General features: G+C 40.9%; 5 protein-coding genes across 5 annotated transcripts; 2 read left to right on the forward strand and 3 right to left on the reverse strand.

Annotated features, from left to right (window-relative positions):
• Positions 1–24,444: 24,444 nt before the first annotated feature.
• Positions 24,445–83,824, reverse strand: LOC308132914 (GDNF family receptor alpha-2-like). The gene is made up of 8 exons (XM_080500123.1): positions 83,169–83,824; positions 81,554–81,910; positions 70,686–70,772; positions 50,086–50,464; positions 35,509–35,621; positions 34,431–34,571; positions 30,740–30,882; positions 24,445–26,037 (listed from the first exon to the last, which is right to left on the reverse strand). The coding sequence occupies exons 1-8, from the start codon at positions 83,209–83,211 to the stop codon at positions 25,915–25,917; spliced, it is 1,386 nt and encodes a 461-aa protein (XP_080356249.1). The 5' UTR covers positions 83,212–83,824; the 3' UTR covers positions 24,445–25,914.
• Positions 83,825–88,018: 4,194 nt separating this feature from the next.
• On the reverse strand, positions 88,019–100,110 carry bco2l (beta-carotene 15, 15-dioxygenase 2, like; the record flags this gene model as incomplete). Its single annotated transcript, XM_080500041.1, has 12 exons — positions 88,019–88,135; positions 88,434–88,544; positions 88,725–88,907; positions 90,205–90,342; positions 91,944–92,114; positions 92,619–92,779; positions 94,417–94,557; positions 95,779–95,881; positions 96,029–96,144; positions 96,613–96,824; positions 97,046–97,223; positions 100,077–100,110. The coding sequence occupies 12 exons, from the start codon at positions 100,108–100,110 to the stop codon at positions 88,019–88,021; spliced, it is 1,665 nt and encodes a 554-aa protein (XP_080356167.1).
• A 4,305-nt stretch (positions 100,111–104,415) lies between these two features.
• On the forward strand, positions 104,416–116,382 carry ela3l (elastase 3 like; the record flags this gene model as incomplete). The annotated part of the gene is made up of 8 exons (XM_080500042.1): positions 104,416–104,455; positions 104,682–104,770; positions 104,980–105,077; positions 105,394–105,522; positions 106,083–106,219; positions 106,576–106,721; positions 107,093–107,245; positions 116,170–116,382. 8 exons carry the CDS (start codon positions 104,416–104,418, stop codon positions 116,380–116,382), a joined length of 1,005 nt encoding a protein of 334 aa, XP_080356168.1.
• An 8,055-nt stretch (positions 116,383–124,437) lies between these two features.
• Positions 124,438–133,512, forward strand: fam219ab (family with sequence similarity 219 member Ab). Its single transcript, XM_080500190.1, has 6 exons — positions 124,438–124,630; positions 125,602–125,701; positions 127,097–127,202; positions 129,606–129,686; positions 129,781–129,835; positions 131,970–133,512. The coding sequence occupies exons 1-6, from the start codon at positions 124,553–124,555 to the stop codon at positions 132,126–132,128; spliced, it is 579 nt and encodes a 192-aa protein (XP_080356316.1). The 5' UTR covers positions 124,438–124,552; the 3' UTR covers positions 132,129–133,512.
• Positions 133,513–133,997: 485 nt separating this feature from the next.
• klf9 (Kruppel like factor 9) lies at positions 133,998–138,719 on the reverse strand. Its single transcript, XM_080499695.1, has 2 exons — positions 137,949–138,719; positions 133,998–136,191 (listed from the first exon to the last, which is right to left on the reverse strand). Exons 1-2 carry the CDS (start codon positions 138,349–138,351, stop codon positions 135,911–135,913), a joined length of 684 nt encoding a protein of 227 aa, XP_080355821.1. The 5' UTR covers positions 138,352–138,719; the 3' UTR covers positions 133,998–135,910.
• Between the last annotated feature and the right edge of the window lie 5,460 nt (positions 138,720–144,179).

Below are 144,179 nucleotides of genomic sequence, written 5' to 3' on the forward strand. Positions count from 1 at the left end.
TAGGTTCCCTGTGTCCTGTCTAAAAATGGTTTTAAAGACTCGTATGTGTCTTCTGTGAGATACGAGAGATCCTCGTCCAGCTCCGCAGTCATAAAATATTCAACTCAGGCTTTTATTCCACTCTAAAAACAGCAAGTGAAAATGCATTGTAGCAAATGGAAGTATTTTTAGACGCTCTGAATTATTGCTTATCCATTACCCAGAAATATATACTTTTACCATTCTGCATTACTTGTTTTGAAAAGACTGTCATTTATGCACAATATGACGCCTTGTTATTATGAAACCTAAACTTGATGGACTGCCATGGAAGCATCGTCGTGATGCTTGATTATTTATACAATAACCGAGCTTTCAGATAGGAGGGCATGCTTGTTGTGAGAATGTAGGAATTAAATTGATCGCGCATTGTAATGGTGTCAGATCAGCATCGGCTTTTAAATCAGGTTTCTCTCCCCTTTTTGCTCATTGTTTTGACAATTGCCCATCACAGTGCCGAGACATTCCATAAAATTGTGTCTCAAATGATAAATGAGAGGTATTTCTTTGTTTTTCCAGCAAGTGATTACTTTTGCTCGAACTTCTTACATCGCCACGTGTAGTCATTGCATGCCTCAGTCTGCTTTTGATATAGTATCATTGGGGGATGACATGCATAGGTAGGAGGAAAAGAATGAGGCCTATCCTGGCACCGGGGCCCATTGACCCTGCAAGCTGAAGCCTCAATGATAAGGTTGTCATTCTTGAGTATAACCATCCTCCCATCCTCCTAATCTGCTCTGTGTGTGTGTGTGTGTGTGTGTGTGTGTGTGTGTGTGTGTGTGTGTGTGTGTGTGTGTGTGTGTGTGTGTGTGTGTGTGTGTGTGTGTGTGTGTGTGTGTGTGTGTGTGTGTGTGTGTGTGTGCGTGTGCGTGTGCGGATGGTGTAATGTGGGAGTAAGAGAAGACACAATGAGCTCACTTGGAGGAGTCTGTATCACCCCAAAAGCAGCTGGAAATATGCGCTGCAGGCGATACCTGTGCTCAGCTCCAAAATAAAAGCCCTCTGACCTTGTAATGCTGAATCGCACATTGTTGGGAAAGTCTGCGGGGTTCTTTCAGCAGTTTGAGGTGTCTTATTTAACAAAAGTCACAGCTGCTATTCTGCCTTTAAAAGAGAGAGGGGGAAATCATTACTGAAAAGATAAATGCCTTGCAACATCCACGTGAGCTGAGATTCAAAGATCTGTGGATGCTGCATCTCTCTGACAGAGCAGTCATTCATGAGAGGATGCTGTATTTGGGTATCTGGGACAGTTATTTTGAGAAGCGTCGTCTTTAGCAGGTCATGACAGCTCTGACTGATTGTCACGCGCTACAGATATGAAACTATGTATTAACCAACACAGCGAAATGCAAAATCAAAACGTAAAGAATTGCTTACAAAATGCATATATTTATATACAAATATTACTCAAATGAACAGTTGAGATGGATGTATGCACGTCAGATTAGACAAACATGCAACCCAGACATGAAATGACAAGCGAACTCGCTTTGCCACTTTCATCTTCCACGCTCTGTGATCCTGTCTTTCCCCCGTGGTTTTCTCTGTGCTCTAAGTCAAAGCACAGAGCGAAGCTGAACAGGCCCAAACAGGTGCCCTGCACCTACCCATTCGCTTGTCACCGGCGCATAGTGCAGCAATTCATGATCCCTGCAAGTCCCAACGCATACATTGCTGTACAGGTGTGACAGTGTGGAAAGGGTTAGGGTTAGTGGTGGTACAAAAGGCATTTCCCCCCACACACACAGGCATGCCCCTTTGTGCTGCAAATAATTACATAGCAACATAAAAGACAATATTGAAGAATCCCGTGGCTGGTTACTTCAGGGAATCACAGGGTGGGGCTCATATAGATGGGCCCACCTCAAGTGCCTGGTTAACAACAAGCTCAGTGTTCAATAGCAATAATTTCTCTAAATTACGGCATGTAGTTTAAAATTTAATTTGAGCCCCATGCCAGCCCCTATTATTTCATACTTCTCAAAGCAGTGGTTTGTTCACTGATGGCTGTGTTGAAAGTAAACACCATGATTGGCAGCTTTTTGCAAAAAGAAACAAACTTTAAAGCAGACAACTCACTCAGAGCTGGCATGTCCTCAGACATAGATGCTTTTACTTTGAAATTCAGTTTGCATATTAAAAAGTGGGGAAAATAGACTTGGACTCCCTCCATGCTGAGAAACTTTGCTTCAGTCAGAATACTTAATTAGGTGAACAACAGCCATAATTCAGGATGAAACTACTTTACATTTTGCCCCTTATTTAAAACTTAATCCACTTTACAAATCACACATTGATCTCACACTGACATCCCGTCACGTCAAACAGGCTCACTTCTGTTTAAAGTTTCAAGGCTGGGAGCCCGAAGTGAGTCCCCAACATCACTCAAACAGCCCCGATGAGTGACTTCCTGAAAGTCTATTTCGAGGTGACTTACCTCCACTATATTGTCCTGCTGCCAAAGTCACACACACACACACACACACACACACACACACACACACACACACACACACACACACACACACACACACACACACACACACACACACACACACACACACACACACACACACACACACACACACACACACACACACACACACACACACACACACACACACACACGCACACACACGCACACACACACACACACACACACACACACACACACACACACTTCTGTCTCTCCCAAAGCTGTGTGGACAGTCCAGCTGGTTACAGGATGGTAAAGCTGACACATGGGAACCAAAAAGAAGCCGTCTTTACTTTGTTGCTGATGCTCCCTCTGGGTCCTCGCTCAAAACTCCTCAACACCTGGTATGGTACAATCAGTCCCGTCCCATCTCCCATACTCTGAACAGTAACACTGTCACATTCCTCCATTAGCAGGCTCCCTCCCTCTCTCGCTCTCTCCTCCCCCTCTTCACTCTGCATCCTCGGTGCCTCCCTCCTAAACTCCCTCCCACTCTCTCCTTCACGCTGAACATTCACCACTCTGTCCCATCCTCCCTCCATTTACTTGCATGCCTCATCCACTTCTTATGTACATTTTTCATTCGTTGTGCACTATTAGTTCAGTATTTTCACCTCTCAATCCCTGCATCCATCTCTCCAAACTTCACCTTGATTTCCCCCCGGTCCGCATCCTTTCCAGGCAATAAGTCTCTTAACTGTCTTCTGTATGCATGCATGCTGCACATCATCTCCAGCCACGGTTCCTGCGAGTGGTGAAACACTTTGTTGTGTTTGAAGATGTGTAGCTTTGAAAGTGTGAAATATAAACCAGTTATAGTTTGTAGCATCAGTTCACCCTTGCGACTCCGTAATCGTGTGAACCTGTGCAGCCTTTATTTGTTTTCCATACACCAGCAAGTCACTGCCAGGTTGATGACTCATTCATGCTGCCCCCCACCATGCTCTGGTGCTGTAGATTTAACCTGCTTCACTGCTCCAACTGACTCCATTTGGCTCACACACACACAAAGGAAGCTGTGTTGTGTTTTTCCCTTATTTATGTAACAAATGAGTTGAATAAATCATCGGCATGGTGGTGTGCAGGGTCTAACCTCACAGTGAAGTTTTGCCCAAATTAACATTTCTCTCCTCAGTTTGTGTTTCGTCGCCCAAGTTTTTATTATGTACTTCTGCGCTTGTGTTTTTTCAGTTACTTTTTCCTATTTTGCAGTCTGACTACATATCTCTTTTTTAATACTTTGTCCCAAAGTACTCAACAACTGCTACATCACAATTTCGAAGTATCAAACCTCCACATATCTCCCGAATTAAGACAAAAGAGAAGTTTGACGTCACTGTGCCGACTGTGAACAACAACAAAAAAAAAATTCCTCTTTGCCATGTGGGCATGTTTAGTTTTATTATATATAATATATATTATATATATTAAAGCTTCCCTCGGTTTTCTTACAATTTGTTGTGAAATGATAGTACCCCTTTAATTTGGATAATGATACATAATCAGCCACCAGGGACACAGTTGGAGATATCACCTTTCAGACTCAGTAAAGTCTAGAAATATGTACGTCTGTATTTAACAGCATGTCTCTATGCCTGCCACAAACCTGCAATTTCATTTCAGACCAGGCTGCATTTGAATGATCTCGTTTTATAACTTCACAGTCACGTTTCCCACTTTTTTTACATTCTCGAGTGCATCGTCTGGTGCTGCTTCTGTATACGCGATAATGACAAAACAATTATCTGTTTTCTTCACATATGAGGACTTTCTATAGTTCTGTCCATTTATGAGAAAGAACTATTGATCCTTCACCTAACCTGGCACGTGTGAAGTGTTTTTGTTTACACTTGCTGTCATATAAATTGCCACTAACTTTCTGAATATTGTTTACAGGAATACAATTAAGAGATGTTTGTGTTCCCTGCCAAAGTGCATGAACTGGTGTGATTACTCATGTGAGTTTGGTGTTTTCAGTACTTGGAGGCGCATCTCAGGCTGTCAGAGTGAAAATGGGCTGCAGCAAATGATTGGATTTTTATGTCAAATTTGCTCTTCCAGAACGTGCCTCCTTTCCTTTTGGCCTGGTCCCATCCTCCTGCTTATATCTATCGCTCCCACAGGTATACACACACGCTGGGTTTAGACACAATCACACGCAGACGCACACGTACACACCATATGTGCCGACACATGAATACACATGGAAGAAGATCAATACGTTGTTGAATAAAAAGGACCCTGAATAATGTTGCTGACCCAGCTGGCAGAAGAAACTGACCCCAGTCATTGTTCTGTGGCCACAGGCAGGACATGACTGAGCTGCAACCATATGCATATGCACATGCCCAGGCGCACACGCATACGTCACTATGAGAGTGACAAAATAAACATCTACTATTTTTAACCTTGTGTATCATTTTTGTCTATCAATGAAAAAATCGTAAATACATACACACATGCCTACATTGATCATGAGTCACACCCATGTCCTGTAGAGTTAATCTGAAATTACCCAGAACTACCAATGATTCAAATGTAACCATAACTTTTCTCTTGAAATATGTTTTCACCTCACACCAAATTGGTTTCCTCCAATTTAGGTTTCCATTTGTGTCTGCCACATGACTTCTTGTGGGTTAGTGTGCATTCAGGCTTTGGTTCCCCGCCAGTATAAACTGACAAACACACACAAACTGTATGCGCACAACAGATCGTGAAATCCAATTGCTTATAAAAGCCCGCTCAAGTGTTTGCACACAGACCTTTTTGGCAGAATTGGTACATGTGGTGAATCCATATTGCACTTACAAATGATAATAAGAGAATTGTTTGTAAACTTTTAAACTGGAATGTGATTAAAATCACATTACAATTAGAAAGATATGACTGAATACTGCACTAATTCTTACATAGATTTTGTTTTACACTAAAACATTGTGTTGTGTTCACATACACATAATTTTGCCCTGTATAATTTGAAGGACCTGTAAAACAAATGAACCAAATTGCGGAATACATTTTAAGGATTTTAGATCCCACTCCTTCATTTATGTTTTACCACTTCACTGTAACTGTTATAAATAAATTAAAAAAGAATGCTTTAATGGGAAAGTATTTCAAGGAGAGATTAAAACACCATTTTCTAAAATAAAATCCCTGCCCTTTGTGGGAGGATGTCATAATGCTAATCAACAGTAATAAATGAAAGCCAAACCTCTTTGCCACAGGAAACTGCTTCTCTTTTGGGTTGTAAACAGGTAGCAGTAACATTGACGCTCCAGTTTAATTACAGTGAACTACTCCCCAGCGCTCCCTCTATCTCTCTAATAGCATTTCCACCGCTGTCTGAAATGGTTTGTGGGTACTACATAAGGCCCTCCATCATTTAAACTGTCTGTTTGGGGAACATTCGCCCCTCTGGAAGTTCAATCTTTCAACCTCCTCTGAAAAAATTAAGTATGCATTTGTCTGACATAGGTGCCTCTACACTAACAAGCTGAATGGCCTTCAGTAATCCTCGAGCCATGGTCCTCTGTTTCATTCTGGAGTGCCTTTCTCTTTTTTCATCTTCTGTCAAGGCTGACAGCTCCACTGTGTATCAGCATGTTCACCTGGGGCCAAGCAGAAGGGCAGGTAGAGATAATATTGACAGAAGTTATAGTCCAACACAGATAAACGATGTCACCTGCAAAAGACAGAACTGGGTAGAAAATTGGACTAGAGATTTCAGAAAAGGAGAGAGAACGAGATGAAATGTGAGATGGAAAAGAAGGTAAAGAGGCCAAGGTGATGTCTGAGTGCCCAGAAGTAGAGCTTGAGCTCGGGCTTTATTGATTCTGTTGGCTTTGTCTTTCACTGCCTCGGAGGACACAGTTGGCCTATGATGTATGGCTGCTTCCTTCACTGCTGCTGCAGCAGGGGACACGAATCAGAGAGTCGGGCACTACAGGGACCTTGTGTTACGCTGCTGCTACAGCAGGGGCAGGGCAGCCCTCCGAGCCCTGCACATCACAACTCCGCTGAGAGCCGGTCAGAACCAGTGAGAGGTGTTCACCTGCTTGTTGACCTGTGAGAGCACGGCTTCCCAGTGAACTCGAATAATCTCTGCCTCTCGCAGTGTCGGAACGAACAGCATAAATTTGCCATCAATCTCCAAAGTTTAGAAATGCATATTTTTCACGGGCATTAGAATGAAACCCGATGCAGGAGATTAGGTGAGACTGCACACACCTGCTTACACAGATGCTTACACTTCAAAGCAGTTATGGCGGTGTCTCTCTTCCTCTCTGTGTGTGCACAGGCAATTTGCTCTCCCGCAAGATCTCGCTCACTGGTGGCATATAAATAAGCCTGGCACCAAACGGTCAGAGAGCACAGTAACAGCCTGTCAGGCTAGGTAAGGACAGTGACGATGTCTGTTTGCCTTGTGCACCACATAAGTGGCGCAGGCTGAGTGTGTAGTCCACCCCCTCGACACTGATGCTGCTTCTAAGACACTCGCACAAATGCATAGGGGGTTATTAGTATTGATTCCGTGCACCTCGCTCACCTCTGTTAAGCCAAAGTTTGATGAGGCTTTAATTCATCAACATGGTGTCTCAGTTGGAGGTGTTTGGCACAAAGCCGGGGCATTGTCTTCGTGGTCTAAATAAATAAATAAATAAATAAATAAATAAAAGGACCCGACTGACTAGATAAGAGTGCAGGTCCAAAAAAATTGTGTTTCACCTTCACCAATTGTTGAAAATGTCCCGAGATGAAAGTTATTTTTTAAATTATTTTTCTCAAAGCACTCTGCCAGTCATCTTTGTTTGCAGCTTGCAGCTGCTTTTTAAAAAAAAAAATTTTTAACTCTCATTTTCACTTCCAAAGTAGATTCCACATAATCCTATTAAGTCATGGGGTTAATAAAAACAAGAAAGAAAAACAAACAAACTGTTGTTGATTTAAATATTTGATGCAGGGGCAAAGAGTTGCAGGTTGATTGTGTACATATGCAGTGCAGATGGATCACTTCCAAAGTCCCCTGCTCGCTCTGCCCTGCAGGTGTTGTGCACATGGTATAAATTTCACAAATAAAGTCATCTATCTTTCCCCGTGGTTAACACTTCAGAGGCTAACAACAGTTAACTGCTTTGAGAAGTCTTAAGCATCTGCTAATAGGGATTATATGGAGTGTAACTGGGCAATAAATTGCAGCGAGGTGCACAGTCAGGTAGCGTGAACAGAATAGCAGAACAAACCAAACACCTCTTTCTCTCCCAAATGTGTTTGCCTCGTAGAGCACAGCCAAGTGATGTTAGGCTGAGAGGACAGTTTTATTAGTTTATTTAGTATCTTCCAAAGATTGATGGCGTAATGTATGTAAATTGCAATAATAGCTATAACCTATAACTGACTTGTTGGCCTCGCGCCAGCTCTCAACAAGTGTCTCAATTGAATCATGAGGAAAGCGGCCTGTAAGCCAGTGGTTATTACTGTGCAAAGAGCCCAAGCTGATGAAAAATTGTCCTCACTATCCTATAATCAAGCCTCTGCGAACACTAGCACAGCGCTAAACAAATGTGTTAATACTTGCCCTGCTAATTAAAACTGAGACCCTGGTCCACTAATGCACTTATAAAAATCCTTCTCCAGACAAAATACCAGCCTGTGGTTGCACTTTATTCTCACTGTTATTTCATCCACCTTTTATTCCATGCCGCAAATGGCTCATAAGGTGGTACCTTTTAAATGAACCCGCCCTACATCATCCTCTGCTATTTTGTCCCCCCCCCCCCCCCCACTTTATCTCTTTCAGCATAACTAAAGACACTCGGGCCTGTTGACAGTATGTGGCTGAGCTGCACAATTCATCTCTTGACGTGCGAAAGAAAATAAACATTTATAGGCATTTCCAAGTCTTAAGCCGTTCGATGTCACTTGAATGCTGAGGACTTGCTTGTCACTTTCACAAGGGGGCACTGTTGCCATTCACTTCAGATACCCCCCTGTTTTCTCCTGCATTCTTTTCCTTTTTCTCTTCTTTCGAGATGATATCATATACAAAATGAAATTATGTTATTTCTTATAAGCAGGAAGGAAAGTATTCACAGCAGCTACTCCCCCATGAGTGTCTCTTCTTGGTTAAAATTAGCAGAGTGCTGATACAGGGGGCAGTCCCTCCATTGTGCTTGCAGCACACTGGGTCCCTGTTAATTTCCTAGCTCAGTGGCGAGGCAGTCATTATCTGGGTATGGGCATCTACAATGGATAATTATCCTGGGAAAAGGATTTCAAACTGTGGAGAAAATACTGCTTTCAGCAAGGGGGGCTTGAATGCACAAAAATACTGGCTAGCAGTTAGTCACTGCCATTACATCTCTTTATCTGCGTTTTTTTTCTTTTTTTCTTTTTTTTTCCAAATACCCAGTTGTGATTTGGACCCAACCCCTGACAAAATCATTAAAAAATCCCCCCCCCCCCCACCCTCCCTGTAATTCTATATTTATTGCTGTTTTAAATCTCATTTCCAAATGAGCTTGCTGGCTGTAGAGACCAGATAATAGAGTGTGTAATTTTAGCGGACCACGAGGCAGAAAAGAAGAGAGGACACAAACACAAATACAAGCAAACAGGAGCTCACACATAAACATGCACACACATAAACACACCGTGACAGCTGTGGCGTGTCTCACTCACTGTTCATCTCATATTGGTAATTACTTTCTTTTGTTTCAAAGGCAGCTTTTTTGAATTGTTCTCTCCCCTTACTCCGACAGAGTACAGTTAAGCCCAACATCAAACATTGTCTGAGAGAGTCCATTTATCTGCACAGACACTCACACTTTCATGTGATGACTTATAATTTTGATGAACAGGAGGGCTACGCCACCGCGATAAGACTCCCCTTCTACTGTCAGTCATTTTAATGAGTTGAAAGATAAATTACTTGACATTATGTTATGTCAGTGTTATCTCTGCCTTTTATGTGTAGATCAATACGGTGGTCACTTTCTTTGTGTTTGATGGGACTCTATTGTAGCGGTTACAGCTCAGGCAAGAAGTCAAAAGTTTAAAAAGATACCGGATCAGAAGCAGTTTGACCCCACACTTCTGAGGGGAGCTCAACTTTCTCATAAGCCTCGCGAACCAGAATATAAGGAAAAAAAACATTCTATTTTATTCCACTCTTGCCTTCATATCGAGTCGGGAAATTCCTCCAGATATTGAATTAAAGCTCATCTGTTTTGTAAACTCAAATAAACTCTATCGCATCGCACTGAAAGAACATTATTAATGACTTGGAGCCACATCAGACATAGAAACAGACTTGCACACTGTACGCCATTCCTTTTTCTCCTCCTTAGTGATGATTGACCCTCGCGGGCAAGCGAGGAGGAGTGAGGAGAAACCAGATCTTGAAAAATACATTACATCCTAATACGGTTAGCCTCTATAAGCAGATAAAGGTTAAATAAAATAACAGGAATTCCCTCTGGATCGGGAATAAACAGATGACAATGCTTGGCTCTGATCTGTTTCTGTAGCACTGGTTTAGCTCAATATAATTGGCCGTACGGTCTGCAGAACACAGGTGATTTACAGATAAGTGGGTCTGCATGTGGCCTGGTTCAAGCAAATGGTCAACCACCATCGTCAGCAGTTGGTCTCTTCTTCCTTTCAACTCATTAGACCTGAGTGCTGCAGGGGGGGTGGAGCTGGAAACCATAACGATACGACTCTTGCATGGCAGTTTGCATCTATAATTTCTAAAATAAAAGAAAGTAGTGAAACTCCCAAGTGGACTCATCGATGACTTACTTACGCGTTATGGTACCTTGCAGATGTGGGCGTACCGGGAGAGTGAAAAATGGGAAGAGACATTGAGTGAGAATAAATATCATCATAAATTTTGGGCTCTGTCACGCTAAACCTGCCGCTGTCACTTGAATACTGTATTTAAAGATGTTTGGATTTTTTCCACATCTTACCTCCGCGCAGTTTCTATCCCTTCCCCCAGAGATGCATCGCTATTCCTGTGTCAGTGGATTACATGTCCCAGTTGGCTGAAGATTAGAGCAAAGATATGCACGGGAGGGAATATTTCAGCCAACATATTTGCAGTCTGATTATGTCTCATATAATATATATAATAACATTTATTGTCTTAGCATTTATGTCCAATGCAATAACCTACTTCTGCCTTTATTTTCCTCTGTGATATATTAAAATCAACCCATCTTTCAACCCATCCATCGTTTTTATTCATTGTGAGGATGAGAAAGCCAACAAGGGGTATGGCAGGTTTCTGAAAGCCCCGAATGAAACTACTTGAGATGAAAGAACCATTTATGCTGTTGTCTTGCAAAAAACCTGACTTCAAGATTGGAGCAAAGCTCAAGCACTTCTGTTGACAGGAAGCATTTGGAGGCCCAATTTGTATGAAACAAATCATCAGCCCTGCCTCCGTCCATTATTGTCTTATTGTCTTTCCCATTAACTGTGAGCATCAACAAGCAGCCGTCTTGTCTTTCAGTGTACTTGACCTCCTCAATTAATCACCCCTCCTCTTTCTTTTTCCATGGAATGTTTTCTCTCTCCGTCTCTGTCCTGCCGTTCTTACTCTATCATTCCTTTCCATCTCTGAGTCTCCACTGATGCTTTTGTTAAAGACGGAGCCGTCATCATGTCGGTGATTAAGAGCTGGCCATTTATGGTAAAGGCATGTAAGTATAAATCTGTTTTATTTTTAATGTAGCTTTCCGGTTATGGGAGAATGATGCATTTTTAATGCATCATTTTTTGCTGTTTGGCAAAGAGCTAGATTATAAAGTTTATATCACTTTTAAACACATCAGTGGATTTTGTTTTCAGCTTTGCACAACGGCTCAAACAGAGCAAACAAATCAGCCTGGACTTTGTCCAGTGGTTATATAATATACCTACAGGCTCTTTAAAGCTTACTAATTAACATGTCTTAGTATATCACATTGCTTCATGCTATATTTCATATGAAAACTAACTGAAAGGTAAAAAAAGAATGTGCCACTTGTCTACCAGATTATCTTTAAGATAATTTAACCTTTAGTTTTTTTGTGGTATCATCATTCACAAACTGGTTCATCAGGTATGTCACTGTGTTTGTTAACTCCTGCATTATTTCAGTTTCTTCCAAACTGATAATTGTAAATACATAGCATTCATAGAAAACATGATTAAATCGCTAAGTTGAGATAGGCCCGATCATAATTTTGCATTTGGTAAAACACACGTTCCTACCAGTGGATTTAATAGGTGCATTGAACCTATTAGATATGAATAATATAGTCAAATGTGCTTGGATTCATATAACTTTAAGTAATGCTTGTAGAGAGCCATAGTTCAGGTTATTTCTTTGCAAATAATTAATTGGATTGTCAAACTTCATTTAGTTTATGCACCATATACGGTCACCTTCGGTCTGAATCGGGGCTGATCAGTGAGATGTTTACATCATATCCTTTAATTAATGATAACTCTTAATAATTTCAAAATAATTTCTTTGGCCAAGAAATTCCTGCAGCCTTCGGTACGCATGTTGTCACAAACTTATCCCCAATGTATGAATTTGATGCAAATGTAACTTTGCTATCAAGAATTCAGTTTAGTAGTGTAGCATCCTACTGTCGCATGTCGCATGTCACAAGCTGTTTTGTCTGCTATTCTCACTAACACAATGCAGAAACAAGTTATTTTTCTTGAAAATTTCTAAGTTAACCATCTTTTTTCATTTTTACACTGAGCAATGTCATTCTGCATGACTGCATTGGACCCTCTATTTGGGTGATTTTGGCCTGAATACCATATACAGGAAATAAATCCACTTGGAACAACAGTATACCCAGTTTAAAAACTTAAAAATCTGTAAATGGCAAAATATGGGGGACTTCAATCAGTATACCTTTTTTCCAACTTTTGCCACATGCAAATGGAAAATAAGGGTGTTTTGTATTGAAATTAAAGCTTCTGTCCTTTAGGGATAACACTGTGTGGCATGGTATTTCAATGAACTCCCTATCAAGAGTTAAGCAGAAGGACTAAATGAATGCTGATAAATAAAGGTTTTTTTTTTTTTTTGATAGACATATAACTAATGGTAATCTGTGAGCATTAAATCTACTGGTTTATTTTTTTATTTTTTTACCACCAGGCAGATTCAAGCGCTCCCCGTTTTCAGCCTCTAAGTTAATTGGCTTCTCCTAGTTGTGTTTTCAAACAGATATGAGAGTGGTATTGATTTTTCATCAAACCGTTTGCCCGGAAACAAATAAGTGTTTCCCAAAGTGTTAAACCACTCGATTAACAGAACCGAGGTGGATGACTTTATTACTCTGGTGTTCATGCAGTTTGACATATTACATGTAACATTTTTGATGTGTTATTTATCTCCATCTTCAAAACTTCAGATGTATCGGCAAAGTGCAGTTCTCATTATTTTATCAGTGCTGTATCAGTATTCACCAAGAAGCTGCTGTTGTGGGAGAGAGGGAGTCCAGAAAACTGACTTGGTGGGGAAGAAAAAAAAAAAAAAAAATCCACAGCCAGGTTTAGATTCCACACTCCTTTGCGTCTTTTTTTCTCGTTTAGTCTCTGCAGGCCTCTCCGTCTTTCTTTTTCCTTCGAGCTGCCTTTCTTCAAAACCCCACTTCACACATACATATAGGCCACACCGCACTGTCTGCATTACATCCACATAGTGTATATTACCCTCCCCCTTCTCATCACTATCGGACATTGCTCCCCCCTTTCCCCCTCTGTGCCTTGTATTTTCCCTCTATTTCTCCAGCTCTCTCATTATTTCGCAACGTGTGCATCTCCTCCTCCTCCTCCTCCTCTCTCTCTCTTGTATCCTCTTGTTCCCACTATCGCAGGCCAGCCTGATGTGTGGTTGTAAGAGGAGGTGTTTCAACCTGACATTGGGTTTGTTCAGCACGTCTGTCCACAGCTGCTGGAGGCCCTGTGGGGTCCTCTGGGGTCAGGGTTTGTTGGTTGTGGAGTGCGGTTCTCCAGCCAATGCACTCACTCAGAATACAAACCTGGAGCTCACCTCAGGAGGAGCGAGACTGGGACAGGGGTAAGAGTGGGGTTTCTACTCCTCTTCTTCCATCCATTCATGTCTCTCACCTTCAGGTCTACTGTTTCTCGTTCTTTCTCTCTCTCTCTCTCTCATCTCTCTCTTTCTCTCTCTCCCTCTCTCTTTTTCCACACATCCTTTCTCTGTTCTCTCTCTTTCTATGCCTCAGTGCATGCATAAAGTACACAGACTCAGGGTACTACAACGGCCCTGGGCAAAGACCTAAAATACAAGCTTCAACACACACAAACTCTCCACACATTCACACGCACGGGCACATTCACACGCACGCGCACATACATACATACATGCACTTGCGATTTCACACTGAGATTTCCAGAGCTGCGCTCAACCATTGCTACTGAGCTCTGTGTAACGTTCACCTTTACCCAGACTGTGCCTCCGCTAAATAAATCTCTGTCCGCATTTCCACTGCAGTTTTTGATCAGAACTGAACTCTCTTGTGTTTTTATCCCAGCTGCAAATCAAACGTGAGCATGTTGTCAGAATTTTTCTTTTATCTACTCTCTTCCCCTATTAATTCATGCGGTGGGAGAAATAGAAAAATCGCTGAGCGATTCACAGCTTCTAATTTGTGAGCCTGTGATACTGACAAACCTTCATTATTATAATGCATTTTTATCAATACTCTGATTTGCTGACTTGTCGTCTCGGTTGCGGTGACTGATCTATAACGGTCACTTCATTCCAACAAGTCCACACTGATAAGTTCTGCTCCCGTTTGTGGTTTCGCTACACAATTAAATATTTATAATTCCTTAATGATATTTGCAGTTGGGTATGATATGACCGTTAACACCATGGAATAAATAAGACCACTGCCACAGTCGCGGCAGAACTGCTGGGGTAGCAAAACACTGAGTTTTACTGTAATTGATGCAGCACTTGTGTACAGTATTTCATATGCTGAGTAATTTTCTAATTGGTTGAGGGGTTGCAAATTGTGCAGCCCTGCAGCGGCCTCGCTGAGGGTGAACACTTGCGCATCACAGAGAAAGAAAAGCGAGAAGGCACTGTGTTGAATTGTGAACAACCTTAAAAAGCTGCAGAATGAGGCAAGTCTGTAATTTTTTTTCCCAAAAACTAATTTTGGTGGGAGAGCTTGTCGACAGAAACACACTGCTGGAGAGCTTGCTGCACCTTGATTTTTTTTTTCTCAGTTGGCCTTGAAAATCTTACCTCATTGATTGGCATCTTGTGCAGCACTGCTGCTCAAATGTATATCGCTCATGTAAATATGGCTACAAGTGGAGAAGAGACTTGTCAGATTGGCTGTGTGCAAGTCCACAGAGAGAATGCAGAAAATCTCCTATGGTCCCTTTCAACACAGAGGTATGAAGTGAATATATTTGCATAATGCCTTTTCTCACATTACCGTGTTTTTAGTCTGATGTTTTAGTCAAAGTAGTGGGATTAGGTAGAAAAATGTAAAAATGCTGCATAATGGAAAACATTGGCACATAAGGTGAGTTTCTGTCACCAAACCAGAAAAGACGAGGTTTCTTTTTTTAATGACAGTTGCTCTCTAACAATACCGTCTTCAGATCTAATTAAGAAAATACTGTGATCACTTAATTAAAATCTGAACAAAAAGCCTGCAGAAGATAAGTGAAATGAACAGAAAGAGCTTGTGTATCTCTTGTGTTTTGTTTCAGTAGACAGTATCTTTATGGGTCATCTCTTTTAAATTCAAATACAGCAGGAAAAAAAAGGAAAAAAAACTTGGGCTTATTCTTTCCACAGCTTCTGTAATCCAAAAATCCACCCATACCATTTTAAATCACCACAGGCAGCAGGAATAATGAATCTTTCGCTGTGTGTACGTCATAAACATGTAAACGCGCTGGGCCGGAGGTGCAAGAGTAATGAGGAGCAGTCTAAACAGTCTGTCATCATCTATGCCTTTAGAGTGGGTCCTTTACCCGGGCTCCAGCAAAGTATATTGCTAGCATTATAGCATAGCGGCCCTCAATTTATCAATAAAAGAACCAATGTGTCATTCCAGCAAACACACAGCCAGCATTTGCATTCAAGATAACCAGACCTGTCATGTGAATTTTATACTCTGTCTCCTCGCTCTGTTTGTGCTGTCCCTCTTTCTCGCTCTCTCGCCTTTCATTTCTCTTTCCTTTGGAAATTTGGATGAAAGCTCCTCCTGTGGCCGCAGAGACTTTCGAAGGACCAGAGTCCACTATGATATTCCATTATAGTTTGTTATTGCTCAACTCTTTGCATTATACCATTGCCTTTATTCTGTTTTATTGTAGTATTTGGCTTCTTTCCTGTTTCCCCATAATAACACTTGCAAAACTCTTCACTTGCCAACCATCTGTTGTTGGATGTTACCTGCAGCTACTGTTATTCGCAAGTCTGCTCCTGGTTTACACTCCTGCTTTTTTGCATATATTGCATTTGCACTGAAAGTGTAATTTATTTTTTATTGTTTAACAGTAGAATAACAATAATAACATTCTGTGGCACTACAACTTAAACAATCAATACATATGTTTATGAATGAATAAATCACTTCTTTTTAAAACATTTTTTTAAACAAATGGTGCAAAAGAAAAAAGAACAGGCGCGTGTGTGTGTGTGTGTGTGTGTGTGTGTGTGTGTGTGTGTGTGTGTGTGTGTGTGTGTGTGTGTGTGTGTGTGTGTGTGTGTGTGTGTGTGTGTGTGTGTGTGTGTGTGTGTACACTGTATATTTCTGTATATTTTTCAGTCTCCCATTAGATTGAGTCATTTGCACAGATGTTTAATCATATTTACCGTTTCCATACAAGAACTATTTCCTTTGTTGCATCTCAGGGTTTCTAAATTATTCCCCTGCAGAAAAACTAATACAAACACATTTCTGTGTAACTCTTTCTGCTCCCAGTACCTGTTTATATTTATGTTTATTATGTACATTTTTTAAGGTTGAGAGCTGAACATTCTTTAAACTCATCTGCCAACCAGATTCACAAATCGACAACAAACACTGAAATACAAAAAAATGGTTGTATGAACTCACTGTTTCTTGGAGGTAGGTTTTCCTTCTTCGGTCACAAAAGTTTTTTTTAAGACCATGAAAGTTTCCATTTTGAGCAGATCTTCATATTCAATGTGACTTAAACATGTTTTGGTGTCTTCGCAATACCAAAGGTTTGTTTTTCCCCACTTTATCCTTTTTGTTATTTAAAATATGATAAATATTATAGGCCACAGTGTTTGCTCCAAACTTCCACACATTAAACAAATGATAAACAAATGTTTATCAGTGTAATAATTGATGAATATGGCTGCATTTCTCAGGATTTGGGTAGTTTGTTTATCAAAAATAGGTATAATGGTCATCATAGTCATCATGTGTACTCACTGGAGATACAAACTGCAGCTTTCTCTCAATCATGGTGTAGAAAGATCTTTTTCTATTTTATTACATCATTAGCAAGTCACTACATAGTTGGCTTTGTTACATTCAGAATGGCCAAAGCTATTACAGTGTTGACAGTTATGTTTTTGGTTGTTACAGATATTGTATTATAGATATTCACAGGATCACTTGTGCACTTTACAGTTGTATGATGTATGATGTATGATGTATGATGAATGATGTGTATGACGTGCTGATGTTTAACAACATCAATTTAGCTTGATACAGTAATGATCACTATATATATATCTATCCAAAATAATCAATTATGGCTCTAAAGCAGATTCCTGTGGAACAATTTTTCTGAGCTAGTTTTATCAGTAAAAATAAACTTATAGTTCACCCATAAGGCTGCTCAACTGTCATGCAGCTGCATGCCACTAGTATGGGCTACAGAGCTACCAGACAGCAGGCTGCTCCCTGCAACAATGATCAAGTTGACAGCAGTTTTCAGACAGCACAGTGGACAACTGAAGAGATGTCACTTTGATAAACCAACACAATTTGACATGACTTGCATCACAATTTTATTTATTTATTTAATTTTAAAAGTAAAGCCAGAACGTAAATTGTTGGACAAAAAAAAAAAAAAAATTGCATCAAATTTCTACACTGAGACATCACACAGCTACACTGAACAAGCGTTTACATATTTGCTTGCATGAAGCGATGGCTGCTGCTCGCAGTGCCAGAAACACTCTGGCCAATTTGACATAACTTAACCAGAGACACAGTAATCTCAACCAATCAGTGAGATATCATCTTGAAATTGACTTTGCACGATTTATTCCCACTTAACTTAAAGGAAAAGGCTTCTTGTAGTGGAATGGAGAACATTCAGTCTGAATACATGGTGCTGAATATGGACTGTTTTTCAACGTTTTCCCGTTTTATACTCGTCGACCGGGTCTGGATATAAATTTTTGCTTCATGGAAATTAGTCACCCGGAAAATCCCCAGTCCCCCACTTTTTATTTTCATTGTCAGAAGTTGCAAATAAAATTCCATTCTTACTTTATTGGCAGCTGAGAACTAAGCGCTGTGTCCAGTAAAACACAAACATCGCAAGACGGACCAATCCAGTGAAGGTAAACAACAGCTACAGTAGAGAGACCTGTAATCCCCGTGTGTCCAGCTCCTAAAGCACCGTGCGTTATTGTGTGTGTGTGCATGTACAGTATGAACCCTCCACAGGATGGCTGTGGCTATGCAATAAAGGCCAGACTACAGCTGTGTGAGTGAGACAGAGATCCCATCACCAAATCCAATAAGAGGAGTAGAATTTCATAACAGATGTTCAGCCTGGATATGACGGCTCCATCAATAACCGCCCCACATGTGAGAGGCAGAGGGGCGAGCATGACGCAGTCAAAGTCGCACAGCCATGGCAGAATCTATATCTGACTGTTTCACAGTTCCACCAGCTCAAGTTCTCCTCCCGTCACTTTGTCGTTCTACGCAACGCTTCTTTGTTCTTGTCGATGCCTCTTTCATTCTCTCTGTCCGCCTCTCTGTCTTTCACCTTTTCTTCCCCACCCCCCCCCTCTCGTCTTTGACAATAGAAACGTCCAGTCTTTCTTCAATGGAGCAAGGAATTACATCTCAAGTGGTCTGGTTCAATACTGCTGTCCACTCTTCCTGCAAGACAGTGAAAATGTTAGCTTTAGAAAAAATAAATATATAAGAAAGTATGTGTCCGTTGTTTTGATTTTCATCAGTGTTTCTTTCTGTTCTTGAGTCTGTCCCTTTAGGCTGAATCACTTGTCAAAATAAGCAGTGGTTTTGTTATATAGGAACTAAACATATGGTTTAGCAATTCATTAGCATAACAACATAACTGAAACAGATTTTTTTTTCCTATGTTGTAATTGTGTGTCATCATACAATGAGATACAGCCCTGGCTCTCTTCCAGTATGTCACTATACAATATACATACTTCCCTTCTGGAGCAGGGTTTTTGTTCGTTTTTTTCTTTTTTGTTTTGTTTTTTTTGCAAACTCAAGGACGACAATAAGAAATTGTTTAGTCTTCTTGCGCAGCATCTGTTCAAACTTTTGCAAAGTAAACTTTGTTGAAATGACATTGGGATTAGGGTGAAATGAGCAGCATCGACGCAGAATAGACGCCTGTGCCGACTAAGAGTTATATGAAGCAATATTAAAGTCTGAAGGACTCTCACAATTAAATGTTCTGAATGCCGTTGACCACTCCACCAGGATTTAATTTTTTACTTCAAAGAACTTTCTGTTGTTAAAAACACATTTTTATGTTCAGGAACTCAGAGGCTCTTTGAGAACTTAATGCAGCTGAGACTGTGATTCAATCCCGAAATACACACTTAAAATAAAAATGAAGAGGTACTTCACATTGTGTCATGTCATTGTTATTATATCATGTACGACCTCCAACCAAATACAGTTTATCAGACTTGATTGAAAGGTCTCTTAGAGATGACACAATTAGTCCACAATAAGCTGAGATCTTTCTGACAAGAACAAGTCTGGTTGTTATTAAACCTACAAAAAAAGGTCACTCCACAAAATATGTATTGATCAAATTTGTCCTGTATGCAGTATATCTACCAGTGAGGCAGTAATATTTGTACAGCTGTGTAGCATGAGTGCAGGGTACTGAAGTTCACATTTTTCAATTATCTCTCGCCACCGCCTGAAATGGCCAACAATCGTGTCTTGCTTTGGGCCAGCATTTTGTTTTATTCAATGTGCATTTTTTAAAAATACATTTAACAGAGGGAAGCTGCCAAAATCCCATCAAAAATGTTCTAATAAACAAGTTTTTATAATTCATAAGTGCCCGTGGTACCAGCTAGAATCACAATGAATCAAATGGAGAGCAAGACTTGGACGTGGTGAAGACTTGGTCCTTCAATTTAGAAAAATAAAAATGTATTTCTGGTTTGACAGTTGGTGTTATTTAGTATGCATTCATAATGATTTGTGCTGCGTAAGCATGAAAGAGGTGCCTTAACAGGCATCTTTGTTAAGCTTCTCTCTACCTATGGGAAAAAGAGTCCTCAGTATTCGTCTTGACAGGAGATGCATGCTTAGGGCTGCCTCGCTGGTGCTGCATATGCTTGTCATCATGTTAATTTCTTGCTTCCACTGTTGATATTGTCTCTCCATTATCACACTTCACTTAATGCACAGTATTGACACCTTTGGTGGAACAATTTTGGTCACACAGAAAACAATTAGGCTCAGCGCGTGATGAAAACATCTGAATATTATTCTTTCTGGCATTAAAGTGCTATTTAATTTTCACGCGGATATGTCGTATACACACATCAATGTAAGCACTCCATTAAACTGAATTTATTTGTCTGCCGCTCTTTCTCTCATCCCGTTTTCTCCCTGTGATTTATGCTATTATATTCTCAGTACAATGTGGAGCGAAGAATACATGCTGTGGCTGGGATTTCCTGCCCAGGAAAGAACTATCATTCTCGGCTCGTATCACGTCGGTTTTGAGAGCCATTAGTGCATGCCATACATATTTATCAAGAACCAACACATCCGGGCTGCGTATCAAACTTGATAAACAGGAGTTTTTATCTAACATCCGATCCTGCCAAGCGTGAAAGTGATGCATTTTCGGCCACATCTCTATCACCAAATACTGTGCGGGCTGATCTTGCTCAGCTGTCAGCAGGCGGCCCGCCATACTTTCCTTCCTCATGGTGACAAAAGCCACATTAACAACTTATTACAAGCGTTTACATCAGTTCCTGTGGTAATCTCCAAACAAAGACCACGATACACACTGTGAACTCGGCAGTTGCAGATGTATCGCATAATTCCCAGACAAAACTCACTGGCGTCTTACCTAACTCAGGATATAAAGCTTTTGGTTTCATCAGCGACAAACTGCTGTTGGAAAAAAAAAAAAAAAAGCAAGAGTACCAAAAACAGGTGGGTGAACACAGAAAAGGATGATGGGATGGCAATGGGCGCCATCTGCGATTGGAGCATCCCTAGCCCCAGTAAACCTTTCTTCCCTCTCCGCCATGTGCAGAGTGTTGATAAGAGACATCATCCCACTGACTCATTAATCAACTGTGAAATGTACAGCTACCTGCCGCTTTCTTATTCCCGTGCCCCCAAAACCTCTCTCCGCTACCTACCTCCTCCGCTTCTCCTCTTGTCGTCATCTGTAAAGAGAAGAAATAAACTGGACTCCATAAGGAATTCCTATGAAAAACTGAAAAAAAGAGGGGGAAAAAGCTTTCCTTGTAAATTCACTGTTTCAAGATTTGTGACTTGCTCTCCCTTTTCAATTATATCCACGTGTAGACAGCCTTGTTTACACATGCACTCACACACACACTCGGCACTCAAAGACGGAAAAGTAAGGACATGGGATAAGAAAAGGTGCACATAATAACTATACTGCGGCTTTCCACTTCAGAGCTGTGCAGTCAAACACAGATACACATGTCGCCTGGATTTCTGTCTCAGCAACTTCAGCTGTGTTAGATAACATAACAAAATAATTTTTGCTTTACATCTAACATTCAAACCCAGTTGCCACGGCACTCTGTTGTACTTCTTTTTATGCTGTCCAATTGTTGCACTCCTACACTGGTGATATTTCCATTAAAATACATTTCTAATGGTGCTGTATGGTGTGTAGATCTCCAGCATATACATCCTTAAGCTGTATATTAAGCTGTATAAGAAATGCTGATCTGCTGTCTTTTTTCTTTTTCTTTTTTTTTGCCCCAAACTCAAAACCCCTCTGGGGACTGGGATCTGAAGAACAGGGAGGTTTGAATTTTGATGAGTTTATTTGCATTTTCCACATGTCAAAACCTTTAATTTATCTGCTGGTTTTGATCGGCTTTATGGGAAGCTGACTGTATAATCACTCACGGGGCGTCATCAATTTTTCTGGAGAGTAAGCAACAAACTGACCAAGTCAAAATTTTGATTAATAGGCAGGAAGGTGTGAACGTGATTGTTCTGGTGACAGCTGCCCAAACAGAGAGCTCGGAGAGCTTTTAGCTGTAAATTTTCTGATCGAGCGAACCATAAACACACAAACCCTGCAGGAGTTCACTCGCATGTTGCATTCGTGCAGCAGAATGCACACCAAAGACAAGAATTGTGTTATTTACATCTGTGGCATCATGCAGAGGCTTGACAGTTCCACACACACACACACACACACATAGAACAAACAAAGCCTCGTGAAAAGAAAGGGGGAAAAAAATCATGGTGTCAAATGTGAAGCTTGAAGTGTCAATCAGTGACTTCCACAGTACGTCACCAGAGTCTTGTTATCATTCAGGTACAAATGCTGCAGTCTGTTTGCATTTGAGCTTTTCCCAGAAATAATCCTGCTGTAAACTCTACTCAGGTCTAAATAATTCAGGTACAATGGAAAATCCATGGAGCTCTGGGCAACTGCAGGTCAAGGAGGGACAACATGTCAAACAGGACAAACTCGTCCTGCTCAAATACACACTGTAAGTGAATTAATATGAAAATGTAAGCTCATCGAAATAATAGGGTTTTTCCTTTCTTTTTGATGTCTGTTGAAAGGGAAAAACATGTTGAGCAGCTGGTTGCTTACATCTGTGATTGGGTCTGGACTACATTGTGGCTGTATTGCATTATGGACGACTGAGGCTGTTCTTGCGGGAGAATTGGCAGCTCTGCTTCATCTTTGATGGATTTCTCCCTCTGAAATTATCTAATATTGATGTAAGATAGGAAGATCTACTCATTTCTTTTTTTAGGCTCTCGATCTCACTCACACACTGAGCTTGACATTTACTGTTGATGTTGCAGATATGCTTTGGATAGAATTCCTCGAATTGAACTATTTTGCCCAATCAGACTTGTTTTTGTTATTTTGCTAAGATAAACGTATTGAAAAAAAATACTAGTTTTCTGTGACTTGTGAGTAATGTAGAGCAGCTTGTCTGAGCTATATTATAATTCAAAGGGACTGCAGCACTGCCAGGCGCAATAGCAGATAAAAAAAAGAAGATTTCAGATATGTGCTGGAGTTGTAGTCTTTCCTTGGAAACAGTGCAAGTAATTACTGATGCGTTATGTCACTTTATGTTTTAAAACATTTTGAATATTGACTAGTTGTTCCAAAAGTGTGACTATTGGTCCAGTGATGAATTAAAAAACAAACAAACAAAAAAACGATATTGTTTGCACTTTTTCCCTTTTAGCTTCACCTGATCAGTTTTGGCATCCAAAAGGAAAATGGGGACTGCCTGGACAAAAACATCAAACATGGTGTCACTGTTCATATGTAGTGAATGTGGACCTCACAAAGAAAAAAAAATAAACAGGCTATATTCCTTTGACATTTCATGCTCTCAAAAGCCTGGAGCAGTAAGCTCACCAGTTTCAAAAATTGCTGTAATTTCTACCAGACCCAGCCATACGGTGGTGCAACCACAGTTAACAATAACACACTGAGCAGAGTTTAATTTCACATCTGTGACCCATGACAGGCTGTAAACCTTTCCTAAATTGGCCACTAACATAAGGCTATTTGCTTCCCTAGCATACACTTATGTGATTCAGCACTATAACTGATACTGATTTTTTGTTTTCCAAATATAAACATTTTCAGCAGAAATATTGTTGCTAACAATCATCACTCATTCACCGCATTTGGGGGGGGGATGACGCAGTCATAATCATGTGAAAATACGTCTGTCACCTGCAATCACGCCAGCAAACCCCGTGTCTGTCAGACAGTTTGTTTGAGGGGAAAAGCAAAACATAATGGGTAAAATAATTCTTCAAATGTTGAACCGTGATTTTCTTAACGAAAGGTCCAATAACATTCATAGCGTCTGAGTGTTTTGCAAAGAAATTTGGCATGGAGAATTGCAGTCACACAGATAAATCGCTTAATAGTGAGCCCTGAGTGGCTGAAGACATCGACTCCTCCAGTTCAAAACAAAGAAATCTGTCTGGTGGAAACTTTGTAATTCAAATGCAACAAATCTGCCCATGTGGAACAATTTGCAGTCAGTTGGGGAGCCATTCAAAGGACGAGCTGACATTTCGGCAAGCCAATCTTCATAATAATCAGCCTTAATAATGCACTCACAGGCCCATATGGAGTATACTGTCAGTTGCAGATACTGACTTAGTAAATCTGTGCATGGTAAGCCAATACCAGAGCTTGTAAGATATTAATTTGATCTTTTTGTTGAAATTGTTACAGAATTTAAGGAAATGTCTTTTAATAACATTGATGTGGGTGGCAGTCGGTACAACAGGTGATGCAGAACAACTGCCCCAGTTACTTAAATGGACTAAATGCAGTTATATTATAAACAACATTTAATTGAATCAACAGGATCGTAGTACAGACAAAGCTGTTGTATTGGATGACATTGCATTGAACCCAATACGCTGGCTCGTGAGCGTACATTTATCAATTGTATATGCTTTTATCATTTCTCTTGACAAAAATGACTTCTCGAAGGACAGGTTCAACAATGTGGGAACATTAAAATGATGAACGATGTTTTTTTTTTTTTTTTTGTTGGGCCACACAATCAAACAGGCTATAGATCTGGAGCACAAGTTTACTTTCAAAAACCCTGCAAGTTTATTATAATATGCATCATAATGTCTGGCTCTCTGAGGGGAGAAGTGGACCCCCCACACAGCAGCAATTTTAAAAGGCTCCTCACCAGCTACTTTTCTCCTGCTTGAGAACACACACACACGCACACTGTGTAATAATAAGCAAGCACACACACTCAGTAAACATAGTATGATAGTCGCACACAGGTTATGGCTTTCCAAGCAGCTTGAGCTCATTTAATCTCGTCCCTGTATACATTCTTTGTGATCAAACCTCAATAGACAAATATAAATGCAGATAATGAAGGCCTTCCATTGGCACCGATACAGAGCCATCTTTAGCATACAATAATGTTCTTTTTAAGGTAGTAGATATCTTTAAGTTGGATGAAAGAAAAGTGTCGTTTATATATACATAGACAGAAATATACACATGTGCAGGTGGACATATGGCGAACACCCACAGTCAGCAACAACAACATCTTAAATGACCATAGAACCATAATTGTTAACGTCACACCTTTAGTTGTTTTTAACCGCCTCCTGGATAAAGTATACTGTAGCACCCAAATGAAAGATCTGCACTGTAGATTATGGTCACGGATACTATACCAACACTTAGAACACTGAGTAGGCTTTACAGTTTAGAGTTTACACTAGTGTTGAAGAGACAGAATGTAATCATCCCCCATCCCCGCCCAGAAATTTGTGGTCTATTCATCCAGAAGAACATTAAGTCAAGAACCAATTCAGGACAAAAAGAAGTCTCTCTCTTTCTTTTGCCGTTCTCACTATACGATATTTACCTCATGCTCATTTCTTTCCTCTCTGCGACAATTGCTTTTCTGTCAATCCTGTCTTCTTTTAATTATGTTGTTCATCCTGCTCCCCCTGCTTTGGTGAGAAAAGTGCTGAAGTCTTTGACATGAGCAACTTCAATCCTCCAGGTTGTTGTGATTCAGTCAGCAGTAGAGTTGTTCCCAGAAAAAGGCCATCACGGCCCTTTTCGACTCAGGGTCCTTTGTAAAGCCATTTGCTCCATCACAGTCGTGGTCTGTCCGAACAATACATCAAATGAACAACAAATTCACAGTTGTATAATTTCAATGATTTCCACCTCTTGTGCCCTTTTGTTGTCCGCTTTCATAAATGCCACTTATGTCATCCGTCCAGAGATCCAGCCTTCTTAATATCAGTCTCAGTAATAACACCTTCTGCATTTGGGATCAGCTTGTGGGTGGATGACCTCTTTTTTTCCTCCTCCTGGCGCTTCTATAAGGCATGCTGGGCCAGGACCAGCGCCAAAGCCAAGCTGGGAAGCAGAGCCCAGACGCTGGCACAGAGACAAGGAGAGTGGTCCTCTCCCAGGTCCAGGCTACCTATTGGTTCAGGATACTGAGCAGATAGAGGGACACACAGGGGGAGAGAGAGATGTGTAAAGGTTAGACATGACTCAGACACTCTTGCTGCTCTCATGTTTTGGCATTTGATAAGGGATGGGAGGAGACGGGAGGCCAGTGAAACGGGACGGGGTCAAAGCGGAGAAACAAGAGGAGAAAACACGAGTCAGAAAGTCAGAGTGACAAATTACATGTATCCATGGCAGACCCACTTTGGCACGAACATTAAGGGTTTGATCCACCAAATGTTTTGATATGTGAAGTATATTTCATGCCCCTGCTGCTCAGTATGCTCCCTGCTTCTTAAACAAGCTGGCAACAAAGGAAAGCTCCTTGTGAGCACTTTTAAAAAAAACTCTTTTAGGTTGTGCCAGCAAGTCTCTAAACAGTTTTTAAAGCTATCATTACAGACTTTATTTACAAGAAAAACATGCGAGGAAGCCAAACACACTCTACAGAAGCCAGCAGCAACTCTGGATGTCTTTGCCGTTTTTTAAAGGGCTTCTCTTACAGCGAGTAAAGGCTGAACAAAACAGAACTGCAACACCCCATTGTTTGACTGTTCACAATTGCAACAGTACTGTGTTTATCCCCATGCACAAGAGAAAATAACGTATGTACAGTGTGCAGACAGAGAATAAAGGGCACAGTTTGCCACACTGTTCACACTGAGGCAGAGAGGAGTAGGAATCAGTTCATATATTAAATTCTATGGCCTCAAGAGTCCCTCTGTTATACACACATGACAATGGGCTTTCTTATGTGCTCTTTTGCAAAATTGTTAACATTTTGAATACTTTTTCAATTTTCTTGTATCATTGTAGCACAAAGCATAGCCATTTGCCTTCAAGTTAAAGTAGTCCCGCTCAATTTGCAAAGGCACCATTTTCAGTCCAGCATAGCAATATAGAGGTACATCATAAAGGAACATGAAACATTTTCTCCTCCTCCTCTTCCACCACCATCCCTTCACCTAATATTCACCAATACAACCTCTGCAGAGATTGCACTTTGGTCCATTTTCCTGTATGTGGGGGAAAAACAGAAAATCTACACAGATGTAATGTAGCCACCCTTCATCTTCTATTAGAACAGGGTAGCACATACATGAGAAAATAAAGTTGAATTATATTAACAAACCAAGCATATTTTACTGCTATGAGTGGAAAGATGAAAGATGGAGCCACAAGGATGACAAAGGAGACGCAGTGTCAAAAAGGCACTAGTTATCTCAGTACCTTGGCTTTCTCATTCACAGTTTACAAGAAAATGACTGAAATGACAGTCGCCAAAAAAACAGAGGTGGGCGGAGGGGCAGCAGTGGGTAGCTTGACAATGCACCAAACACATCCGCGACTAAAAGCCAATTAATTAGCAGGGGCAGTGATGTGTGGCAGCAGCCTGTTGACATGAGTCCAGATCTCTGGCTGCAGCCAATATCCACACATACTCTGAGGTTTGAGAGAAGGTACACGTACCCGTAAACAAATGGGTAAAGCACAAACACATGCGCACACCGTGACGGGATACCGACAATGTCAAAACATGCACTCATTTGCTCCGACGTGCACAGAGAGGAGGAAAGGATGGAAAGTACTCCAAAGTTTTATTCATGCCATTAAGCACCAATCTCACTTGTCATTGCACTACTAACTACACATGTAGACGCTGCATGTTTTTATTATCAATCAGCTCATCGTGGAATACACACGGGGCTGCATTTCCCCAAGGCCAGTTATTGAGTAACCCTGAGTTATGCAGCTTCTGTCCACAGTCAATTCTATTCAACTGAGCTGGAAATCAACAGTGACAGTGTTACATGGGCACACAGACGGCGTGAGCTTCCCACTGGTTAGGAGTTTGGTGGCAAGGTGGGGGGGGTGGGGGGTGGATTCATATACACACTCTGCTCTGAATCATAGTGTAAATGAAACTATTAATGAGATAAAAATGAACAGTGCAAATTAAACAAGCTGTTGTTTAAGAATCCGTTAAGTGAAGGCATTGAAATTCAAATCAGGATTACAGTTGTGAGTCACACAAAACCCATCTTATCAGAGAGACCCACACCGACTCCATGATTCCAACACTTCAAGTTCGCAGTCTTCTTTGTCAAACTTCACAGAAACACATTAGTACATTTAAAGTCTATTTTCGATATGAACAAAGGACTTGTGATCATGCATTCTCAGCTGTTTTGTAAGTTGTTTTTTTTCCCCCCGAATGAGATCTAAGCTGAGGGATCACTCTTTGGATGAAATTAGACGCTGGCTGGAGATCTGGTTAGACAAAAGCATCCAAAATCAATTAAGCAGAAATTCTGAACTGTGTGAATCATCCTGCATGCATAAGAAACAGTGGCAGCAGTAATATGAGGCAATTCAGCATCGTAAATTTAGCTGCAGCAACTATATCAGTTGCTTTTGATGCAGATTTGATCTGTGCATATAAGTGACGCACAGATGATGATGATGATGATGATGATGATGATGTAAATCCACTTGGGGACAAAACTTAACGTCAATGCTGCCCAAGGGGGGAGTTAAGAGTGGGGAGCAATCATGCTCGGGCACAATACAGATCCAGTTAATCTGCAAGGTCCTTATAATGCTCATAGGACCAAGCTTCAGCCCACGTGTTTACTCACTGAGCAATGGATAAAGCCCACAACAACTGGCAGTGACATTTTGAATAATTATGCATCCAAATTAGCTGAAAATACTCACTAACGTATGAGTGAGAAGCTGACAGGCATGAGCACGGAGTGCAGATTATCTTTTACTCAATTATCTTGTGACTCGGTGTCATGGTGATACTGTCTATTCATCAAGTACCTCATATATTACTACACACGGATCATTTCTAGATATGTATGCATTAACATGTTCATGTGTGGTTCCATGCTATCCACTTTAAGATTTGTGGCTTTGGACAGTCAGTCCTGTGCCAAGAAGAATCATACCATAACAATTTATCTGCCATGGAAGTTTGACAAGTTTTAATTGCCAAGCATAGTTGTCTGAGAGCGCAGGGCTGCCCAAAATGTCCCTACCAGCTCTCTCTCTAATTATAAACTTCCTGCTTGAGTAATCACACGTCTTATTGTTTCCTAATTACCATTTTTACAATAAATTAAACACCATGCTGCAGTGAGACAGGCACTGAGCAGTGCATCAATACTGACACACACACACACACACACACACACACACACACACACACACACACACACACACACACACACACACACACACACACACACACACACACACACACACACACACACACACACACACACACACACACACACACACAAACAAACACCCATCCAAAACCTTAAGAGGAAGCAGTTCCCACATCCATCCCTCTGTTTCTATCTTGTCCACCTTTACCGGGCAGACTCACTGATATTGTTATCACAGCTATCCATTCATTAATTTTCCTCTTTGCAACATTTTTAAGTTTTTAATTTTTCTATCTCTATAGCAATAAGGGCTTCTGTGTACAGCACAATGCTGCATGACTCGGATACAGGATGGCCATTTAAAGGCTGTGATGTAAAATGTCTTAATGAGAGTCATTCATTCGGCTCACAAATTTGCATTCATAAACTGTGTACGCGGGTCATATTTGGATCTGTAATAGTCAATGAAAATATAAGGTGAACGACCGCATCAGCTGCTGTAGTAGAGTTTTATACTACAACATCTCATTCAGCCAAGCCAAACCGGGTCTCCTGCAAAGGTGAAAAACATCATTAGTCTCAAACTAGAAGGCTGTTCGGCACATCAAAAACAAATCTGTAAAAAAAAAAAAAAAAAAAAGAAATATTTCATTATGAGCACTAATCAAAGTGAAGAGTTAGATTTCAAAGAAAAAAACACCTCTTTGGTCCAAAGTGCACAGTGAAATTTTTCTGTCCTGTTCAAGTGGGTGACAACATGGCTTTGTCATTTCGACATGTATTTGAAAAGAATAAAATAAGTGGACTTCTATTAAAGGGCAAACACACATGGAATTGTGCAGCACTGCAAATAGCGATCTTTTTCCGCTCCAGACGGTGAACCCAGTTATAGTTGAGTTGACTGCAGTTTTGGGAGTAGACAACATTCGGCAGAGAACAGGCCCTGGGCCAGTATTTTAGAACCTCTAATCCAGATTAAACCCCCACCTCAGTTTCCTTTCACTATTTCATTGTCTGAAAGCAAAATATATTTCATCCACATGTCATCATCTTGGGTGTAGCAGAAACTGTCTTATCATAAGGAGTCTGTTTTGATGTGCCAATTCCTTTAACAGGCATAGAGATAGACTGGGATGTGAATTTGAATGGTGTATCATGTTGAGCTTTATGATTTTGCCACTGTACAAAATCCTCCTTTCATTGAGGCAGAGTGGAGGAGTGTTTTTGTGGTTCCTCTTGTGATATGTTCTCTTGAAATAATTTATGCAAATAAGTTGCTGGAAAGTGATGGAAATGTATGGATATATTTGTATCGTAGCTAGAAAAAAAAATCTGTTTAAATTTGACACAAAGAGGTACCCCAAGTATAACAAAAGCAAAACTCAAAGATTATCTCCTTTCTCTCCAACATCCAACTAAACTCTCATATGCAGTCAGTAATTGATACCTCTTTGTGCATGATGTGCGTTGATGTGTTGTTTCTGATGTCATGTCAAGAGGAAGAATCGATTACCTTTGGCATAGTGACAGATGGATGCTCTGAGATGCCCATGGGCCAATCAGGCCCCGTCTTTGACGTCGCTGAGGGGCCGGGGATGAACGCAGTTTTGTTCTGTGTGTTGTCTGTCCCATAACCGAAGGCCTGAATGGCATTTCCTGCAGGGACAAAGATATAAAGTCATTTGTTTTTGACTGCCATCCCAGTGAGAAGCCAGTTAGCAGACAGACAGCTCTAAGTCAACTTCTTGGTTTCCTGCCCAATCTTTGGCAAGTAAGGGAATGAAGAAGGGCGGAGTGGGATTGAGGAAGGAGGGAGTAAAGAGAAGACAGAGAGCCAGTCTTTATGCTTCATCAGTAAGCTTGAGAGTTGTACGCCAAACTAATCACAAACAGCAATCAGTGATGGGTTCGTAAAATCTGTCACTGGAGAGACCGCTGAGGATTTTACTGTCTAACAAAATACCAATAATGCCTTATGTTTAATATCGGAAGCTGTGCCTTCCCTCGGACCGCCTAGCATGTTTATGTTATCAATTTAGCTGGCAATTATCCCTCTATATGGGAATCCAGCAGTCACAATGGACACATTTATCAAAAGTAAACAAGTTTGGTTTGCCTTCTCAGTTCATTACAAAACCCTTTTTATGTTGCAACAGCCATTCTTGATTTGCAACAAGCTGACCAAATAGTGGCATAATATTCTGCACTTGAGATGATGAGTCCTAATTTGTTTGCAGCATGGAAAGCCAATGAATTTTTTTAAAGTAGCAAATCAATCAGTTCAAACAGGGGACATCAGTCTGTGAATACATATGAGCACTTGTGTATCAATGTACCGGCAGATGTACTGTACACATGTGTGTAAATTTGTGTCTAAGTGCATGTGTGAGTCTCTGCAAAAATGTGATAAATCCCCATTCAGTCAGCTTTCCAGCTAGATATGGTAAAATAGGGCTGAGTACCTTTTCACTGCTCATCCGTTTAAAACACGAGGCTTGTTTCTCTTTGTTCAGCCGGAGAGAAGGCAAGGCATGTAATTGCTTGGCAACAACCTCCATTATAAGGTCAGCATGCAGAGATGACTTTGAATAGATTTATGTGACTGATCAAATTCAAAACATTCCCAAACAAAGGAGAAACGGCATTTCACCACCGCCACACAGGACAAATAGGAGAGGTGTGGAATGCACATGCATAATCAGATGGCCACACAGTCCCGGGCACTGCTGATGCATGGCCGTACAGATTTGTCTGTCACATTCTCTGAACGCCTACATAAGTGTATACACAGTACAACAAAACACACACGCACTACCACCTGCACACATAACAAACACAGAAGCCCCCCCTTTAGCTTTTTCATTCTTGTCGACACTGGTGATCTGAGCTTGTGCTGGAAATTAGGAGCACAGAGAGGAAACAGCTGAACAAGTTCAACAGTGAAGCCTAACTACTTCAGAGAAGAGCGAGTGGAGTACTGCTGAGACATGCGATGTTACACATCTGTTTGTCAGGGTCGGCTATAGCTAGCTACACCCCTACAGATGCTGTAAGATGGGGGAATAAAGTCATAAATCAAACTAGTTGGCTGGAGGGCCTCCACCCAGGATGTTTTACTGCACCCAAATGTTCCACTGGGTGATTAAACCCATTGCCAATAGCGATTCAATTTTTTAATGACTCAGGATGAGTTTTTCTTTAACCCCCAAGGCATTGCCTTCATTGTCCTACCTGCAGGGCCAGATGAAGCAAGAGATACGGGAGAAAAGAACAAGATTAAGATACACGATGAGAGGAGGCTCAGACGATGCTCAACTATTACGAAATCCTTTTCGCTGAAATGTTCTCTGTTGGACTTTCCACATATTTTAGTCAAATATATATTCTGGAAATATTCTCCAGTGGAAATATTCTACCACCTCAACCTGTAAGGTAAAATAAGAACTGGTGTGAGGATAGGGAAGGAATTGTTTGACACATGGTTTTCGTTTGGTTCGTCACATCGGTGTTAAAAAATTAATTGACACAGACAAAAACACTAAAAGCAAAAGTAAGGAGGTGCAAAAGCTAGAATGAAAGAAGTATCATTTCTCCTGGGACAAATATAGTCTGCAAAACATCCCCTGAAAAAAAACCTCGGCAAGCATTGCTGCCAAGTGCTTTGCAGAAGGACCCGATAAAGATGAGAGCAAGACTATCAGTACACATTATAAGAGAAACACTAAACAAGCAAGGACTTCATGCCCAGAAACCTCGGTGCACTCCATTCTAGACCAAAAAGCACATAAAACACTGAAGTGGAAATGTTTGGACCCATGAATAAGAAGGGCAAGCATGCATACCAACAAGAACATCATCGCAGCAGTCAAATGGAGGCATTTGCTGTGGATGTCAGCAAGGTTAAAATAAATCATAACGAGTATTGACTTGGTTGTTGAATAAACACTGTTTTGAACCTCATTATATTCTCAAAATCAGTCGATTTGCATTTTAATACATTGTCCACTGAGGCTACAGTTGATTTGTTTTCAGGAAATTTTACATGGTGTCTTACAGGTTAAGGGACGGAGTGAAAATGTATGTACAGTGAGTTTATGTTGTTGTGTACATCCTCCTCCCTGGTGTGTCGAAGTTTATCGCCTGTTCCCCTTGACTGCAGAGAGGATATGCTGCATTTTGTGTTATTTTTCAAGACGCCTCCTCAGCTCCCGGCCTCATCCCTCATCCTGCACACTCAGCTAAAACGGCAACCCAGCGATCTATTGAAATGGTCAGAAAGCATTATCCACACAATAGAACATGTTAAAGGCAGCGGCGTCTTGTAGCTCTGATGACACCGCTCACGACGCCATCACAAGGAAAGAACTCGCTATATTTTACTCTCCCATGAAAAAAAAGCAGCAGGGTATTTGAAGTAACCCCTCCGTCATGCTGCACCCAGCGTGTTATGCATTAGATGTACAGATGGTATGTACTTTAGCCTTCCCCATTATTCCATTTGTGCTGTTCTGTTCCTTTTCATGACATTTTTCTCCCGTAAGGGATAAGCCCTTTAACTCTCTCGGATTGAATGTGAAAATGACATGCAAATGGTTTCTTTTGCATTAAAGTCTGGGCAGATCTTGCCCAAAGGAGGGATGAGAAGTGATAAGAAATTACTTGCTACTGAGAAACTAAGAACGTTTAATTCCAACTTAATCAGTGCATACAGGGGTGTCTGCGGATAAGTTGTATCCAGCTATATAAGAACTCAAGCCCATCCTACCATACACCCTTTGACAAATCTGTCACCTAATTCTTCCAATTACATTTTTTCTCACTGTCACAAAAACACAACAATACATTGTGTTTTTTCTTTTAAATTTGACCAAAAGTTTTTTGCGTATATTGAGACTATGTACTTGCTTCTGCTGCTTATTATTTTCTCACTCAGATGTTGCACCACCATCCTCCCCTCAGTAAAATCACATATACGGTAATCTCACTGGAGAGCTTCACGTCACTGAAAAGAAGATTCTGACATGGACCCATTAAAGTTGCATTAGATTGAAGTTCATGGCTCACCCGGCTCTTACACGGCAGTAAGAGTAAGTACCGCATGATGCGCTTCTGCTCTTATCAATATTACATGATGGTTGGACCCCTATCAGTTACAAAACACATTTCAGATGTATGCAGAGTGTGCATGTGTCTAGCTGGCTCACTTAGGCATGGGTTATTGTTAAAATAACCCAGGAAGGTCAGACACTCCGCCTCTTGATTTCCGCTGCCTTTGCAGGTGCACCATGGGGAAATGGTCCAGTTGGAGAAGCTGCTGTCAACATAGTTAGGCGTCATCTCGGTCCCTGTGAGGGTGTTCATGCAAAAAACAGCAGATGCATACATTAGGACAAATACTTAAGAGTCACCAGTGGACAATAATGGATTAAATTTACAGCACGGAATACATATACCGGACAACAAGATAAGAGTCATAGGAGTCACACATGTTTGAGTATATGGGAAGGGGAGCCTACTGCAGTGTTTTATTTTAGATGTAAAGAGGCCATTATTTTATAAATATCCTGCAAAGTAGCTGCTGTAGAGAGTGTGTGCCCTTTTTAAATATGACACCACTGTAGCAAATGTCTGCGTGTCAATGCTTTTAGCTGGAGTCACGAGTGTTTGATACACTTTGTGTAGCATTTTCCAGAGAAATACAGGAAGCGCTGTCGCACATTATCACTTCATACTGCATGATTTATGACATGTGGTGGTGAAGCACTGACAGATACTGAAATATAGACACTCCAGCAGCCACTAAACAGTGGAAAAAAACAGTTATCCTGTGTGAATTTTGTATTTCAAAAAACGTATCGGCTGGGGTTGAAAAATATGAAAGTACTGGTTTGTGTATGTTGTTCACACAACATTTATTATGAGAAAACAGATGGTCATCAAGTGTTTTAATTAAGTAAACACACTCTCTGTGCCTCTGCTCCCTAATTACTTCTCGTAGTGAACTGATGTCCAGTGTGCTGCTGGAGATATGAGGCCAGCAGGGGGGAAAGAATGAGAGCCTCACTATTCTGCCGTGTTCTCATGATGAAACTGGAGTCCGCCGCCGTCTGGACTCACCAAAACAATTTCTCTTGAGGTATTTGAAATTTCAGAAAGCTATTGTCACTCTGAATGCGTATTTCTGTATGCATTCACCCAGTTCGCTCCCATCTTTCTCACTCTCTCCCACACACAAACACCAACTCAATCCATCACGGTGTCACCCTCAGCCGTGTTACTGACCGATGAGCCTGGCATAGGAGGCCAAGCAGGCTTGATGATTGTCTTGGTTGGGACAGGTGCTCACTGTGTCGGGAGGTGTCCAGCAGTTCACTATGTAATCAGCCAGCCTGGACCTGCACAGAGAGAAAGATGCACATTAAACACATGGCAGATGAACAGAAACAGCCACACGAATGAATTAAAAACACTGCTGCATTGAATGTTGGCAACATTTCCAGTACAGAACAGCTTCCAATTATGCTCGGCATCAAACTTAAAATGTATATGCAACATCTGTTTCTAGGCCAGTACAACAGGTTGCTCTGAATATCAAATGAGTTTTCGCTCATGCTTCACCACAAACAAGGTCTTTCCTGTCATCACAGCAGCCAGTAGGAGTGCACTCGTATACAGATGAGAAAGGATATCAATAACATCTTTTGGCTGTAATTTCTATTCTTATCCTGGACATCTCTACTGTATCCCAACTTCTTTTCCCTAACAAACTGAGGGGGACTGATAAAAATAGTATGTTTTGTTTCGGTGTGTTTGTGATAACAGTTTTAAGTCTGTGGAGGCCCTCAGGGTGGCATTGCTAATCCACTTAAGTAGGTTTATTGGGAGTAGCGTGTGCAAAGTTGCTCTGTCTGTAGTGTTCACATCACAGCTGCCCACTAAGTGAATCACAATCCATTGCACACTGATGTACACTTTCAAAACTCCTCTCTCTCTCTCTCTCTCTCTCTCTCTCTCTCTCTCTCTCTCTCTCTCTCTCTCTCTCTCTCTCTCTCTCTCTCTCTCTCTCTCTCTCTCTCTCTCTCTCTCTCTCTCTCTCTCTCTCTCTCTCTGTGTTTATCCGTCATGACTCATTCACTCTGACCTGGCCTGACCACTTTCTTCAACCTGAAGTTCAAAGGTAGTGCAATGGACCTCAGGCTGCCACATCCTTAGTGCACGCATGCACACACACACACACACACACACACACACACACACACACACACACACACACACACACACACACACACACACACACACACACACACACACTCACACACACTCACACACACACACACACACACACACACACACACACACACACACACACACACACACACACACACACACACACACACACACACCAAATAAACAACAGTTAAAGCTTTACTTTATCATTCTCTCTGTTTTCTTTCTTTCTGCTCTTTGTATCGTCATTTGACTGGTTTTTTAATTGCCAATGTTGGTGTGAATTTTTTTTGAGCTACTTTCAGCATAATTGAGTCAGATTTGAACTATACAATGATGAACTAGCAGACAGATGCCAGCCAGAATGCCAACAGCTTTCATTTCTAACCGCTGATGTTGGGATTGCTGGTTTCCAACCATTATTTTCACATCATGTGACTGAGACCACATTACTGTCTCTTCACTGTTGCTTTATAGAGGGCATAAAGATGAGTGTGATTGATATTTTAATACAACTATCAGGGGGAGAGAAACTCCCCTAAGTGTCACTATTCCTTTTTCTTGTTAGTTACTCTACGTCTGAAGGGTTATTTTCTGCAGTCAAAAGCTTTTTCTTCTTCTTCTTCTCCATTTTGTAGTGAGAGTGAGACGCTATTCAAAAACATAAAAACCAAGCAGTGTCAACACCATATTCAGATCTGCCCACAGCGGCGGTCATTTTACTGCTCATGCTGCTTGTAAGATCCACTTTTTTTCTGATGTTGCTCAGTCGTGTGCAATAGATGTTGCACTGAAACGATGTGAAAATGTTTTAAGTCATGTAAATCATTGAGATTTTGTAAAACAAATGTGATCTCAATCATTTCTTATATGCATTGCATGCAAGTGTTTTAACGATGAATCGCCTCGTTGGGTTAATCATTGATTCAGTCGATGGTTGACTAATTGGAGAATGATTGTTCATTGGATAACTCATTAAACTAATCTATTTATTTTACTAACTATATGTTTGTGTGTCATGCAAAAGCCCAAACTAAGACACATGAATCAGTACATATAAACAAATACTCTTGTTTAATCCAGATTGTCTCTGGAGAAGACTGGAGCCCCTCTCTGATTTTTGATTTGTCTAAACATTACATTGAAGCCAAATGCTGGCTTATAGCAATTAGCCATTTCCCACATCTGCACTACATTTTTTTCCATCCATTCCTTTTTTTTATAGCACTTTATTCCATTTAGGGATTGTAGGGTGTTGGAGCCGACCCCAGCAGGTTAAAGGCAAAGACGGAGTGCACCATTGGGCGGCCCATCACAAAGCAAACAGACAGTCACACATACTCACATTCACAAGTATCTTGGATTTAAAGTCATCAGTCAACATCAAGCTCATGTTTTGGGACTGACACACACACACACATACACGCACGCACAGAAATTATCGCCATGAGGCAAGAGGGCTGAACACTTCCTGTTTCTCTTTAAGTTCTTCAGCTGTACAATCCTAAATTTGACAACCTCAGAGCAAACAAAGCCCCAGGCCACATCTTATGATCTCTGCCTCACTGCCAACGGGGACCCCAAGGTGCAGACCATTGGCTTGAGAAGTAACATAGAAAGCACAACTTCCTTCAATTACATTGTTGTGCATCCAAGTTTACATTATACAATAGTTGCTATTGTCACTGTTATGATTACATTTTTTGTCACTAAAAGGTTTAAAAAGAGTTTTCATAAGAGTTGTCTGAAATATTCAGGCGATTGATCAAATAGCTCAAAATGAAAGTATAAAATATATAGTATCTTCAGTCCATCAAATCCTAAGAGAACAGGAGTACGTAGAAAAATATGGAAATTGCACATTTTCCTTCTGTTATCTTCACATTGATCGATTGCGAAAATTATAAATGATGAATTGTGTTATTGTCAGTATATTTGTTGAATTATACAACAAGGAAAGCTTCTACTGACACATTTAGGATTAAGAAAGTGATATGAAAAGAAACAAAAACGTCAAAGTGCTGATAGTGCACACCGCTGCCCACCCCCAGTCTGAAAAGGTAAAATGTTAATGTCACAGAAATTAGCATACTGCCTTGTTTTTAAATATGCATGGCAGCACCTATTATACAGTGGCACTTGCTCACTTATTCATCATTTTCTACCTTTTTCATAAGGTTGTAGAGTAATTGGATTAGATGAGATGCATTGTAATGATACAGAGACTCCTCCTGCATGTTTATCTGCAAACAAAGAATACATTGCTTCTGGCAGGAGGGACATTGTCATTCAGGTAACTTATCGAGGGGAGTCCATGCTGCATGCACAGTTCAGCTTATCACAGAGAAAGTTCCTTTGCTGCTGCTGTGACTTAAGGACTTCTGTGCTGTTAAACTTCATCTTAAGCCTATAAATAAGCAGATATATGGCTGAGCGATGTTATATGGGGGGTACATCAACAACTTTCCTGTCCATTTGGGATTTTCTTTTTGCATCTTTCACCATAGCAGGGAAGCCGTCAATGTGGCGTGATGGGCTTGGACCTCCACCAGCAAACCCTACTCAGATACACTTCATTACTCCATCTCCATCCGCTCTCCTTGCAAATCAACCGGAAAGACTCTCAACATGGCACACTGCTTACATCACGTGTGAAACTCTGCCTCGGAACGCTGGAACTATGCCGGCGTAACCATTTCATGTGCACACTTACATGCAAATACACACTGAAACAACAATACATGAGTACATAATACAAGTACATAATCTTACAAACCTCCACCTACATGGTTCAGCATCTGTAGCATTGGAAAACAGACATTTGTAACTGCAATCATACTACAGGTGATAAAGAAGATCCAAGAGGCAAAAGAGGAGAGAGAAGAACTCCACTGTGCCCACACAATGCGACTATTTTAGCACCTTTCTCATTTTTCTATTTCCTATGAGCATTAGATATTCTACTTTTGTATTAATACAGACTGTGAATGTCAGATTCCTGCAGGAATTGCAAAGACCACAGAAGATTAAAGAAACTGAACGAGCACTATGTTTCTTTTTAGAAGCGGAGCTCTTTCAGACAATGATGGCTTAAAAACAGTAATTTAAAGTTTAGAGAGGTGTCCTGAGTGTTCAGACAATGGTGTTCCAACACCAGGATGCAGCACATTTCATGGCTTCCACGGGCTTTCCATTATACCTCGGCGAAGCGCCTCTCGCTGCTGAAATTACAGGCTGTCTAGCTCAACAGAGTTTTATGGTCATTTCAGCCACTCAGCCCCCAGGGAAGTGGCAGGGGAGCCCCCACAGAGGTAGACTTCTTTCAACCAACCTGACACTTTAAACACAGTGATTCAGCTGAGCGCTGAGTGCCTGTCCATCCAGCTTGGCAGTAATAGAAAACTAATGGCTTTTTATATGGATTCTTATTCCTATCACTTGATGCCCGTGACAAACAATGTGACTTAAATCAGATGAGTGTCAGTCTTGGAAACCATTTCTTTATGAAAGAGAAGAGACAGAAGAAAAAAAAACAGTTATCAGAGCCCAAAGTCTTCTAATAGCTTCATTAATACAGAAAAAACAGTTCATTGAGAGTCGTGTCTGCTTTAGAGACTTCCCCTCTGTCTACAAATACAAGTTCTTCCACGGATGATAATTTCTGCTAAATGTGAAATTAAAGCTTTTCACTCTTATCACTTCCCTCAGTCTTCAGCCCAGAGAGGCTTTAGAAGCCATATCTCTCATTCATCTGCAGAGAGCGCAGCAATAACGATGACACAATGGCTGCCAACATAATAGCAGTTACATGACGCAAATGAGAAAAACAAAAGATGTTTTCTCTCTGTGGCTGTGCCCCTCCCAATCCTTTCATCGCTTTTTCTTCTCATGTTTTTTTCTTGTGATCTTCCGACCTTATCTTTCGTCCCCCCCCCCCTCATTATTGCTCTGTTTTAATGTCACTTTCAAATAAACTGCCTGTCACTGCAGCTTCTAATGCTCATGTGCAAATTCTCGACAAGGGAGTTTGACCCTGGTTCAATCAATAGGACTCAACAGCCTTGTGCGTCCTTTTATCACTTGACGTTAAAAGCCAAAGCAAACAATGAATCCCGGCTTTCGAGAATCCCGAGATTCGACTATTTCAGTCTTTTGACACTCTTGTTTTTTCACTGTATCCGATGGGTTGACACATCATAAAAACTGTGATGAGAGTCCTTAGAATGTGGCACCGACCTTGCGAGGTGAGTGCCACGAATGCATTTTGATTAAAAATGAATATATACTCATACTGATGGACGCGCTTCAATGTGTTTCGCTCATGTTTTCCCGCCTAAATTTCACCTAGTGACCCTGAGCCGGTGTCTGTGCTGCTCTAGTCAGAAATTATTGTGCCTTTTACCCACTGTTATTTTCTCTTAAATGTGTCTGGACAGAAATCAACTTTTTTTTTTTTGGCACCACTGTACTCATTGGAATTCTCAGTCAATACTCTAAAAGGGCAATGTGGACAGATGGCATTCAGTCAAAACACGAGGCACTTTAGCTTTCGCTGTCACATGACACAACCTTTCGCTCCCTTACTCAGCAGAGAATTGAAACCAACAAAATCTGAGTGGTGACTCAGCCTCTTCTGCATGACTAAATAGAAAATTATATAAAAAATAAATAAATAAACAACTGCCCACCTGAGATTCACTTCTTTTAATCAAACCTGTTTTTGCTTTATTTTGAATGACTTACTTATAAACGCATAAACGGAACTGTGTCTTGTTTGGTGACAGGAAAATTGGCTTGTTACTAATGTCAGGGATCTACTCTCGCCCTGTCTGCTATTCTGAGAGTCTGATCCGTGAAGAAAGCAGAGGGTGAAATGCTTCTGACAGCGGAGCTTGAGCTTTCCAAGCTTGCTTCTTATTGTTCCTTTTTAAACAATAAACACTTGGAATGATGAAAGCATTTTGCAAATGGCAAGTTAATAAAAAATGTAAACCATATTTTGGTGTTTCCTATCGAGCTCTTTACATCAAGTTTTCTTCTTTTCACAACAAAATGAAAACAGAACACAACCACATGGGGAAATTTTGGGGATTCTTATTTTACTTAATCATGAGAATAAATGATCAAAATATATATGTTTTTTAAAATATTATTATAAAAGCAAGTCACACTCAAACATTGTTAAAAATTTCCTGAATTTTTTTTCTTAAATCATCTAAAAGAAATTAGTTGAGTCTAAAATTAATATTCCATTGAACTCAGAGCTCAGAACTGAGCTTAATCCACAACCATACGTGTAACAGATATGACAGTTGCAGGTCTGTTTATCAGGGTATAACCACCTGACGTTCCAGTTATGATTAATTTAAAGATCCTCAGGAAAAATCAACATCGAGGTTCATTTATTTCTATTAAATACATGTGACCTTAACGTTAGTAGTGGGACATTTGCCACGAGAACCGGCAGTGCTGGATTGCTCAAATAGCTTTATTCACTGTGTGACAGAGATTGCGATTTGACTACGATTAAAAAGATTAATCGGAAGAGGGGATGCATTGATCAGAGTGGTGTGGATCTCCCACATCCTTCCTCACTAACAGCAACATGTCTGATCTGTCTCACAGGTAGAGGATCCAGCATGTTTATGTCCAAGCTGTTGGCAGTCTCTCTTTTATTGGTCAGATGTAATTATTAAAACATAATATCCTGCAAACTCGTCCAGTCATACCGTGTCATCTTCTGAAGTTCTTTTAATGTATCACGTTGTGGCTTCTGTGGTGTATCTCCAGTGTTTTAAATACTCCTCTCAGTTCAGATCTCGTCACGCTTCGTCCCCTGTGTGTCTGCTGTCCCCCGATTCCTTTGTTGTGCTCGCCTGTGTCCCGTCAGTTCTCTCTCCTCCTGTAGACGCTTTCTGCCTGCATGTTTGTTGTCAGCTCAGAACTCGCTTGTTACCACGGTAATCAACCGTCATCCTGTTCTGGCCTTTCCCTTGTTTTGTCACATGTAGTCACTTAGTTTTGGTGATGACCACCGGTTGTATCACATCTTGCTTGATTAAACATGGATGAACTCTTCAACCCGGACTAGTGAGCCATGCATGCGAGGGCTGACCTGAACATCATGTCTTCTTCATCGCTTCGTGGACTTTGTCACCTTCCGTCTTGTCTCCCTCACTTGCTAAAGATGTCATATAACATCAGGGGATGAATGCTAAATCAAGCATGCCTCACACACATTACCCAGCACTTCTAGTTTTGGTAAAGAGCGAGTAGACTGCTCAAGGTTATCTGAACTCCCCGAATACTACCCGAACAAGAAAAATATCACCCCCTTCAACATCGTTTACTTGTCACACAAAAAGATGAACTGTCCCTGAAAAAAATAATTAAACAATTGGCATAAGGCTGCAGAACTGTTATTAGCACTAATTAAAGACCCATTAGTCACATGAGAAACAATTATGTGGGAAAACTTTTTTTTGTACAAAGAAGTTCAGAGTAAGAATATTAAAAAGTGAAGGGGGAGGCCATAATTGACACGTTCACAACCACACATCAACCAATTGACCAATCTGTAGATAAGTCTGAGGCCTTATTGATAATGTTTGCTTTAATAATACATAAAGTGCAGTTGGCGTAAGAGATTGTAACGGAAAGGATGAAGCCTTGGCAGTTATGGCTGCAGTTTTCCACTATACCGTGTTCCCTTAGAGATTATAATTAGCAGAGTGAATGGGTCTGTACTAATCCATGTATTGGAATTAAATGCACAACTGTTTTTTTCCAGTGTCTCTATTCCTCCCACTGCCTCTCCTCCACTCGGTTTTCTTTACCTTCCCTTCGCTCGGCTTACCACTCTCATGTGTATCAAGCAAGCAAAGCAACTCTCTGCTGTAGCTACTGTCTGATTAAAGCCACACATTGCAGCAAACCGTACAACATGTGGGGAAAAAGGTCACCAATTAACACATGGGTTGCCTGCAACACCAGAGCCCAATGCCATCAGGAAAGATTGTATAATGTACGCAGGGAAAAAAGAAATGGTACAGGTGTAGTATACTAAAGGTACCCAAAGAAAATCCCACAACTTACATTTATACTCCTATTACTCAGAGGAGCATTTTGAGAATAGTAAAATGCAAACAGTTTGGTGTGTGGTTGTTCATCAAAGCTGTTCGTCAGATAAAATGTATTACGTCCACAACAGGGTTGGGTAGTAACGGACGTCATGTAATTAGGATAAAACGTGTAATCTTGTTACAGGTATAGTCAATAAAAACTGGGATTACTAAGCGGGATTACAATAGAAAATCAGGTGGAATAAACTAGAAATGCAACTGACACATGCGCCTTCCACTGGCATTGCGACACTTCCCCAGGCTTTCAGGTAAAAACACACCGTTGTTACCTGCCGGCACTGACGCGTCGCCATGGATTCTGCAGCCAGCTGCTCTTGTCATGCCTGCTTCCGAGGAAATAAATGCATTTTCTGGCTGGAAACATCATTTTGTTTTGAAGTGGGAGAAGGCTCTTAACCTCTCAGTACAATGCTAATGATGCCTCCCAGCCATGAAAGTGCTGTGAACATCAAGGGACTCGACGTCTCACCTGAAGAAACATCAACAGTCACAAACCCGCTCACCTTTACTGATACACACCTGGACTCTGTCAACTTGTTTTATTAGCTCACTAACCTGTCAGTAACCTGCCAATACCACTACTTGTGCTGATGATAGGAAGACATTCTCAATACGTTCTCATGTTTTGGGGAATAATATAGGGCTACACGCACCATAGGTTTTCTTTTAAGTAGCGGGTCCAATGGTTTGTTCAGTTATTATCAATCAGTGATTTATGAGATACAGATACAGCCTATCAACCTATCAAACATTTATATTTAGTCCGGAAAAAACAACAACAACATTAAAACCAACGAGGAGGGAGAGAGAGAGAGAGAGAGAGAGAGAGAGAGAGAGAGAGAGAGAGAGAGAGAGAGAGAGAGAGAGAGAGAGAGAGACTCTATAGAGCTGTTTATTGCCCTGAAACTATGTTTTCTGGCTTGACAACTACAGCTATTCAGTTGTCGTTCACTGCTGGCTCTCCTATCTTCCTCATTTTTAGCCCATGAAAGAGCTCGAAATTTCACTGTTTGGTAGTTGGCCGACACTTTACAGTTGACTGACAAAATTAGCAACTCGCTGTGAACAGCTCTGCAGTCACATATTTCCACCAGGAGCCAGTGCAAATGATTGAATTGACAAGATAATGCAAAACAAATGTTAAAGTTGTCTGAGGCCATTTGACATGTCATGTTTTGCTGCATGAAACTAACAAAAGAACAGAAAGATAATAAAGTAACTATGATTTAAATTCAGATTATGTGATGGTAAAAATTGTTAGATTTGATTAGTTAACCTTTGGTTAAAATGCTTAATTTAATTCTTTCCTGCAGTCAGAATTCACATCTGCACGTTCACATTGTAAGAGAAGTTTAGCTAAAAAAAAGTAGCTTTGACATCAATGTTTAAACCGACCATTGCAATGAAGTGCACTTGATGTGAAACTCTGATTTCTAGGTAGAAACCAAATGTTTCTTGTCCGTGACATCTCTACTTCTCCTTGACACAAGCGTTTAGCTATATAATTTATGTTTAATGATGTTAAAAACACGGCCATTATCAGAAAACAAATTGTTTGTCTAAATGATCTGTTTTATTGGAATCTGACAACGAGATTATTAGATTATATCAATGCATGTGATGCTGTGGTTATAAGGTGATCCACCATAGCTCACTGGAATAATTAAATTTGGTTTTGGACATTTTATAGGCCCAGTTTTACTGAAAGAATGTGGGGAAGTTTTACTACTTTATTAAAAATATACAATAATAAATTCCAGAGTCCTCCCAAGTTTCTTGTTTACAAGGCTATAGTTTAGTGCCTCCAGTACATGACACCCAGTCACACTGGGCCCCCTTCTTCTGAATTACGTTAATCGCAGGGGGATAAAATTACTCCTGCTCTCAATAGTGACCAAAGCGACACCAGCAGACTGGACAAAACTCATCAAATAAATGAATAATAATAAATATGTCATTTAAAATTAGAGCTGTAGCCTCTTCGCAGTGAGAGTAAAACACGTGATTAACTCACACATCTTCCTCATGCTGAAGAGGTTTTAGTTCAATACCACACTTTCTATATCGTCCCAGTAGAAGGTTTCATTTTCAGGTGCTGATCCATAGATAATAAATAGCATTTGTAGATGGCTGCTTGAAGTTTTTACCCTGGAACACATGTAACATTTCCACTGTTGTGTTCTCAAGGTTTTCTGCTCCTGCCAGCAGCATTGCATTTTACAGATGGCAAAAGCGCATCATCGTAAACTTTACTACAGTACAATGTCAAGGTCATTCTAAATTGCGTATTTGTTCATACTTCGATTGAGTCAAGGATCTCCACCTTCAGCTGTACGAACCAGTAGCAGTACTCTACATTCCTGAGACAACAACTCCACTACACAACAAAGAGGTGATATTCCTGAACAATCTGTCAGGTCAGCTCATTAATGTTACAGTACTTACTATAGAGCTGGTGATACATGTGGATTGCAAAAGAATGCCCTGCAGGTATTACTGGGGATCGTCGCACATGTGAAAGCAAAAAGAAGTGCAAGGGCAACAGTGTGTGAATGTGTTCGTGGGAAGAGAGAGAAACTGATGATAAAAGTACAACAGCTTCCAGAGATCTTTCAGTTTCATCTGAGAAGCTACCGAGTAATGCCATCTGGGCCAGTCACTCTCCCTACACTGTTTCCCCCTCACTGGAGTTGTCAGATGTAACAGAGGACTGTTGATTTAGGGCAGTGTAGTGTGTGTGTGTGTGTGTGTGTGTGTGTGTGTGTGTGTGTGTGTGTGTGTGTGTGTGTGTGTGTGTGTGTGTGTGTGTGTGTGTGTGTGTGTGTGTGTGTGTGTGTGTGTGTGTGTGTGTGTGTGTGTGTGTGTGTGAGAAAGAAAAAACACTATATACCCTGTGAGTCTTCAGTAAGCAAAAAATGGCCACATGCTGGCCACGGTACATTTCCCAAAGTGGGTCAGGTTACCTGTGCAGTGATCGATTATCTCTCAGCTGCCCACGTTTAAAACCAGTGGCCAAAGAACTCAATCAAAGAGCACCCACTGAGCCAGTAGACCAGGGGAAATAAATCAAAGATAGAAGTGTTGCATTGATCCCACAGTCAATCAATACAGAACACGCACACAACTCAATGCTCTTTGGGTTCAGCTTCATTGGGACTGTGTTACATGAACTGATACGGAAATGGATAGGGATATTACACACACACACACACACACACACACACACACACACACACACACACACACACACACACACACACACACACACACACACACACACACACACACACACACACACACACACACACACACACACACACACACACACACACACACACTTCTCAAAACAGCACATCCAAATATAGTCAATTGTCACTCTGTAGACTCAGCATTCCCAAATGAATAGATGTTGGATCCATTGGACAGATTGTGACAACAGAGGGTGAAGAGCCAGTGAAAAGACGGTGTGAAAGGAAAAGGGAACCGCAACATGCACAGAAATGTCTGTTTTGTCTGTTTGTACGGGATTACGGGCAATAATGTAGTAGCTGCAACAGAGGCACAACAAGGTGTAAGAAATAAGAGTTGCTCTATTTAGTGCTTGTTCTCTGTCCATCTACAATCCCTAGATCTCTAGCATATGTCAACAATTGCCTCTGCAGGGACCAGGGGGAGACTAAAATCTTCCTGTGCAATATGCCACCTAAGCCCAAGCCAGAATTGCACATTTGAAATTGTTTCAAATATTTATTTTTTGTTTGATGGAGCTGTGCTCTCCACCTGGAATAATCTGAATGGTCTCCAAAGGTAAAATCATAGCCAATTTGGCAGACAGCTTGCTCTAGGTAAAACTCCAAAAACAGTATTTGAGCACATTTTTATTAGTGCAAAGAATGAAATTTCTGGCCAAAACCAGTTTGAAATAAATAATAAAAAAGGTAAGTATACATTTTTAAGGATGTTTTGACTTGAGTGTGTTTCGAGCCATGACCCTTTCTTCACTGGAGTGTGTTGGAAGGACCTCAGCTTGGCTTTGAGATGGCCTGCAGAGTCTGCGGCGGAGATCCATAGCCGTGTGACCAAGCTACTGACCTCCAACCTGCTGCAGTAGCTTTACGGCCCAGATCGATTCCGCGACCCTCCCTCTCCTCCTCTCTGTCTCATTATCTCTCCCTCCCTCGTCTTTCCTCCTCCCATTCCCTCTCCTCCCTCGACCCATCTCTTGTGTTAAAATGAAATAGGTTTGGGCAAGCTGTGTATCCCCTGTTTGGAGTCAGACAGGCTTCCCCAGAGAAAACAGGCTTGTCGTTGAATGATCTTCCTGCTACTTTTATCAACACATCTCAGAGAGGGGGACTGTGGAGCCAGGGAAAGTTTCTTCTGGAATGTGCTGCGAGTTATGCGTTTAGAAAGTTGTGAAAGTACGCCTTTTAAGGATATTCTGCAGCGTGCATCACCAAGGTTGCAAAAACAAACCCCAATCTTTTGACTTTGTCTTCATAAGCATGACAAATTGGTTTTAAAGCCAATCTGTTCGTAAAGCAGACTGAACGTGGAGAAAATTGTGTGTTGCCTAATGCAATATCTCAATCAGAGCAATGAGATCAGAGTCTTTAAAGGTCTTTCAGGACATGTGGGAGTCCTGTAATGACTTGTGATGTCATATAACAGACAAAGGACACAGACGCAGACAGAGGACACTTTAAGGATATCTCACAGGACAGCCGTGACTGTGGACACCTCGTGAAAGGATGCAATCACCAATCAGAGCGTAGTGGCAGCTCAGCACTGACCAATGATGTCTCACTGTAATTGAATCGTGGTGGCATTTGCTTGCATTGCAGCACTTGCTCCCTGCAGGGGAGTGCACTGTGGATTATTAGAATTATGTTCAAGCTCAAAGTGGGCTGTGTGTGTGCCTGTGTGTGGCTTGTGAGTGGTTGTTGGCCTGCTGGTGCACAGGTGAGCTCTTGTCCATACTGTGTGAGTGTATACATACTCATCGAGCTGTTGACCTCAGTGGGGCATTACGCAGCCACAGATAATGAGCTTTAACGGCCTATTTCATCTTTCCCAATAAGAAGGTGCACAGCAGACACTTGGGGGGCCCAAAGGTCAACGAAAGCAACTCAGGCTGAAAACAGATTACACAATGCAGGCAAGCAGGTAATTATCGAGACAATCATAAATTGAGGGAGAGGCAATAGAGTTTCACTCTTTAGCAGCATGGTGGTTAGATTTAGTGTTGGTGGAGACAAATTACATTTTTGCCATTAACACTCAGGTCTGCACGACTGCTCACCTCTAAAGAGGTGATTCGTGTGAAGTTACGCTGCATACCTGGTCTCAAAGCCATCACTTGATAAAATGATCCCAATTTTTTACGATAACTTATTATTATTTTTAACAAAACGGTGGTTCTGTCAGCACAGACTCGTCTGATAATTAAATGCACTTAAAAAAAAAGAAAAGTTGCTGTGTCTGTCTGATTTTAAAGCAGTTACAGCGAGTAACGAGCCACAGAGGCTCGATCGTCTTCCTTGCCTGCTGAGGTTGGACGGCGACTTGGTGACTGAATCCCACAAACACTGCCGGGACCCGTTGCTGATCGTCACTGAATGGTATCAGCTGCCTAATCATCTGTCACAAGGAAAAAGTGGCAAAAAGTTTTCCTCTCTGTTAATTCTGACACCACGAGTATTATTTTTAGCGGTGAGCTTTCAAGGGGGTGAACACTTGGTTGAACTCCATTAGGCTCATAAATGAGCTATTAAATGCTCAGAATTGCTCAAATGTCCAAATTTTAATGCCGTCAGACTAATGAATGCAGAGCACATCTCCCTCAACCAGTTGGATGTGTAGCCGACGGATGGCCGGATGTATCGCATGGCTCTGGAGGTAAAAAGATCCTGACAGCTGCTTTGGCCACAACCACTGTGTTTCACCTGTTCTCAGCAGCACTAACACAAGGAAACATGTCATGGCTGGGTGGGCGTGAATTGAATCTGGCGGCTTGAATCCAATAGAGGCCCCACGGAGGCAAACTGATCCACTAATGTTTTGTTCAGCTTAATTGAGAGTTGTCCCTTCAACTTAGAATCACATCTTCATCGTGCTGTCTAATAGCCACGGCTTCTCCGCAGGTCTAATTATTTCACAGGCCAAGTCACGAAAGAAAAATATAAAACTTTACGACAATGTGGGAGGAAATATATTGCCAGGAAAGAAGAACATGGATCCAATTTTCTGTTTTCCTTTTTTCTACGACTATAGGATGGTAATGACCCACATGTTTGATTAAGGTAGCGTGTCTTACAGCATGATCATCCGTCAAGTTGATGTAATATTCCCACATACAAACAGACATGCACAGAATTGCATTCACATACTGCATCTTCAATGCCACTTCTCACACACAACACATACATCACGATACACTCATCTTCTGCCCTTTCAAGCCACTCTCTCTGTCTTTCTTTCTTTTTTTTACCTGCAGAGAGCATCCTGGCGACAGACCCTCTGTAGCTCCAGACAGTTGGGCTTTTCCTTATCTTTATAGGAGCAATCGGGCACAATTGTTTGCCTGCGTCGCTCAGCGCAGCCCTCAGTCTGGCAGGGGCAGAAAAGCAGCCGGTGGCTGAACTCCGGGGGGACGCGGTCCAGGAATGACCTCAAGGCCTTGTGGCAGCGCTTCCTGCTGCAGGTCTCTCCCTTGTTGGGGTCCTCCTTGCTGCAGACGGCGATGTAGGCGGAGCGTTGCCTCTTGCAGCTGCTATTGAGGTTGCATGCTTTGGCTGCATCAAGACAGGGGTTGCAGTTTCTCTCAGCATCAGGGCAGTGGAAACTTTTTGGGGCTACTGTGAGCATTCCTGAAAGAAGACACACACAAAAAGAGAGCAAGAGAGTAAAGACATTTTCCAGTATTCATAATTATTTCTGTCGTCTCTCTGGCAGAGGGTTTCTCAGAGTATTCTGGTTCCCTCCCATAGTTAAAAAAAAACCAACCTGTCTTTGAGGATAATTACTGACTGAATAGGTTTGAGTGTAAGTCTGGCTTTTCCTGTGACAGACTGGTGACCGGTAGTGTTTGCTCTGCTTTTGTCCATAATCAACTGGGATCAACCTCAGCTCTCCATGGACCTGAACTGGATAAAGTGGTATAGAATGTGGATGGATGGACTCATGTTTGTTTTGGATTGAATAAACACAAGCTTAAATATTGAATCTATAATTGGCTAATATATACTAATGTAAACTCTCTATCATTGCTTTATCAAACAAACTATATTTCCTTACCTTAAACCAGTGTTGACTCAAATATAAACATAGCGATATTAAAAATATGTACTGCAACACATTTTTACAAAAATGTACTTTGATGTAAACATAAATTATGAAGCACTGGATGGAGGATTTCTGGTAACATTTAAGCGAAACCTGAATTTAATGTCAGCACAAGGATAAGAATCTTTCCACTGAGGCTCTGACTCAACATCATTAATCTGATATAGTTTAGACTGAGCTTGGCCACAAAGTAGTGTGAACAAATAAAACAATAATCCTTGAATCTCTGACTTCAGCACTGGAGGAGACTTTTCAATATCATCTATTCCTCCGACCGACCATAAGCCACTGGAGGGATGCCTGCAGCCGCCTCATCCACTCAAACTGAATTATTGATTCATTCTCTTTCAGACCTTGAGTGAAGTATGAATGAATTAAGGTATGATTCCAAATTGGATGTTAATGAATTATTCATTTACAGGTAATAGTGTGATGCGATTATTACAATTTCAGTACATTTCTAATGTTGTCTCAGCAAGTAACCTGCACTTCTGACAAATAATATCTTTCCAAATGGTTTTCTTATTTAACATTTAAAGAAAGCACACCCCTTCCCTTCCATTCCCCATTTGTTCAATAGACATACTGTACAGCAAGCAGGAGTCCTTGGGAAAATATTGACAAGAAAGCATATTGATGCGAGCATCAGCCAGCGGGGGAAACAACACTAAATACTGTAACATATGCTTGAAACATGCAACGTTCAAGGACTTGCCAAAGACTGTATGCTGTAATATACTTGATGTTGAACAATCCACTTATTGGGTGGTTCAAGTGCAAGATCAGGTCCCGTTCATTCTTTTTCCGTGTAATCACAAACTGAACCACAGCAATTACCCCTCAGGCGGTATATCGTAGTTGTGGAAAACAGATTATGTTATTAGATATGTTCGGGTGTCCTGAGATACGGCACATATGGCTGCATTAAGAAATAAAAAAATAAAAAAATAGAGAGAGAAAAAACAACAACACAAACACACCTTTTCCTGAGCTATATCAGTAATAAAGCCAACTCGTGTTCACTTGTGGTACCCCTCTCTTGTATTCAGGCTTTATTAGAGAAGTTAACCTCCTTCCCCTGTAGATAATGATATTTCAGAGGTCGTGGTGGCCTGGTGACACTCAAAGAGATTCATCTCTTATTCAACAGAACCAATCTCACTCCGTGTCTATCAGAGAGCCCAGAGCAGGGAGACCATTTATTTTAGAGAGTTGTGCAAGAGACGCCGTATTGTTTCCAAGTGGTGCATTGCATGTTATCAATCCTAAAAATGGGGATCCATAGACCACAGCAGGAGACGGGGAGGAATAAGCAAAGCCCCGAAATTAATGATTGTGTGGTTTCAGATCAAATCAGATAAAATGAAACTCACAGCCGCTGAAGAATAACAGAAGGGGAATATCAGGAGTTTATCACTGGGAGAAGAAAGCACACTTAATCTAGGTTTCCGTTAACCAGAGCTTTCATTTAGATGTATCAAGGTTAATGTAGCAGGCGCTGTGATAAACGGGCCGGGCGCTGAGAGAAATGTTCTGAGTTCAACACATGTAGGTGTTCAGAGTAGTGCTGTCTCTCTCAGTGTTTGTCACAGGCCGCCAGGGGAAACCTCTTCTCCTTTGTTCAAATAATAAAAGCATTAACTTGACTCTTATTAAAATAAGACATCATTGAATCATCAAAGAAACTTGTTTATCCTACCACTCTCTGAGGAGAGAGGATAAACACTCCACAACAGATGTCTGGCAGCACAGCATCCTAAGTCTTGTTAGTACAAGTGGCAGAAAAGGCAGACAGAACTGCGCTCAAATCATTTACTTATGCAACTGTAATAAACATTAAACCGAAGAGGCAGAACGTGAGACGGTGAGCCAACCTTGTGGAGCAAGGGAAACTTGTCTGATCCGCAATTAAAATGAAAGCTAAAGCGATCGCTCACTTGAGACATGAACGAAGAAGGCCAAAGTTTACTAAAGTGGGCCAAGCTTGGCTGAAGCGGGTCCTGAAGAGGGTTAGCACAGCCCAGCTGGAGTAGAAGTTAGCAGGGCTGCTGTCCAGTGGTTCAGGCTACATTACATTGATGGATTGCAGCTCCTAAATCTCTCCTGGCCATCTGCAGGCTCTAATGTGGGCCACTGGGGGGGTCCAGGATGAAAAGAAAATAGCAGAAGGATGAGCTACTACGATTTATCTGACCAAGCAGGGCTGAAGCCACTTTTGAGGCTGCAGCGATGGACGGGTTTTTACTACCTTTGATTGGGCAGCTGAGATTGAATTTGGTGCTCAACCCCAAAAGATGTCTTGGGGGCAAACGTAAGACACAAAGCCCACTTGATGGCTCTGATGTGCTAACACACAAACAAGATGATGGCAGGAGCAGGAAAAGAGCAGAGCAAGGAAGCACTGGGGTGGAGGAGGGAGGGGTAGATGTTCAGTATTGTGTTACAGAGTTATAATTGATTTTCCAAGTGCATTACAATAAAGGTTTTTAGCAAACTTATTCTGCAATAATGCGAGGAGAAAGGGGTTGATAAGCTAATGATATAGGACATATAAAAATGGAAAAAGCTTTAAGAGGGGAGAGAGGAGATTTGCGCAGTTGATTACAGTAGTGGACGATGACAGATACCGAGCTGAAATGAGAGGACACATACTAACAGATTGGACAACCACTTACACAGACATTCTGGAGGGCTTTCAATTAATCCAGCCTAATTCAGAAAAGATGTGCAACTCTTGTTGGCGATAATTAACCCACCCCATCGGCAGTGCAATCAGCAGCTCTCAGCATCACAATAGTCTCCACATATCTATTAACTTACCTTGCTGGCCGCTGTGCTATACATTAATGAGTGAGTGAGGCGCTGGCTGAATGAGCAGATAGAGGAGTGCGTGAGTGCACTGATTGACTGTTAGATACTATAAATGCAATCAATGTCATTAAGTGCATTCTAACTCATAAATAATGTTTTTCCTGTTATACCGTTGTGTCTACTTGCTGCAAAACAGATGAATGTACTCTCTGCAACCACTTAACCGACCTGAAGTCTTCTTGGAAAATATTCAACAGAGTACTGGAAACATTCCTCAGAGATTTTGATCCATATTGAGATGAAAAGGCTCACACACCTGTTGCAGATCTGTGGGGCAGCACCTTCATGACATAAATCCTCTGCTGCGACACATCCCGAAGGAGCTCTAAATCACCGAGACCTACCGACTGTGGGGATTGTTTGAATACGGTGAAATGGTGACAAGGCGTTATGCTGTTGAAAACAGCCATTAGGATATGGGTACACTGTGATCGTAGAGGGTCACACACGGTCAGCAACAATACTCAGGTAGGCTGCTGGGTATAAATGATGCTCAATTGGTGCCGAGGGGCTCAAAGTGTGCCAGGAAAATAAGCCCCGCACTGTCACACCACCAACAGCAGCTTGAAATGTTGACACAAAGCAGGACGATTCATGCTGTTTACGCCAAATTCTGACCCTTTCTGACCGAAAGTTGCAGCAGAAATCGAAACTCATCAAACCAGGCAGCGTTGCTCATATCGCCCATTGTCCAATTTGATGAGCCAGGGCTCGCTTTTGCTTCAGTTTCCTCCTCTCAGCTGACAGGAGCGACACACTGTGTGGTCTTCGGCTGCTGCGGCCCATCAGCTTCAATTGTCAATGTGTTGTGCCTGCGGAGTTCCTCTGATGCAGCCCTTGGTTGTAACAAGTTGTTATTTGAGTTATTGTTACCTTTCTATCAGCTCAAACCAGTCTGGGCATCATTCTGTGATCCTTGTCATCAAAAATGGATTTCACCCTGTGAATCATTGTTCACTGAATGTATTCTTTTTATATTTTCAGCTATTTTCGAAAACCCTAAAAAGACAATTGTATGACCGAGAACAGCAAAATCCCTGCCAGACTTGTTTGACGTTATTAAAACATTTAGAATGATGATTCATCTTCACTTATATCACCTGTCCTGGATGCAGTGCATTAACGCATTTAACTTACACAAATCACAAAGGTTATGACACAACATAATGTCATATACTCTTACGGATATTTAAAACATTAGATAGTGCCTCATATGTCTGGTGAGTCATTTCTGGAGTATTTGAATGCAAATAACTTGCATGTTAGGGCAGTATGTAGCATTCAGTATGAAGCTGTGGTTTTGTAACTATAGAGCAAGAAATAAAGTGAAAGCAGCAGATTCAAACGGTGATACATGCCTTTTCCTGGAACGTTTGTTTTCTTGTAATTTTTGAGACAACTAAAAATCACATCATCAAACAACACATGTTTATTGTAAGTAGAATGAGGACAAATAAAAATGATAAAATCATTTTCTGTACAAAACTGTAAGTGTAAACGTTATGACAGTTGTAAACTATACATCTGATATTTTTTATTTAAATCTGTCACAAGAAGAGAACTTTTTATTTTAATTCTCCCTGGTTCAAACAAATATTCAGAAACATGAATCCAGTGACACAACTATTCCATTTAGAGACTCTTTTAAGCAAAAACTTACTCCGTTTTCAAACTTTTAATAGATGTGCATAACACATAAGAGTGCTTTTATCGCAATTTTTCCTTTTTTTTTATCAACGATTTAATGAGCCCCTTATGAAGGGCCGTGCACACTTGAAGTCGTGTAAAGTCGCAGGTAAACTCTACGCAAGCACAATGTGACATACTGATAATTTCAGGGAATACAAAACCTTAATTTACCAAGCAATTGTTTTTATTATTGTTTATTCTTCAATGGAATAACAATTGTGCTCTTGTAATGTTTCGTTGATGTCAACAGTGGAAGAGGTGATGTTGCTTATTGCGGTTTTACATTTTGACTGTAAATAAGCTTTTAATGATGCTCTCAACTTTATGGCAATGCTAAATTAGACCCCACTGGTTTTAGTCTAATGGAAATAACTGTCTGTTCTTTGTGTACACACAGTATAAGCAGGGTGAGAAGGAAGGAGGGGGAAAGAATAAAGAAAGAGTTGTGGGAAAGCACTTAGGTAAAACATGTGATGGGAGATACCGAAAGGGAGACAGGTGGAGGTAAGAAAAAATTATCGGAGACTCGTGCTCCACTGAGCAAAACGTGAGAGACAATGGGAGGTGGACCCCGCACGCGTGAATAGGAGGATGCGGATAAAATGTTCACATACTCCGTATCAGGATTTTGATCCCTTTTTTTTCCCAAAGAGTAAGGGATCTTCCTTCCCGGTAATTGCTTCCCGTCAGCCTAATTTGAATTCCGCATTTCATATATCATCCCATTCTCGGGGGACCCTGTGCTGCAGAGGGGAGTTCAGCCCAGGTTAGGAAGACGCTCTTGGCTCCCGCTATGTTCTCAGTAATTAGGAAAGGTGCCAAAGTTTGGATTTAATACGGCCCTGGGTGAGAGTGTGAGAGCTTGTTAGGGAAGTCTTTAGTCCAGACCCCGAGGAGCATGTCAAGCATTTCTGTGTCAAAGGGCTCATCAGTCATTAGCTCTGTACTCCCTGTCGCCGTGGGGTTTCCAGACGGGAAGAAGAGGTTGCGTTGAATCTACAACATCATCTCCCTCAGCCTCGCTCTGCTAAAGTGAAAAAAACGTAAATGTTGTCGGAAGCGGATAAGCAAAGTTCATGTAATCTTCTGTTCTTGGAGATGTATTGAATTTTACCTCAGAGGATACAATTACTGCTGCAAAAGAAACCGTCATATAGCTGAGAGGTGTTAAATGGAAATGATGACAGAACCCTCTGTATTAGAATGAGAATAAAAGTGCATACGTGAAGGTGGAAAAATGGCGTCCAAAGGAATTTTAAATCATCACAAACACTTCTAAATACTTGAGCTGTTGCCTTCAAGCAAAGTTGTTTCTTGTGAAATTCAAAGCTTTTGCAGCTTCCTTATGGGCTCCCACCATCCAGCTTTCTTTTTTTTTTCTTTTACCATCACTGGCAATAATGGAGGATATATTGAAATAGTTGAACAAGATGTGCAATGTAGGCCCACCTGCCCAGTATTGCGTCAATAATTTGCGTCCTTGTTCATTACCGCCATGTAAGTGAGGAATAACTAAACCACTAACAAACTGAAACTACAAAGATGCTCTATTGTTGTTTAATTCAAACCTGTCGTAGAAATGCTGACAGTTTCAAAGGGCGTTTGATAAGTGAGCTTGGAACAACTCTCATTACTGACCCACAGAGAGTAAAGCGAAGGCAGGACGAAGGATAAACTGATTGGAAAATTCTCCACAAAATAACGAAGCTCATAAACAAAGTAATATGAATACACATGGGGACAGTTGGAAGCGTACACAAATCCAATCTTGCACAAAAACAGAAGCAGAGATGCATGCCAAAACTCCCAACAGTAAAAGAAAAAAAAAGATTTAAGTGCTTAAATATTAGTAATTGTTATGAGGACAATGTTAAAAAAAAAAAAAAAAGCCCAGTCAAACGTCATGCTCAGCATGGGTTTTGCAATGTTCCTTTTTCCTCTGCTTCCTGGATTTAATTGGATGGTGGGCATGCTGAGCAGAGAGGTGAAAGGCTTAGAGCGCAGAGTTAGAAGGTCTAACTAAGGGATGTTCAACTTAATTCCTGGAGGGGCTCCTGAATGCAGGATTCTCCGCTGCTCTCTGCTCCTAATAATTTAATTAGCTCAGCGCTGGGTCAAGAGAACAGAATACAACTCACATGGAGTATATTAACAATTACAGTCAATGATATCTTTTCACACTGTATCTAATATGGCGTACATTTGGGTTTTGATAAGCGTGAATTGCGGAGGAAGGCTCCGTCGTATACAATGTCTTCTCCAACTGAGGATATGACTACAGGGCTGGGGAAAAAATTATGATTCTGCATTGCAACACTTGCTCTTTGAACAAAGGGGGTTGAAGAAAAATGAGAATTGTTTTCTGTATCCAACAACAAAATTGCTTGTTTGTTTTCCATGATGGTTTCCTGAATACTTTCAGCCGTTTTTAAACCTTTACTCAGACAAAAACAAGCAATTTGAAGACATCAACGAGCACCCCGAGAAGCCGTGATGAGCAATTTTCACCATTTGCTTTGTTTAATAGTAATTGTTATCTGCAGCCATCCAAAGTTTCTACATCTATCAGACAAAGCAGTCGAGCCACATCGCACAAGCAAACAGGATGCACTTTGTGAACTCACTAACCTGGGAGGGTTAATGTAACAAAACTGATGCGCCATTCTGTGGCACCTCCAATACTTCATCTTTTGGTGTGATTTCTCAGATTCCCACTGGGTAACGGTACAATTTGATTAGGAACTGGAGAAAATGCACATTAATATTACTTACTGCGTTCAACTTTATAGGATGGAGCTGGTTTTAGGTAGAAGGATGATTGTCAACAGATTTCCCCAGGGCTCATCTCACTGCACTCCTATCAAGACTTCTGCTGCGACAAAAAATGCAGGTGCAATGTTTTGTTTTTTTGTTTTGTTTTTTTTCCCCCCACAGGCTTCACTTGTGTTCAAACTCTCATTTGAAGACAGTGTAGTTATTACTCTCAGCCGCCACTTTATCATGTCCACTTTTCACACTATTGTGATGCAGAAAAACAGCTTTGCAATAAACGCCGCCTTTACGAACGTGCTGCGAGCCAAAGAACTACAACTCCCCCTACGATTGGATCGTAAAGGCGATTATAGTCCAGTATTTGATCCGATCGTTGTCCATGCAAATGGAACATTGGGTCTCTTCTTACAGTAGGAGCCGTGCGTGCATGTCTGTGGCGTCATCTCACCTAATGTCAAGATGTGACCGTGTACGCACGCCAGTGTTTTGAAAACGATGGTGGGAGCAAAGCAAAGTTGGCCGGTGCAGGGCGCAACCGCTATTTTCAACAGCGACACAACATTCCGAATAGTTTATTCAGTGTTCATGTTAATGGAACAACCGGATCCTAGCATCGGAAAGAATTTAACCAGACTGACAAAAAACTGACCTTTTAACGCAGCTCATGTTAACCAAAAATGAAGATTATAGTAAGTTCAGGATTTATGACAGAGATGGTATAAAATCAGATTGTAATAAATCTACCAACAGAAGTGTATAAACATTTCATTATGTAAAAACATCTATCAATACTTGCTGAGGATATGAATTGTCAAAGATATCTTTCATTTTTAAAATCCAGGAAATCTGCTTTCAACCAATGTTTACTACGTGCAGTGGTGTGAGAGTGTAGAGTTAATCACTCCGGTACGAGAAAGTTCTGCATTACTTTGATTTTAAAATCCATTCATTTGATCTGTTTCTGTCTGGTCTGGTGAAATCTATACTTTATTTTCAGCGATCAAAGCTACTCTACCTACAGACTGGAAGAAGAAAACAAAATCAAATAACTGTCTTTTAAATACTAAGAAAAGCAGGCCAGCCAAAACTTTTGCATCGATAGTGGAATTCAAATGAATAACCAAACTCATGCACCATGCATACACTGTGTGACAATGATAAATGCATAAATATTTTTTTGGCGTTAATGAAAGTCACCAATGCAATCAGCCGTTGGCATCTATGAACTCTGATGAGTTTTCATACGAAGCCATGCACGAGTTACACCTGTTAGAGTTCAGTGATAAAGTATATTAGAGTGTTGCTACAAGACAGATACATTGGACTCTGATCAGGTTTATGACCTTTTAACAATGATTTGCTTTTCAACATTGCATGGTATACTGCACCCTGAAAGACTAATCTCCATGCTTTCCTGCTCAACATGATCATAAAGTACAAGCCCAAAAACAAATTTATCTTCAATTTAAAACCTCTTCATCATCTCTAGCTTGAGTGGACCTTCTTTTTTTTTTTCCCTTTCTAAGGGCAGAATTAGAGCAGAGCTGTGGCATTCAATCACACTGGGTCATAGCTAACGAAGTATCTGATAGTGGTGTAGTGAAGTGTATATTGAACAAATCTTCCAAGAAATCCTAGTGGTATGCTTATTGCTTTTTAACTGAAAGTTAAGGTAGCTGATGTGTCTTTGTTTTCCATAATTAAAACCCTATCATAGACAACTATCCAAATCCAATATAGTATACTACAAGCTTCATACAACACTCAAGATGCTTTTGATAAATATATCACCCATAAAACACTGATACTAAGAGCAGGAGTACAATTAATAAAAGACTCTTGTTTAAAACAACTCGGTTGTTACAAGTTGAGGGTCGTCATGCTGTTGTTCTACGTACTGTGTGGTTGAACAGAGCGCCTGTGAAGTGCCCTTTGCATTCATCCTTTCATTTACCAGTTTTCTTTGTCAAAGTGCTTTTCACTTCAGATACTGAAATGAAAAAAAAAAAGAGCCATAGTTGTCCAGCGTCTCTCTCTCTGGTCGCTACTTTAGTTGCTCACGATGCCAGACGAAACACATATTGTGAAGTATTATTGATTTTTCTAAGATTATGAGATTGCATCTACTGCTGCCCGTGATTTTGTGAGGCAGAGGTGTCACTTTTTGGTTGTTTTTGTTCTGTTAATAACACTGCTTTTGCAAGAATCTTGATAAGAAAGTGCTTTTATTTATTTCATTATTTCTGTTATTTCTGTGTTTTCATCTGCTTCCTTCACTTAGGTGTTTGATATACAGAAATTAGACACAACAAACATGAGACACCATACACTGCTGTAGTGGTAAAGACGCTTGCTTTCAATGTGGAGTTTTTCCCTGTGCACCTAAGAGTGGGCTGTCTTCAGGTACACTGGTTTCCTCCGCTGGCAACTTGTTCCTCGGATGACCATAAACCAACCCTGAAACTCTGACTGAAATGTTGATTTTAATGTGATTTTATTTCAGTTTTTTGGCGTTTCTATTTCTCTCACTTTGTGCTGAAGCAACATTATTCTGGATTTGGGGGCCTTTCTGTGTGGAGTTTGCATGTTCCTTTGATGTGTGGTTTTTGTTTTCCAAACAACTCCACTCGGCTCCCTCAGACCATAATGGTTTCGTTTGTACTGTGGCGGACTGACTTACTCGAGGTGTGCCCGGCCTCTTGTCCGCTATAAGCTGGGAGCAGCCACAGCCTCCGGCAACCATAAGGTGGAGGAAGTAGTATAGGAGATGAGTGGATGGAAGGCTGCAGCACTTACTGTGGTAACTTTAAACCAACAAACAACTGCAACAGATGGATCCATACACTGGCGTCTTGACCCATGGCCGAAGTCACGCAAGATGGCAGAGATCCCATCTGAGCACAAAATGATCCGAGGCCTCTTCCTGAATCCGTCACATCGAAGCACCGGACACTTTGACGCTTTTTCACTTAATGACAGTTGCCCACTAACTACTGCTGTAGTCAGAATTTATTACAGGTTTCTCAGATAGTTTTGACATGGTGACAAACTGGGTATCCTTGCTGGATGCTGACGAGTGTTTACTGGAGCTGTCACACGGAAACTTAGACATATTTCAAAGAGTTCCTATTTGCTGGGAAGCAGTTGTCACTCCCACTTCCACTCATATATATAGACACACACACACACACACACACACACACACACACACACACACACACACACACACACACACACACACACACACACACACACACACACACACACACACACACACACACACACACACACACACACACACACACACTGCTTCTATCAATCATCTGCTTTATCTGTCAGAAGATAGCCTTTGCTCCGACAGTGACAGCATGACATGCATCACAGGTCACAAAAGTCAACTGTACCTGGCAACAATGTGACTGCTTCAGCACAATACAGAGAAGGTATGCAGGAGCGCAGCGTCACACCTGCTGACAGAAACCAGATTGTGGCAGACTGAGCCAAAAAGTGGCAAAATCTATCTGACAGAGAACGTGCTGGATGGGGAAAGGGAGCGAGCAAAGCCAAACTGTGTCAAATCTCTTGAGCTGAGTCAAGCGGACTAGCTGTCCTCTCCGAAGTAGTAACAAGGTCAAGAGATACACTAAACACTAACCCAATGTTCTTGTCTGCCCACTCACTGTAAAATAACTAGAGAAATGTTTTTTTTTTTTTAAGGGACTGGTCATCTTGTGACTTTCTCCACCCTGATTTGTTAGTCAAAAATAGCCTCAAGTCAGCGTTAGCAGTGCTGTCCTTCACTGTACTGCACATAATTGAATCTAAAATATAATAAATAAATAAAATAAAAAAAAAATACAAATACTCACTGTCCTGTAATTCAGTATTAGTAGTTTGTTAATTGCAATATTACATGCATTTTTCTCATTTCACCCTGTAACTTTACTCATACTTACATAATATAATGTACTTTTATAATTCTAAGTTAGCAAAACATTTAGATCTACATAACAATTGATATTAACTTTAAATATTTTTCAATAGGAAATAACTTTTTGTATCCCTGTTTGTCAACCAAATAAACTGCCATTGTGTACCTTTATTTTATTGTAAGAAATGTGTTGTGATGGTATATAGTTTATTCAGGCACACTGTATTAAAATTGTATCGATAACAGCAATTAAATGCAGCAAATTGAACTCATACACTGAGTGGTTTTCAAAAAAGTACTTTGTGTTTTTCCTTGAGTACTGTGATTGCATGCAACTTATGCAAAGTACCAGTACTTTGGTGCCCTGTAGTTGTCTTAAAGTGCTTTATACCAAAAAATGTGTTGGATTGCTACTTGTAATTGAGTGCAAATTTCCAGTTGTCTTTTCACCTCTGGTACTAACAGCATTTTAATTGTCTCTCAGTAGGGGCAGTTGAGTGCACAAAGCTGTTTTATTGTAGTGTTGCCGTGACACATTAGCCGAGCTGTCAGCACAGTGTGGGTCAGTCGAATGACCCATTTACTCATTCAGCTCTGGTGACGATACCTCAGGTAATTGGAGGAAGATGCTCTATAATTTTGTTGATTAATGAGACAGTCCTCCAGAAAATGAGAGAGAGAGAGGGAGAGAGAGAGAGAGAGAGAAATAGAGAGAGAAACTTCAGTAAATGTGACAGTGTTGAGTTTCAAAAAAGTAATCCCAAACTAGTCCATCGCTGCTAAAAGTTACATTGGCATCACTGTAGTTTCTAGTTCAGCTCCTTAGTGGTGTGAGGTGTAGAGCTGTGGAGCGACTGTGCTTTACAAAGTGTCACCACTCTGTCATCACAGCAAAGACATCCCCAGGAAAAAAAAGGAAAAAAAACAGTCTCACAGCAGCCGATAGCAATGCTCTTGTCAGTTCTGGATGCGACAGTGTAGAGCGTTGTTGGTGACGAAACACTGCTGATGCAGGTGTGCGATACCAGAGAAGAGCACAATTCATTTCTGCCCATCTGACAAAGCCGGCCGAGGCTATGTTGTCATCCCTGTTGCTGTAGAAAAATATGGGTGAGGAGGAAAATAGCTACTGACCTTATTCCATGGGACAGACCCCACAGGGTTAAGAGTACTCCTTGTCTTTATGTCTATATGTGTCTGCAAGCAAAATACAAGCCCATTCAAAGATATGCAAAAATGAGAAGCTATGGCTACACAGTCCCATTAAAATGTGTGTGTGTGTGTGTGTGTGTGTGTGTGTGTGTGTGTGTGTGTGTGTGTGTGTGTGTGTGTGTGTGTGTGTGTGTGTGTGTGTGTGTGTGTGTGTGTGTGTGAAATAGTTTTGCAGGTATCACTTGGGGCAGTGCAGGAAAAAAAGAAAAAAATTCTCCATATGTCCCATTTAATTTCAACCCCAGTGTCAGTATATATAGCAATATGGGATTCTTTTTCATTTCTATCACAATTTCTGTCCCCTTATCTTCCCTCCAGACAAAAACTTTTAAAATAGCACAGATTATTTTTCAATTTTCTACCTTTCCTCTTGGAGAGTACACATCCCCCTGTCCTCATCAACCGACCAGATAACACATATTCCCCGGGTCTCTCCACAGTTTAACATTAGCAGACGTGATTATGAGTACCTTTCTGACGTGTAGTGATCGAACTGAGACATATTTCCAAGAAAACAAGTGTGTAATTACTTATCTGTTTGCCTGTGGTTTTCTCTCAGTGCTACAATCAATTACTCTGTCGTCAGAAATGATAACTAATGAGGAAAGCTTGGAGCTAAACAGATTTTGGAGAGCAAATCCAATATTTCAACTCAGACAGGATAAGGGAAACAGTTGAAGCAAAATGGATACAGTAATGAGTCCCCTGTTGTATCTTAATATGTGGAGGTGCGATGCGAAGCACTCCTTTTTTTTTTCATCAGGGCACTTAAACCTGTACGCTTAATCTAAACACAACCAGCTGTACTTTTTGGTTGTATTTTTGCTTGATTTTTAGTTTGCAGGCCGTCTCAACAGACGTCATCACTTTAGACCGTCAGTGATTCTGTCATGAAAAATGTTCATTTCCACACAACACAGAGAAGTCTATTTGTTCTGTATATTTGTGTTTGTTTAATTAGAATTTTACATTATTAATCTGAATGTGTTCGGAAAAAAAACCCCTTAATGATCTTGCAGAGATCATTGACATTTAAATTATTCAAGATTCACTATTGGATTTATTAGTATTATTCAACAGGAGATGTTTTTGAAATGGTTTTCCACACAAGAGCTTTCATCAAGAGATACTGATCAGTTAAAGGCAGTGTGTTTGACTAAAGGTTTGTACTATTTCTGGTGAAAAACAAACAAACTCACAATAGAGAGGGGATGTTTCAGATTTGATTTGCATCTTCAGTAGTCCGCAATGAACTTGTTTAACCAACTAGAAAATCTGAAAACTGAGTAACTAGAACGGGCACTCTGGAGAGCGCAGACCTTCGCCATACACCACATTTGTTTGTAGAACCGAGTTAGCATCGCGAGTATGATGTCTATTAGAACATGTTTATTCCAATTAGGTGGGTCAGGTTGCAACATCACTGTGTGAAACAGTGAGCAGAAAGTGTCTCCATGGCAACAGACGCTGATCTCCTCAATGAGGTGCCTCTCTCATCTGCTTTGCATTGGAAATGCTTTCACAGTTTTTTTGCGATTTATTCGAAAACTATTAGCCGTTAGCATCCAAAAATCTAAAATCGATTAGTCCTTGGATGATGACAAATCATCCTTAAAAATGTCATGCAATTCAGGTTAATAGTTTTTGTGAAAAGTTGTGAAAATGCATGCATACATACATACATACCATACAAACCAATTAATAAATATACGCAGACAAAAAGATAACCTTCATGGTCAGTTTTCATTGACAAAGGTAATCAAATAATAATAACGATAATAATAATAATAATAATAATAATAATAATAATAATGGTAATAATAATAATAATAATAATAATAATAATAACCTTGCTTATCTCTTTTAGCCCTTTATTAGACGATGTGCATAGTGAAGTGAGAGCCAAACTTCCCCTTATTTTAAGATCTCTCTGGAAATTGGGATTTTACAGTCTTAGTGTTAGTTATGTTGAGGGTTTTCGTTTGAGACTAAATGAATCTCTCCACTGAAGAAGTGACACTTCATTGATCTTCCACTGCTGCACGTTATGTTTTTTGTCTTCTGCATTTCTCTCACTTTATGACTATTTTACTACTGTTTTCCACAATTCCTTTGTACACACCCGCCAATGTAAAGGAATGAAACATACCAGATCAAACATCCACAAACTTTTTTGAGTTTTGCGGGGAAAACCCAAGGGCCTGATTTACTAAGATCCTCATTGTACACTCATGTAAATAGATTGCAGTTTCTCCTTGCATGCTTTCTTTTGGTGATCTCCTGAAAATAACACCATAAATGACAACAATTCCAAAGTATTTAAACAGGGATTGTGCATGCTATACACATTGTTTACATTAAAATTACCAGCTGGAAGCTACATAATTTCCATGTTCAGCCATTTGAGGTTATTGTGAAGTGATTAAAAGCACTGAGCCCCCTCAAGCACAAAAATGGGGAGGTTTTCGTTTCTTTTAATAAAGTCTGGAAACAAAAGCCTTGGGCAGCCAGCAGAGGAAATGCCTCTCACCACAATATTAACATGTCTGCTAAAGGCTGAGCCGATTAGCACCACATTTCCAAATTCTGTAAAAACAGATTCAATGAATAAACATTGCAAGTGCTTTCAGATGTAGTAAATCACACTGTGCATTGTACATTAATATATCAACAAAAACTCCTACCTATACTGTGGGACATATGCCCGAAATCCCATATTTATGAAGGCCAAAAACACTCAATGGATAATTTGTGTTATTTTGCTCGACTGCCGGTCCATCCTGTTAGAAGAGCAGCTTCCACACGTGTGTGTATGTGACTATGCACCCAATATTACATTTGTGTCTGTTTTTACATGCCAAAACCTTTAGTAGATCAGGCAGAGTATGAAATCAGTATTTCATGATTAGTTATGATATAACTGCTGTTATATGATAAAGCACAACATATTATCCTGATAACTTCAGAAGTTATGTCATGAACAGATTTTTAGCAATTTAAGGCTGTAGACTCCTGCTGGTTGGAGTTGAGATCCAAAGCTGGTTGTTGTGGAGTAAACACTGCAAGATGACGGCAGGTTATAGAAACTCAACCAAACATTTACTCAAAGAAATGTTGGTCACTATTTTGGTCAATGTAAAAGAAAATGATAGATACATTGGAAAAATTACAAAGTTAATTATATTTTGAAAATTATCTGCCACTGATTAAAAGATAAATGGAGAACTATCTTATGTGAATAATAAAAACGTTTTTTTTTCCTTTATTGTTCATTCAAAGCAAATATTGAAAGTTGATCATCTCAACATGGAGTCTCGTTGCAGTAGCGGTATATCTTTCATCAATGCTCTGTGTTTGAGAATACAATAATTTTCTTTGACTATTGAGATTACAGAGTATATGATAATTTACAAATGTATTAAAGTCACACTGTTTTCATGGTGTGAGCTGAGATTGGTTGTTTATACCTCACACTGTGGTTAACTCAACAGTTAGGAGTGATTTTATGCGGCTGCCCTGCTGAGCAGCTGTGACCTCTACTGTTATTACAAAGCTCTCCAGCTGAAAGGAGCCAGAAACACAAAGTGTTTCCAGTGTGCAGCAGTCACACTCGCATTTTAATACACACATATGAAAAGTGGTGACAGTTGGTAAATAATATTATTAAAGTTAATTAAAAAAACTAAAGCAAACATCAATCAGCAGTTCTAGTGAAGTGCAGCCTGAAAAAAGTTGATTGACCAAACTTACTTGCTCTCATGAGAAAAAAAACCCAATATAATTTAAATAATAATATATAATAATAAAAACAGTAAGCACTCATGCCAAAGCCATACTAAAACTGGTGCATTTGTGACATTTGAAATAAATTGGCTCCATATTGGTTTGGTGCACTGCTCTCACTGCTCTCACTGCTCTCACTGGCATCCGATGACTCACAGCAGCATGGTGAAGGGCTGCCTGTGGATCGGTGGAAGTGTGTCAGAGGGACCTTACTCTAATTAATTTACAAAGACTTGCATAAAAACAGATGTGTCATGTGCACTTTTATTTATATATTGTTCTCAAAAAGACAAAACACTTTGCAGCTTGTAACCATATTCGTCCTGCGTATGCTTCATTACACCCAGAAGTGTATTTTCCTAAACACCAGGAGGTAACAGTAAAATGTACATCTATAAAAATAAAATAAATTGTAGTCAACTATCACATGAAAGACTGTAAAACTTCATGGATGAAGTTTCTATTCAGCTGTTGATTCCCTATTGCCAATAAACAGTTAAAACTTGGTGCCATCGCTGTTGCATCACCTCCAGCGGGTGTTAGAGCCGACGTTAAAGTGAAATGACTGGTCATTTAAACGCTCCTCTACCATACCAGCAAAACAAACCAGTGAGAAATTAGGTTGACTGCGTGTGACTACATAAAATCTGTTGGCTCATGTCTTCAACCCAAATGAGGCTTCAAAACATCTTCCCACATTAAAATAACAAATTTTGAGGATTTTTGCAGCCGTGGCTGAGGTATGCACTTTCCGAATGTCTTCTCAATTAAGATGCATTTAAATTAAGGGAGGTAGTTTGGCATCATCCCTAAAAACTCCAAACTAATCAAAGCTTTCACTTTTTCATACTTATTCTGGTAGACTCTCCCATTTTTCAAACGTATCAAACGAGCACATTTTCAAAAACAAGTGATACACTGCTGATTTTAAGCTAAAGGGATTATGCAAAAGAGTGTGTCTTTCTTGTACCTCCCAGTTATAAAACAAAGCAAGATACATCAGCCAAGAGAAAAGGGAAATATGCTGTTTTCAGTGTTTGTAGATTGCTTTGGGCAACAAAAATGAGAAAAAAAGAAAAACATAAGACGTCGTCCTCCAGAAATTCCTGTCAGAACTGGATGAAAGAAGACAACTGAATTTTTAAGTGATGGTAGCCTGTGGATGTGTCATTGGACAGACGCCGTCCTTGTGTCCAAACACATCTATTGTACAACTCGCAGTGAATTCCTGCATCTTATAATAAGATCCGCATTGATTAGTGTTACCATGATGATAGTAACCAGTAGATTAAAGAGGAGGCGATAGTTCTCCTGCTGAGTGCTGCGCTGTTTAATTAGTAAACCAAAGAGGAAATCAAACTGAAAGCTAAATCAATAGCCGAGAAAAAAGTGGGATGGTGCTTTGAGAGTATTTACCTCCCAAGCCCACAATTGTATACCACAAAATATATGAAACCACAAACACATAATGTATCGAGGCCAGTTGAGTGGTGGACCGCCACACTGGTTTTGAAACTTTTACGGCTTCCTCCCTTCATGACAGATGTTTAACATCAACTTCTTAAACAGATCACGTCAAACGTGTCGGACTCAACATTGTGCAAGTTACTGAAGATCACAGTGTGATTAGTTATCATCATTTAAGTGTTTGAATTAATTAAAATGTGCTTGAGGCAGTGACTCTTGTGTGTATTGACTGATTGTTGTAGTATTACTGTGACATGTTCACCAGAGTCAAACTCATATTTGATCATGAGGAGCTGAAACAAAGATATCCGTCCCCTGGTAATCTGATTGGTTACAGATTCGATTTTTAATCTTCATATTGGGTGAAGTTGCCACAAATCTTTGTGTTATATATAAAAAAAAGAAATAAAAGTCAAACCTGTAATCAGTAATTTAAACAGTACATGTCTGACTAAACTTAATATGTCCATGATTTAACTGTCACGATATTCCTGTTTGGTTTTCATTGTAAAAAATATATATAATCAGTATTATAGAAGACAATAACTGAGAGTGCTTAGTTAGTTTTGCAACACAGATTAGTTTAGCTTTTGAACAATATACTAACTACACAATGTGTGTAGTTAGTATATTGTTCAAAAGCTAAACTAATCTACACAATGGGTGTAGTTAGTATAGTGTTCAAAAGCTAATCTAATCTGTGTTGCAAAACTAACTAAGCAATCTCAGTTATTGTCTTCTATAATACTGATTATATATATATATGTTTATATCCACATAGTTTCACCATAAATATTGCGGCTGTCTTCAACTTCAGGAAATGTCTGTATTTATTTAACTCTTATGTAGAAAACATGGTATGAACAACCTTGTTTTGTGTGAATAAACACTAAGAGCAATCTGAAATCCTACAATCTGCCACTGTGTTTCTTTCCAGACTAATGTTGGCTGCTCACTTCTTTGGCCAAAGAAATGCTGCAGCCTTCAGCGTGCATGTTTTCACAAAGTCATCCCTGTGATGTACCTTTCATTGAATTTGCTATTTTGTGAGCAGTAAGTAACATACTTTTTTGAAAATTTGTTTTAATTTCAACTTGTGGATTTACATCGAAATCAAACCTTCTGGCGGTCTGGTTTTGTCCCACAGGCCATATGTTTGTTATTGATGGTCACTGGACTTACTCACTCATTACTGTTGGTTGTAGTAATCAACATCACTCACCAGAACTTAAAAAAAGAAGAGTAAAACTGTAATAAAAGGGTTTTGTATGGAAACATATTGTTCATCTACTCATCTTCACACACTCAGTTTGAGTTGGAAAGAGTTGCTTTTTTTTATCAGCTACTGATGTTTAAATGTGAGTAACTGTGATTAATCAAATCAAATGGACCATTAGATCCATTTTTATTTTGTCATTCACTCATGACAAAAGTAGGGTTTATTTATTAGCCTTAATGCTTCATAGGTACTGTGGTTGCAACCAAATAACATATTTTACAACTGAACATGCTTCGTTGATTTTGGGACAAAGCTGGTGTCCTCCAACGAGAGGAGTTTTGTGAAATAGTAATGGAACTTCTCTTTAGTGCACATTTCAGCTTCAGATTATTCTAATACTAAAAGTGTTAATTGATTTACAGAGACCCGGGAACCGAAGGAGCTCCCAGTTGGGAACAAAAAAGCGAAATGGCGGCTTCCGGCGGTGCCGTCTTATTGCTGCTGTCAGTTGAGGGAAAGAGACAAACAAGCTTGTCATCTCATACATCAGACAAGAGGGGGATAAAAAGAAGCTCACAACGTACAATTTATTTTCACTCTACATTCATGCATATTTGATGTACAGTCGTTACATTTTCCTTCAATTAACATCCAGAGCAACCGTTCCAACTGTTTTGAAGCTTAAAGTTACTGTCTATTTCACTGAAGTGGCCAGATGAGGTATAATTTATTGAAATGAGAACGAGCAAAACATACGAGGTTCACCAAAACCGCTCAAAATGTTGAATGACTTCGGCCCTACCTGAGGAGATGGAAGCCAAGCGGAAGGCGTCGGGGTGCCGGTTCGGTGCTACGGGTTCGTATGGAGAAGAGTCCTCCATGTCTCCACCTGAAACAACAGTGACAAAAATAAATCACTATCACTCAGGATGAGGAATTGCCCTTCACTTAATCTGATCATCAGAACACAAACACTCTGCGAGGATTCATTGTAACTTGATGAAACCTGAGAAGTAAACAAAACAAGCTTGCGAAACTCTCCCTCTGGTTTATTATTTCGCACAAATAAATATAGGAAATTAAAGTTTTGTTTAGTCTTTTAATGAGACGAGGCCAACTGCATGACTGTTTTGGATTTATATGAAACTGTGCTGAGGTCGTTTCCCAGTACTGGACTGGCTGATCATCAACTGCCTCCAACTGAAAAGTTTCCTCTTTCATATGGAAAACAGAATGTTCATCATGATCAAATTATTTCCTTTTGAAGAGACTATTTGTGCGTACGGTTTGATTTTGGGGGAGCAATTGAAGGACCAAACCAACACGCAGTGCTTTTTTTTTTTTTTCTAACAATGTGTTGCCAATGCTCTTTGTTAAAAAAAAAAAAGAATTAAAAAATCAAATTAGCACTCAACTGACTGCGGCTTTCCCATGCGCCTGCTTCTCTGTAGGCCTTAATCCCACATTTAAAATTCATAGCCATTCGGTGTGATTGAGACAAACCCTCCAGTGTGTAATAGCTTTGCATTTTGATCCGAACAGAAACACACTGAGGGTGTTGTGGGGAAAGCTTGGAGGCCTGCTGCTACAAATGAGAAAATCTGAAACCTGTTGGTACAAGACTGCACTTCCACAACAAGTAATCAGTAGATCCAATCAATAGATATAGTACGCTTTGCTTATCAACATGCTTCTTGGATGTTTTCGAGAAAGATGATGCAAGCTGATAAAATGTTGTCTTGTAGCTGCTGTGATAATAAGCTAGGCAGCTGTGGAAGGCGTGTGTGAGAGTTTATTGCTGTTGTGTGGACTTAAATGTGTTTCCATACTCACATTATGGAGCTTACAGGGACTCCAGTTAAGAGTCCATTGCGGGGATCATTAAATTTTTAGGTGAAGGCATGTTTCAAGGTCAGGCATGGGGTTAAAGTTAGGCAGCTGGCACTTATGGTTGAATTTACAAGAGTGTTTTTTTTTTTTAAGTGTGTTGTGGGTCTCCCCTGGGGCCCATAGAGAGCTTCAGGAAGTATGCAACAGCTGGAAAGACGTATGGGTCAGGGTGATGCCTTTTCCAAGCATAATTTCTTTTCCACTTTGAATTATTAAGAAGACACCATGGTGATAACATAGACATTTTAATTCGAAAGTAAAACTAGAAATTATATTATTAAAAGACCATCCAGAAAAACTATTAGTCAAGTAATCGTAAAAATAATCGACTTATTAATTGATTAGCAAAATAATAATTAATTGCAGCCCTATTTAAATCATTACAAAGCATGACATTCAAATTACTACAGTACAAAGCAGGTGTGTCATATGAATTGAGGCTCCATTGTGGTTTAACCTCTGTGAAGTTCTCATCTTCCCACATTTTGTAACTTCTTCACTGTCCCTGAACATTCTTCATCATGTGCGTGAGAGTGTCTGTGCCGACGTTGACGTCTCCTGTGCACATTCCCAGCAATTAATTAAAAATCTGAATTTCAAGACAAAGATTGTATTCGATATGAAATGCAACTTTAAAGACTTAAGCAAAACATATTCAGATGATATGGTTTGAATTTATATTTGGAAGCCAATCTAAAGCAAATAAAGGATATTGTGCTTGCACACAGGGCAACATGGCCGATAATAAACAGTGAACTGAATGGAGGTTTGTATCGCCTTTTGTACAAAGAGTAAAGAAATTCAACCTTAACCTTGTGTACATCTGCAGAGTGACTGCTCTTTGTGTGGTTCTACGTCACTCCTTTTCATCAATATTAACAATCATAACAAGATGGAACAGCTCTGCTGGCCATTTTCTAAGCACCTACAGCTATTGACATCTAGCTCAGTTCATGATTGTATCTGTGTTTGAGAAGGACAAAAAGAGCTGGCTGGAGAGAATAACAGATCGTCAAATGACAGAGGAACCTACAAAAAGAGAAAAAGGGGCAGCAGTAAAAAGATTCAGTTATATAAAGCCTTTTAAGACTGTGCCAAAATATATCACATTTTGTTTTGCCTTTATTGGCCTCTTTCAAAAAAAGAAAGGATGTGCATCCGTGCATGTGTGCACATTCACTTCTTCCAAACTGTACGCCCCCCCCCCCCCCCCCCCCCCGAGCAGCCTTCCACATCTCTGATCATGGTGGTCTTTATATTTCTATAAAGAGAGAGAGCGAGAAAAGGACTTTAGAGGCTGCAGGACTCGAGATTTCTCAGTATGTCTAATTACAACAATTACCTTCAAAAGCTATAATGCTTTGAAGCCTTTCAAGAGTTCAAGACTACCACTTACTCAGCAAACAGCCACCTCAACCTTCCTTCCATGTCTTTTTTTTCCTTTTTTTTTTTTCAAGCAACACCCTCCGCCATCGTGCATTTCAAGCGAGTGGCAAATGTTACACAGAAAAGTGCAACGCTCCTACCAAGACGGAGGACAGGTTGTGCTGTGCGGAGAAACACAAAATGAAGGATGTTCTCTCTTTTGCCAAAAGCAAAACATCTTGTTATGAGGTTGCTTACCATTTTGCTCAGGCTGCATCTACCAGTGCAGAAAAGCCTTGCCGTGCAATCAGTCAAGAATCAAACGGCACATCAAATTTCATAAGCAGAACCGTACTGTGCCTTCTGTGGGGATCCTATAAAACAATAATATCAAACCACAACAGTAACTGCAGTTAATGAATTTTAAAAGCTTATTTACATGGATGTTAAAAGCCGCGCTGAATCATAAAATTGCGTAACACACTATAATCACATACGCCCTGAGGACGTGAAGAATAAGCACAGCAGGAGGCCTTGTTGTACTTTATACAAAAAAAAGCTGCTCTTTGACAGTCACCCTGGACCCAATTATGCATTCATCAAGTAATAGGAAATTCTTCCCAGCTGTTTAGTGATAAGATGTTTTTAGCCACAGGGCAACAACTTATGCTGTAATTAAGCCTCCGTTTGACTTCATTTGCTCTGACAGTGTGGAGCATGACCGGCACAGCTCAGACAGACAACCGGGCCTTCCCTTAGTTACAGCACGCGAGGAATGCTGCTTTTAAGTGGATTCACAGTCTTCTCCTTTGCCATAAGGGGTTTTTATGAAGCAGTTAGGCAGCATCACTCATCATTTTGAAATGCATTATCAATGAAGTTAAACTCCTGAGGTGATGGAAACGGTCCTATAGATTTTTTTCTGCGACATTCTTGGCAAACTGTTTATGGCTGGAAGCAAAGTCAATTTTAATAACTGTCATTCACCTTGTGTTGTTTAAAGGTGCCCTATACGGTGTGCCCCCCCCAATTAATATTTATTTCATATTATCCCCAATCTTTACTGCAGGCACTTTATAAAAAGGCCCACTCACTCCTGATACATATTCCATATTACCTGAAAGACATATGACACTCTTATATTGAAACACAACTTCTCCTCTTATATTAATTACAAAGGAAGCTTATGACACAGCCTGAGCAGCCTGGAGCACAGTCGGAGGTCTGGAGCCCTGCTGGCGATTGCACAACTTCTGCTGGTTACAAAAGTTGACCGAGCCTTTGCTGTCAAGATTTCCTAAAGTTTGCAAATGAGCTGTCAGTGAAGTTCAGACTCATCAGACCAATATATTGTCTCGAAATAAACTCCGATCATACAACTCATCCCAGAGGAAACATTAGGATATGGAAAATCACATTTTTAAAACAACAAGATAGGGGGGAAAAAAACCATGAATCTTTCCTCTCAACCTCCTCACAGTATGTGCTCAATCTGAGATAAAAATGGAGTGATACCACAATACGTTGTTTTTTTATTTTATAATTTTTTATTTTTTTAAGAATTTCCACTTAACAGAATACAAGTTGAGGAATAAATTCAGTTAACGGCTCAGCTTTTGAAGTGATATTGACATTTTAAACTCAATTTCAAACCATACAAATAGAATATTGGATTAGCTCAGAATAATATTTCATGTCACAATTCCAATCCGGCATGGCGTGGTGGGCAAACACAGCTGAGAAAATGACTGCTGAAATTTCCATTCTTCCCTTTGGCTATGCGAATGTGACGGTAATATGAAACGTTACACACTCGCTTACCTAAATCAGTGCTGTACTTGGTGTCAGATGTTAAACATGGAGTACTGATTGGTATAAGCACTGTTTTTTTTATCCTTGTCCTCCGCGCACACTTTGAAGGAAACGCAATTAAATGACAGGAGCACTGACGGGAAATGTTTGATTGTTCGACATTTACAACTTCATAACCCGCATCTCGGATCTTGACTGTGGATCTGACGTGACTTTGCACAAACAAACTTGGAAATAAGGGTTGACTGAATGAAATGCATTTCAACCCTTTGAATTCTTCTCTGTGGAAGGCAGAAAAGAAGCGAGCAGCTATTTCACGATGCAGAGATTTAAAGGGAGTGACTGACAGAGAAAAACAGGCCGCCGGGCCCGGTAGTTGAGCTCTATGATGTGCATTCATTCAACACCGTTGTGAACCTTTTCTGGCAGGAGTGAGTCTTAATGCCCACATCATGACAGTATTCAGTGAGCAGAATGGCCCGTCACTCACTCTCACCTCTGATGGAGGGACTGAGAACTCAGTTTACCTTAAAAGGCTAATCTAAACTCTCCCATGCCATGGTTTCAGCTCCACTGGCACACTCCTTGCAGGCACCATGCTGAAAGGGACTCATCTTATGCCGTTCACCTTCCGGTACAGAAAATCATTTGACACATTTACAAGGACAAACAGCGTCTATTTTGTCGTCATATATCACCGATCCTTTTCACGTTTTTGGGGAATGAAATGGAAGAAGGAGGCATGCAAAGGACGAGGAGGGGAAAGCTCTGAAAGACCTTATTGATCAGGTCCAGAAGCTATCGACAGGTTCCTTCCTCTGATGATGAAGTAGCCACCTACTGAGCCCCGGATGGGTCTCGGGCGCAGGGAGGCAAAAGCAGGGAGGACATATTCAGCATGCAGGAGCCTGCTCCCCCTATCCCCTGACATGCCGGGCAGGCTGGAAAAATGTTCTGCTTATGACAGTGGATGGCTAAGGTAATGGCCGGTGACTGCTACCATTGCTCATAGTAATGATGGTTTCACCCAGGAATACTGTGTACTTTTGCAACACCCCCGCCCTCCTCTATAGTTTCACCCCCATGACTCTCTTGCTTCCCCTCACCCTTTCATTCTTTGGTTTTCTCTGTGTGTTTTTTAAACAACCCCCCCTCCCCGCCCGCCACCCATCATTTATCTACCATTCTGCACTCGCCTTTTGCCCTCACCTCCTGTCTTCCCTCTCGCTCTCTCCATTACTCCTCCTCCCTGCCCGGGTCTGCGCGATGTGCAAAGCATTCTTTCGCTGTCCATTTCATGTAACTTCCCGCAGCATTTAGAGGCCAACTCGTGGTATTAGAATGATGTGCTATGTATTCACTGAGTGACCTTTGAAGCACTGACATTCATGAAAAAAAGTGAGGAAATAAATCATTCCCCCAAACTGTGCGGTGCTCTCGTCATCTCATGTAAAGACACAATCTCTCCTCTCACAATGAGCGGGTTCGTGCTGGATTGGAGTGTGGACGAAGCCATCCTCGCTCCCCACCAGCAGGGGCAGTTAGCCCCACTAATTAAACTGCTCTGAAAAATCTGCACGGAAGTTCTTCTATTCCTACATTGAGACCCAGGTCATGATTTCAAAGCCTATAAAATAATATATGTTGGAGGTGTGGAACTTATCGTTTAAATTACCAACTGCACGGCGAGCCCCGCAAAGGTAAATCCACACGAGGCTGTGGATACAATTGAGAAAGAACCACAATATGCCGCCTGTGTATAGCAGCCAATATTTCTTTCTTAGTAATTACTTCTTTTATAGATTCAAACTGTTATGTAGACCCCATTGCCTCTCCCCGACACAGACATTCAGAACAGAAACCACTCATTATCCATCAGGGACGACTGCATTGATGCATTGAATATAGCTTCCATTTACAAAGAAAACACAATTAAAAGGTCACGATTAGTGCAATTAATGGTTCAAAGATCGGGGATTATGACACCCTTTAGCTGGGTTTTAAAGCTAAACAGGGCAGCACAGTAGCCTGAAGGCAGCAAATATTGATGAAGTAGGAAATCTGACCTCACGTCATGGCTTGAGGGGCTTGTTATTCAAACACAATCTCTGGGCGAGGAATGTGTGTTGAAAGTTAAAATGCTGAAGCTGCTGCCACCTGCTGAAATGTGTGAACCTGAAGAAGGTGCACCAAGCAACACTTGATGACAGTAATGAATCACTTTGCCGTGGTTGTCAAGGAGCTCCGAACTGGGCTGTAACGCAGCGGCGATGTCCTCTTTCAATGCGCACATTGTCCACTGTGAAGCACCTCTCACTCTGTTCGTCATCGCCGGTGTGATTTACAGTTGCATGTCGTACTCATGGGATATTCAGCTCAAGAGCTTTCCTCTGGGGCTGGACTTTTCTGGTGACTGTGGCCTGTTCGGGCTTCATGGAGGCTCTGCAGTTTTCTCGCATATGTAGGACATTTCCACTGGACTCTCACAAGAAAGAGGGGTGACAGAAAACATGTGTCACACAGTTTACCACGGAGACTAAATTGTGAACATGACTTTCACGCCAAACTTCTCAGCTTTGCGGACGGGCTACAAGAACAGCAGATATGATACTGTCTCTTTATATCATTATCTGTCCTGTTTCATCACGACAAAGATGAAAAGTCAAAATGACCATTTCTTTTTGTAGTGCTTAATACTGTTATAACTTGTACTGGTAGTGCAAAGTGATGAAGTGAATTCATAACTCTATATCTGTATCCTGTCCATATCTGTAACTATATCTATTTCTATTTGACATCTTCAACTATATCGATTTATACATTTTAATTCTATATCTATCAGTGAGTATTGTTTTGAGGGGGGTTTCACGACCCTCTAAAGTCTAAGATGGGGATGGAAAAACCCCAATAATGAAACACCTTATCCTCCAGATCCAGTGTGAAAAGAAAAAAAAATGCTGTTCCACTGATGACAGCTTCTGTGTTAAGCGCACTCTCCTCTTTCCCCATCTGCAATAACTGTGAAGCACATCTGGCATCATTTCACGGAAATCAGCGACTGGCAGAGGGCGATTAAATAACAGGTTGAACGTCAGAATAGTGGCGTCATCACACTGCACCGTTGTATGTCTCCACTAGGTTACATCAGCGGGATTTAGTCAGTTTCCGGTGATCAAGTGAGTTGGCACTTTATTTATGGACCAATGGACGAGCTTCTTATTTGCAGGAACTGCCATTGAGATCCCCGTGGATTCAATTTAAGAAGTGTGTATGCCAGGCACCAGCCTCACAGATGACCTGCAGGTGCAGTCAACACATGATTTACTGTTAGCCAAGTAACTGAATACAGGACTTAATAAACTTTTAAATAAAAGATGCTTTTGTCGACAGCATCTTGAAGTCATACGCAGGGAAAGAACTTTTGATGACGTGTGATAGCTAGAAGACTTTATTGGGAAATCAATTGTGGGACTGTACAGACACACTGATGAGCCATAACATTATGAACATCTGCGTGGTCTAATCCAGTTCCCCCATTTGCAGCCCCATACACAACAAATTCTCACTTGCTGCCTCATATGTACTAACTGACAGGTGATTAAAAAGAAATGTGTATTATTCAGTTCAATAGGCACGTCTGTGACACTTGTAATTGTGCATATCCTCTATTTATCCTCTACCATTTTTTTAATCAAGATTTCCTCTCAAAAATTAAAATTTACAATGAGAAAGACGATATGCTGGGATAACACAGTGCTTATGTCTATATCTATGGATTTCTATATCACCTGTTTCATCAGACACATTTGTACAATCTATTGTGTTTCAGTAGAACAGCTCAGTCATAGATACTAATACTAATAATTCTTACATTTTTCTTGAGATGATTCCAAAGATTTTCTATCGAAATTATCTGTTACTTTATGCAATTGAGGTGGACTGCATCATATCAAGATGTGTTTCTAATATTCAACTTCTTTTATGTACTTTTATGTACTTCAATATTCATACAAAGAAGCATTTTAAATATCTTGGGCACTATGAAAAGTAGCCAAGGTCTTTGAAATTCTTCTTTGCATGAATGTAATGTCAAAGCTGTTGTGCGATGAAATTAAATTGAATGAGTACACACAAAAGTGCTCCTCTGTAGAATTGTAGGATTCTTTGATATTCGTGTTCAAGTAAGTTTTAAGAAAAGCTCGTGTTGCAGCTAATTAATCGATGTTGATGTTGTCCAGTAACAGTTTTAATCGGCTGACTTTTTTTTCTCATATCTATGAATGCCGACATGATCGTCTCTGTTGAAACATTCTCGTGTTTGACTCTATTAAAAAGTTCACACACACTAACGTCTGTAGTGTGTCAACGTTGGCTGAGGCAGGCGGTTGACTGGGTGCTGTTTGTGTAATGCAGCTCTGGCAAGAAGGTGTTTTAATGCCGGTTCATCGGGCCGTCAGCAGCCTCCTCCTCACAGACACAATGGTTTTGCCTTGACCTCTCAGGCCAGGTTCATGCCCCCGGTCAACATGGACCATGTAAGACACATACCATGTCCAAGCCGGAGAGAGATTTCTTTATGGCCTCCTACCTTTCATAGAACATTGCGACCTCAGGTTGTATAAGATAGCCATATGTGCACTGTTTCAAAGGATGTTCATCCGCAAGCCATCAAGCAGACAAAACTCTTCACACAAAGCTTGAAAATTACCTCTCGTCTTCTGGCTGGCTGTTAGTCATTCATCTCCTTTCACCTTTTACAGCTCCTCTTCTTTGGATGCCGAGTACCTCGCTCTTCGTTTTCCCCTCACAAACTAGTGTGCCCTTCATCTCACCACATTAACACAAGTAAAGCAAAACCTCCACAATTATACCATATCTAACACAAACCCTTGCATCAAAAGCTCTCAGTTATATTCTCAAACGATTTCTTTTTAGAGTGGTTTAGCACCAGTTTGAGAGAGATCTGCAGGGATTCAGCCTTTTGTGTTTGTTTCCAGAGATGGATGTTGTACATAGATTGTTTCCAGTTAACAAAAGCCTGCTTGACTGCACAATGGATCGTGATTAGATTAAAGCTCCACTGTAAGAGCTTTTCGTTTGTGCTAAAGCAAGTTTTATCTCTGAGGGCGACAGGGCCAAAAAGGGACAGTGCTGAGGAGCGTTATTCGGAAAGAACCATGCTCCGTGAAGGGCATCCTGTAGGTAGAGGTCTCTATCCTTGACAGGCAGACAACTTACACCATGCTTTCAAACTCAAACACTTTGACTGGTGCAGCTATTTGTTAGTTAAAGTAAGGGAGAGAAGAGGAAAACAATTACAAAGGAAAAAGAGTTGGAAAAAGAGAGAAAGACTGGAAGAGAGACAAAAGGCCCGGGGAACATCCATGTCATTGCGTTTCCCTTGAACTCATGTCAGGGACCCTCTGCTGCCATCAGTCTGATGAAGTGTAGCTGGTGCTATGAGCAGTCAGCCCCGTGAATCTCTTCATGGATCACCACACAAAAGCCCAGAATGCTCAAAGCTCAGGGAGTTTGCAACGTTTCTGCCATTACCCCACGTGTCACAACAGCAGAGCACGTTATGTCCTCCATGTATACATAGACATTTGACACCATCAAAGAGACAACATCTGTAAGCGTAAAAAAAAATAAAAATCTCACACTTGGGTTTTGCCCCCGTTTAAGGCCGCCTCTCAGGGTATGTCATCCAATTTAGTCAGAATCTTTGTGTCTTTTACCCATGACGATGGCCTGAGATTGATGTGAACCCATGAGGCTCCTTGGTGCTCTATAACTGCCCCTTAACTCAAAAAACACAAGGTTTCATTGTTACATCAAGAGTGCGATTTTATGTCCCGCGTAAGTGGGCACATAAGGACCACAGTACTATACGATTGTAACGTAATTATATGGTAAAATGGAACACTTTAGGTGAAAACCAATAAGTCTACCATAACAGGTCCATCTAATGTAATCCCATTATAGTTCCATTATATTTGAGAGGGTGAGGAAAGTAGGAAAGCATATATTTTTCATCAGGGGCTTCTGGGTATAACAATAAGAGTACAACAGGGAATAGGGCATCAACAATGGGTGTGGTGTACATCCTTCTTGGATTGCTCGGAAAATACACTGGTCATCGAGTTCGGAAGACACATTTAAAATAGATGTTATAATGCGGAAGTATACGGTAAGCCATATACATTAAGATCAGTGGAAGTATGTTGTGTTGTTCATCTCCTTGCTGCTGAATCTGTGCTGCAGCAGTGAACATGCATCTTGTTGTATGCACATTATCGTGCTCTTGACCACGAGGCTCATGCAGAGCCAAGCAATACGTACTCAATTATACCATCGCTGAACATGATGTAAGCTGATTTCACAGCCACAGGGAGAATACAGAAGGAAACAAATGACACAGAGGACCCCGATTGTTCATAATGAGCTGACTGGCAAAACAAGAAGTCCTAATTTCACATGAAACCCTGTGTGGTTTTGTAAAGGAAACTGGATGAGTTAAAAAAAAAAAAAGAAAGAAGTGTTTTCACATTGCTGATTTCAAGAGATGCGAAGGGATTTTTCTGCGGTGCATCTGCCTCATACCTTCAGTCAGTCCCATGTGGATGGTCCAGTAGTTCTGCAGACACTGCAGCTCCTTCTTCATGCCCCTCTTGCAGCGGCAGTCATACAGAGGACTAACCAGCAGCACTTCCAAAGCAGCCTGGCACTCCCTGTTGTTATCCAGCATGGCTTCCTTCTCCTTGCCCACAAGGCACTGGCGCATCACCCGGTACCGAGAGCTGCAGTGAGGGTTCTGGTTGCACATGTCACTCGCCTGGATGCAGTCCACCCATTCTGTCTGAGTGCCAGGCTCGGACCCGGCACCTGGAGACGCCGGAGCACCGCTGGCCAAGGACACGGACAAAGCTGAGGAGCCGTCCCAGGAACCTGCAGCCTCATCTAGGGAGAACAAGGGGGTAGATGTTGGGGTGACAAGAAGGGGAATGTCAGAAATTGCACATGTGTATCTTCAAAGACACCGCAAACCTGCTTTAAAAATCATTTTGGTCATACAACACATTGGATCAGGGATCCACAAACAGATCGGATGGCCTATCACATGCCCGTGCATGTCAAAACATATCTTTGCAACACAGCAACAACATTCCTCCTAAATCAGTTTTACACACCTCTATGTGGTTATGTAAAAAAAAAAAAAAAAAAATACTATTGCTGTGTTTAGTTCATATCTGGTGATTTAACTGCTCACCTGCACTGATTGCATTACAGCTAAAACACAAAATGAGTCCAGATTGCACCTTATTATAAAAGTAACCAGTGGAAGGACTTGGTAATTGAAGCTTATCTCGTGTCAATTGAGGTTTAATCAAGAACTACACTTAATTTGACTCTGGGTGGGTAGAGAATTAGTGTTCAATCAGTAAACAGAGATCCACAGAGCAGAGATTCAGGTGTTCTTGTTTGACAGAGAGTCTGGATTGACGCACAAAACCCAAGTGCAGACAGCTCTGTTGAAATGACAAGAGAGACCCCTTGTGGTGGGTTTTTATTTATTTTATTATTCCGGGCAGCGATGAAGGGACATCAGTGAGAGCAGCGGGTGAGAAAAGAGTTCCGATAAAGTTGAGTGGAAAATGCTTGTATGAGAGGATTTCAAGTTTGACTTCTGTTCTTTTTGTGGACAATCGTGCTGCTGAAACGTGCTGTTGATGTTAAGGATGAGGATAATAATGATGTGGTGGTGGTGAATTTGGTAATTCAAACAAACGCATATGTGAAAATGTAAAAATCAAGAAATCTCTGAGGTTTCTTGTAACAGAAATCTGTGATTATTTTTTTTTTAACTGCAGTGATTGGCTCTTTCTTCACAGAATGGAAGCGTCTAGTGTTAATTCACTCATGATACACCACTGATTCACACACGCTCAAGTTTGGTTATGTGAAAATTATACATGGTGTAATCAAACCACCCAGCTGTAACATGAACACCTATCAGCATTTTTACGGCACATCATTAAAGAAAAAAAAAAAAAACCACCTCGTTAAAGCTGTGCACCCTGAGACAACACCTGTATGAGAAGACGCTCGCATACTAGAATTGTCATCCTGACACTGATCTCATAATTTATTTCTTTGACAGATAAATCCGACAATTTGCATTTTTTTTTCTTTTTTCTTCCCATATGCCACTTCTTACCTAAGAGGAGGAAAGCGAAGCAAACGCAAATCCACGACTTCATGTTGACAGGAGAGATGAGTTGGGGGTCCAATACGACTGATATTTCCACCTTTTGAAAGGTTAATTCCCTCTTCCAGATCCCGGACCCAGGTAGAAGGCTAACTGTACAAAATCAATATCCTCATTCAACTCCCAAATAAACACACACCTCCTGGAGAGGGGTGGAAATCCTCGACTTCCAGTGAAATAATAATCCACAATATTTAGGGGGTGAGAAAAACAGATTGACCACGACGCACAAAGATCCTTTGATACTGTGAGGGGGGGAAAAGAAAGAAGAGAAAGGCAAACGCCAATCAAGCAGTCAATCAATCCATGAAAGCAGTTTCTCAGGGTCCGTCTGTGTTGCCTTCATAGCGACAAAAAACTACTGAGACTTGATCTCTCCGCATTATAAGAGCGCAGACTGCCTGCTCCAACTGCCCCTTGGAGACAATTTGTCCCCCAAAACAGTCCTTAAACTGGCGCCAAATGATCTCTGCGTTATACCAGTATTTCTAAACGAGGTAGCAGAACTCATCTAAAAGTGCTACAGTACGCTGACTGGCTCTCTCTCTCTCCCCTCACCACCACTGGCTCCCCTCAAAAAGCTGCGCTCCTCTGGAGGGAGTGAACGCTCCTTTTTCACTGACTGCGTGCGCGTCGAGGCATCGCTGCACTTTATAAAGAACAGCCGCCGTTGCGCGCCGGCAGAGGGCGCTGCGGCAGCCCTGTCGCTGGAAAAGCCTTCCACGCAGGGACTATGTAGATGGCACGACTGGGAGAGAAAGAAGGAGCGGGGAAAAAATAAAAAAAAATCACACCGACGTTCTTGTAATTTTCCTGCAGGGAGAGAATGCACCTGTGGCCCGAGGTATGCGGAATTATATTGAGCTGACTTGGCCTGTGAGACATTTTATTGGTTTCCTCCACTGCCAACTATAGGATTTTCTGAGAAGGCCTATGCGTTTTGAGAAACAATTTCTTTGATTCATAACAATGTTCTTACCAAATTGCTATCTCTCTCATGAGGGAGTCTTTTCAGTACTCTTCAGTCTTCAGCTGCAGGAGAAGGGGGAGGCTACAACGGCTGCAGATAAGAAAATGAATTAGGGAGACGGAGAGTAATGACAGTGTGCTTGGGCGATACCTTTCTGTGGGGAGTTTGCATGTTCTCCCTGCGTGGGTTGTCTCAAAGTCCCCGCCGACAGTCCAAATAAATTCATTGGCGCCTATTTAATGGCTTAAGTGTAAGGTTGCAGTGTGTTATTGACCGCTGCTCTGTACTGGACGGTCGACATGTCCAAGACACAGTGTGGCGTCTTATATGGATGAAGAGTTTCAGCGTTTTGCTTCGGGGCCTTTCTGTGTAGAGTTTGCATGTTCTCCCTGTGCGTGAAGGGCTTCCTCTCACATTTGACTGGAATCAGCAACTTGTGTGCATCAAAGCCATCCAGTCAGCCGACGCATAATGAATCTTTTCTTCAAGGATTTTGCAAGGTCAAAAGGTCTCCTCACTCCAGGAATTCCTTCTTATCCACAGAAATTTGCAAAATGATTTTTAGCGATATGGTTCAAAGGTGGACGCCACGGTGGTGATGGAAATGTCACCATTCATTGCAGCAATTTCCCAACACTTCACACAACATCTATGTTTCCTCTGATGGAAAGAAAGATTTAAAAAAAAAAAATGAGCACAATGTGGCCTATTATATTTATGCTCGGAGGAAATGGCTCAGCCCGCAACCCGCAGATTCTGCCATTTTTCAAAGTGGCTCCACATTAAACAGAATGACTTTGTTGTGCATCATCGCTTAAATAGTGCCCAGAATGTCATAAATCTTTTTACAAATCTTGAAAACAAAGTCTCTATTTAGAGGTTTTGACAGTGACAAACAGCAAGGCCACTGGTTTATAATGATGTTTGACTGTCAGCACAGGCTGCCATCCAAGGGGGAAAAGAGCTCGCAGTTATAATGGCAACATCAGCCTCATTCTATATTGGCCGGGGCTTATTCTCGCCTCTCGAGTTTGAAACTGCTGTCATTATGAGGACACTGTAAGCATCACCCGCTATCCTGAATATCCTGCAACCGTCCTGAATTTGTGCCGCAGTGACTGATGCGTCTCTTCTTCGATTGTTTTGGTTTTTTAAGTACGAGTGCATATTTCAATGCCGAATCACAATCTTTTGCCTTTCAAGCGTCATTTCAAACACCCAAGCAATTTCATTATTTTATTTTAGCAAAGAACAAAGGGTTGCTCGAGTAATTTCCCACTGAGGATTAGTTGCACAAACTGTATGAAGTTTACAGTTGCTTAAGCAGAAGGCTCAGAAGGAAAAAAAAAAAAGACATTTCTAATAAGACAAGATGGAAAGAAATCAAGAGAGAGACATGAGCTTCAACTCAGTGAATAAAACAGCTACATTTGTATAGTGAATTCTTATTGAGTATTCACATTATGTCTATTCATGATGGTGCAATATGGATAAATCCTCTCCTCATTCTCATCCTCATCCTCATCCTCTTTTCTTTTCTTTTTTTTTTGCTTGTCAGGTCCGGGGTTGGATTTTATTCTTGTTGACATTGCATGATTCACCCCCCTCCGTGGATATTTAATTGCTCCATTCTGACTCCATAAAGCATCTGCAGTTTTTGCACGTGTACAATTAGAGAGAGCCCGCAGAGAAACAGACACACTCGCATGGCTCCATGCTCGTACACGCTTCCATAAATAAGCATACGCTTATGTGTTACTGGAGAAAGCGCACGCAGACAGACGAGCACACATACACACACGCAGACACACACATATAATCTATATGTCAGATAACCGCTCTCCCACAAGATGGCTCAAAACCGTGAAGATAGGGAGTGACAAATCTGGATATTGAAGACATTGTTCTCGCCATAGAGGGAAATCACTCCCTGCCTCTGAGAAGTGTGTCTAATATGGTGAATATAGATGATATCATTATGAATTCATGAAATAATGATACAGATAACAGTCAAAGTTACTACTCTGCGCAATAACTTGTGCTTAGCGAGACAGCAGGGGGGTTTAGGAATGAGCTCATGCTTACTCTCATGGGTCAAATAAGAGCTTAGACAGTCTGAAATTGTCACCTTGAAAGCAGGACAGACAAACTTGCATACAAATGTGAAAGTGTGTTTATTTGTGTCACGGTGTGCTTGACCGCAGCTCGATCCAGAAAAACCCAACACATTTAGCCATTCGAGTGTTAACTATCTAGAGAAACACCTTGAACGAGACATTGATTCTTGAGCTTTGTGTCTCAGCCTGTAATATTTAAAATTAAAAGCATTTTGAAAAGCTGATAAGGTTTTGCTTTGGCACAACACAAAATTTAGATTTGAGATTTATTGGAGGGCAAAGGTCGCCATATCTTTTTCGTCTGGTTATGCCCTTGGAGGTTGTGTGAATGAACACACACACACACACACACCACACACACACACACACACACACACACACACACAGGCATGCAAGTGCTTACAGAGGTTAAGCATGACTGATTAGATTAGGAATTATGGGCTAATTAATGTGTATCTTGGGAGACCTGTGCAGCATGCTTATTAGGAGACACGGCCAGACTTGATCAGAGAACATGACAAAAACATAAGTGCCATTAATTTCCAAGATTGAATTAATTTCAGCAGTTCACTCTATCTCTGTTCCCTCCAGTTTTATTCAGTTCAGCGTACTACGAGTAGCTGAAGCAGAAAAACAGCCTGTATATATCATGAAGTCATACATTATTTAACGCTGAGGCTTACTGTTGCAAAAAATATGTTTCAAACTTTCGAACTCACACATTCGAAGAAAAGTCACATTTGAAATATTAAAAAGTAAAAAAAAAAAGAACGAGTCATATATTAGAAATGTCTGTGAGTGTCTGTTTCAAGTCACATCAGACCAATGTGAGAGAAAAGCCAATGAAATAAGTGTCAGTAAAGTCAATTGTAGAAGCGGTGGCGGGACAAATGAGGCTTCTTGATATCAAGGATATGGCCTGGTTTTTTTATACTCCACTGTTTGTAACAATGAAACCACAAACTGTTTTTGTTCATGTGCAGGTTCCTAGACGTTGGTGTTTATGTGTGACAGCCACCTTGTTTTGGGGGGAGTTTGAACGGACGGCACAGAATTCCTGACGTGACCCCCGCTAGACTCTCAGGAGGCCATCGACCAGTTAGATCCATTTGTTTCGCACGCATTTCAGACGTTGTCCATTTCTATCACATTACTTTGACAGAAATTGAATTTCCTCTGATGCATTTTTATGTATCTTAAGTGCTGTTCAGTTCTCCCAGGGAGTATAACGTTTCCAGTGGTATGATGATGCAAAAACACTTTGCGTTCGAGCAGAAAAAAAAAGGAAAACACGTTTTATTTTAATGTGTGTATCGATTTTAAAGTATTATTTTCTCAATCTGCACGCTATTGTGGGCATTGTCTGAGCGGATGAAGAACATATGGAAGAACATTGGGGACAAACGTCATCAGCCTGCCGGATGTCATGCTGGGTTTCCAACGTACTGTGTCTTCAAAAAATTGCCATTGTTATCGATGTAACGGCGGCACACAGTGAGAACTTGCACCTATTTAAATCCCAGAGGAAGAAACAAACGGCATGAGTCAGCAGTTTTTTCAAGCTTTTTATTTATTTTTTTAATCTTTGACAGTTAGGCAGATTTATTTTGGCAGGCAATGGCATGAACAGAGATGCTCTATTCTGTGAGTGAAGTTACTTGTTCATGGTTGTACTTCAGCAATTTGCCACAGAGTTGCAAGCAGTGGCACATCTAGCCCATCTCATTAAACACACCGTGGGTTCCAAATGGGATATTGACAGGCACCTCTGCTCTGCCCACCTCAGTGAAGGTCTTGGCATCCAGAACAAGAAGGAAGGTGCTTTTATCCTGGAAAGAGATAGAGAGGAGATTAAATACGTTATGTTTGAGGAAAAAAAGGTCACAGAACAGCCTTTTCAAAAATAATGATGGTGTAGGTGCCAGAGCATTTGTCTTCCCTATGAACATGAGAAAAAATACGTCCGCTCAAGTCGCGCAGCCGGGAGGAAATCTGTCTGTAGTTACCTATCTTTTTATCTTTATAAATCCCTCGGCACACAGATACCATACAAGTATTTTTTGTCGCTGTTGTAAAATATAATAATGACTGAATTCCCCCCCGTATGTGGATGTTTTAATAATTTACCTCTCTGGTTGTGATGAGGACTGACAACACCACTCCATCATCTTCTTCTGTAGCTTTGGGCGAAGCAACAAAGACAGGCTCAGACGGGTACAAGCCAGGATAATGCCACACCTAGACAGGGAAGATTACATGAACATACCCTTTACTCCGAGCTGTTTTATGTTAGGAAACCTGCTCACACCACAGCGCTGCCCTCTCAATGATAAAGGAACTGAAGCAGAAATAACTTTGATGTGGTAATAGTCAGGTAACGACGAGGACTTGTTAAGCCTTCTTTGATTGATAGAGAACCTTAAACTCCTTGGTGTGGACGTCCATCTTGAGCAGGGAGTCGCCAAAGACGTGTCTGAAGCCACAGGAGTAGAAGTAGCGGTACGGTCTGCCATTGTACTGGTCGTAGTTGATCCGAGGGAACTCCAGACCACCGTACTGCAGCAGCTCGTCATTGTGAAGCTCCTCATGAGTCATGTAAACCTGAAAGGGCAGAGGGTTAACTTGAACTTCTCTCCCACTCCGAGCTAGAGTTTGGTAAGCCTGGACAACAGTCCATCACAAGGCAAACAAATGTACATGTACGGACACTGAGGAAACCTCATCTTTTTAGACTGTGCAGGAAACCAAAGTACCCAGAGAAAACCCATGCATGTACATGGAGAACATGCAAACTCCACGCAGAAATGTCCTTAGAGCAGCTGATCCGCCATATAACAGGCTGCTGCAGGCTAAACAAGGTAGTAAATATGATGCCAAACTATTTGATACTGTTGCAATATGGCTGTTATTTATTCTAAACCAATGGTACGCATCTAAACTTACAATAAATTTTTGCCCAAAGGCCGCAAAACAACGGCGCTAAAGTGAAGTATCGTGCAGTGTGAGCCCAGTCAGCAAAAAATATTCCTCCCAAGCTCTCCTAGGTGCATCTCCGAAAACTGAAAATGAACAGGTGAGAGAATTTAACAGCTGCCATCAAAGCGCACATGCACCTGCAGTCCTCAAATCTGTACTCAAACTGGCAAAATTATCACTGTGGGGTGAGAGTGTTAACTACTTTCCCACTGTGTGGCACAATTTTAGCATTTAAGCTAAAATGGTGTCCGTGCCGACAGACTTCATTTATTCTCCTCTGTTCTACTTTCAGTTCTGCAGATCAATATTGCATTATATTCTTTATCAGATACATTCATACCTGCCCACCACGCAGGACATTCTTCCGTTTTGAGTAAATCAATTCTTTTGAATTTAACTTGAAGAAAGCATTTGTCTTAAATTACAGTAGCAAACCCTTTTTTCTTCCCCCCCTCCAGCCTTGTTTTCAGTAACTGTGTGATAACCAGCAGTACTTTCCAAGCAGCGTTTCAACTGTTCGAGGTACATAATACCACTCGAACTGAGAACCAAGACTGAGGACAGTGTCACTCAGGTAGTCATGACAACTAATACATCACCTTTTCTTTGAGTGTTTCAGCTTGTTCTGCCATGAGAAAATGCTAGACTTGAGTGTATGTGGGGGGGGGGCACACATAAAGCTGTGGAGCAGCAATTGTTCTGCCGGACGGTGGACATCCTTTCTATCTGATCTAAGTCATGAAGTTACTGTCTTGCAGAAAGTAACTTAAGCACCTCAGCCTGCTGTGTAATTGCACCAAGTGTGTGGGAGTGAATTGACTGCATTCATCATGATTATAGGCCTCATTCTTTAGTTGATCCTCGGAATGTGGTGTCAAACCTGTTATTTATAAATGTAATGGTGTACACTGTTTAATCATACCTCTCCTGGTTTTGTCTGCTTTGCTGTGGCTGTGTAGTTTGACAGAGTGACGAGATTCTGGTCCAGAGGTGTGTGTTCGTCCACAGTCAGAGGAAGAACGTATCTCCTTGGGAGGTTTCGGCACAACGAGTTGTAAAACTGTCAAAAGAGGTGAGACACGCATGACAGACTGTACGTGTTGCTCCTTTGAATAAAAACTTAAACGCAAACGTCAAGGACAATCAGAAACAAACACATATAAAAAAGAGACATAAAAAAAACATATTTTACGTTTTGATTAATGTTTGTTTTGATTTCAATAATTCACTCAACCACATAGTGATTTCAAAAGCTTATTGTATCAGACACCGACATGTAGAAAAAAACCCCAAGGATTACCAGATGCAACTGAAGCGTCCAAGCTTGAGAGACAGACATAAACTCTACAAATCCTTCATGATCACACAGATGAATAATAATGTTGTGAATACAAGCCAAACAATGAAACACAAAGAGTTATCAAAAGGTGTCAAAAAAGTTTTCTTCCTGACCCATGAGTTCTCTAAAGATATTACTCAATTGAATTCAGCAGTCATTACTGACAAGTTGCACCTTCCCTCAGATTTGAATGCAACCAGGAGGTCCTATCGAACCTCAGCCTGCCTCCATCTGCTCACTGCTGATGGGGAATCCACTTACTGTGATATCTAAAGTCTCATAGGATCATTTGCTCAGGACCATTCAACACCCTCCATGCATCAGAGACATCCTGAACTGCAGACGCACGAGTCAGACAGAACTGCTGCTGTAAGCTGGTTTTAATTAATGTGTTATTGACCAAAGTTAATGGTGATGATTTTTAAAAAATGACATTGTTTGTTACCACAATTCTTTGTTCAGCAAGTTATTGTCAGACTATAAGTTGCATCTGTAAAAAATACATCATGAAGACAACCCCCCCCTCCCCCCCCCAAAAAAAAAACAAAAAAAACAAAACACCAAATGTAAATCAAACTGGAGGAACAGTTGTATTTATTTTACTATCCAGATGTAACTGAACCTTTGTTAACTCTCTGGCTGCTGTGATTTTCACCCATAGTTTAGCCTTTTTTGTTTTCTTCATCACCGCAGCAGTTTCTCTGCTTTTCTACAGTCCCTCAAAAGTTTTTAGACATTTCAATTCCATTTTCTACTGTTTATACTGTATTTTACAATGTTCTCTTCAATTGTAGCCATGTACCTTTTTCATTGGTCAATATTTAGCTTGCACAGTAAGCAATGGTAGAAATTTTTGTTTTTCCCGTGTTACTGTAGCAGCATTTGGTTGTCATACAGTGCCACCTAATGGACCAAAAGGATTAATACAGATATATTTTGAAAGGTGTCTTTTCTAATATAAGTTGCATGACCAGCCAAACAACCAAAAATTGTTTGACTTATAGTCTGGGATCATAGAGTACCATAAAGTAGTAGTAATTGATTATAGTTATATTTTTTTTTTAAAGTAGTACTTATAGAATTACTGGAGGCAACTCGTTATTTTTTTCTATGAGGAAGAACACCAGAGATAAACAGCAGCTCTACATCTGTTTTTATGCACCGCTCACAAAAACTTTAGTAATGGTACCTTTATAATGGAGATCGGTTAGTAGTATGCTTTTGGCAAAAGTAGTAGTGTTACAGAAATGTAAAATATTTGCACGTAGAAACATCCCGACAATCAAATAGTAGCAACCAAAAAAGAAGTTCAATAAATTCACCTTGTCCGTTTGTTCTCCCGTTCCACTTCGGAGATTCTCCAGAGTGAACTCTCCAATAAGCTCGCCGTCGTCCCCGCAGCACATGTCCATGACCAAGAAACCATTGTCCTCAAAAGCATTGATCTGATGCAGCGTGATCATGGGTTCAGTATAGTACCGCACTGTACTTGCCTGTTTGTCATAAAAAAAACACTTGTAGCTTTACAAACACACAATGATCACAACAACAATAGGATAATAATCACTATTACTATTATCATTGTTAGTATTATTAGGAAAAGATAAGAAAATAGAGGTAGACAAAGGTTTCGGAACAATCAAGTAGTGAGGGAGCCGGTTGTTTTGAACATTTGCAGTCCGCCGCCCTCCGTGGTGGAACTGTTATTGAGTTGCACTGTAACATTTTGAAAGTTTGTTATTGTATGCTTAATGGCCATGCTGTGTAATGAGATGAAGAAATTGAGAGCAACAATGTATGAAGAAAGGCTACTCTACCAGAGTGTGACTTCATCAAAATAAATAAGGAAAAAAATCCATCATGCATGAAGAGATCAGCTTACAGCTTTCGCTCTTTTTTTTTTTTTTTTTGGCTATTACACAGCTGTGTATACATTTTCTGCTTTGCGCTCCCTCGGATTGTATAAATGTATGCACAGCAGACTCATTTCACCTCACCTTCCCAGTGTGTCTGTTGACCAGGTGGAAGATTGTGTCATTTTTAGGGTCCCAAATCATCATTTTGTGAAAACTCTTTCCCTGTATTTTGTACAGCATGAACTTCATCAGGTCCAGCTTGAGCGGCTGCTCCACAAACACAATATAATTCTCCGACATCACTGTAGAGGGAGGGAACGCACATAAACACACACACACACACACACACACACACACACACACACACACACACACACACACACACACACACACACACACACACACACACACACACACACACACACACACACACACACATAGAGGGGAGATGCATGCATTAAAACTAACAAAATACAGGCACATCTTATTCATCATTTTCTCATTGCGGTACATTTTACACAAAAATGAGATGTTCAAGCTAGTATCCCAGACTTGCTGTGTCATGGTGGGGTAATGAATGTCAGCGTGGTCACAGATAGTTTAATCCCTTTTCCTATTTCCACAGATAAGCCTCATAAATATATTCATAAACGTATTCATAAACATACATAAAATAGGTCCAGGAAAATGATTGCGGGGTCATACGACTTGTCAAAAATGATTTCAGCACTGAGTTGTGCTTATTTGTATGTACACACAGAATTAATTTGTAAGTGGCTGCATGTTGCCTAATTGAACCACTAATGGAGGCCGCATCCAGTTCTAGCTTGTCAGTCAGCGAAAGCCTGAAATTTAACCTTCATTTACACTTCTGACAGAACACTAAAAACAATAACTTGCATTCCTTCCACATGAACACATGACTTCGGCAATAAATAAATCTACTGTATCTACTGTAAAAAATGCTGAGAGATATCGAGTGTGCTTTCTTTGTGCAGATGCCTGGAAGCCTGGCACAACGAAGGTGGTCTGCCAAAAATATAGACTGAGATACAATCAGGGAACTGGTGCAGCCAAACATATAAAAAAAAAAGAAAATATATAGAAATGGAGTTGGGTGAGACAAAATCTGATGGAGATATATTTGCATCATCTGACTAGTGTCAAGTAAATGTTAGAATTTTTGCAGTTTCTTTGATAAATACTTGGCTGATAAGGAAAATGTTCCAATTGTATTAAACTATTATAATCTCCAGCATTTTGCTCTGTGGATATAGTCATGCACATGCTGCCACAGCTTCCTCCACCAACCCGACCTCCACATTCTGTGCTAAGCTTTTGATACTGTATACAGAGATTCAATGTTCATGTGTTTGTTTATTAGAAGGATTAGTCCTCACAGTAGAAATCTTGTTCCTGCTGGCATTCTTTGACAGCGGAGCCTATTCTGCCAAATATAACGGTCTATAAATGATCCTCAACATCCTGAATGAATCCTTGAAATTCACAGGGGAAAAAAAAGAATTATGGCCACACAGTAGCACAAAATTTTGATGCAATGCTACAGTAAGTTAATTGTGTGTCCTTTAAAAAGAGTACCTTTTTTTCTTTTTTTTTTACAAGAGTACAAGAAAAAGTGCTTAATTTAGTGTGAGAGTTAGAGACAGCGTCACAGACATAGAGAGATAGTGTGAGCCGAACAGGGGAAAAAACAAAGGAACTGTGATTGACAAAAAGAACGGCCGGATGAGACTTGAATTCAAATTAGTAATTAATAAGTGCAGGAAAAGTTTCTCTGAAGTAGTTTCATCCTGTCAGAGCACACATAAAGAAAAACCTCTTCCAGAATGCATTAATTTGACCTCAGTTTACATCCAGCATGCACACAATTTAAAGAAATCATAGCCTGTCTGTTATGCTGCTGCAGTGTGTGTCTCACCAAAGCTGTGGTAATAGGACGGTTTCATGGGTTCAGTAGCCGGGATGGAGCAGATCACCTGAGCTCCCTTTAGATCTGCTGAGTCCTCCTTCTCCTCCTTCTCTCCAGGAGGAGGGACACGGATGATGTTGTAGGAATAACCTAGACGAAGATCAGAGAAATCTTTTGCATTGACCAGCAATAAATCCAGAATGTGACATAATGCAGTGGACACCACCATTGTTGTCCATGTTACTGCAAGTAAAAACAAATCAGGGTTATGCGTTGCTTTTATTCACTCATCACATATATAGTACATGAATGTACTGTTATGTGGATATTAGTGTTTTCAGACCATATTTTGAATTTTGAAAAAAGAGGCTCAATTAATAAGGTTTATTCAATCATAATATAGTTTTAATGACTTTTAAAATGCTCTCTATATGGATACAAACTTGAACTATATAATAGTATAATAGTTCTCTATTACAAAATGTAAAAATCGAGACAATCTTCTCAGATGTTACTCAACATGCTTTGTTATGTCTGAAATAATCTCTCTTCGGCCATCAGTGGTGTAGAGATAACTAGAAATCTGTGGAATTGAGTCATGGTAATTCCTTTTATGTAAAAATAAATGCATAAATAAAAATGAATCAACAAGATAACGTGTCTTTTTAAATCTTACTGGGACAAATAAACGACTATAAATAAAACTATTTTTTAGAGAATTACACACAACACAAAATCTCTTGGCGATTATGGCACACACACAAATGTACCACTGTGTTCTCTCAGTTTGAAAATCTGCTTCTCCTGGAAACAATTTGACAATTTCTTTCTGTATGCAACATGTGGGCATGTTTATGGAGAGGACGTTTGGTGACATTATGTTCGCAGCAGCTGTAACAGATTTTTTTAACTGATCCCAGGTCCTTTAGCTTCTTTTTGTTGTTATTCATCTATTAATGTTTTGTTCAAGAACAGGTGTTGTGGCACTTTTGTATGACTGAAGAAAATTGCATCGCCGTTCTGTGATCTGTGCAGTGGAGCATTTGCATTTAAAAATTTCCAGAGTTGATCATGGTTGATAACATGTGTGTGACACTATTTCACGTTCAACAAACATTAAACATTAAAGTTGGATTTAATGAGTGAGCCGAAAGCTCAGCTGAATGAATCACCGCAACGCAATGATGACACCATTAAGCCCAATTGAAGCAGGATATTTGAAGTTACATTTCCAAATACAGTAACTAGTTCTTTTATAATCTAGTAAACAATAAATGACCGGAGCAAGAGTTCAGCGACACTGCACACGAGTAGCAGACATTTAATGAAAGGTAAATAAAACAGGAAAGCAAAAGATTAAAGAAAGGTTACCGCCCAGGCTGTAGGAGTTGCCCATATTGTACGTGGCGCCTTCACGGTCATAGTGTGGGTGAGCGGTGGCTGAGTTGACAGCGATGTACTGACTCCAGTCCACCTTACAATGGAGTTAAGAAACACATCATCCTCTTCATTGTCGTTCTCATATTCATATCCTCAATCTTCATCACTGATCTATAGCCTCTGACTCTTTATCAGCCGTCGGCTTTCAGAAGGGATTTATGTTTAGGCATTACTGACTCACCTTCTCTTTCGTCTCCAGGCTTTGTGGATCGACTCTCCTCATGTAGTTGGTCTCCGTGCTGACATAATAGTCCCCCTTGTACTTGACAAAGTTCACAACAGCGTTATCTGTGGCTTCTGTTCAGACATATGGACGACAGAAATGCTTTAAATATAGCACTTTAGCTGAACACATCTTTCCTCAACTGAAAAATGCTTTTCCAATCAATTTCTTGCTTTTTAATTTTTCAGAAGCTTTTTGCTTCAGATTGATCTTTCCCTCACAGATGCACAGGTACAAGTATTGACTTGTGTTCCCTTTATGTGGATTAAAAAAAAAAAAGCACACAGACAATATAACGTTGCATTCATTAGTCTGGAAAAAACTATTTTGCAAAGCACCACATGCTGTCAAATATGAGCACTTAAGAAAGATAACACTTGCAAGCTTGTTTTCTCGATGTGTTTGATTTTAAGTTGAGCTGCCTGATACAGATATGCATGTATAAATGTTGACATAATGTATTTAGAACTGCAGATGCTACATGAGATGCCCCTAAGGTGTCTCGCACATGGCAATAGGCAATATGCAGAAAATGCACATACTGGGAATCTGAAAGCGTGAAAAGAAGCGTGCAAAGATGTTCTTGCATGGATCAGGCGAAGCCAAAGTCCCGAACTCTGAAACCACAATGCGGTTTTTTTCAGAGTTTTTAACGTATGAGTCGCTTCTCAGGAAGCGACTGCTATAAGTGACATCGCCCTCACAGATGTGAAACCGGTGCATCATGGCCATGCCGTCAAACCAGTGGGTGTATCTGAGGGAGAGAAAGCCAGAACAATGTATTTCACACTGGGGTAGACAAAGCAGAGGGAGCGATGTGAGCAGTGTGGGAACAACAGTGATTTAACCATGACTGTGAGGAAAAATGCTGATATTTTGTTGGTTTTCTATCCTCTCAGTGAAGCACAGAGAATGTTTTTACTGGAAAGAATGTGTTTTTTTTTGTGTGTGTTTGTTTTTTTCATCCACAAATACCTGTCTTCCCCAAATTCAAATTTTCCTGGGCCATTTCTCAGGAAGCTCCCATTGATCCAGGTTGGAATGGTTCCCTTGATGGTGGTGGGAATGGGATCAGGGGTTTCCTTCACAGTACACACCAGAGGTGCCAAGCTCTCCAGCCCCTTGCCTTGTGGGCATCGCTGATTGCTGGGTACTGAGAGGAGGAAGGCAGAGGAGAGAAAAGCTTTATCATTTCCGAAAAAAAGACATTGCATTACTCACACACGTACTTACATGCGAGGCTTGAATGATGCCACTCAGAAAAATCCTGAACAAACTCAATTGTTTTTGTAACAAAGGAACTCATCCACTACATGACACAACACATGACTAATTTAGATTTGTCATCATTTTATAGAAATATGGGTAAATATTTGAAATATATGTGGGTTTTTTTGGTCAATTTGTGTGTATTTAATTTGTCTGTGCACTTTCTTAGTGGGTGTAATTTGACGTTTTATAATGAATTAAACTTGAGCAGTGTATTTTATCAGGGGCTTAGTTTGATGGATAGTTTGTTCATTTGTTGGGTTTGTTAGTTGGGTTTTATTTGTTAATCAGCTGGTTGAGTTGAAAACCATTACATTGAAAGAAACAAACACAAACACACAATGTTTTCATGACAGGACATTTTCATTCAACCTAATGAATTGTGATCTAAATTTAAGCATTTTTTTTAAACAGTGTGTAACTTGACCACACCCTATACTACCATTTTAATACAAGCAGCTAATCATTTCAATACCTTCGCATCGCAATGCCATAGCATTGAATATAAACCCCATTAAAGTGAAAATAAACTCTTCCTTTTCTCTGATCTTTAGTTTCTTGTGCATGCGGCACACAGCTGCAGCTCCTCGCTAAGTGTATCTGTCTCCGTTTTTCTTCGTCTGCTTGACATTCCTTTTTGCTATATGCATTTCTTTCCATTTCCAAAATACAAGCCACTTTTTCCCTAGACTCTGGCAGCCTCATTTAGTCAAGTCCTTCCACAATGAAATTAACTTTTTTCTCAATTTTTATGGATTTTAGCAGCACAATATGTATCAAATCGACTGTATGTGTTTTGCCTATCTAGCGTGTCTATTGAAAGTACCTTTAAACTGGATAAATCCAGTTCCCTTCATTAGGTTTGTTTTTCCAGGGCCAAATGTTTATCTTTGCCTGAGCCAAAAGGAAGTTGACTGAGCACACAAACCTACTCATCACCGGAGAGGACAAGATTACAAAAAACCCACTATTATTGAGAAGAGAGGTGAGGTGAAGAGATGAAGGGTCACTGAAAGGCTGAATCTTGACTGAGGCACTGTAAAATCCATCAAGAAGAAGCGGTGAGGAAAAAGAAAGTGACAAGTCGTGATAAGTGACACATGAGCAGCAGCTGAACTCTTGACCTCTCAGTTCTACATGCTTCTCATCAGCTTGCTCTGGATCTTTCTTCGGCTTTCACACAAGCGTAAATGCGTGACGCAACAATGCAGCGCACTGAACACTTTATTCCTTCAGGACTTTGAACGCGACGAGATGAGGTTTAACATAACTAAATTGTGCACAAGCCCATGCATGGATTTCTGGATTTCCACTGCGTAGCTCCATTTGGCGAGAACTCTTTGCTCCAGGGGTCATGCACTAAGAATGACACCTCAACTCTCCTCCGTCTTATCTGCTATTCAATAACCAATTCTTGTTCATTACCCAATATCTCTCCATGTAATGGGCACAGTAAAATATGTATGAGAAGTACGTGATTAGCTGAAGCAAATTGCCAAGGTTCAGTTTGAAGCCCCATGCTGAGCTCAGGTTGTAATGTCACTGTTTTCTCCTGACCGTTTGAATTGTTATTGCAAACAATCGGCAGAGCCATAATTTTGTTCGTTCCCCTGACATGAGTACAACAGACAATAAAAAAACAGAATGTGCAACAGAGAGATAACCACAGTAGGCTTTTACAATCTCTTACAATGTTGACTTTGTGTGTTTTGACTGTGATGTCTGGAGCATTGCAAATGATGCCTGAATGTGTGCTGTCATTTTTAGGAAGGTATTTTTCTGTAGCTTCCTTTCGCTGCATTCAAAATTGACTCGCTTGATAATAAAACAGCAACACTGATGATCCCAGAACTGTTGTGGATGCTATTGATGGGTATTGCTTTTCTTTCTTAATTTCATATTTGGATAACAGCTGCTATCACAGTGCATTTTCAGGTGTTACGGTAGTTCTTTTCTTTTTGTGGCATCCAGACCACATCAGAATAGTGATGTACAAGACCTTATAAGTCATAAACCCGTTATTTTTTAATTCCTGCATTTTAATTCATGCACATTCTCTGTGCAGAGACCTGCCAGCTCTTCTTTTAGTTAAGAGCTGAGAATGACTAAAAGCTGTTAATGAGACATTGTGCATATTCTTTTACTCGCTGTAATTCAGCAGGACTTCTTGGAGCAAGAACAATAGAAAATGGGAACATGCCTTCTCATAACTGCAAGCTTTGATTTTGAAGTGCAGCAAAAACTAAAACTCTGACTCACAACTGCTCCAGCTGAACACACACTCCGTTCTGTACATATGGATTTTTTCATTTGATGCTTTTAAGTAATCTTCCGTTTGAGAGAGGAAACAGACTTAAAATTGTGGTCCAAATCCCAGCACTTTGCTTTTGCTTTTTCTGTTGTTTTATTTAATTGCACTTCAGATTTTGATTGAGTTAGTCACAGCTTTTTCCTCTAGTCAAAGGCAACAATAAGCAGCCTCTTGAATACGCTTAGTGATTATGTAGAACCAGGATGAATGTGGAGTCAACGTTTACTTAACTCAAAGCAATTATGTGTTTTTGTATTTGTGTGACAATATTTTGAAAAAGCATATCGAATAAAAGGTAATCCTTTTTTAAAGATTAAAACCGGCTTGTGTCTTCATTTATCTTTTGAAAATATTGAAATCAATGTATAAGAACAACAGAATAAGTAGGACAGCACATTTCATATCTGAAATGAGGCATCTACTCACTGGTGTTTGTCCGGAGCTCTGTGATCTTGGACATGGCCGGTTGCTCTGTGGAGTCATGTGGGAGACGCATGAGATTTGTAAAAGTCACAGTGGAAACACCTTTGAACCTTTGGACCAATCCCAGCCATTAAGCAACACTGAGCAAAACACCCAGGTTTACTTTCAAAGGAGTGGGCAGCAGTAAAAGTAATGAGGTTAAACTGAGCTGTTGCACTGTGAGACGAGCATAACTGTGATGCCTTTTGATGTAGATTTATTGAATTAGACTTTAAATATCTATGTTAAAAGAAATGTGAAAGTGCAGGATTTTTAATGCTTGTGACTATTATAGATTCTGCCTGTGATCTTCCCTATCTGAGACTGACCTTTAAGATTACTGCATACGTGCAACTTTGTCCATGTTGTATATGGGCTCAGATATTGGTTTTATCTAATTTCGCTGGACTGTAAACCTCCAAACACTTTACATGTCGTAAACTTCTTATGAGTTTGAATTGACTCAAGCTACAAAAAAAAGCTTCAATTACTGTAATGTTACAATTTGTTTTTGCTCCATCTTTAGTGCTGTGCTTTAGTGCTACCAGGAGTTACACAGCTTTTTGGAGTGATGAGAAGTTCACAACAGTCCAATGTTGATAAATATGTATATAAATCAACAGAAGCAGTCATTAATTTTTAACGGGGCTCTTTCGTAAATATGAGAATGAAATATTCTGGCCATGTGTTCATTTCTGATATGCAGGCATTCTCAAGCTCTATGATGTTGAATGAAACCAAATGACTACAAATAATGCCGCCAAAATGCTGAATTTGGATTCAAAGGATGTAATAAAAATGACTATTAGAATAACACGGCGCAGCCCCCCCCCCCCCAAAAAAAAAATTAAAAAAAATAAATAAATTAAATGTGGGTTTGCAAACTGAAGACAGATTAATGTGTGGTTTCAGCAGAACCAGGATAAGCTGAACAGACAAGAGAGACACAGAAAGACACAGAATAAAAAAAAAAAAAAAATACATTTAAGTTGCAAACTTGAGAAAACGTATCTGTCAGAAAGGTGCCAATGACTTTATTCAGTGAAAATATAACCCTGAGCGATTACTCACACGTGCAAACACTGAAACAAATGCCAATTTAGATAAGCGTCGTATTCAAGCAATCAGCTGCTCTTAGAACATCTTCTTCGTGTATGTGGTGAATCACGTTTGAAACCCTGCAGCTCCTCTCTGCCTCTGAACGCCAAGGGAAACCTGGCAAGTATGTACAAGACCCGGGGACGACCGGTTGGGTCATGATGTGCTTATGGGATTTAATTGAGTGAGCAGTGCTCAATCTGGGGGGGGGGGGGGGGGGGAATTAAACCTGCAGTAAACAAAGACATAAAAAATGGAATAAACATATGCACCGACAATTGACAAGTGAAACCAGCGGGGGCCTTCTGTTAACATCAGCAAGAATGATAAAAGCGAATCAGCAGCAGACAGCTGATGGATTTACTTCAGCCCTCTGGCTCCAAACACAGCGCCTGTGGCAAATGAGACAGCCACTGGAAAACACTGCTGTATATTTGTTTTGAGGCGAAAAGCTTAACAATATGGACATTAGTGGGCTCAGAATGGGCTAAACATTAGGCTATTGCTACAAACCAAAAAGATCCAACTCCCCGCATGCATAGGCGTATCACATACCAGTGCAAAAAGTATGCAAGGCAAATTAAATGGAAGAGGGGGAAAAAAATGTACAGCTGGCTGCGACCAATAGCACAGCCGCGCTGCAATAATATTTATACATTATTGCAAAATGTTTCTCCTTAGACCCACATGGAAAATGGCAATGGCCAGTGCACTGTTTACTGCCCCAAAGTGATATAATCCAACCATAAACCGCAATACATCGTGTCATTCAGAGTTCAGCTGCTGTTCTGATAGGAAAAACAGTCTGAAGTGTACCTGTTACAAACCCCGCGGGGGTTTCACGAGATGAGGCGTTCTGCTTTGCTCAGCCATAAAACTACTAAGCCTCATCGCAGAACATGACAGACTTCCCCTGACTGTGTATAAACATATTTCAGTTGTAAAGAGCAAATTTGGTGGATCAAAGGTTTTGAACTCAATAAAATGGTTCGATGGTATTTCAGGTCACACGAGTTTGTCTTTCTAGAGAAAAAAAAATGCATTAACTGATATCAGTCTATCTGTTCTTATCTTTTTAGCACTCTGAGTTATATCATTTCAGTGCACACCTCACTTCATTATCTTCTGTCATCTGGCCTCTATCAAATTAATGAATACAAGGGGTTTAATCAGAAAATAGGAAGGAAAAAAATAGAGGAGACACTGTGGCTGTAGTACGTTTTACAATGTTTTACACATTTAAAGAGAAATTTTAATTAGATTTCAATTAAGAACATATCACAGCTGTGGAGAAGACACACACACACACACACACACACACACACACACACACACACACACACACACACACACACACACACACACACACACACACACACACACACACACACACACACACACACACACACACACACACACACACAGTCTGGGGATGTCTAAGCTTGTTTTGTTGCTGGAGTTGCCTTCCAAGTGTTTTTCATTCCATTGAGAATTTGTTTCCGTCTATAAGCCCTAAATGGGGTCTCCATCCAAACCTTAAAAGAAAATTTTAAAAGCAAAGCTGTTTTGTAGACTCAGCTGTTATGGGGTATATATCTTGAGGGTGTAGCCAATCTCTCGTATGGGGGTCTTTCCACTATCAAGTTGTTGTCTGTGCTCTTTTTTTACTTGTTGTAACTTGTTGTTTCCTAAAACAAATATGACATAAATTTGCTTTTTATTTTATTTTATTTTTATCTTTTTTTTTGGGGGGGGGGGGGCTTTTGTAAATCTGTATTATCTATTCTACACAGATAAATTGTCCCATCTAGTGGTGAACTGGGAAACTAAATGATTCATAAAGAGGAAGTCCAACCTGCTTACTAAGGGAGACTGATGGAGGAGTTTTGTGTCTGATGTCGGACATTTTACTTGTTGCTCACTGTCCTACCCTTTCTCCTCTTGCTATTTTCTAACCTCAATCTGTGCAACCAGAAACTCACCAGCTCTGAGTCACGTTCTGCTGGAGGCTCCTGGTAGGTTTTTTTTTTCCTTCTGTGAGATTATTCTTCTATATTTGAATGTAAGTACATTGATGTGGCTTGTCTTGTAATTTGTGTTATATGAATAAACATGAAATGAACTAAACTAGTGCATTTTCTTTTGTTCTCTGAATTACTTGTGATTGATCAATACGAACACTGATTCGTATGATTTCACCAAAAAACTTGTTATAAATGTCACACAACCGTTTCTACTCACTCTACGAGTTTACAGCAAGGTACCACCTTACTATTATTACGACATATAATATTACTGAGGCAGCCTTGTGACAGATGTACAATGTCTTTGATTCTGAGTGACTTCAGGCCTCAACCCTTTCATGCCTCGAGAGCTGTGCCTGTGTCCTCCAAATCTCATATCTTATTCAAGCTCTATTCATTTTAGTCATTATGAAGTCTCATGACACACCAGGTCAGTGTTTTTTAGCAGCGCATTTACCTTTACAACGGCAGCTATGCTGCACGTATAACACCAGAAATGTGAAGCACGCAGGGTGCCATGTTTAATAAGGCCAATATGTCTCACAATTGCAGCACTGCAGAATTCCCTGCAGAGCTGTAAGATGTCAAAAAGATTGTAGCGTAGCTATCAATATTTCCTGCGTCACTGACACCATCTGTTTCCGAGTGTCTCATTGTTATTTATTATAGTAACACTCATAGTTTGGTTTTTTTGTTTTACATTTCAAGGAAATCAGGCGAATGGTGGTAATCCAGATGTTGTCTTCCCACACTGTTATGCAAGCATTTAATTCCAGGTTTCAGGGAAAAAGCTTAATGGAAGAGTAAAGGTGGATTTAATTGCAGGATATGAAAACATGTTCAGAATTGGGCCTTCAGCATTTACATCTCTAAAAGTATCATGCAAGTACGCCTGAACTGAAGCTTCTGAGATCACAGATCCTGTGCATCATTACCAAACATACGGTCCATTATAATCCTCCTGGAAGGTCATGAGAAATGTTCCTGTGCACACACCTGTGTGATCCGCCACTCACCCAAACACATTGACCCCCTTTGCAATTGGTTCCTCGTCATCCCCTGGAGGCTACGACAAACCAATTGGAGTGTGTGTGCTGCTGCATTCGGATCGGGTGTTGCCTGTGGTGAAAAGTTTAAAAGAGAGTGTGTCCTGCTGTCCCTCAGCAGAAGCATCAATCAACATGATCCCCATTGTGCTGGCCTCTGTGCTCATTGCTAGCGGTAAGAACATCTGGCATTTTCTAATTCTCTGTGTAATTGTTTCTGCATGCGTGCAAGTTTGTGCGGGTGAATGTGTGTGTTTTGCTTATTACCACACAGGGAGCCAGATCTCTGCAATTCCCAATCAAAAAGTAGCACAAGGCCATCTCTTCATAATGAGGGAATCAAGAAGAAGTGCTGTTGTTCTGCTGTCTGTCACACTTTCGTCTATCTCCTCTCGTTCCAGCCCTTGGGTGCGGCACCCCGGCCGTTGAGCCCCTGACTTCCCGTGTGGTCAACGGAGTAGATGCCAAGCCTCACAGCTGGCCCTGGCAGGTATGCTAAGGTGTACACATCTGTCAGTGTTTTTATTTTCACTGGCAAACCTTGTGGGTCCAGCATCTGGTTATTAGATGTCAACCCCAGTGGCTATTGAAAAGAATCTTCTAATTAAAGTGTTATCTTTGAACAAAAACAGCAAACTATGCCCAATTCGGGGTATACGTCACCAACCTGCTTTTTCCTCTCTTCCTTTTCATCTTCAGATCTCTCTGCAGTATGAGAGGGATGGTGTGTGGAGGCATACGTGTGGGGGCTCTCTGATTGCTGCCAACTGGGTCATGACTGCTGCTCACTGCATCAAGTAAGAAGAGCATCAGAGAGCGATACCAAAAACACAAACAGTGAAACAAAACCACTTGTGAACACATTTACAAATTACACACACACAGAACTGCTACCGACTGAGCGGTATTTATCGCTCTACCCCTTGTTCACCCCGATGCAAATAAAGATTTGGCAAACCCTGAATTCCTGAGGAATTGAAAGCACACCAAAGCCCATTAATACCACTGCTCAGATCAAATCCTCATCATAAATTCTAATTCATTAAATCATTTGCATCACTAAATATTCTGTATGTCTGACTGGAGATTCCGCATGTTTTTATTCTCCCACAGCACCCAGTTCTCCTACAGAGTGTTTGTGGGCAAACACAACCTGGTTGAGGACGAGGCTGGCTCCAAGGCCATCATGCCAGAGACGATTATTGTCCATGAGAAATGGAACCCTATCTTCGTGGCCTTCGGGTAACACAACCTTCGCTGTACAGTGTGAAACAGCAAGTTAAATCTCCTACTTACGGCACATCATAATCTCATTTCTGTGTCAATGAGACAAAGTGGGCCGAGCCTCAAATTCAATTTGTGCACTTTCAGTCACACTAACTTTTTTTGTCAGAAATTCTCCATCTTCATTCGTCGTGAGCATCTACACGGACAATCAAACAAATAAGAAGGGAATTAAAAAAAAAAAAATTCCAAGTGTGCTGCTACATTTTTCACCTTCAAATATGAAGCCAGACATTTTCCTCGGTGGGAGTTTATTCAGATGAGATTGTAAATTGAGTTGATTAATTATTCAGTATGTATAGACATGATAACACACAGAAAGAATGCAAAAATACAGATTGCACTTCTACTCATTATCTTATCTGTCTTTGTCTTACTCTCCTTCATCGTGTTTCTGGAGGGCAGTTTTAAATTGCCTGTCAGTGCAACCACTTCACTCAACCTCTCTCTCTCTCTCTCTCTCTCTCTCTCTCTACCTCTCTGTTTCTCTCTACCTCTCTGTTTCTGTGTTTCTTCAGCAACGACATTGCCCTGATCAAGCTGTCAGAGTCTGTGACTTTGAGCGACCAGGTGCAGTTGGCATGTGTCCCCACTGCTGGCACGCTGCTGGCCAACCTCTACCCCTGCTACATTACTGGATGGGGCAGACTGTACAGTAAGTCTCAGTTTGGGGAAAAGGCTGCGCAGTGTGTGGCTTCTGCCTCGTATTCGCCTTATTTCTTATCGTTTGGCGTATTTGAAATGTCTTCATTTTTCACAGGGTATTTACTGGTGTGATATTCGGATTTATAGCCGGGCCTGTCTGGGCTTATGCAATTGGGGGTACCGTAGGAAACCTCTAAAGATGGGGATGAAAATCACATGCATGAGATGAAACTTTTTTTTCTGGGTGGATTACTATTAAATTGAAAATTTGGGTCAGACAATAAGTTTGGTGCTCGGAGAAATGCTGCAAAGCAGCTTTGACAGCGTATGTGGATGATGGTAATAGACTCTGCCTGTGTGTTTTAGCCGGAGGCCCCATAGCTGATAAGCTGCAGCAGGCTTTGATGCCTGTGGCTGACCAAGCCACCTGCTCCCAGCCTGACTGGTGGGGTATTGCTGTCAGGACCACCATGGTGTGTGCCGGCGGAGACGGAATCGTCGGTGGATGCAACGTAAGTTTACACTGCGTGCGTTTGCGTGCATGTGCATGTGGAGAGAGGGGATTTTTCACTCGTGTGATTCCAGATGATACTATCTCACAGAAATTATTATATCTATTATACTATACATCACAAGCCTGACAACCAGAGTGAAAATCTGGAGAGAATTTAAATGCAAACATTGTGCCAAAATAAAAAATATATTAAAAGAATCAGACATGTTTTGTCCAGCTGCCAAGACATGAAAAATGTTCTTTGTGTCCCTGTTATACGTTATGAAACGGTCACAGTGATTGTGAGTTTCATTACTGTGCCTCGCTGGTCTGCAGATAGATCCATAAAGTGAATGAAACATGAGCTGTCCTCCTCTCTTTTGTGTCCAGGGTGACTCTGGGGGTCCTCTGAACTGTAAGAACAGTCAGGGTGTCTGGGAGGTGCACGGTATTGCCAGCTTTGTCTCTGGCCTGGGCTGCAACTTCATAAAGAAACCCACTGTCTTCACCAGAGTCTCTGCTTTCAACGACTGGATCGACCAGGTAAAGAAGACACCAACGATGGGGTTTCCTCTCAAAAAAGCATCTTTTGTTTCCTTGATGTTGTGTGTCGTTACATAATTCATCTAATAATGACTTTATCTTCTTTGCAGACGATGATGAACAACTAAATAAAATGCAGTTTCTAATAAAAAAAATTTAAAAACTGGAAAATATGTTTCTGCACGTGATTTGCATGTATGAATACCTTCTTTAGCATAGATAGAAGAACTGTTTGTGTTTCTGTCCTTGGAGGTTTCCTACAAATGGGAACCATGTCAACCTCTGTCCAGCAGGTGTCCTCCTACACTCATGATAGGAAATTGTTTCTGACAGCTTTCCCAAGCAGGATACTGAGCAGAATAACCAGTGTTTCTGCTTGTAAAACAGCATCGACAAACAGATGTCAGTCCTCCAAACAAGCACAGAAAATAAAGTAAAATTGCAGTAAGCTGCACACTGAATTGCATCGGTGAGAAAATAAATGTGTGTTTCTGTGATAAGTTAAGGACACAAATCCAATGATTCTGCATGAAACCGACCTGGTTTGTTTCCATGCCTTCTCCACAGGGGGTGCTTCATGAAAATCCATAATACTCAACAGCAGAGGGTATTTCATTCTGCTGAGAGCAGAATGAATATGAAGAAAGCTATGATGACAAAGTTGAGGTGAACACTTCTGTCGTTTCTTTTGCTCAATGATGAGATGAAGAGTAGGGGACAAAACTTGAGATAGAAATTAAATTGCCTCTCACCAGTTCCCCTTTCACGCACACTCTTTCTCCTTTCTGTGTGTCACATCTGCAAGACACACGCTCTGATGGGTTTTGACTCAGTGAATGTCTTCATTGACATCAGATGCAGTGATCAGACGTGACAGCTCCTCCAAGAGTAACCAATAATGACTTTGTGTGTGTGTGTGTGTGTGTGTGTGTGTGTGTGTGTGTGTGTGTGTGTGTGTGTGTGTGTGTGTGTGTGTGTGTGTGTGTGTGTGTGTGTGTGTGTGTGTGTGTGTGTGTGTGTGTGTGTGTGTGTGTGTGTGTGTGTGTTTGGCTTCATGCAGATGTGTGTTCATGGATGTTTAGGGCAGACAGAAGGAGGGGAAGCGAGAAAGAGGCTGAGTTTCACTGCCTGGCCGTGTTTCTCTCGGGCTGTATTTGAGTGCATTTCTGTGATATAATGATTCACACATCTGAGGGAGCTTTATCCACAGCACAAGCCTGTGATCCATGATAACCATCCCATCTAAGCTCCCATGTTGGCTGACACACATTGCAACTAATTCAGTCAGATTTTTTTTTCTTTTATTGATAATATGAGAGTTGCATATACATTTGGGCAACATTCCTAATTATATTGAGCTGGTTGAGATTGAACTCATGTTCAATACTTTTGTAACAGTAAGGGTAATTCATCATAGTATGCAAAAATACCCTGTCATGTAATTTACACTGAATTCATCACGTTGACCTAATGCATTCACTTGTAATTATCACCTTTTTATTTCCTGCCACATTACAGTTTTAGCTCACCATGTGGTCGTTATTATACTGTCAGTAGTAATTCTGATCTACCCTTCCCTTTGTCTTTGGTCTTTGATCATACTTTGCAGTACAACTCTGGCTTTCTATCTTGAAAAATTACAGTAATTATCACTCATGTTGCACAGTTTTGGAAGTGCATGTTCATGAGAATATTCTGGAATATACTTTGAATAGCCTGCCATCGTGGTGTAATGCTTAACTCTCTCACCTGATTGTCAGAACATCCATGTTCAAGTCCAGGGAGGGCTTTTCTATGTTGAGTGCGGATCTTCTCAGCATGCGTGCATACGTTTTCTCCCACAGTCCTAAAACATAAATTTGCATTTATTTGTGAATGTAAATTACCTTGGAGGTGTGACGGTGTGTGATTGTCTGTCTTTCAGTGTTCGCTCTGTGATATAGGGATGCATTGTCCGGGGTGTAACTGGCTTTGCTCATAGCCAACTGGGATTGGCTCCATTGACCGTAAATTCAATAACGTGATGCAGAAGATAGATGGGTCTGTGATTCAAGATGAATCGTGATTTTCTGCACTGCATTTTATACTTCCAAGGGAGTTGAGCTTTGTCCAGCTGAGGTATATTAACCAAAACCTCCCAAGAAGTGTAATATTTGCAAATTTATAATTGAAGTGTCTTGTAAAATATACAATCAAGTGAGACCAGGTCAAGTTGGACAAAGAAGGGACGACAGTTACCTGAATCTGTTTCGTAATCAAAGTTTTTGAAAAAGGGGAACATGATAATATCAGCTAGTCATTGGTACCAGCAGACAAGAACTTTAACAGGAAACGTGGGCATTGGCTAAACTCAACGGCTTGTTTTAATTCCACCTAGAAATATCAAAAGCATCTTCCTGAGTGCTTCAAGCCTCTTTAGGCTGTTTACACTATTATCTTTAAAGTAATGCTCGTTAGAAAGAATGGTGTATGTACTTCAAGGCTGAAAATGATAATGTTTTAGTTTTTTATCCAAGCATTTGTAAAGGCTTTTTGCATCTTCATCTGCAGTGGGCCTTTTAATCGGGGCATCAAATAGAGGTATTTCTACAATATTTAAGATTGTGTGTTATCTGCACATAATCAGAAATGGCAACTGTAGAAGTTTGGGGAAAAAATAAAAATGAAATGTGGGGCTAAAGCCTGCTGTGAGGACGAGCAAGAGGCCTCAAGAAAGGGTGCTTTGTGTCTGCCTGAACTCTGGGTCAGGGAATCCAACTCCAAACACACACACATGCATGCATTTCAGTCCTTGTGAGGACGTACATGAACACAGTGCATTCCCCAAACAGCCCTCTACTCGAACCTTACATGGCATGAACGCCTAACGCCCAACCTTAACTTTATTTTCTAGCCATCTGAACTCTAACCCTCACACAGGCTGCTGAAAGTGGAATCGAGGCAAAATGCTCCAGCTTTCCCAAAAATGTCCTCTTGTTCCAAGGGCAACTTATATTGGTCCCCAGAAATATAGACGTGCAACTACATCCACACACAGAGAAACAAAGAGAGGGCGACACAGAGAGCAGAGCAAAATCCCCCAGGGACACCCCGCTGCCGTGCTGAATACCAATGAGCAAAAGAGGAGGCAACAAGTTTGAAGTTCGTGCAGCTGCTCCTTTGCTTCATGCAAGTTGTATAAAGTGAACAAAGTGCAGAGGAAGGTGCTCGTGATTCACTGCTTCAGTGTCCTGCATTATGGCTTCATCTGCTTGACGTGAGTGGCTTCATTGTGCCAATAATTTCATATTGTTCTATAAAGCTCTTTTGACCCCATTGTTTGCTTTCCACGTCTTAATGCATATTTCTAAACATGTTTAGTAAGTTCTAACTATCTAAGGAACTGGTCAGAGGCCACATTGATTTCATCTCATTTGGGATGTAAAATAATGGCACACTGTCCTTAAAATATAACTTCTAATTTTTCGTTTGTTTTCTTGAAAAAAGGTATGAGTGCATAATGAAAATGTCACTGAATTGTCTTTATATTCAAAAGTGCAACTGAAATCCTTTATTCCACCATACTTCTATTCACAATGGTGAAGACAAAAGCCTGTCACTTCCAATCGGTTAGGATTTCTTCAACCTTCAGCATGAATGTTTTCACAAGCTCATGTCCGGAACACAGTATTTCGTCTGTTGTGATTTTACTAACAGATATGCAGCTATGTCATCTTGCTGCTGCTTAGTCCAATCGGTCTCAGTGTTGTGTCATGTCTGTTAATCTTACTAAAACAACACAATCACTGGTGGACAATTCAGGTGCTTCAATTACATACTATGATGAGAAAGTTGCAGTTCATTTTTAAACTAAGCTAAATTACTCCATTGATTGTCTCGGATAAATAATTTCTCTAAATTTAACTGAAACTGTACATACAAAGAGCAGTGGGCTAATGTAGTGGGGGCGCGGGATTGTCTCAATCAGAAACTCACAGTAATTGAATTCCAGCCTTCAGGCCATACAACCAGGTGTGCATGTGTGCTAAGTGTACATTTTGTTGGCAAAGCACTGTTAAATTAAAAACAGAGAGCAGCACAAACAGTACTCACAAATCCACCATTGTTATTGATGTCAACCTTCATGCTTGAACAGAAGAAGAATATTGACTACAACCTTGCATGTGTGCAGTACAACACAGCAAAGCTGTGTTTTCCCTGTTTACACAGAAATTGAGAATTTGTTCTCTGGAAGCTGTTTTTGAATTCTGCAATATTCAGAGACTTGACATGCATAGCAAGAAAAGCTTGCCGTTTCCACTGATAAAGAGTTTTGTGTAAATAGGAATTCAAATCTCAACCCCACCTATATCTGCCACTCGGCAAGGCGAGGCAGCTTTATTTGTACGGCACACTTCAGCAACAACAATGCAGTTCAAAGTGCGTGAGTTTAACAAACATGTACAGTTGGCAAGAGCAAAGAGAAACGTGAATATAAACAGGGAAGATAAGGGCCTCACCACAATGAAATATAACATCACAGCAATTTAGAAAAAAATTAAAATGATAAAATATAAAAGATGCAGTGAAACATAAAATAAATAGAGAAATGTATTGAGCATTGTTTTAAAAAGACTGATAAGTTAGAGCTGTCCTGTCATTTTCCGGGAGTTTGTTCCAAATAGTTTGTGCTTAAACTCAAAGTTTAGTTCTGTCTCTGTGAACAGAAAGCAGGTTTGATCCAGTGGACCTGAAACTTCAGGATGGCTCATAACATAACAGGACATGTGAGAGTCAAACATGCGGCCCGTGGCGCTAAAACTGGCCAGAAGAGGCTCCAGTTGCCATTATTGGTCATTATTTGCATTTTTTTTCCAGGGTGTTGTGAAAATACAGACATCACATAGTATACTATCTGCCACTACAAAGAAAAACTTTAACGTTTAAATGTAAAGGTTATGGTTCCACTTTTCTTTTTTCTTTTTCTTTTACCAGCCATCCAACTCAAGGGGGTATTGGAGTGTTTGTGGCTCCTGAACTGAAATGTGTTAATTCTTTGTCATTTTTACACTTTTAAAAATAGTGATGAGAAATCTGTTGTGGGGAAAGTTGCTTATAAACGACATGTGTCTGATTATATAGCATTGACAATGCCCTTGTGTAGTTTTCCCTGATGATTGGAAGAACAGCCTTGTTTCCAACCGCTGCGCTGCGCTCTGGTGGCTGGTGTGACCAGACCGGTGACACTGAGATCTTCACTGCGCTGAGAGGAAAAGCCCTTGATAGGATGTTCCGACCGTGTCTTTATATAGATGGTCCGTTGGAGACTAGTGGGGAGTGAGAGGGACGGAGGGAAGGGGAGGGAGGGAGGGAGGGAGGGGAGGGAGGGGAGGGACGGGGGCGTGGGATGACGAGCAGCCGCACTGACAGCAGCATCTCCGCTCTGTCGCCCCAGCAGTCACCGGGAACCGGCCGGGACACCGCCAGCTTGACTTGAATACAACTCCCAAAGTCCGCTGCTGCTGGCCAGAGTTTTGTGACCTACTTCGAGGCAAAAAGTTGCAGCGGGTTTTTTTTTGTTGTTGTTGTTGTTTTTGTTTTGTTTTGTTTTCCCCACAAACGGTGCGACGGCGGAGAATTGTTTGCGTTTCGGAGTTGAGGAGCGGCGCAAAGAGTCCAGTACGCATGGGCAAAAGACATCAGATGGGAGCATTAGGTAGGCTCTTTTATGAGGTGTGTATGTTCTTTGAGGCAGCTGGGTCAACCTGAGATGAATCCACTGACAGGCGATAAATAATGCAGAGGCGGGCTCCGGTTTTTCCGTGTGGTCAGTGGACATCCTTTCATGCAGTGCCCACTTGGCTTCGCAACAAGTGTGTAGGAGCGTGGCGTATTTGCATACATTTACATGACATTATTTGCATGTGTCCACACAAGGCGCTTGTGCAGGACAGTGACTCGATTTACAAACAAACACATGCAAGCTCAAGCACACGTTGTACTTTATTCTCACATGACTCCAGTTGTAAAGATTAACCAATTCGAGGCCTTCACTGACACGCAAGCAGTGGAAAGAGATTGTCAACCATTAATCTTTGCATTGAATGTGACCTCTGGAGTTTACCAGTGCATGTGTGTGTGTTTGTTTGGGTTGTGTGCCTGCCATGTGCCATTTCATCTTTGAACCATGAACATCTACTTGAAAGTCATGTTCAAATTACAGCAGTGATGTCAAGTTCATTTGAGTTCCAGGTTGTCACACAACACAGTTTGGTCCTAATTGGGCCAAAGCAGCCAAAAGATGATGACCCATTAATGATGACTAAAAATAAGTGCTTCTCTTTTGTCAAGAGAGACAAATTCTCTGACAGACCGACACATTCTCATTTCCCCCAGCTGCTCATTTTCTGCAGCTTTCAGTATATTTTGACCCACTCACCTGCATGTTATGTTAATTTGGTTGGGGAATCAGTAAGGAGCCAACTTTTACTGCTGCATAACTACATTGCTACCATCTGCTGTTCAGTTCTTCTCTTAAAAAAAAAACATTTGTCAGCATGTGATATTGTCCCGCTCGGATATTAGATATATTTGTCACTCCTTGTTTTCAGAGTTGGAATATCATTTTTCTTAATCATGTTGGATTATTACCACAAACATGGATTTTACACCTCAGTTGTGCAAAGCTTAACCAACGTTACCTCATAACTATATTATTCTATTGACTGTAAATGTAACGTCCTTCTAATTTGGTTTGTGCATCTTCTCTTTTTTCTTTTTGAATACTCTTATTTTCCTCTCGCTGGCTCACTAAAATTGATTTATCTTGCAAATTGAAATGAATAATCCTTGTAATTATTAATGTATGAGCCCCAGTTTTCACATTTGGGGAATATGAGTTATGAAAATGTGTTTTAATGGGTGATAATGAATAACTATCTGACTTTTCCTGCTATGTGCAGCAGCGATTGCCTGACGTTAATATAAGCATGCAAACAGTCCTCTTTTCTAATACATTGTTCAAACTCATTTGATCTTGCAGTCCCTCTTGAGCACATGCACAGCGCTTTCCTGTTACTTTCCTTGGTCCTCTAATCGCTGATATGCATTCCTCACGTTGACTCTAATTAAATTGTAAACTGGAAGCAGACCTGAATTGGTTTGGATGTAGTCTTTCAAAATTGTGGGAGCAATTTAACTGACACTAATCCCTGTTCATATTTATGAGGGCAATTTTCCAAACAGTAATGTCACCCACATCTGGAGGAGGGGCCGTCGCATACAAACAAACAGAGGCCAAGTGTGAGCTTCAGAGAGCAGATGAAATGCATCACTGCCACCTACTCTGGCTTGTAGCTATCCATCTTTATTTGGCTTGGTCATAAAATGCCCATAAAGGGAAGGATAACTTTGAAATGAGTTCTCAACAGCAGGCCTGGACTGTTGTAGTATTGCCCTCAGTTGGGGAGAGGAGAAAATATGTGGTCTCATTAGAAATGCATTAGAGGGAAGAGAGCGAGCCATAGAAGTGAGGAGATGAGCTGGAGTTTTTATCTGTTAAACTCTGAGAGGGAAAATATTCACCCCCTCCATCTCATGCTTGAACCGACTTCACTCTCTCTCTCACGCACACACAGCAGTACACCTCAGTGACCCATTTAATATCAGCCACAAAACTGGCAACTGTTTCCCCACATGTTCCTCCTGGAAACACATTACAGCCAAGGCTCATTCAAAATAATTCAGCAAGAAAAAGTGCTAACTGGCACCTTCTTTATCAGTTTAATAACTCCTTTGCTCCCTGCTTGTATAAAGAAACAAATAAAAAAAAGATGTTGTGACACAACTGCGGGAGAACGACACCTTCTTGTCCTGGAATAGCCTCCTGTCATCCACAGATTATTAGACGGTACAGTGGCCGACACAATGAAACTCTCCTGGCAATTGTGTGACACTTTTCCTTCCTGTAGGGAAATGCTATAGTAATACTTTATGATCCCCCTTTTTTTAGACCCCTCCGTGCTGCTAGGTATTCAAATTGAAATAGTTGTTATCGACTCTCAAAGTTTTGTATTTAAAAAAACAAAAAACAACTTTGAGAATAGAATCTATTCTTGCAGATACAGTTCTGAGGTGGCGCAGTTTGGTCCATATATAGAGGTTTAAAGCACCTTGTCCCACTGACTAACCTGTCAGGGAGAAAGTAATCTTTACTGAGCTGATCTCACCTGTGGACTCAGCGTGCCCACGTGTCCAGCAGGTCAGCTGTGGCCAAGTATGTCACACTGTGCGCGTGCACTGGCATGTGTTCTTTCTGGCTGTCATCCCGATTCAAATATTCCTAGATATAAATTCCCCATATTTTAGCTTGTCTTGTTAAAAACACTCAATGTGGAGTTTATAGATTTAACAGAGTGCAAGATGTTTCAATATCGTGCCTTTGACAATGATAGCAAATTGTTTAGGGTCCTTTAAAAAAAACTGGAAGATCGTCTCACTCGGATTAAATTATTTCTTCACAGTGGGGAGTGGTCTGCCAGCCTTCCTGTTCTCGTCTCCGCAGCGAAAATATACCCAGGGAAGCAAACTTGCAAGGACAATCTCTGTTGGTGCTTCTTCACCTGACGAGAGATGTTTTTCTCAGATGTCGACAGGAAGGAATTTGAAGCTGTTTGCCTCGTCACTTCCTCACAATGCATGAAGAGCAATCGTTGTGTCTCAATCTTCTAAAGCCTTGTGTTATTTTACCTGATTTTTTTTGAGCTGTTGCTCTCCAGTTCGTCTTGTTAAAACACACTACTGATGCACTCTCACCTGATAAATCATGCAATGCATGTTTCTTTCTTTTCAGGGAGAATTAGCGGCGTTCGTGTGACCACCGATGGCAGACCACTGACCCACCTCTGATGTCTGGCGTGGCCTGAGTGACTTTGGGCACTGTTCAGTACGTCATGGAGCACGAGCTGAGGATGGGACTGTCTCTGTGGGCTATTGTGGCCATTGTTTGCAACTCTGTGGTTGGCGTGCTCATCCTCATCCTCTTCGTCATCCTCTACAAGGCGTGCAAGGTGCCTTCACACCAAGGGAAAATCCCGGTTTTCATCACGCAGCTGGAGCAGAAGAAGGGCGAGCAGAAGTACATGCTGAGTGCCGCCTGATCAAAACCTGAAGGGAAAAAATGGAAATTCTACTAAGTCAATCTATACCATTCAACAGTTGAGACACAACACGTCACAAGGCCAGACATTCATTCAGTCATTATTTACACTCTGTGACTACAATTGTGCTGTGTGGCGTTTACATCACGCCACCATCAGCCCATCTCATTTGTGCCTTTCGTTGGAGCTCAGAGTAAGCAAACTGCATTAGGAGTTGTGGCGAGCCCAACAACAGCAAGCAGGCCCAATCCTCTTATCTCTGCTGTGCGTCGCTGGGACTGTCCATCTGTCAGTTTGGTTTGCTCTGCACAGACCGACATGATCTCCTTCTCTGCTCCATTCGTAGCCATCCCTCCATATGAGCGGAGGGAGTGGGTGTGGAGGAGAAACAGCAAGAGCAACTGGAGTAGAAGTCTTAGAGATGACAAAGTTGGCTGAGACTCACAATAAAATTTTAGAAATACACAAAAGAAGATAAACCTCTAGAAGTCATGAGCCGTTTATTTGTTTCCTGCCGCAGCACTAATGATGGCAGCACCGGAGCAGCAGACACATGACAGGTAGAAACCAAAAGCCTAAATGAGGCAGTAAGAAGAGAGATGTTGCTGGGGAGAGAGTGTGAGTCGAGACTGACTGAAATATAGTTTAGTTTATATTTGGGGGAGAGGATAAAGTGCAGGGAGAGAATTGGAAAGGTGATGCTTTGATGTGTTGTTGACAGAAAATGGAGCTCCAGGGCCCCGTCTGACAGTTTCCCCATTTGACACAGTGATGATCCAAACTCCCACAGGATTAAAAGTAACAGGAACAATGTTACTCATGTCGCGGTGTGCAGCTCGCTCATTTCTGTGAGCTCCTCTAAAGACTGAACAAGATATTTATGGACAGCCATCATCAGAATCGACTGGCAGACAGAAGACTCCCAGGCTCACAGTTCTGGGTGAACATTGTGTTTTATTGTGGTGAATTTACAGTGACTGCAGACTGAGTGATATCACAGGGAAGACAGCTGTCAGACCTCAGACTGTCACACTAAACACTGAGCCAATCATAACAACATCTTCTCGTCAGAGTGAAAAAATAAAACCTGCGTTCCTTTGATGTGCTTGCATGAAAGAAATGTTTTTTTTATTTTGGTTTTAACATATTAATTCACATCAAATCTCAGGTGTACTATTGCCTTGTATGATCATATAAGAACCACAGATTTTATTTTCTAAATAAAACCCACTCTGTATTTCAGAATTATTGAACAGTTCAGCACAATCTTCATGTTACCCGAGATTTGATTTCTGCAGAAATAACATCCCGTTTAACTGTTCTTAATTAAACCGTTTTCAAAATGTTTGCAAATCTTGCAATCTGCATTTTGAATGTTGTTTGTTTCCGCGCTGTCCGCCACATAAAACTTTAACAGACAGAATTTGGCAGTTCTGAGTTTTAGTGTTAATTTCATGACATTTTTTATTTTTGTGGACAAACTCATCAATCAAAGACCATCCATCACAACAACAGATCTTGAATGTTGTAATTTGTTGCAGCTTTAGACTTGCACTGATGCACAACTGCTATTCTGCTACACTCTTTGTGCTGACAACCATTTATGGTTTGTTTATCTTTTTACCGACACAATGAAACTATTTACTCTTGTTTATAACTATTGTCATCCTCAATTAGTGTTGAAATCTTTTGTCTTTTGATGTGCATTATCATCTATGCCAAATTTTTGGACCATTAGAGCCTGAGTTGAAATTACCACTGACTTCATCCTTCTGCACTAAAGTAATCAATGTGGAACATATTGACCTCAACAGTCACCCACATCCTGTTTATTAGTCAGACACAAGCTTATGGGCCTTATCTGTTCACTACAATGGAGCATCATTATAGAAGCCGGGGGAGAGGATTCCTGCTAACTGCTGATAGTCTTTTATTTAAACGACAATTAATGTCATTATGCTGCGTTTCATTGATTTCTGTAAAAAAAAAATTCTGTCCTCTGTACTTAAACAGGGACACTGGAACATTTTATTTAATACCTATTACCTACAGTTTTGCCCCCTGCCCTGGAAACATGCTAGTTTATTCACAAATGTTAACTCATACATAAGTCCAAAACTATTAAAGTAAAAATGTAGGATTAACCAGCACAACAATATTCTGTATGGAAGAAATCACAAAGAAACAAAGCGTCTCATTATTGAAAATAAAACTAAATAATAATTTCATCATTGAAAATACTAGTAAATAATGAGCTAATCTACTACTACTAAATAGTAATAATAATCTGAAGCTAGTGCTGTGAGCAGTATTTGCATTTTACAATCTTAAGAGTTCAACAGATGACTCACAGTGAAATTTCAGTTTTGGACCTCCTGTTGACAGTTTACACGTTCTTCCTGTGTAATGTGATTATCTCCTAGGACTCTGAACTTTCTTCAGGGATATAAAGACATGTTTAGAACAAAACTTGCCAAAATACAACAAATAGGCTCTATATTTATTGACAGAGCGGTACAAAGAAAGTGCTGGTGTTCTATACACAAGCAGTGCATAGTGTTTAAAAAAAAAAAAAGAAAGAAAGCTGGGAGTGGATGATGGGTGTGTCCAGTATTTACAGTCCCTAAGGCCCAGTGTGGGAACCTATTACTGAATGGAGTGGTGGTGAAAGGATTGACCTGAGGTGCCGTCCGGAGGCCAGACAAGCTCGTGAGGTTAACTAGTGAGTCCAAACTGCCCTCAGGTGAGTGTGTGAGTCCCGATGTGCACTGGTGACTCTTGATGAACCCTAACCTGCAAAAGCAGGTACCGAAAACAGACAGACAACCATCCTGAACTGTAGTTTGACATTTAGAAATATGATGAGCTATTCTTCTGATCTCAGATATGTTTTAGGTGCGACTGCCTGATAACCTCACATGAATATCTCAATTGTTATCTCGAGAGGAAAAAGGCGTCATACTTATTGGCAGTCAAAACCTTCTGGCTAATGAGTGTGTTTGAGAAGTGGAGTATGACTACATGCACGAACAAGTGTGAGATAGTAGTTTATAGCACATACGAGACAGATGGTTGGAGAGTTTGGTAAGCCGTCGACTTCAGAAAATCACCAGAAAGGCGTCTCTGCAGCAGCTCTGTGTTTATCTGCTTCACTTTTCATCTGCTTGCCAGTTTCTCCCTCCATCTTCGCCCCTTTGGCTGTCTTCCCCTTTTTGTTTCTGTTTCCATCTAACGAGATGTTGCTGTGTCAAACTTATGCAAACTGCCCGACACAGTGATCTATCACTCCATAGTGACCTATTTAGGAGGTGAAGGTCAGCAGATTCTGCCTCAATCCATACCCAAGAGCCACTGTGGTAACCTTTCTTAGTTTACAGGTCAGATTTGTAATTGAAGACCACTCCAGAACTGTATTGGTCAATCAAGTGTATAACTAAGGACTAAGGGCAGTCAATCCGCCCGTAGGTCCCTTGGCTCCATGGTCTCACTGTCGCACTCCCATCGATCCCCTCACCTCAGGTTTGATGTTTACAGTGGATTCGTCCAGCTGACATTAGATGTGGCTGCTGAATTCAGCATCAGTCACTTGATCCCTGGGAACATATCACTCAGCAGAAAAGCTATGTTTACCAGCGTTGGAGATGAAGGAGGGGCACTGAACTCAACCCAGTGTTACATAATGATCTGGACTAATATTGCAGACAGAGAGATTACTAATAAACATGCAATAATCTGAAAGTCCATCTGCACCACTGGAGGGGCTTGCATAACCCACATCAGGCTGCACTGACTCATTGGGTGGTATTTATGTGTGTGCGTGTTAGTTTGGAGGTTGTAAGTCAGTCATAATAGGATCCAATGTTAATCTATATTTTGCACTCTACACACCCAAAAATAAGGGAGATTTCCGATGGGGAAAAGGCATATTATGTAATCTGACTGGCATTATCAGATTGAAACTAGAAAATTCAAACATTTATGTAGGTTACAAAACAAATATACAGACAAACAAATATCATTTGAACATTTTAAAAATATGTAGTCTAAGAGTATTCTATACGTATTCAGGTATGTGTATGTGGTATATGCTTTCCTTGAATATGAGTAATTAATGTCAAAATTCAAATTAAACCTATTAAGATCTCCATGCCAGAACCCCAACAGAGTCATAAAAACAATTAACTCAACACAGACATACAACTATTAAATCAATTCTGACAACACTGCAGCTCTGATATTAAAGTAATTTTAATTCAGGAGAGTTTAGTCGGTGGGAATTTTCATTCTGTCAACAGAGGTGTAATTAGAGCATAAAACAAGTCGGATAAGAGTGGTGACAGGACTCGCATCACTGTGTGAGGCATATATATATATATATATATATATATATATATATATATATATATATATATATATATATATATATATAATCTGTGCTTTGAAATATGGAAGGCAGCAAGAAAATTAAAAATGTGCACGATATCATCTTAAATTTGCAAAATTCACTAACGAAGCACCTCACACCTCCAATCCTCCTTGAAGGGCTTGACAGTGCAACAGATGAACCAATCCTATCTCATATGCAGAGGAAGGTAACTCAAACTGCTTGGATTTTAGAGACTAAAAAGCACCTCAACCTACATGACCCTGCAGCGCTTTTTGTCGTTCGTCCTCCAGCAGCCCTGGTCTTTTGTGGGATTATACTGCCCCCTGCTGGGCCCTGTCTGAAGTAGTCTCTGCTGCAGTGACTGAGACGCCTCTCCATTCCTGTCCAGAGGAAGACATTTACTGCTCTCTGCTGGTGTTTCCAGGTAAAACAATGTGCAAGCAGACGTGTCAGTGACTTTCATTGAGGAGTCACTGCGTCTGCTGGCAGGCTGTCATTAACCAGGGGTTATTTTCTTGAGAATTATAATTAATTTGCTCCAAGATGGCCACTTGATTGTTTAATTCACTGTATTTAGATCTGTATGATGTGTCCAAATGTTCATTTTGCCTGCCAAAATGTGAAGGCATGCAGTAACACTTAGAGGCATGCCAAGTACTACACTAAGATTTGAAATAGAAAACTTAATTACTTCTATAATTAATTTGAAGACCTGCAGTGTAAAGGGTAATTGTTACCTGCAGAGACCCTCCAAGGGCACTCAAGGTATGGACAGAGCTTAGAAATAATACCTTTTTTTTTTTTTTTAAATGTTTAAAAAATGTTTATGCCATTTGTGCCGCATAGGATGATTTCAGCTCAATTTGTTGAGGTTGTAATGCCGCTGCAGAAATCAATCCTAATATAAAATCACATCCCTGAAATCAATCCAACTTATGTTTGTGGATGTCTGAACTGGTTATTGTTCTGCAGTTCACTATATAGTCCAAACACATAGAGACAGATAACCACACAATACATTCAGACCCGCCTTTGGACTGATGGACTAAACTGAAGCACATAAAGAAAGATGCAGACACACACATACAGAGAACATTCTAACAGAACAGAAAGGCTCTCAAGCCCAAAGCAGAACATGTGAGATGGGAGAACTTGCCATTTCATCCCAGCGCTGCCCTGGATGGTACTAGTTAGGTCGACCACTAATTCAGAATACTTTATAAAGCTTACTATTTTGTAATTTATATTTAACCTTGTTTTCGTAAGCTGATCACATAGCTCAAATGTACAGGTAATGCAATAATGTGCAAACCATTGTGTTTGCTTTAATGTGTTCAGTTAAATTATTAGTCATTTACACTGTGATCTATGATGTGACACGTGCTCAGCATGGATTCTTTTACATGTTCTATTATCTTCAGATCGTTTTTGCTATTGTCTAAAGGCATGAACCACATGGCAGTGTAGTGGATAAAACTCCCACAACACATTGAGAAAACTAAGAGTTCAAGTGGGCTTTATTGCCTCCCAAGGGGAGCGAGTATGGGCTCCCAGTGCTTGCAGGTTTTTTTTTTTTCTGGATACTCCTGCTTCCTCCCACAGTCTGACACCAAACACTTGAGATTGTGGTGTTTGACATGCGATCAATAGGCTATACACTCAATATGTGCTTTGCCTTTCAAGGATTTCTCCGGCAACCCTGCTTCCCTGATTCAATGCATCAGTATTTTGGGGGGATTTTTTTGTATAATTTATTAGATGGATTTGAATTTTCTAACAAATAATGCTCAAAGCTGGTGACTTTAATAGTGGTCACACAGATATTCAAGAAGTAAATTGGATATTTTGGGTCACACACGAGATATATTGTACATGTGGAGAGGTTCTTTGACGCCATGCTGCAGCCTATTCCTTGTTATCTTTCTGCTTTAAAGTCTGGCCTTCAGCAAGTTCAATCAATTTCAGATTGAGATCAAGTGATTGACTCAGCGGGTGAAGGATATTTCACTTCCTCACGGTGAAAAGGTCCTTGGTTGCTTTGACCGTCCATTTATTGTGATCGTTTTGATCGAGTTTTGATGTGTTCACTCGCTTACATATTTCAGTCTTCTGTATATGTCTGCTCTCACCCTGTAGTTTCTATCAGAGAAATAATCAACAGAAAGTCAGTGAAGATTCTCACTTCCGATCCAAATCCCACCTTGTTTGAGGAAGATGCTGTGCGAAAAGGTCACAACATGTTTTTTTGTTTAAATTTGTTTTTGCTTAAATCATTTTGACAGAAGGGGGATTTTATTCCACAGACTTTATTCCAGGTGCACCAATTTCTTATTTTATATTGTTGTGAGCAGTGTTTGTGGCTTACCAGGGTTTTTCTTCTCATGTTGAATTTTTAGAATTCACAAAGCATTTCATTGATCCTCAACAAAGAAACATACACAGGCATACACAGGCTTGAGCTTTTGTTGACTTGGTTTGTTATGGATTGATAAACAACATTCTGGATTTTAGAAAGAGAAAAAAGGAATTATAAACACTGAGCAGTCAGAAACAGGTTTTCTTGTGATTTTAAGGTCAACCACATGAGTTTTAATCCTCACCTCTTCGGGCTGTGCTGAAACTTTCTTTGAGCACCCGCTGCTTTTCTCTATGAATCTTTTACACAGATAGTGAACCTGAAAAGATACCCAAAATTGCTGGTGTTAAAAAAAAGAAAGAAATTGAGGTACTGAGTCAATTTCTTAATCGTGTTTTGAAAACCAAAAGCAAGCATCTGAGTCATAAAGCAAACAAACAATGTTTCCAGAATATAAAAGCAAATAAAAGTAGATACTTATACTATGTATTTATATACATTATTTATTTACTGTAATGAAGTAGTTCTGAGAGACTGGACAAGATACATTTTATTGTCCCCATGGGGGAAGTTACTTTGCCCTGCTCAGCGGCAGCAAACCGAGTAGTAGCACACAATAACACACGGAGTAAGAAATATTTGGGAATTATGTGCACTCACATACGAAATAGTGTGCATAACAAGAGGAGATGGTGAGAAGTGCCAACTAGAAGTGTGCAGAAAATATTTACTACGTGCTTTTCAAGATAATTTCAACACTTGCAATTTAAGAAATACGTCCACAAATGCCATCTCTCCTGCAGTTCATATTTTATTGATGTGAACTATCTTCACAGTCATAGTCAACTTTAAGCTGAGACGTGAAAAATACATATCACCTTTCAACAAGGATGTGAATTTAATTTGATTATGTAGGTCATATAATTGACTATGTGTAATTTATAAAGACAGTTGTCTTGCTGCAGTTAAGTTAGTTACAAACTTGAATCTATCTATCTATCTATCTATCTAACTATCTATCTATCTATCTATCTATCTATCTATCTATCTATCTATCTATCTATCTATCTATCTATCTATCTATCTATCTATCTATCTATCTATCTATCTATCTATCTATCTATCTATCTATCTATCTATCTATCTATCCATCCATCCATCTAGCTATCCATCTATCTGTCTATCTATGGACCTCCGTCGAGTCCCCGGGCCGCAGCTTGGGGGTCTCCCACCCGGAAGTGGGTGGTGGAGTCGTCGTCACCCATCCAGCCAGTCACACCACCGTCGACATCCTGCCTGCTGGGATGTAGCTCATCAGCGGGGAGCTTCAGAGATCGTAGCCGACCCGAGAGCGGACCCAGTCCCGTGGAAAGCAGCTGCGCCCCGGTTCCGGTTCGGCCCGCAGGAGACGGAGGCTCGCGGCCACCATGATGGAGGAGATAGACAGATTCCAGGTGCCCAGCGCGGTGCAGGAGGCGGAGATGCAGGCGGAGATGCAGCCGCTGGTAAATCACATCAGTGCGCTGTTTATTAGTCACAGGCGACCCGGTGTTTTTGTTTGTGTTCACTTCTTTTAAAATGGCATCGTCAGTGTGGTGGGTTTTCTATTTTGTGTGTGTGTGTGTGTGTGTGTGTGTGTGTTTGTGTGTGTGTGTCAGGCCTGCCGTTCGTCACACACCCGTCACATGTGTAACATTACCGGATCGTGCACCCACAGATCGTTTCCAGCAAGTTTCCCCGTAACGGATCAGAGAGTGAAGCGTCTCGACGGCACCGCGACGGTCGATCTGCTCACAGACGGCCGTGTTTTTTGTTCGTGTTTCTCCCGTGTTGCGCCTGCGGCGTCCGTCATGTCTGGCGGAAGCGGGCTTCCCATCCCAAACACGGCTGCTTCACCCTCCAGCATCCATGCAGCGACTCGCTCCCTCTCTCCCTCTTTCTCAGAGGACCAACGAGTGGGTCACGATCTGCTCGACGTGTTATTAAAGCCGCGCGTCTCGCCGGGAGTCGGCTGCGGCTCGTCCAGCGGTGCGCCCCGTGGCCTGCAGCGCGGCCCGGGGTTACTGCAGCCTGCGGGGCGGCCTCTGCTGCCCGTGGCCGGAGCAGATACCCTGACCAGTCTGATCTGCTGCCTCCCTCCACCTCCATCCACCCACATGGCCCCATGTGGTCCATCAAGCCCCCCCCCCCCCCCCCCCTCTTAATGTTGCTCTGTAGTCAATAAAATGTACCTACTATGGTAGTTCTTTTTTCCCACCCCCACACTGAGACGTTCCCACGTGGGAACATCACGGATCTGCCAAGTTCAGTATTCACAAACTATTTATTCACACTGCTTTGGCATAGTGTTGGTGGGCTATTGTTCTCTGCAAATAGAAAAAAAATAAAAATACATTAATTATTCATGGTTGACACAGTAATGCAGCATTCCTGCTCCATGTTTTTTTTTTCTGTCCTATACCTTCTGTGTCTCCAGGACCCGGCCTCTTCCACGGCTTCAGAGGCAGACTCTGACACCAGAGAGGGGGAACCTGTCACTATCAACTACAAGCCCTCACCTCTGCAGATGAAAATAGGTGAGTAAGAGCTCCAGCATTTGCAGGCCTTAGTGTCTATCTCTGTGAATCAGCATGTTGTGCAATTGGCTGTAAATCTAAAACTCTGTAAGAAAGCTATGGGATGCGCTCTGTTTATTGCATTAGACAGCGAACAGGATCACAAGGTACCTGGATAATGTTTACATCATGTGTGTTGTTTATCCATTGTTGTTCTGCTGCTACCTGAAATGCTATATGTGATTTCTTCATCCTTTTTGTCACCATTGGGATCTATCCCACAGATACTTTTGTCACAACATACAGCATATGTTGTGACAAAGATGTTATTGAAGGCAAAATATATCTCCAACCCAAGCTTGTTTAATGACTGACAAATTAGGTTTGCTTTGTTTATGAAGAGCTGCAGTTTTTCAAGATTCATTTCAGCACCTTGGACAGAGTCCAGAGCAGCACTTTCTTTTCTTACCTCAGTTGTTATACTCACATTTTAGAACCAAGAGCATTTTAAATTGAAATTGAACTCTCCCATCGACACGTTCAGTACATGAGCCAGTGTTGAGGTTCACTTCATATGGGCTCAATTGTAGATTTGGAGCACCAGTAAGCTGTTATACTTTTACTTATTAAATTGGTCCTTTTGCTGCTTATGTGTGTTGTTTTACAACCTAAAGTACTTACTTAATATGTCTTTTGTGTCTGTGACCTTGAGATGGAGCAACAAATCTCCATTTGGTGTCTGTTTAAGACACTTTCATGGACCAAGAATTATCGTGCTGTTAATATCAATGAGATGCCTAATTTTCTTGTGCTGTTAATGTAATTTATTTTGCTGCTGGTTCAGATTTGACTAACAACACGTCTTTGGTCATCTGTCAATGGAGTGAAAATCAAACAAGGGTAAATAAGAAAGCCAGAGTATTTTATGTTGGATGCTGACTTCCTTGAATGCATTCATTTTATTTGTTACTGTGTTTAAAACAAACAATTGAACACTCCCCTCCAGTGATACAAGATTTCCTGTCACCCTACCAGTAAAGAAAAACTTTTCAATGAACCGAAACGGTGCTGACGCCACATTTTACACTTTATGATTTGTGTCAATCAAGTACCTCACAAAGTCAAATCTGACCCAATGTAGCATTAAATGACACTTTACAATGAGTGTCTTTGAGACATACCAATTTGTTGTTGTCAAATCTGGGCACATTTACTGACAGTCGATGTGACAGACTGTCGAGCAGACATCTGCTAATTACAACAGATTTATTGAAGAATCTTAAAATAAGGTTATAATAACATATAATTTAAGTCATATGGGTCTTAATTGAAGAGTGAGGACTTCAGCTAACAGTGCATCTACTAGTTACTGTGTGTCATTTAAAAATAAACCCTTTGTTTGTATCTTTTCCACAGAGAAACAGAGAGACCTGGCTCGGAAGGGCTCGCTGAAGAATAGCAACACTGTAGGCAGTCCAGTCAACCAGCAGCCAAAGAAGAACAACGTCATGGCCCGAACACGGTAAGAAGTGAGCCCACTGATCTTTGAGTTAGTGGCAAGAATGAAAGGCCTTTTTCTGTGTATGAGGGGATTTATGGTGTAAAAAAAAAGTTTGAAATACCATCAAAAATGGTATTTAAAATGGTTTTCCACTGTAATGATTAGTTCCACATCACACGTAAGATACATTAGAGAAAGCAAAAGTTTTCCTGTCTCTCTCCCTCCCTCTATATATATATAGTGTGTGTGTGTGTGTGTGTGTGTGTGTGTGTGTGTGTGTGTGTGTGTGTGTGTGTGTGTGTGTGTGTGTGTGTGTGTGTGTGTGTGTGTGTGTGTGTGTGTGTGTGTGTGTGTGTGTGTGTGTAAATGTCATAACATTGCACATTTTTAGTGTTAATATTAGTGAATTCACTTGTGTGTTAAGTCGTGTGATACACAATATATATAGTTGAAAATATCTAGCTTTACAGCAAACGTTTTTAAATAAAAACAAAACATGATCCACCGTTATTCCGTAGAACCGTTGGCTGCAGCTGTGCGGGGCACATCAGTGTAGCTGGTACCTGATGGATCTAGTCCAACATGAGGTTAGACTCACTTCAGTGTCCGTGAGTTCTGCACCTGCACAGTTAGCTGTTGGGCCGTTTAGCGCTGCGAAAGGGTTTAGGTTAGAAATCATCGCGATTCTCAAGCAATTCACTTTAACCCAAGTACAACAATAAACACACGAGCCTCTAAAGACAAGAAGTCTTATTTGGGACCCAATGGGTTTCAATGTTCACTATCACACTTCACTTTATCGGTTTGTTATTCAGATGAGGGATTTTATATTTGATACAGAAAGATGCCTTTTGGTGACTTCATCATTCGGTCACATAACATCCACTCTGCTGACTTTGATTACTGGCTCCACTGTTGTGGTCCACCTAAAAATAGCTTTATTGATTTAGGGTTTGTTTGATGTAGGAGCTTTTAAATTAGACCTCTGTTAAAAGTCTCTTGTTACCAGAGATCATGTGTGATGGTGCCTTCAGGCCCCACTTTTTTATTCCAACATACCTCACCACTCTTGTTGTTTCGCTTGTTGTTCCTCCTGTTTTTTTCCTTCACCACCATCACATCACCGCCGTTCACAGGTCTGTGTTGTTGCTGTCAGATCCACTGAGAAGTAACTTCAGAATCCGACCACCTCAAAATATGATAAAGCACAATAGGACATGACAAGTTGAAACGCTTGAATTTTATTTTTACCTATAAAATGTCTCTTAACCAAATATCATAGATCAGTGGTTTTCAAACTATTCAGTGTGTTCCACCTGAGAAAACAAGCTCTCCACTATTATGTCTGACCTGACCTCACAGTAGTGGAGGCTTTCCTTATGAGCTTTTTACTCATGTTATGAATGTGACTTTCATTTGTTTGAGATTTTTTTCATTCAAAGTTTGGTACGATTATTATTATAATCTGTTTTTTAAAAATGTTTTATTTGAAAAAAATGTATCGATGACTTGCCTCCACGTACCACTAGAGGAAGCTTGTGTGTATTGTGACAAAACGCATGTCTGGTTTTGAGAGGCGAGACGTGGAAATTGCTTCTAAGTGATATTATTTCCAAAACCCTAACAATTGTGGTGAAGCAGGGTTGACTGTAAGCATAAAGGCAACGGCTCCAGGGGGTGACATTTGTCTGGTTTTAGGGCTATATAACTTATCATCATCATCATCATGGTTGTGTTTGTTTTTTTTATCACTGTCATACACCAACTCTGCTTCCACATCATCAACATCTTCTCTGATTTCTCTGAACTTCTCTTTTCTTTTTGGACATGTGTCACTTAGTCCCTGAACATTTTGATGTTCTCTGCGTCGGCTGCAGCTTTACAGTTTTATCAAATAAGCAAACTGCACAGCTAATGACTGTCAGTTTGAACAAAATGTTCCTGTTTTACTCGAGCCATTGAAAGGATGTTAGCAATGATAATAAGCAATAAATATAGATGGTGTTGACATTGTTATGTTATGTGAAGCCATATTTACTATTCAAACCTTACTGTTGGGTACAATTAATCTGAAAACAATGGTTTAATTTTGGCTGTCAGTTATAATTATCTCAATCACTACCGATTGTGAAATAAAAGTCACACTACCTGCAAAAACCACATAACCTTCCATGATATTAGTGAGCAAACAGAAGCCACCCAAGAACCAACGCAACACAACCTGCAGCAACGTGCTTGACTGTAGCTTTAATTTATTTTTACAGTAATTCTTCTTAAATTGTGTCTCAGTACTTTTAATTTCACCTGTTGCTATGAAATGCCTCACAAATAAAGTTGCCTTGCCTCTTTCTCTCCCTGTTTTTGCCCCCGTTCAGCACCTGAACATATTACTTCTGTTTTCTCTCTCGTACTTCCTCCATGCAGGTTGGTAGTGCCCAATAAAGGCTATTCTTCTTTAGACCAGAGCCCTGATGAGAAGCCCTTGGTGGCCCTAGATACAGACAGGTAAACATTAACACGCTAATACAAAACTTAATATACTTTTTCAGGCACATAAACAAATAATAATATACGACTATGTGGTTCTCTTTTGTTTCAGTGATGATGATTTTGACATGTCTAGATACTCATCATCAGGATACTCATCTGCAGAGGTGAGATGTGTGCTTCTTCCTCTTTCTTCTTTACAATCTAATTCATGCCTTCACATCCATTTTTATTTCAATTGTCAAAGGGCCAACGAGACGAGCCTTTGTAATACAGTCCCGAGGCTAACTCGAATATTTCCATCTCTCTCGTCCATGTTAATTCTGGAGGTGTGCGCCCTTCCTGCAAGTGCACGATTACACACCAGATGCACCTGCACACAAATGTGTACGAGACACAAATGAAATATAATCTCAGGCTCTCTGTTCTGGCAAATCTTGTTTTCTACTCTGCTGCCAATAAAAGTGCAAATCACAGAGACATCATTGCACATTTTCCCCAGAGGAATCCTGATTCCTACACTTTGTGTTCAGTCGAGGCTTGTGGATATATTGTATTGTCATTTATATACTTCTCAAGTGCTCAGATCTTAATGACACCATGTTGCCAAAAATAATAAGCTAAGGCTAAATTGCGTAACCCATTTGAGGCTTTGTTTGGGCTAAGAATAGAACATTCTCAAGTTTTTGCGGTTGTTGCTGTAAAGTGCAGTCTGTCGAAAAGCCAATATTAGTGTTTACATTTAAGAAAAATATTTTTTTCTTTACTTTACATGCAAACAAAAGAATATCTTTGATGGAAATAAAATTCACACCAGGAGTAACCAGTTGTTACTTCACAACAAAGCCCCAAGAGAAACTCACAGCCATCTGTGAAAGTGCTGGATCTCACTTCACCATGGTTACCGCCGTAACTTTAAACTGGTCCAAGTCACATGGACAGAAACGTCCTCATGTATGTTTTCTTGGTGACTTTGAGGAAGGGCTTGTAAGTCATTACCAACTATAGTGAGAGAAGCCACGTGGCTCAGCCAGGAGACCTTCTCTTCAACATACCGTGACCCTCAGAGTATTTACAGTCAACATGTTTGATTTCTTCCCTTCGCATTCACGTCATGTGTTTCATCACCAGTGTCCCCTTGTACGTTCCCGACCTCCACAGCTTCCCTTCTCACTATACCTAATGACCTGTTTCTGCATAAACAGTGTTGTCATGGATCAGCTAATGTGGTGGAAGATGTACAATCACCTGAACAAAACACCTTTCTTGCCTCTCTATTACATCGGGAGACATACACTCTCTGATTACCTTATTCATATTTACATTATTCCAAATGCTCACAACCTCAAAATGCTAAGTTTGTAAAAATGTTGCCTGGTCTAATGAGGTCTGATGATTGTAGGGGGAGAAATTGGTGTAAACAGCGTACAATCGTGTATCCATCTTTGTTTCAATGATCCAGGCTGCTCCTGGCGGAGTAGTGATGTGGGGGATATTTTCTTGGCACACTTTCCACCCTTTAGTACCAGATCAGATCACAGCCTGCGAGTGATGCGGTTCCCCAAGTCCATCCCTTCATGACCACATTGCACCATCCTCTGATGGTCATCTAACAGACACTACATGTCACAAAGCTCAAATCTCACGCTCACATCAGTGCAACAGTGTCCCGGGATTTAGTCTGCATGGGGTTTGAGGTCTCTATGTGTATATGTGGGTTTTCTCTGGATGCTCTAGATTCCTCCCACAGGGATTTCATGGTTACTTTAAGTTGCCCATAAGTGTGACTGTGTCTGTTCATCTGCCCCTTTGTTTGCCCTGTGATGAACTGCTGTCAGCTGGGATGGGCTCCAGTGCCCTGCAACCCCGAGTTGAATAGAGTAGTATAGAATTTAGATGGAGGATAACTGAATGTCATTTGTTATGAAATAAATTGATATTTACCTCCGTGACAAATTAATAGGATGAATATTGTTAAGTTTGATAAGACAGAAAAAACATTTTTTTTTAATAAAAAGAAAACAAAAAAAAAAACTTAACTAAAACTCATATAATAAATAAAAAGTTTCATTAAAAGTCCAGCAGAAGAAGTAGGTTTCAAGCTTCAATGTTTCAGCGTCACACAGAAGAAAAGTTTAGACTTGATCCATTGACCAAATCCTGTGGCAAAGATTTTTTTCATAGCAAAGTCATCTTTACATGGAGTTGTGTAGCACTTCCTGCCGCCTTTCACTGTTTTTGGACAATAGAACCACTGCTTTAACAAACGTCTTCTTCTTCTGCCTTTTCTGTCATTCCCAGCAAATCAATCAGGATCTGAACATCCAGCTGCTGAAAGATGGTTACCGCCTTGATGAGATCCCGGATGACGAGGACCTGGATCTGATCCCGCCCAAATCTGTTAACCCCACCTGCATGTGCTGCCAGGCAACCTCCTCCACCACCTGTCAAATACAGTAACCCCGCCCCTCTGATCTCCTGCCCCCTTCCACACAACGTGACCCCCTCTCCTCGTCTTCATCTGCTGTGAGTTTACTTCGCCACCGGGGTTGGCGACAGCCAGGCATCGATAACATATTCTAAAGACAGTAAAGTGCTATGACCATAATGAGAAATATCAAACGAACAGAGAGAAACCTTGGTTCAAAATCCAGGAGAATGTGTGAGAATAAAGAATATGTATTTAAACTTTAGGGAAAGCGGTGGTTTCCTCCTATGGTAGGACGTACACTTGTGTTTGAGAGTTATTCTCCAAGTACACTTGATGTGATGCAACATACTGCTGTTAGTTGACATCAATGAAAAGACGATTGATGCCATGAAGTGATTAAAATATCTCTGAATAATAGGAAACATTATCATAACTGCTGAGTCAACTGTTCTGCTTACCTGAAATTTGTATAAAAAAAAATTTATTCTTTTTTTTTCTATTTATTTTAAGCCATTTTTTGTTTGTTTACATTTTTTTTTACCTTGGAGAAATCGTTGTGATTGTTCAGATTTTTTGCGGTGCGTGGACGATGGTCTTGACTAATAAAGGGGAAGTGGTACTGGAATAATTTGCACTGTACAGGGTTGTTATGTAGCACAGGCTAAGTCATTACAACTCACTCACGCCACCTTCAACACTTCTTCTCTCTTCACACGACGGACTTGAGATGGTTTGCGTCACACAGTTTGAAGATAAATGAGTAAGGATGGCTTTAGAACAACCTGTAGTGCGTTGGATTGATTGAGGAGAAACTCGTATGAACACACAAGTTGCACATACTCCATTGTTTTAAATTTGCACGTTTTTGGAGCTCACATCAGTGCACTCCTTCCTGCACAGCACTGAAGTGGCTTAGCCAAAATCAACTGTGTCAAAAGGGAAGATTACACATCACTGCACCCAACCCCCCCCCCCCCCTTTCTGGGATGCTCACATGATCTTCACATTATCGAGGCCAAAGGAACTGAAAGAGGAACTTTAGATAGATTTTTCACCACGCTGAGTTGTATTACTGTCATCAGTTTTATCTTCTCTCAATGTTTGAGAACAGCGAGCACACAAGGTCAGACCTCAGAGATCGTCCTTTTCTTCCTGCTCTCATCACACGCGCACAGACCGCCGACGACAAAACACTGACTCAGATGATCTCTACTTCTCATACGACTGATAGGATGGAAATCTTTCTGCAATTGAAACATCCAAGGATCGCTGAATTGGAGCACTAAAATCAACATTTACCCCCGTTCTTCCCCTCTGGATCAATTAATTTGCCATTGCAAGTATGCCTTAAGTACAGAGAAGTTAAAAGATTAGTATTTTTTGCCATTATTTCTTTTTTTTTGATAACATTTGATGTTTATGCAGTTGCTTTACTTTCCTTTTTTTTTACATTTAATCCATTTAAAAGTTTTTTTTCTTGTATTGCAGACACGTACATTACAGTATTTACCAGTGTTATTGTTATGTGCAGTGTATGATGGTAATAAACATCGAGCAAATGAAACAGTTTTACCTCACTGTGTTCACATATGTACAGGTATCTAGAAAAACAAATATATTGAAAATGTATTGAACATAAACTGAATATCTAAAAAATAAATTTTGCTTATAGTTTTGTGTTATATGTCAGACAAATCAAGATGATTTTAATATATCTCATTGGTTGAAACTGACTTTTCAATGTTTGTCTGAATTATTAAGGGGCATCTGTAGTATTGTATTCATGCAACTGTTGCAATGGAAGGACAAATGAGTAAGCAATTTAGAAAGAAAGGAAAAATTATAATTTTAATGTTAAAACTGTTGAACATTAATTATTATACAGCTGTGTGTATTGCAATAAACATGGGGTTTTGCATTGACATTCCCTGATTACAGTACAGTAGCATCAGAAGAAAGATCTTCAACCCGAAAGGCACCAGCATCTAATCACAGTCATTGTAATGCCAAAAAGTAAAAGAAAACAGGGATTTTCAATCAACAAACATAATTTTCCTCCTACACAGTTATCAACTCTGAACTTTAACTTGTTTGGGCTTCTTGATGCAATATCCGTAAGTATAAAATGAAGAGTCCACATCAATAATGTATCTGGCTCCTTAATTAATACGACCCATTAATATGATTATAAAAAGATTACCTAACCAACAAAGCAAACATGGTACCAAAGAAATATATATAAACATGCTACATCATGGAATTAATTGATTCACAAAACAAACAAATACAAAAAAAAGACACTCCTCACAATGCAACACAAATTAATTAAATATAAAAAAAAGAGGTTTATGATTTTCTGTTGTGAGAAATGTTGTGCTTCCATGTCACCAGCAGGGGGCGTCGCAATACAATGATATAACTACACACCACATGAGAAGACCCTGACAAAAAGATGCAGTCCAGAGACAAACAAAAAGCAGGTTTCAGTGTACAGCAGCTGGCACTGTTGGTATTAGACAGTCATTAATCTGTAAAGTATCAACAAAGAGCAACAAAAAGTGTCAACAAGGCTCAATTAGGTAGTGTTTTTCACTCGGCTTAAGCGTCTATTCTGCCGCTCCCTTTTTTACAAGGGTCGCCACAGCAAGTTATTGCAACCTGCACTTGGCTAGTTTTGACTCCGGATTCCCTTCCTTCCGCAAGTGGGAATCGAACCCGGGTCCCCCGACCGCGAAGTTCAAGACAAACCCATGAGTGGCTTAAAATGTAGAAACTGTCCTGTGCTGCAGATGCACCAGAAAAGGCACAGACATTTACTTGACATACAATATCGTGGTCGTAAGACTGTAGCGCCTTAACTGCAAGACAGGAAGTCAAGTTCCGACTTTACTATTTAAAGGCTTTACCCTGTTATGTTTCACTTGCCCCACTGGCAAGCTTCAAGCCTGAAAAAACAAAAAACAAAAACAAAAACCCAACAATACAAAAAGTTGAAATGTAATTTCCCATGCACTATGGTCTCTAAAGCACTGTAAAACCATATTTTGGTGCATTTCTCTGCAAATATAACCTGATGTTACAACATGTATGTTTCAACACAATAACGCACTGCTTACAAACTGATAACACACATGATTATACCTCAAGTCTATAGCCAAATATATAAAATTAAATAACCAAGCTCTGTATTTCTATATGTAATAACTCTAATTTTTAAACTCTAATAACTACACTCTACTGAGCATAGCATCCATTCAGAAGGTAGTTTGCTTAATCTATATACACGATACTACTATACTGTACAATCGCCTTTTCATGGACTAAGAAGCAACTGTACAGATTGATTTTAGTGCAGTAGTAATATTCTACTTTCAAAACCTAACAAGCTATCATTACATCAGTCAGAGGATTTTGTTTTCTAGTCGGATGTAAGGAGAATGTGTAGCGTCGTTATGGAAACCATAACTGTACCACTTGGATGGCAAATTCTTTTGAGTAAAAAGAGCCTGAACATTAAATAAAAACAATTCTAGCTACTTTCTGACAGACCCTGATAACCCCTCAATAAATACCAGTCACTTCAGGTAATAGGGCAGGAGGTTCTAGCCGAACTACAATCAGGTTGAGGAGGTCTCTACTTGCTGTTACACAACGGGAAGTGTGCAGTAGAAAAAACTGTGAATTGTGGTCTGGCTGGTTGAGCCGTCTGACTTGATGGGATTTGTGTCAGCGACACATCCAGGTGTGTCTGTGTTTGTGTCTGCTTGTTAGAGTGGCTTTACGTTTATTCTGTACAGTATGTGGGCGGGTCTCACACCCCGACGGGGCTTTGGTCTCCGGAGTCGGAGGAGGACATGGACATGGAGCAACGCCGTCTCTTTGCCACACTGGAGCCCTGAAGCATGCTGGGATGGAAGCCTGCGTGTCTCCGGGCGTGTTTGGTCAGGTGGTCGCTCCTCATGAAGCACTTGTCGCACATGGGACAGTTGAAGCGCTTCTCGCCCGTGTGCGTGCGGTAGTGACGCGTCAGCTCGTCTGACCTGGAGAACTTCTTGCCACACTCTGGCCAGGTACACTCAAAAGGCCGCTCACCTGAGGAAACACAAGCATGTTGTGTAATCAGTACACAATATTATATCAATAATGACAGCAGTCATATAGTATATGAATAAAGTTATGTATTCCTACTTTATGTGCATTTATATTCATGTACTCTATTAAAATGATATAATTACGTAGAATTGCTGTATTTAATATCAATATGAGTGGGGGGTGGGGGGGGGGGTGAGCCAATCTAATAAAAATCAAATCCACTCATCTTATTATCTTGGATGTTTTTCTATATTATCTGTAACAACTGTAACTGTTGCACTTGTGATTTTGCATTAAAACGTATTTCATAGTTGTAGGGCTGACATTTTCCAGCTGTGGTACTGATAAAGAAATAGTAAAATATTCTAATATAATCATAGTCATAGATTTGAGCCATTATATGCATTCTTGTGTTATTTATCACTTTTGTTTCCTCTATACTCTATTAAAACACTGAATGGAGAAGTTATTTTTGTTTGTTTCAGAAAATGTATTGTAAATGCATTACTCTTCCAAATAGTCATTCATGAAGTAATGTATACTGTACAGTGGTTTTAATGGTATCATGGTATGTAAACTTCTGGGAACACAGCGTTCCCAGATAGCAAAGAAAAAAAAACCTAACAGATTCTAAATCACAGAGATCTTTCCACATCTGGAAGGAAAATGGACTTGGGAATGTGGAGAGATAGCTATAGCTGCTTAAGATACAAATGAATCCAGACACAGAAAAGATGAAAACGGAACAGTCGCCCAATAAATAAGAATATCTAGCACAGATGCATTATAAGATTGAGTGAAAAAACAAAGGTTCAGGGAGGGAGTCGCGGAATGAGTTGCATAAACAGTATTTTCTGAGAAGGGCATAAGAACATGTTGATTTGGAAATGGTGAGTCAAGCTCTGTGAAAACTATGCTATAAAAAAATAAAAAATTAATTCAAACACGGTTACAGAGGAACTCCTCCTCCACGTGCTACGCTGACCACATGTCCGCTCTTGTTTACAACTCGACATGAGGGGGCGGGGATGATGACGTATGCGGAAGTAGTGGTGCAGGAGGGGCTCTATCTCAGGACACGAGCGTGTGAGGACAACAGTGTCGCAGTGACCTGTGAGGCTCCATACAGCTCTGTGTACTGGCATTCACAGCCGGGGTAAGACGTACGGTGCAGATTTATGTCCACGCAGTTAGAAAAAAATAAATAAATAAAGATTCTGAAATTATGTGTCATGATGAATCACACCTCAACAGTCTCAAGCATCACTAATAAGGGCGGTACGTGCTGCTCACGGTTTGGTTGCGTGTCAACAACACGTCAAACCCGCCTCTCCAGGATGAGTCGACCTGCCTCTGGCCCAATATGGTCCGGATGGTCCGGATAGTCCCCCCCCCCCCCACACCGCCGCTTCATGGGGCCACCTTTCCTATAATCTGTTATTCATTGGCAGGAACATGTGGCCCCTCACAAGTCACACTCCTCGAGGCACATAGAGGCGCCGCGGTCTGTAAGCCTGGTTGTTATGTGGAAGATCACTTTATTAATTCATATAAATCAATATGACGGGATGGGGAGGGGAGGGCCAGCAATGGCTCTTTTTTTCTTCCTTTAGTGCTGGGAGGCAGAAGTGACGCAGAACAGTTAACAGAATCGAGCCCCCGTGCCCCCCCCCCCCCCCCCCCCCCCACACACACACACACACAGACACACACACACACGCACACGCACACACACACGCACGCACACACACGCTTACCGGTGTGGACCCTCAGATGGGCTTTGAGGTGGGACGACTTGCCGTACATCTTCCCACAGCCGGTAAACGGGCAGCAGTGCCTCTTCTCGGGAGACTCCTGTCTCGCCGGGCCCCCCACCACCTTCCTGCTCCGGGGCTGTTTGGGGACGAGCGCGCCCCGACTGTCCCCGGCGTTCAACCGGCAACCCCCCCGCTCCACCTTCTCCTGCGCGGCGGCCTCGCCGCCCCCCAAGCATCTGCTGCCTCCGGCGCTGATGCCACCGGGGCTGCATTTGTTCAAGTCCAGTAAAATCATTGCCACCATGAGCAAAGTCCTGTTCTCCGGGTTCTCTTTCAGCACGTCCTCTGTCCGGCCCGGGGGTCGGCTGGGGACGCGATCCGCAGAGACATCCACCTCCGACATGACAAACCTGCAGCGGGTCCGGGGCTGGTGAAGGAGATCGACGTGTCCGATTAAAAAACAAAACAAAAGACCAAAACAAAACAAAATGAATCCGATCACAGTAAAAGCGATCAAAGCGCAGCCCTCCCAGGAAACATGTGGTTAATCATCCACACGTGTCGTCTTCAATGTGACTATTCCGCAAAGACTGCGCTTTCTCGTTGAGGTTGCAGGGCGGATAAATAAACTCCCCCCTCAGGAAAGATAGCGGTTTGAATCGGCCTCCGGCTCTCCTTCGCTCCGTATCCCACCGTAACCTTTATCCCGAGCAGACGTTCAGTAAAACACTGCGTTTTACCCACCGGACTATTGTGTCTGCGCCTATGCCGCCTTTGTGCGCACCCACACATGCGTCAACTTGTCCTATTTTACTGAGAGCGGCACTTCTTCCAACTCCAAGAAACAATTTCGCGGAATCCCACGGTGTCATAATAAAGTTGCGCCGTGATTGGCTGAGAAAAAACGTGACTCGGTTTTTTTGGAATTGCCTTTTCAGCGGAGTGATGGATGAGGCTTGGGACCAATCAGAGTCCTGGACCGGTCCGGAACAGGAGGGATCACACTGATGTTGCCTTCAGGTACTGAACAAAACTGGGGAAAAAGGAGACTTCAACGCTGGCATTTTGAAGTTTCAGCAAAAAGCTCTAAATAGAAGTTTGGCTCGAGATATTTTGTAGAAACATATCATGAACGGATTGAACAGAGTTGATGTGATGCGTAACAATACCATTCTTTACTGACGTTTATGTAAATTATAAATAAATACACGTTTTTACAATTAGACCCTGCTAAGATCATCTGTGTGAAAAGCTGCTGACATGTGACACGTGGTAATTGTGTTAATAAAATAACAGGAAAATGAATTAAAAGTTTGACAGTTTCATCCTTCACTGACTTATTTTATGAGCTTCAAATCGCCATCAACTCTTATGCACAACAGCTTTTTTTGCCACTTGACTTTAATAAGCGCTGGCAGCTCAGCCTTTTAAAGATGACACAACAATCTGTGTCACTAAGAGTAGGGCATGTTTTGGAAATCAATCCAGCAACTGTGTGCCATTATGCTTTAGCTGTGGACAGGTCTGACTTTGTGTCCCAGTTTCACAACCATGGCTGATCCTAAATTAGCAGAGGCCTCATGTGTCCTCACAGCACTTGGACTTATGACAACCCATCCAACGCCATTTGTACAATAGCTGATATTGTTTTTCGTTCTACATGGCATGCTGAAAGACAGCATTCACGTATGTCAACATATAATGTCTTCAGATTGTATCCAGAATGTTAAGGGCAGAAGAAAACATTGTTTAATGTTGCTTGAGGTTCTATCATAGAGAAATCAGAGATTGACATGGGAAATAATTGCAGATCAACACAGAGTTGTAGCTTTTGTATTTTCACAAACTTAAGCAATACAAAAATAAATGCCACGCCTATTGATGAACAACTGCATAAATGCCCTTTTAGTTTCGGCTCATACTTCAGTGAGTCACTACTTTCAAGCAGATTAATCGAGATCCCTTAACTTAAACATTCTCACGACATGAAAAATGTTTTATTCAGAATGAAATGTGCTTTTCTTTGTTGTGTACCAGGACTTCTTGTCTTCTTTCCTGCTAGAACTGTACAGCAACACCATCCCCTCTTTCCTCGACCCTGCAGATTTCCCATATTTCCAGGAAAAAAGAAAAAAAAAAAAGGAACTCGGTTCAGGGTCTGGACGCTTATAGCACGTATGCCCCCACCCCCCCTCATTCACTCCCCCTTCAGCCGAGCCGTAAACATTTCTGGGGAAGAGGAGGCGTTTCCGCGGCTCCTCCGGCCGGCCTCTCCCCGCTTCCCTCCTCGCTAAAGTGCAAGAGTTCAAGAGTGCACGGTACATCTGGGTCATATGCTGTTGCGTTGACACGACACCGCGGAGATTAGCTTGTTTTCGTTGCGCGCCGGCGCGTGCGCGAGGCGTAGCCGAGAGGACGGAGCAGGCACGTGCAGAAACCTCGGTACAAAATGTTCCCGTCCACGTGCGTCGTGGGAGCTGACGCACCAAGGCTGGCGCGCGCACCTCTCTCTCTCCCCCGTGTCTGTGTGTGTGTGTGTGTGTGTGTGTGTGTGTGTGTGTGTGTGTGTGTGTGTGTGTGTGTGTGTGTGTGTGTGTGTGTGTGTGTGTGTGTGTGTGTGTGTGTGTGTGTGTGTGCGTGTGTGTGCGTGTGTGCGTGTGTGTGTGTGTGTCTTGCACTACACCCCCACAGCCGACAGACTGGTAGTCCCAGTCCAGGACAGCTCAGTCTCTCAGTGCAGACTGATAGGCAGCAGTGCGCACTGCAGACATAACAGCCCGGTCCCCTGGCCAGTCATTAACCCCCTGCAATGGAGACGTTCTACTGTCACGAGCTTCTTCTTACACCTTGTTCACTTTGAGTTAAATGTAATGCCGTGTTTCTGCCTCAGCGTTGAAAAGTGACCCGGCCACCCCACCACACAGCAGCAAACGTCTCACATCTCAACAGCAACGAGAGGAGGGGGAGGAAGGAGAGGTTTATGTCTTTCCATAACTACTTTAATATTATTTTATGGCTCAACATTGTATGGCTTTATCGTTTTATGTGTTTTGCAGTGATGGTTAACAGCTGGAGTCATTTGTTGGGAGTCGGGCAAATGTACAGAGCAGGGCAGAGTTGTTTTAAGGAGAGCTGGGCTGGATCCAGAGAATTGTTTATGGTGGGTGCACAGGGGGTACTGAACCTGTGGGAAATGTAGGATTATTGTACCAAATGCTTCAAATGATTGTTTCTTGGGGGAAATTGTTGTACATCCATGATAACTAAAATCACAAGCTACTGTTGCTCACTAATGAAATGTAGTCCACCCATCCATCTGTCTCCTGTACCACTTAGTCCTGTACAGGGTTGCTGAGCACTGGAGCCAATTCCATTTAACCAGGTTACACCCTGGACAGGTCACCAGTTGATCACAGGGCAGAGACAGACAACCACTCACATTCACACCTAGGGGCAATTTTAGGGCCAACGATTGACCTCACATACATGTTTTTGGGCTGTGAGAGAAAACTGGAGGAAACCCACTCACATGTAAAGTCCACCGAGAAAGCGTGGGAAATTGTAACCAGTATGTCACCATGCATCCCTATGTGGTCAAATGTAATGAAAATATGCTCTAGATAAACAAGCTTACTTTTGTACACTCGCTTTGTTCGCAGTAATATTGTTTGCATGATTTTTGTACATGTTTTTACCTACCGGTTATGAAGTTGTATGTATGCAGGTCCTCCAGCACCTGGCAGGGGGTGCTGCAGGACCCTCAGTGACACTCCTTCCTAGGCCTCCACGTGAAGTGGGCATAGCTGACCCCTCAGCCCAGTCATGATTGTTGTTCTGAGGCCACGCTTGTATTTCAAGCTCAACAAAGCGCTGCCAGCTTGAAACATGTCACATGGGAACAGATATTGTCACAGATCACAGAAACACCTGGCAGAGTAAAGCAAGCTGATTATAACCACATAAGACCAAACTGTCAAATGCGTGTTCATCCAGTACTACAGTTTCTGTTCCTATTAAGTTGACCTTCCAGTCTTTTTTTTTTTTTAGTATATATAAGGTTGGAAAGATTAGACAGGATTAGATCATCTAAAACCAATGACAATAGGACAGTGGCACAAGTGGCTGAATAGATTGCATGAAGGAGGGACACAGTGGAGGTGAATTCTAAGGACTTTAGTAAAGTTACATCCACCACTTGCCCATTTGTTTAATTCAGTTACAATTATGTACGCGCTCCTTTATCAGACAGTCACTGATCCAACTTGATGTATTGAAGTATTTTCCAAAGCTTTATTAATTAAAACTGCGCGATCTGCCAGCCAAACTGTTATTACACAGCTTTATTTTTGGATCCTTTGATGATAGTTTCCTTGTCACTGTGAAGACAAATGCACCACTTGTTCAATTACTCACGCACTACCAGATCATGAGACCTGCGTTTACACTATCACGAGACAGGTCAGTTTGACCTCACTCATGATGTTAGGAAACCAATTTATTTATTTATTTTTTCAGATTTAAGTACTGGAGAGTGAGATTTCAGGGGCCTGCTCAGGAAACCACAGTGACAGTGGAACTTAACCTGCGAACCAGCAACGGTCTGTTTGCTTCTCTAACTACGACTATACAACTGGCTCAATGGACCGTAAGTAACGGAAGACATTTTCAGCCAAAATGAGCCCAAAGCCACATTGGTGGATAATGGATCTATCTTTGTGGGTATGCAACTCATCTTCAACTGAATGAAATCTACTGACTTTTTGCATTTCTTTTAAAATGAACTTATTTATATTACAGCTCAGTAAAAGGTGAGAATTGACAAATCAAATATCCTAATTCTGAATTTTCAGACAATATTTTTCAATACCAAATCAGGCACATACTTTTCTTGCATAAGATGAAGATGCAATAAAAAAAAAAAAAAACACACAGAAGAAGAGTATCAATCTATTTAACTGTTTATTTAACAATGCATGCCAGACATGATCCTATTCACATTGAAGAATACAGATTTGTATTTGCATCCAAATACTCACTACTTTGATTTCATATTATACTCTCTCTCTGTCTTTCTCTCAGTCATCATTACAGGTCATCGCTGTACACGCTGAGTGGAAGAACTGCATGCATTAAAAGGACATTAAATAAAGTGTGATCAGTAGAGGGACGCGTCCCCTGTAGTTGAACAACATCAGTAATTATTGCAGAAAAAACATGTGCGTGAAACTCTCTTCAGCTTTATGAGTCCCAGCGTTCCATAGAAGGGAAGCAAATCTGATGATTATCATGATTCCTTAAAACCGTAAGACATAGTGTGAAAAATATTTTTAAAAATACTGTACAATGAGATTCTGTTGGGTTGTGTTGTCATGCCTCCTTACTTATCGGTGTCATCTGCATGTTTGGATAACTTAAACGCACACAAGCGCATGTCCAATCAACACCCGCCACAACAGCCATGTCAACATATCACAAAACCATTGGAGAATCATGTACATACCAGTACATACATGCCATGGACATGTAAGCTATCTTATACTCCTTACTGTAAGGATAAAGAAATTACAAAATAATAATTGGATTTCCCATCAGAATAGCTCCAACAGGAGGGCCGAAACCTTAAGTCCAACACCGTCATCTGATTTTTTTTTTTTTTTTTTTTTTAACTTCGCCATGCAAAACCGAGGTGAGCTGCACCGTCTTTGCTTGGCTAACCCGCATCTGCCCCAGCTGTGCAGGGCAGTAGGAGCATAACTCAGCTCACTTCCATTTGGTTTGACAAAGTATGTTTTGGTTTAAAACACCAAAAAATAAATCCCTCCTTCCTATTCATATTGTTGAAAACTACGATTGAGCCATGAAGACATTCATCCATATGATATTGCCTTTTTTTAAGGACATAAATCACAAAATATAGTTTCACTATGAACCCAAAATTCTGGGTTAGACTCAAAAAGCACAGTGATTATATAGAACACCTACTTCTTAAGACAATCCTCACTCAAATCTTGACTTAGTCTTTCTCTTTCTCTTCTGTTTCTCTCTCTCTCTCTCTCTCTCTCTCTCTCTCTCTCTCTCTCTCTTTCCACTGTGACTCTATGATATACTTAGTACTTTGCATCACTGTGGTAGTATTGTCCCTGAGCACTGACCTGGGGTCAACCTTTCATCTCCTAATCCAATCTAATACAGTAACTTATATATTTGTTGAGGAAATCTGATCTTTTATTG

The sequence above is a fragment of the Blennius ocellaris genome, assembly GCF_963422515.1.
Source record: "Blennius ocellaris genome assembly, chromosome: 7".
Lineage (NCBI taxonomy): Eukaryota > Metazoa > Chordata > Actinopteri > Blenniiformes > Blenniidae > Blennius > Blennius ocellaris.

Coding starts and splice junctions, on each gene's coding strand:
- LOC308132914 (XM_080500123.1), bottom strand. CDS start 83,211: ATGAAGTCGTGGATTTGCGTTTGCTTCGCTTTCCTCCTCTTAG. Junction 70,773..81,553: donor CCACATGGGACTGACTGAAG/GTATGAGGCAGA, acceptor CTGTTGTTTCAG/GTGGAGACATGGAGGACTCT. Junction 50,465..70,685: donor CTTGGCTTCCATCTCCTCAG/GTAGGGCCGAAG, acceptor GTCTTCTTTCAG/GAATGCTCACAGTAGCCCCA.
- fam219ab (XM_080500190.1), top strand. CDS start 124,553: ATGATGGAGGAGATAGACAGATTCCAGGTGCCCAGCGCGGTGCAGGAG. Junction 124,631..125,601: donor AGGCGGAGATGCAGCCGCTG/GTAAATCACATC, acceptor CTGTGTCTCCAG/GACCCGGCCTCTTCCACGGC. Junction 129,687..129,780: donor GTGGCCCTAGATACAGACAG/GTAAACATTAAC, acceptor CTTTTGTTTCAG/TGATGATGATTTTGACATGT.
- klf9 (XM_080499695.1), bottom strand. CDS start 138,351: ATGTCGGAGGTGGATGTCTCTGCGGATCGCGTCCCCAGCCGACCCCCG. Junction 136,192..137,948: donor CCATCTGAGGGTCCACACCG/GTAAGCGTGTGT, acceptor GTGTTTCCTCAG/GTGAGCGGCCTTTTGAGTGT.